We start from the raw sequence: 144,179 nt of genomic DNA on the forward strand, positions 1-144,179 counted from the left end.
GTCACTTGGAAAACAGGTTGGTAGTTCTTCAAAATGTTAAACATAAGATACCAGTGCAATCAAACAAAACTCTAACATTTCTTTATAGAACCAAGCTAATTTTAAATATCTCTTTAATTATTATAAAGGCTGAGTTGGAGAAAGTAGCTGTAAGTCTTTGATCCATTTCAAGTTAAATTTTCGTGTATATTATGAAATCAAGATCCAACTTTATTCTCTTGCATGTAGATACTCAGTTGTACCAGCACCATTTGTTGAAGAGATGGATTATTCCTTCCCCATTAAGTGGTTTTGGCACTCTTGTTGAAATCAATTGGCCATTGATGTTTCAGGTTTATTTCTAGACTCTCAATTTTATCCCATTCATTTTTATATGTATCCTTATGTTCTTGATTACTGTAGCTTTGTAGTACGTTTTGGAATTGAGAAATGGGAGTCTCAGCTTTACTATGTTTTTTAAATGTTGTTTTGTTTATTCTAGGTGCATTGCATATCCATGGGAATTTTATTTTATTTTATTTTATTTTTCCCATGGGAATTTTAATGTCCATATCAATTTCTCCAAAAAATGTTCTCTGGGATTTTATTTTTTTTAGTTTTTATTTATTTATGACAGTCACACAGAGAGAGAGAGAGGGGGGCAGAGACACAGGTGGAGGGAGAAGCAGGCTCCATGCAGGAAGCCCGACGTGGGATTCTATCCCGGGTCTCCAGGATCGCGCCCTGGGCCAAAGGCAGGCGCCAAACCGCTGCGCCACCCAGGGATCCCTTCTCTGGGATTTTAATAGTGATTGAGTTGAATTGGTAGATCAGTTTGTGGATTTTTGCCTGTAATTTCAGTTTCAATTTCTTCTTTAATCAAAATTATTTTTAAAAATGTTTGCCTGTCTTTCATATTGCTATTTTGTTTTTATTGCAACATGATTAGAAAGTGTGACTTTGTGAATTCTGTTGTTTGGATTTCATTGCAATCATCTTTGTTCTCTGATCCCAAACCCATTTATTTGATAATATCCCCTGGTCTTTTGAAAAGAACACTCACCATATAATTCATTATGTGTGTATGAGTATGTAGATGCTTTCAAATCATGTTATTTAAATCCTTGTTTACTTTTGTCTAGGGATATGTCTGTTTATAAGATGGTTTGCTAATAGCTTTCACCATGATTGTGAATTTGTATCTATTCCTAAAGTTTAAAGCCCTATACTTTGAAGTTATATTGTTAGATTATGAAGATTCAAAACTGTTATACTATCATGATTACTTGTTCTCTACATTCCATGTTTTCCTTCCAGTGACTAAAGAGCATACCATATCCATTCAAAACTTTTTTTCATATTGAAGTATAATTAACATACAGTATTATATTAATTTCAGGTGTACAAAATAATGATTCAGCAATTTTATACATTACTCAGTGCTCACCAATAAGTGTAGTCGTCATCTATCGCCAGTGTTTTTACAATCTTATTCACTATATTTCCTATCTTGTATTTTTCATTTCCATGACTTATTTATTTTGGAACTGGAAGTTTGTACCTCTTAATCCCCTTTATCAATTTCACCCATTTCCCCCACCACCTCTGTTCTGGCAACCACCTGTTTGTTCTCCATATTTAAGTCTGGTTTGTTGTTGTTGATCTTTTTTGTTGTTGTTCATTTCTTATTTTTTAAATTTCACATATGAGTGAAATCATTTGGTATTTGTTTTTCTCTGACTTAAATCACATAGCTTTATACCCTCTAGGTCCATTCTTGTTGTTGCAAATGGCAAGATTTTATTCTTTACGGCTGAGTAATATTCCATTGTGTGTGTGTGTGTGTGTGTGTATTCCTTTGAAACTTTTAAAATGCATATTAAATTTCTATTTTACTAATCAACAACTAGAATTAATCAGCATTCTCTGAAGAAGATATTGAACTTTGGTGCTCTTTTTAATCTTTTCCATGGCCCCCTTCACTACTTGACATATTGAAATTAGCTGGAATTCTATTTCTAGAAAATTAATTTTTTACATTGTGTATTAATAATTAGTCATAACTGTAACTTTCACAGATTCCTTTATTGTGATAAGTAAATGAGGTAATTCATGAAAAGCATTTGACACGAAGCTTGGCATATGTTAATCATTCAACAGTGTTTGCAATGATGAGGATTATCAAGATCATTATCATTCTGCACAGAGCACTTCTCTTTCTACCAGCTCTCTTCTGATGATCTTATCCTCAGTTTTCATTATCACTATGACCTGGATGATTTTATAACCTACCTCACCTGCTTAGACACCACTCTTGGGCTTATTTTATTTTCAATTTTTGTTACAGATCACTACCTAAATATTCCACCAAATATTCTACCTAAAGATTCTGCTCTACATGTTGCTTTTGTGAACAGAGGTAGTATCCATCTCAATACATCCAAATTAAACCATCATCTAATTTCCCAGTTTCTAAGTCACGGAACAGGCATTCTCCCTGTTTTCTATTCTGGAAATCTTGGAGACATCTTCATTGTTCCTCTTAGATTGCCCACATCCTCCAGCAGGATAGTTGAGCTAAGTGCCTGTATCATGTAGTTGCATGGACAGTGTTGGTCTTCCTCCTCCTCCTTTAACTTTAATACATTGCAAAATCCTGTAAACACTTTTAAAAATTCTATTCACCTTCCTCTCTATGACCCTCCTCCTCCCAATGTTTTACTTTCCATCCAGTGTTTAGTTAGACTCCTAGTTTTCTCCTTATTTTCTGACTTCTTCTCCCTTCTGCTATCCTTACTGTTCAATCCTCCTCAAAGATTGTGCTAATCATGCATTTATTATCTGTTACTTAACAGGTGCCTTGTTTTAAACTTTGGTCTAAAATCCTCAGTCTATAATGGAAATGGATCTGACCTACAATAGCTAGTCCCCTTAAGGACACTGTGGGTCAGTGAATCTGGTACACTGGTTCCTCCCTGAAAACCCCAAACATCCTCTGAACTTTTTGGGTTGATCTTTGATATTCTTTCTGCCTAGAAAGCTTTCTTCTGCTACCTCTGTTAAAATCCTACCTATTCAAAACCACCCGTGTCATAAAGCCTTGGTTCACGTAACTTTAATTGATAAATTTAATTGTTTGTGAAATAAATTGACCTGGACTATCTACTAACCACAAATGACCACAAAATCTCATTTCTGTCCAACTTTTTCTCCTGGGGCAGTGGAAGAACTATGTCCACTGAGACAGTTTAAAGGGCCAGTAGGAAGCAGAAATAAATAAATAAACCACCCTGAGATCACCACCTGAGCCGAAATCAAGAGCTAGCAGCTCAACCAAGTGAGCCACCCAGGTGCCCCATGGACCAAGGTTTCTTAAATGTACTAAGTCAAATAAAGGTGTACTCAAACAGAAAAAGGCTATTTTCTATATACAAATCTTTGCTTGGAGAATGAACTAGCTAAACGTGTCTCTGGATGATACAAGAAAAGGCACACAACATTGCTATGGTAGCAAACCTGAAAGAAACATGTACTTTGTCAGAAAACCAGGCCACTGAAACAGCTGTGGCTTAGGAATCGAGGTCTTTCTGAATATTTGATGAAGTACCAGAGGTTGGCCTTTGTACACAGCTTATGATTGACACAACTTTAGAAATATTCGGCTCTACATGTTGCTTTTGTGAACAGAGGTAGTAATGACAGCTTTCAACCACTACACTATATGGCCTGAGTAGATGCAGGAAAATAATGGGCTGTAAGTTTGGGAATGCAGATTGCAGTCCATTTCTGGAGGACTTTGAATGCTGGTTTTGGGGTTTTGCATTGACATTTTTTTATTGTTCTTGTTTCTTGTTGTTTGTTTTTGATCTTGTAAGCACCATCATAGAAATGTGCTTCAAAAAAAATTGGCCACACAGCAGAGAGTAGGTTGGCTTGGAAGGAGAATCCAGACCCACAGACTTAGCTGATGTACTTAGAATAGAATAGGAAGCAGTCAAATGAAGTAAAGGGGCAGAAGTAATAGAGAGGAGGGAAATGATGCTGATGTTGGAACTATTATAAAGGGATTAGCAACTGACCTGTGGATGATTATGATGGTCAGGATAAGGACAAGCCAAAAATAGCTCCTAAAGTTTTGACTCAGGGAAAGGAGAGAGACCGTCATAAAGATGGAGGATGGAGGATGGAGGGAGGGCAGGGAGGCAGAAACCCTAGAGGAGTTAGAAAGGTTACTACTCCTTTTCCTGTGAAAAGGAGTTTTTGTCTCACCTCTCCTATTTTTCCTTCTCAGTCTCTTAAAAAGCTAGTATTTCAGGCAAGTCACTAATATCAGAGCAATGCAAGTCAATTAGCTACCTCTTTCCACACAGCAAACGGAACACAAATTTTTAAAAAACATTTTATTTATTCATTCATAAGAGACCCAGAGAGAGAGAGGCAGAGACACAGGCAGAGGGAGAAGCAGGATCCCTGCAGGGAGCATGATGCGGGACTCGATCCCAGGACTCTGGGATCACATCTGAGCAAAGCCAGATGCTCAACCACTGAGCCACCCAGGCATTGCTAAATGGAACAAAATTTAATAGGATATATCATAGCCAGTGTTTTTATACATGTAGAAAAAAGAGATATGGTTGTATGCTCCTAGAGAGGAGTATAAATTGGGAATTTGTTTTATGATCAGAGGTCCATATACCATAGAGTTTGGCTTTTTACACTTTATTTTTTACGTTTATTTTTTAAAGATTTACTTATTTTATTTTAGAGAGAGAGTGAGCACGACTGGGAGGGACAGAGGGAGAGGAAGAGAGACTCTCAGGCAGACTCCCCACTGAGCATGGAGCCACCATGCTTGGCACTCCACCCCACGACCCTGAGATCATGTCCTGAGCTGAAATCAAGAGTTGGTCGCTCAGCCGATTGCGCCACCCAGGTGCCCAGGCTTTTTACACTTGAAATCAAATTTATTGACATATAATTTACATGTAATAAAATACTTCCTTTTAAGTATACTGTTCGGTGAGTTTTGACAAAAGTGTACCCATGTAACTACTACCCTAATCAAAAAGGATTTTTCATCATCTTCCCAAATTCACTCATGTCCCTTCACTGTCATTCTCTGTCCACCCACCCTCTATCAAAGATATCTATTATTCTGCTTTCTGTCACTAAGAATTAATTTTTCCCATTATAATATTTCAAATAAATGGAATCATACAGTTTGTACTTTTTTGTGTCTAAATTTTAACTAGAAGAGGCAGGGGGATCTTCTCCTACTCACTAGGTGAGATGCTGCTCCATTCATGAATTATTTAATAAAACCAATTAGATCTTCAGATTAAAAAAAAGGTTTTGAAATGTCTCCAGATTGATGTGTACTAGTAGTTCATTTCTTACTATTACTGAGTAGTAACAATATGATTCCAATTTTAGTAGTTTCACTAAAACTTTCTTATATATATATATAGTTACCAGTTGATAGATTCTGTTTCCAGTTTTTGCCTATTAGGAATAAAGTGATTAACATTCATATTCATGTAGATATATATTTAATTTCCCTTGGGCAAATACCCAGGAGTAGAATTGATAGACCATATGGTAAATGTATGCCTAACCTTATAAGAAACTGCCAAATTGTTATCCAAGGTAGGTGTACCATTCTGCATTCCCACCAGCAACATATGAACATACTGGTGCTCTACATCCATGCCAACATTTTGTAATAATCTAATTCTCTGTATTATGTCACTTTCTGCTTGAAATACTTCAGGTGGCATCTCTCTCCAGCACTGAACCCCACCTGATACACATGGTCCAGACAGACATTCAACACAGGGTTAAGCAGCTATTAATCAGAAGTGGAGGTAAGCAGGCAGTTTGGGGACAAGAAATTGAGTCCTGGGGTGCCTGGGTGGCTCAGTTGGTTAAGTGTCTGCCTTCAGGTCGGGTCATGATCCTGGGATAGAGCCCTGAATCGCATCAGGCTCCTTGCTCAGCAGGGAGCGTGCTTCTCCCTCTCCCTCTGCCTGTTGCTCCCTTTGCTTGTGCTCCCGCTCTCTCTGGCAAATAAATAATTAAAAAAAAAAAAAAGAAATTGAGTCCTTGGGGAGACAGATGTGCCAGACACATTCTCCATCCCAAGTAAATAATGTGCCAGCCTGATTGTCAGGGAACCAGGAAACCAACTTCAGGACAAGCTGTGCTCCATCCGACACGGTGTGTCTTGATGTGCCAGTCGATAAACTTTATCCTGGGGCTTTTGAGGCTCCTCTTGTTTCCTGTGTCTACAGACAAGTTTGATGCAGGGCAAGACTGTACCTTTAGCCAAGGTGAAGCTTTCTCAGCAATGACAACTAGAGAGAAGGGACAGGGCAGATGGAATGAGCAGGGCAGCTTCAAGCTCAAAAGAACAATTTCAAGGTGAATCAAAGGCAGAGCTACTTCATAAGGCATTTAGTAGATATATGGTGCTCATTGCCTTAAGACAGGAAATAGATACACAGCTTTAAATGTATTTTCTAAAAAATAAAAATAAAAATAAAAATAAATAAATGTGTTTTCTTCAGATACTATTAAGGTCTGTGAGTAATCAGGCAGGTTGTCATGTCAGCATTTGGCATCTGACTTAGGAATTCCCTCAATGTTACTAATTAATGGTTAGCCAACTCTTGCTTGGACAGTTCGAGTGGCACAGTTCATTATTTCACAAACCTGCTATTCAATTTCTCTAATCTTCAGAACATTATTTTTTTGTTGTTGAACACCCAGGCATCTCTCTGTCATTTCTTCCTGTCTGAGTGTAAACATATGGTCTCTTGCTGCTTATCTCATGTTTAAAGTCTCTCTGGTATCCATTCCTCCTCACAAAAGGCCCCAATTTTCTTTTAGGAAATGATATTTCTTCCATAATGTATGGTTTTCAGAGAATAACTGGGTGCACTACCTCCTACTCTGGAAACAAACGGTAAATCCTTCCTTTCCTTGCCCTCATAAACCCAGACATAGGTGTGTGGCCTAGGTTTGGCCAGGTGTATAATTCTCTTCAATTTTTTAATCTTGAGGGGAATGTGGCATAAGTAAAAGGAGTAGACAGAGGTCACCCGGCACAGAGGCAGGTGCCAATTGCACGATGAAATCATGAGACAGTGGCTATACTTTTGACTGGCAAATCAATTTTTTCTACCTTTGTTATTGTTCATTTCAGAATCTGGTCCTCTAATCTCAATTCTAGGTGCCCCAGTAGCCTTCTAATGGTTTAGTTATCTTAGAGTTTCTTTCTGCTGTTTGCAATTCAAATCTCTGAACAAAATCCTTTATATGAATGGGTGAGTAGCTTTTTTCCCTGAAGCGTCTAGTCTCTGCTTATCTTACTTAGGGACAATTTGGTTACAATGGACAGAACACACTTCAGTTGACTCAAAATGAGCGTCTCATTGAAAGAACATTAAAGAAGCCTCAAGGTACCTAAGGACAGCAATTAGAACTGGATCTGAGGGATATGGAGCTGGGAAATGGGAAATCAGGAACTGTGGTTGGTTATTCTTTCAATCTCTCAGCGGCCATGTGTTCTTCTTTATATTAGTGTCTCTCTTGTGGGTTCACTGCTGTTTTCTGTACATATATTCTGGTCTCTATTCTTGCTGGGTTCCTGTTTAACCATCTCATTTGACCATTCATGACCTTTTAGGTTAACCTACAATCAAGTGACTACAACTCTATGTCTCTTAGTTAAAAGCAGAAATATTTGTTCCCTGACCTGCCAGTAGTAGATTGGCTGACTTTGGGGTAGGTAGTCATCCTTAATCAAATCAGCTGGGGAGAAGGCAGGGGCAGGTTAATTGTGTATCCCTCTGAAGGCAGTGGGTGCAGCAGGTCAAGGTAGAAAGTGCAGTTGGTAGCATCTGGCAAATTGACTGATTGGTCTGGAATGCTCTTGATGGGTAAATGATTCTCACAAGGCCAGACATTTTGAAAAATTGTAACCTGGGAATTGGAAGTTATTCTCTTCTAAGAAGCACCCAAGATTTCTGGGGGACCTGGGTGGCTCAGTCAGTTAAGCAGCCAACTCTTGATTTCAGCTCAGGTCATGATCTCAGGGTCCTGGAACTGAGCCCCACATCAGGCTCCACCCTCAGTGGGGAGTCTGCTCTCCTTCTCCCTCATCTCCTCCCCCATCCCCACCGCTTGTATGCACATGCACACTCGCTCTCTCAAATAAATAAATAAATAAATAAATAAATAAATAAATAAATAAATAAATCTTTTTTTTTTTTTAAAGAGACTCTATCCAAGAGTTCTATTCACTAAGAATAATCCTTCTTACCAAAGAACACTTGCTTGCTTCTCAGTTGTCATCCTGATTGTAGTCAACAGTTGTCATCCCTGAGAGGCTGATAGAGACCCCATCACCTTTCTTCAGGGGCTTTCTGTGATATTCCAGGATTTCTCAAAGTGGTGTCCATGGACCACCTGCATTAGAATCTCCTGGAAACTGAAAAAAAAAAAAAAAAAAGAATCTTTTGGAAGCCTAAAATGGAGATAAATTCCTGGAATTCACTCTAGATCTGAGTCAGCACTTCTACAAGGGCAGGAGTGGAAGAAGCTGTTTACATTTTCAACAAATTCTCTAGGTGATTCTCAAATACATCAACATTTGAGAACCACTAAACCAGACTATCAATGACTTGAGGACAGGGAAGAGCATTGGTCTTGTTCAGGATTGTATCTCTGATACATTGCCTGGCACATAGAAGATAGTTGGTAAATAAAAAATCAATAAACTCTTACACCAACGGCATAATCCTGATTATATACAAATGTATAACAACAATGATGAGGTTTAACTTAGTTATTGATTGAATCATAAACTCATGATTATATTACAATATCAATTTATTTCTATCAATTACTAAAGAACACTAAAAAAAATCAACCTGTTATTGTGATACTTTTAATAGCTGGAGTTCTCCTTTTCTTTTATGTTAGACATGCTTTCAGCCCACACTCCAATTCTTCTTCCCTAAATGGCATAGGTATGGTATTCATGTCCTGTGAGTTCAATTTCCATTACTTTCCCATCAGACCATTGTGAGGTAGAAATATTTGCCCATATTTAGCCATGCTATTCATTTTCCTATTAGTTACTTTCTGTTTCATAGTTATAGAGTACAAAAAAGGATTGTGGATGAATCAGAATGTGGGGTGGTGCTGGTCATACAGATAATGTGCAAGTAGTATCTGAGTCCTCAAGAAAGTGATAGATCATAGTTTTTCTCTTTTCTCCTTTTATTTTTTTTAAAAAGTGTTGTTTTTACAATATTATAGAACAAATATAATAGCAGCTTCATGCTTTGCACTTTGTATTGCTGATTTCATGAACTTTTGGAAATTCTATTATATTTCTGACAGTTACAAACTTTTTCCCTCTGTGATACGGAGTCAAAATGCTACAACATTGCAGGGAGAGGCATGTTCCAGCTCTGCCTAACCCCTATCTACCTCCTCTCTTTACCAATGGCAAATTCCCTCCTCCTTCTCCTGTTCCCCTCACAATACCACCTATGGATCTTGGTGCTGACCTCCAGAGACACAGAGATTCAAGTGAGGTTGGACCAATGTTTTTTTAAAAAAAAATTCATTTATGAGAAATATCCCCCAAATTCAAAATATATCCAAAATCCAATCCCTTCTCTTTCCTTCTACTGCTCTCACCCTCGTCCAAACGGTGTCATCTCTTGCTGAATTATTGCAATAACCTGTTTTGTCTCCATACTTCCACCCTTGTCCCACATCCAATAGCCTAGTCTCAACTCGCAGAATGATGCCTTAAAAATATGTGAGATACAGTCACTCCTCGACCTTAAATCCTCCACATGGCTTCCAATTCACTCAGGCACTGGCCAAAGTCTTTGCAGTCACCTAAAAGACCCTGCCTCTTCTGACATATAATAAGCATTCAATAAATTTTCACTAAGTGAATGAATAAATTTAAAAAACTTAATTCTCCTTACTTTCAAGTTAATTTCCCAAGTTCCTCAAAAGTTCCTTTGAGGAAATGGCTTCCAGACTTCCATTCTGGTGATCATCCTCTTCCACGAACTTTAAGGTTTTAGCGTCCTTCCTAAGATGTGGTACCAAGAGATGAACATAATGATTCAACTTCGGTTAACCAGAGAAGTTTACTCCCTACATCTTTCTATCACTGTGGTTTAGAATTGCATTAACTTTTTTGGCAGCCATGTTATAACATTGGATCACATTCTGTTTGCAGTGAATGAAAATTCCCACGTCTTCACCCAGAAGCTGATGTTAATTCAAATCTACTCATCCTTGCACTTGTGCAGTTGGTATTTTGAAACTATGTAAGGACTGCCCAAAATTATCTTCTTTCATAGAATTTGATTCTTTTTGTTCAAAGAAATTTGCATCAATGCCTCTAATTGCTCAGTTTTGCTACTATGGCAACACTGTTAGTTGTTACTATTTTTTTCCAGCCATTACATTTCCCATCATCAGCTTGTCCCCCTTGTCTTCCAACTGGTGTACAACACAGAAGTGGGTTTTTTTCTTTTCTAAGATTATTTTGCTATATCATTTAAATATTTCTCCTGACATGACTAATCGTAGAAAGAAGAGCTACATAGACTTCAGAAGATCTGGGTAGTGTCCTGTCTTCTAGCTCTGTGATCTTGGAGGTGTAAATGAAACTCTGTGACTCAATTTCACCACCTATGTAAAATGAGGATAATGATAATGGCATCTGCTATTCAATAGGGTTATTTCAAAGGTCAGTGAGATCATGGGAGTATCAAAGGAGTATTGATATGAAACAAGAAAGTGGCTAGAGACCCTAAATTAAGTTAGAGTCAGACAAGCTTCTCTTATTTTGCTACTTTTTCCCTTTATAATATAGCTCTCCTTAGTGTGGAGAACTGGCCTGAAATTAGGATACCTGGATACTAACCCCAATTTCCCCCACTAACTAGTTTGGGTACCTCAAACAAAGAACATAACCTGATAGCCTTTATTTTCATAACCAAAAAAAAAAAAAAAAAGAAAGAAAAAGGAAAGGATTTGTCCATATATGTTCTAAGATCTCTCTCAACTTTTTGAATTTTTAAAAACCTGTCATGCTGGCCCATACTGAAGAATAACACAAGTCTTATCTGTACGTTTGTCTTCATCAAGGTGTATGTCTGGTGGTTTCTATGATAATTAAGATACATATGCTACATTTCAAATAGGAGCAGAGTTGTACCCCAAAGATACAGATGCAATGAAACGCAGGGACACCTGCACTCCGATGTTTATAGCAGCAATGGCCACAATAGCCAAACTGTGAAGGAGCCTCGGTGTCCATCGAAAGATGAATGGATAAAGAAGATGTGGTTTATGTATACAATGGAATATTCCTCAGCTATTAGAAATGACAAATACCCACCATTTGCTTCAACATGGATGGAACTGGAGGGTATTATGCTGAGTGAAGTAAGTCAGTCGGAGAAGGACAAACATTATATGTTCTCATTCATTTGGGGAATATAAATAATAGTGAAAGGGAACATAAGGGAAGGGAGAAGAAATGTGTGGGAAATATCAGAAAGGGAGACAGAACATGAAGACTCCTAACTCTGGGAAACGAACTAGGGGTGGTAGAAGGGGAGGAGGGCGGGGGGTGGGAGTGAATGGGTGACGGGCACTGGGGGTTATTCTCTATGTTGGTAAATTGAACACCAATTAAAAAAATAAAAAAAAAAAAGGAGCAGAGTTGTAGTGCCTGTAAGAGCTAAAGGCTTTGTAAAGGAGTCCGAAAACACCAAGCTGAAACCAACAAGGTTTTTTTCAAATAATTGAAGAACCACTTGAGCAAAACTAGAAAGAATTTCCCCCTCACTGAATGTGAGTAACTCAGACCCCACCCAAAACCCGTGGGTGCTGAGGATTTTAATAACAGTAATGCATGTTGTTTAAATAAAAACATTTAATCTTTTCACATGAAGTTTAAAAGATGCAGACATTAGCAATCAGTTGTTTAAAAAACAGGCACCCCTTCTACACAAAAATGTCAAAATGCTGAGAAGAGAACCTAAGTTAATCTGAGCACAAAAGAGAATGACAAGTTGAGACATCACTTCCATCCAATTCTTCTCGTGAAGCTCTTTTTAATTGAAAATATGATTAAACATTTAAGATAATTAAAATCAATATCATATTATTCATGATCCCATACTATAACACAACTTTAAAAATTACTATTTTAAAATTTACAGACATATATTTGAATTCCTTGACTTCTTGGAATAATCAGCCTTAGGTCTTCATGGGAAGAGTAGTTATTCACAGGGAGGATATATGAGGAGAATCTTCAGAAATTTGGCTTAGAAGCTTCCACGACACTGCTCTTTCTGTTTTCCTCTTTCTCACCACCAGCTTGTTTTTAGTCATCTTTGCAGGTTCCTTTGCATCTTTTCTTTCCCTAAATGTTTGAGTAGTTAAGGGCTCAGTTCTCTTATTTTTTCTCTTTTCTATGCTGCTAATTCCCATGGCTTTAAATTTCATCTATCTGCTGCTGACATTCACATTTATAACTTTAGCTTAGAGCTTCCCCCTTGAACTTTAGACTTGTGTATACACCTGCTTACAAGACACCTTTACTCGGAAGTCCCAAACAAAACATAACCAAATGAATCCCTTGACTGCTCCCCCAAACTAACAATATTCCCAGGCTGCTACTGCTCAGTAAATAGCAACTTCTTTCTTCTGGATACTCAACCCCCAAAACTTGGAGTCATGCTTGACTTCTTTCTCTCATATCCAATATCCCATTTGTAGGAAAATTCTGCTTGGCTCTACCTTTTAAATATTTATTTATTTATTTGGGAGAGAGAGAGAGAGAGAGAGAGAGAGAGAGAGAGAGAGAGAGAGAATCCCAAGCAGACCCCACACTCAGCATGGAACCTGACACATAGGGCTTGATCCCATGACCCTGAGATCATGACCTGAACTGAAATAAAGAGTCAGACACTCATCCAACTGAGCCTTCCAGGCGCCCCATTAGCTCTATCTTTTGAATATATTCAGAATCCAAATGGTTCTCACTTCTTCCCACTACTACTCAGTTCCAAACCATAATTTTTTTACCTGGATTTTGCAATAGCCTCCTAATTTGTCTCTTCCTTTTCCCCTTCCCCTCCTAAAGTCCATTCAGTAAACGTGGTCTTAAAAGTAAATTAGAACAGAGGGCACTTGATGTAATGAGCACTGGATATTATACACAACTGATGAATCACCAAATTCTACCCCTGAAGCTCATAATATGGTACATGTTAATTAAATTGAATTTAAATAAAGACTTTTTTTTAATTTATTTTTTATTGGTGTTCAAAGACTTTTTTTTAAAGTAGATTAGACCAAAAAATAGAAAAATTAAAAAAATAAAGTAGATTAGACCATGTTGTTCCTTTCCTCAAAACCCTATAATGGCTTCTCATCCTACTCAAAGAGATATCCAAAATCCTTGGCCTAAAAGGCCCTACAAGATTTGCACTCCTCCTCCACCACTGATCTGATTTCATGTCTCATGGCTCACATCCCTTCTGCCCTCTCTCCACCAGCTTTTCTGGCCTCCTTCCTTTTCCAAGTGTGATCCACCTTACACATTTCCACTCCCAAGTTTTTGTCCTACCCATTCCTTTCAGGTGCCTCCTTGAATGTCACTTTATCAGAAAGGTCTTCCTAACCACCCACATAAAATAGCACCACCCACCTGTCACCTTTACTCTCTATCCCATTTTACCTTGCTTCATTTTTCTTCTTAGTATTTTACTGACATATCACATGTTATTTGTTTAATGTCTATCTTCTTAAGCTGAAATGTAAGGCTTATGATGTCACTTTTGTTAATTGTAGCATCCCCATTACCTAGAGCAATGTTTGGCCCACAGTAGACACTCAAAATATTTGTTGAACAAGTGATTAAATAAGTCCTGTAGTTTTAATCAGAGACTGACAAATATACATGAGCAGGTAAAAAGTAAATGTGCCATTATTTGATACAGTGAAAATGATTGAACTAGTTAACATGTGTCTGACTCTCACAAATAAAATGTTGGGCCAAAATTTAAGTTGCCAAAGAATATATACATAGACACCACATATATATGACATCATATATAAATTGTGTGAGATATGTATATATACGTATATACATGTATATATGGGGGGAGAAAAAGAGACAGAAAGAGACAGAGAGAAAGGAAAGAGATGATGCCCGAGAATGATAAATACCAAATTTAGAGGGTAAAATGGCAGATATCCAAAGGGGTAGTATGGGCACAGATGTTCATGATATTACTCTAACTTTTTGTATGCTAAAGTAAAAGATTAGTTACACAGATTTTATTTTTAATTTATTTATGATAGGCACACAGTGAGAGAGAGAGAGGCAGAGACACAGGCAGAGGGAGAAGCAGGCTCCATGCACCGGGAGCCCGATGTGGGATTCGATCCCGGGTCTCCGGGATCGCGCCCTGGGCCAAAGGCAGGCGCCAAACCGCTGCGCCACCCAGGGATCCCGTTACACAGATTTTAGAGAAAGATTCTTAGGTTCTCAAAAGAGAGGTTCTTTACATGTTATGGACAATACAACTGAATAAAATTCCCATTACACAATATTGTTATCTTTCAAAAACCTTTTGCACTACCAAGCTTCAGGTCTTCACCTTTTTAAAAAAGAAAAAAAAACTTTTTATTTTGGAACATTTCAAACATGGAAAAAATGTAGAGAGATTAGTATGTTTTATCCCCATGTACTGGGATTTCTTCTTTTCATCAAAACAACAACAGGGAACAACAGGGATTAGATTTATCCTCTAGCATGAAACAACTGAAAATAAACAGAAACAACAAGGGTCCCAAGCCACTGGACATCAGGCAATGAAGGACAGTGATCACTAGGAAAAGGAGAACAAATGAGGTGAGCTAAGATGGCCCCAGCTTTGTCTGGAGAGAAGTTTCAGGCTTTGTAGCATGGAGGGAACCCAACAACATTGCTGCTCACTGGAGACCTAGGCCTCAGAGGCGAAAGGAACAATGAAAGAACACACACCACTCAGAAATGTTCCTCTTGTATGGCTGGACAGAAAACATTCTCACATGGAGGCAAGCAGCAGACAGAGGTCAGGAGCAAGTCTTAGCCATGAGTGTTGGAGGAGGAAGCTTTCTATCCCTTCAACAAAAACTAACAGTGGCACTCTCCCCCTGCTCTCCCCTCTGTCCATTCTTAAGCTTCTGGGAAGAACAGATAAGAAACATCAAAGGATACATGAACCAAAGTTTGAACAAACCTGATGATTCTCTATTCCTGTTTCATACAAAGTTATAACACATAAAAGATCTGTAAAAAAGAACGTTTTAGGAAAGAGTTGTTTTGAAAAGAGTTGGTAATCATAAACTGGGTGTGTTCAGATCTCTTGGTTCTCTGGGTTCAGATCCACTGCTCCTATGGTGTGGGGTAGGAGAAAAGTTCATATGAAAATTCCCTTTGCTGCTTAAGGAAACCAAATCTCTACAATAGCCTGCGCCATGAGCCTCTTTGTGGTATATTCCTTAAATTTCCTGCTGTTTGTCTCTTATTTGTATCTCTAATGTATAGGAGTCTTATCCCTAACATACTTCTTTGCATGTCATCTCGAAACCTTCCTAATGCTATCCTGTGACATGTGGCATTACTTGATTACTCATTCAACACATTTGGCAAAAAGCTAGGAGTTGGGAGGGATGTACATTTCAATCAGACACAGATCCTCATCTCAAAGAACATAGATGGGGAAATAAGGCAAGTATATAAATAACTATAATGAAAGGTATGATAATATATAATAATATATACCATAAGAAAACGCTTTTTAGAAAGTTTTGGGTTTCTAAGAGATCTTAATGATCAAGTATTCTTACTTCCTCATTTTAGAGATGAAGAAACTAGGAGAAAAAGGTTAAATGACTCTTTCTGTTGCAGTAGAATCTACTACTAAGAGGCATCATGGCAGACTGGAAAGAACAGTGAACTTAAGGCCAGACAACCCAGGAGTGATCTTGGGTTTCAGTCCTTACTTGCTCTCAAAAAGGACAAATTATCAGACTTGCCTGAGCCTTGGTTTTCTCATCCACAGAACAGAATACTAATGCTTGCCTATTAGGGTTGGTGTAAAGGTGAAGTGAGATAATGAGAAATTTTTGTGGACCATGAGGCAACATAAAAACGTACAATATTACTACAGTTGATGAATTGCAGAAGTGGGAATAAAACTCGCATCTCGGGATCCCTGGGTGGTGCAGCGGTTTAGCGCCTGCCTTTGGCCCCGGGCGCGATCCTGGAGACCCAGGATCGAATCCCACATCGGGCTCTCGGTGCATGGAGCCTGCTTCTCCCTCTGCCTATGTCTCTGCCTCTCTCTCTCTCTCTCTCTCTGTGACTATCATAAAAAAAAAAAAAAAAAACAACTCGCATCTCTTAACTGTGAGACCCTTGTCCATCATGTGTTACTGTGCAATGGCATGACTTCTAGGAGAGGACTTAGCAGTTTATCCTCTTGCAGAGGGTAGAACTTAATTATCAGTCACACATATGTTGTTCACTCAAGTCATAAGCCCATTCCTCACTTGTTTGAGTTATACACAGAAAAATAAAATAGATGCTCTTGCTACAAAGCTTTCTTGGCGAATTTTCACAGTAACGTAGTATGAGGACTTTGTCCAACATTTCTCAATACTATGTTGTATTTTCGGCCTGTTTATTCTGGCGTCTTCCTTAGAAGCAGTGTTAGTGTTGAATAAAAGTTGAGCAATTAAAAAGAAAAATAAACATCAGGAACTTTGTAGATCAAAACTTGTGAACACATCCTTGGGGCACTTTAAGAGAAGTTAAGCGATAATATCACTATAATATTGTGTTACTTCTTTGATCTGTTAAAAAGCTAAGTGATATAATCAGTTTTTTTATTTCTGAGTTTTCTTTCCAGTTGCTGCATGCGGCAACAAAGCTAAGAAATAGGTTAATTATAAAAGCTTTTGTCCTCTTCCTCACCCCATTACAGACTCCTTCCTCTTTAGAGTGGGTAAGAAAAGAGAGAAAAAAGTTTATTTTTACATATATTACTGTATAATTTCATAAAAGTCTTCAAGAGGTGGTAGGTTGTAGTGGAAAGAACATAGAATTCAGATTCTGAAGTTATGGGTTTTGAGTTTCCATGTGACCCTTTTGAGGCTAGAATCAAATAACTTTTCTAACCTTGGTTCCTTTATCTGTAAAATATAAAAACTAATAAATCCTACCCCTTGGGTTATCAGAGGAATTGTATGGTATTCCCCTGATAATGAAAAGGTAGCTAAAAATGCATATTGTAGTAGGAAGATAAAATAATTGAAATCATTAAAAAATAAGGCAAATACAAAGTTAGGAAATGTAGATGCCGCCAGGAATGGAATTAATTTATAAAATAGAGGTGCCCTTTATAAAATAGACGGAGCCCTAAATGATTGCTATGGCTGGGCGGCAGACCCGAGTCTCAACTTCCTCGCTGAGGAAGTTGGTGAGACTGACACCAAAGGAACAGTGTTTATCCACAAGGTCAAGTCATGGCTAGTCACCAAAACAGCAGTGTTTATCCACAAGGTGAAACACAAATTAGTAGTTTTGTGGCTCCTCAAAAACTTAAACATTGAATTGCCATCAGATTTGAAATTCCTAGGTATATATTTAAAATAATTGAAATATTCAAACAGATACCTGTATACCAATGTTCATAGCATTGTTCACAATAACCAAAAGGTGGAAAGAACCAAAATGTCTATCAATGGATGAACAGATAAACAAAACGTGTCATATCCATCAATGAAACATTATTTAGCCATAAAAAGAAATGAGGTGCCAATCCATGGTATAACCTGGATGAACCTCAAAAACATTACACTAAGTGTAAGAGATCTGACACCAAAGGTCACATGTTGTATGATTCTATTTGTATGAAATACCCAGAATAGTTAAATCCATAGAGACAGAAAGTAGATCAGTGGTTGCCAGGGCTGGAGAGAGGAAGAAATAGGAAATGCCTGCTTAATGGATATAAGGTTTTTTGGAAGTGATGAAAAAGTTTTAGACATTCGCACAACATTGTAAATGTACTAAGTGGCACTAATTATGTACTTTCATTTATTTATTTAAAAGGTCTTTAAATTTATTTATTTATTTATTTATTTATTTATTTATTTATTTATTTATTTGAGTGAGAGAGGGAGAGAGAGAGCATGAACAGGGAGGAGGAGCAGAGGGAGAGGGAGAAGCAGGCTCCTCACTGAGCAGAGAGCCCAATGCGGGGCTTGATCCCAGACCTGAGCTGAAGGCAGACACTTAACCAACTGAAACACCCAGGCGATCCTATTTATTTTTATTTCTTAAAAGATTTGATTTTTAAGTCATCTCTACACCCAACAAGCGGTTAGAATTTACAATCATGAGGTTAAGAGTTGTATGCTCTACAGACTGAGCCAGTCAGGTACCCCTAATTATGTACTTTTAAGTGGTTAACTTTATATGAATTTCACCTCAATAAAAATAAAGCCAAAGCAAAAATAAATGAGAAAAAAATGTAACTATTTCTAATACGAAGACCACAAAGGACATTCTTTAAGGAAACAAACCCTCAGCAATAGCTTTATTTGAATATAGTGTCAGGTTTCATATTCTTTAGAGGGTTCTTTAAGATAAGCTGGTGTCATGACTATGAAAAGCAACATGGTAAAAGGTAATTAACTGGAAGTCAGGGGGAGTGTAAGTGTTAGTAATCTAGCTCTCAATACATTGGTCTCTGATAAGCAGGCATAAGGCAGAGACAAAATTAAAAACATCTAGAAGAAATGGACCTGCCTATCCTGCGGCAATCCGTCACAAATATTTCCCTGAGTCAAATCTTTGGAAGCTATAGTGCAGGAATTAGTTTGAGTTTGCATTTCCTGTAAAGTATGTGGGTGCAGCTTGCCAATTTAGAGTTTTGTGTTTTCAAAGTTAGCCAATCTAGAAGCAGGAGTAAGATCCCCTGGTAGATGAGGAGAATGTTGGAAGTAAGTAGTGAGGGTGCTGAGGAAGCAAAGGTTGCCGTGAGAAAGTATGAAGCTGTTCAAACACTCAGAGGGTAATTGTTATCCCCAATAGTTTCATGCAAAAAATCATGTCATTGGTATTTCCAGAGAGGCAAGATTTCTTGTAGACTACATGAAACCATGTTTATGTGAAGTTGATATGAATTGCAGTTTTCATTACTATGACTATCTGGCTATAATACCTAACATGGAAACAACATAACTTCACATACAGCATTCATTCATCATTCTCAATCAATACTTGTTGAATGTTAATTGTGTGCCAAGGAGGGCAGACAATACTATCAACATTTTAGAAAAGAGTAAATTGAAGTTCTGAGAGCCCATGATTTGCCCTAAGTCACAAAACTTAGACTTGGGATGCCCGCTTCCTAATTCATTCCAAGCCTTGCTGCCTCCAGGGGCTGAAATGACCAAGGACTCTGGTTGCCAAAGCCCTTCATCTTCATCAGCTATTAAATGTGATTATTACAGGCCTTGGGCAAAGTTGCACCATTTCTGTTTGTCTGGGCAGTGGCATTTTCTTTAATTACTGTTACATGGTGTTCTCAGGAGCCATGCTACCAAACACACACAATGCTTGGCTTTATACTACTGGCTAACATTTATTGAGTGCACATTGTATGCTTAGGTGTGGTGCTAAGCATTATGCAGACATATTGTCATTGAATCCTTAAAAAGCCTTCTGAGGAATGTTTATCATGCTTTTGTTTATACAGATACTAAGGTTCAGAAAAACTAAACAATTTGCCCAAAGTCACAGGCAGAAATAGAAATATTCTCATAGCCCTTAGAGGAAAATATTTAAAGGTTCATCAAAATTAAAGGCCAGGCCAACAGTCTCCCATAATTCCTCCCTGAGGAGCCAGTAGAGTGTGGAACAAATGTTCAACTAAGAATAAAAGTAAGAGACAGGGCTGGGTCCCTATCCAGTTTTGTTTACCTTCAAAGCTCACAACTTAACTGCTCTGCTCTACTGAGACACAGGTCTAGTACGTTTGTAACCACTTGCCTTCTCACCCAGACAATTATGGTAATAAATCCTGGGTCATTATCCTCATAGTGGATAAAATTTACTGCGTCTAATGCTCTTGTAAGTGCTTAACAGTCATTTTTGTTTGTAATTTTTAAAGTCTCCTCATGAAGGACAAGGAAGTGCCCCTCTGCTTAAAAGGTTTTTTGAGATGGCAAGCTTTTGCTAAAAGAGGTAAAAAAAAAAAAAAAAAAAAAAAATCAGATTACTGAGTGTTATTCTACTGTTGGAATCGAAATGTTGAAAAGCTAATATCTATGCAGAGACTATCTTTCCATCCAGATGCGTCTAATGCCAGAGGGTAAAATAACTCATTTGATGAAAAATTACTATGGTGTGCCACATATTGTGCCCGTTGCTACCGGGTAGCTGGTAGGGTTGAAGTACTCAGGACATGTCAGCTCTGCCAAGTTTTGAGGAAAAGGGAAGTGATCATTATCAAAGTGGGCAAACTTCACCTTTCTGGGGTCCATTACCTACTGGGTAAAGGAGGTAGTGTTTCTGGCATATGATTTTGGGTTCAGGTGTCTTCTCCTCATTTGCACTATCCCCGGGGCCAAAACATCCACCTCATACGATCCTAGCTTTGTAATTCATTAATTAGGTTCGACACATGTTTATGGAACTTCCAGTCAGAAGCACCGTAGGAATGAAGTTGCGAATAATGGAAGGTTCCTCTGCCTCACGGAGCTTGCAGTTCCCAGGTCTTAGTAGACCAGAAGTAATTAAATAAATAATATAACTAAGCAACCAAATACATAAAACGAAATCATTAACAATTAGTAACTACAGGTTGCAAAGGTACTAAGAAGGAAAGAAGGGCAGCCCGGGTGGCTCAGTGGTTTAGCGCCTGCCTTCTGCCCAGGCGTGACCCCGGGGTCCCAGGATGGAGTCCTGCGTCAGGCTCCCTGCATGGAGCCTGCTTCTCCCTGTGTCTCTGCCTCTCTCTCTCTCTGTGTCTCATGAATAAATAAATAAAATCTTTAGGGAAAAAAAAAAAAGGAGATGGTGTGTTGTCTTTTTTTTCAGTCACAAAATGAAGCGAAAGGTAGGTTCCTTCCATTACAAACATGACCCTCTATCAAGGTCACCAGATTTTTAAAAGGGAGAAAAAAAAAAGATCCCTTACAACCAAGTAAAGAATGAATAGCTATTACTCTGGAAGCTATTTTCTGGAAGAAAATTGTATTGGGACTGGTTGGCTCTGCATCTTTTCTTGGTAACTGCCTTCCTTGACTTTCCCCCCCTAAGTTCCAGACCATCTTAGGCGACGCTCCTTTGGGCTTTTGTTGACCTCTTAGAAGCTCATGTTACACTATGGTGTCACGAACCACTTCCTCGGTCACCTCTAAGTTGGGATTCAGTTCCTTGAGGGAAACTGTATCTTTAGCCTGCTGTTCCATCCGGCCCCCATCTCCAGAATCTGCTTTCTTTTTAAATTTTATTTTATTGTATTTACTATTTTATTTTATTTTATTTTAAAATTCATTTTATTTTATTTTTATTAATTTATTATTAATAATTATAATTATAATTAATAATTATTAAATTTTATTATTATTTATAAATTTATTTTTAATTTATTTCATTTATTGTATTTTTATTTATTTCATTTCATTTTTTTATTTTATTTATTTTATTATTTCATTTTATTTATTTAATTTTATTTATTTTATTTTAATTTTTTATTTAATAATTAATTTTATTTCTATTTTATTTATTTCATTTTTTATTAATTTAATTTAAAATTTAACTTTTAATTTAATCTAATCTATTTTTATCTTACTTATTTTTATTTTATTTATTTTATTTATTTATTTATTTTATTTTATTTATTCATGAGAGACGCAGAGGGAGGCAGGGGCACAGGCAGAGGGAGAAGCAGGCTCCCTGCGGGGAGCCGGACGCGGGACCTTAGAGGAGACGCTTCCCCGAAGACAGCGTCCAGGGCGAGCGGCCGTCCCGGCTGCGGTGTAAGTGGAGCGGGCGGGAGCCGCGCAGGGAGATCCGGGCCGGGGCGGGGACGCGGGGACCCGGCGCGCCACCTCGGGCGGCAGGTCTCCGCGGCGGGCGCCTGGAAGCGCGGGGCTGCGGCCGGGGGGCGGGAGCGCGCGGGAGGAGGTCCCGGCGCGCCGTGGGAGGACGCAGCGCGCGGCTGGGCCCGGAGCTCTGCGGGGCGGCGGGGCCGGCGGCGGGGGCGGGGGCGGGGGGCGGGGGGCGGGGGGCGGCCGGCCTCGGGCCCGGGGCGGCGCGCCGCGCAGGTGGCCGCTTCCCGCTCAGGTGAGCTCCTCCCGCGCCTCCCATTGGCCGAGGCGGCCGCGGCGCCGCGGGGCCGACGCAGCCGGTCTAGTTCAGGGTCTAGGGCGGCGCGTCACTTCCGGTAGCGCGGAGCTCGTAAAACACCCTGGAGAGAAGATGGCGGCGGCGGCGGCGGCGGCGGCCTCGGCGCCTCAGCCCCTCTCGGACGAGGAGCTCTTCTCGCAGCTCCGCCGCTACGGCCTGTCTCCCGGGCCGGTGACGGAGAGCACGCGGCCGGTCTACCTCAAGAAGCTGAAGAAGCTTCGGGAGGAGGAGCAGCAGCAGCAGCAGCAGCACCGGTGCGGGGGCCGCGGCAGCAAGACGCGGAACAGTAATAACAATAACACGGCGGCCGCCGCGCTGTCGGCGGCGGGGCCGGGGGTCCGGCCGGGGCCGGGCGGCGAGCTGCCCTACGCGCGGACCGCCGGGGCCCTGGGCCGCCTCTCGGGCTCGGAGGGCGCCCCGGCCGCCGCCCCGGCCGGCAGCAAAGTGCTGCTGGGCTTCAGCTCGGACGAGTCGGACGCGGAGGCCAGTCCCCGGGACCAGGCCGGCGGCGGCGGCGGCGGCGGCGGCGGCGGGAGGAGAGACCGGCCCTCGCCGCAGTGCCGCGCGCTCCGAGCGCCCTCGGCGCCCCCCGCCGCCCCCGAGGCCGCCGGCGGCAGCTCGGCCGAGCGCAGGAAGCCGCACTCGTGGTGGGGGCCCCGGCGGCCGGCGGGCCCCGAGCTGCAGACCCCGGCGGCGAGGGATGGAGCCGCGCCGGGCGAGGAGGACGGCGGCGAGGAGGCGGAGGACGGGGGCCCGGAGGCCGAGGAGCCGCGCTGGGCCGGCCGGCCCGTCAACGGCAGCCGGCTCCTGTCCTACGGCTGCCGGGAGGACTACTCGGACTCGGAGGAGGACGGCGACGGCGGCGCGGCCCCCGGCAGGCCGGTGTCGAAGGACGACCCCGGGTCGCGGCACCGGCCCCGACGGAGCCACGGGAAGCCCCTCTGCGCGCCGCCCGCCAAGCCCGCGGGCCGCCCGGACACCTCCGTTCAGGGAGGGGGAGGCAGCGCGATGAATGACAGGGCGGCGGCCGCGGGGAGTCTAGACCGGAGTCGAAACGTCGGAGAGGCGGCGGAGCCGCAGCCGCAGCCGCAGCCGCCGCCGCAGCAGCCCCAGCCCCAGCCCCAGCCCCAGCCCCAGCCCCAGCCCCAGCAGCAGGGAGGAGGGGCTGATGCCCTGGACGCCAGCCCCGCTCCGAGGTACCGCGTCCACGCCAAGAGGCCGGCCCCTCTCCTGCCCCCGCCGCTCCCCGACGCGGACCCCACCTTGGACTCGTCCTCGGGCTCCCTCCTGAAGACCAACAACCACATCGGCGGCGGGGCCCTGAGTGCGGCGGACTCGGCCAGGATGTTTTGCAACAGCCTCCCCCCCGGCGCGTCGGCGGCCGCCCCCGGTGCACTCAGGATCAATCACTCCAACCATACGGGCTCCAATCACACGTACCTGAAAAACGCCTACAACAAACCGAAGCTCTCGGAGCCCGAGGAGGAACTTCTGCAGCAGTTTAAACGGGAGGAGGTGTCCCCGACAGGGGGTTTCAGTGCCCACTACTTGTCGATGTTTCTCTTAACTGCTGCCTGCTTGTTTTTCCTAATATTGGGGCTGACTTACCTGGGAATGAGAGGGACGGGAGTATCCGAGGATGGAGGACTCAGCAGTAAGTATTCGACCCTATGGGTAAGGTCACCAAGGGGGTGTCGCTAGGTAGGGGCCTGTTGGAACCCACGCTGGGCGTTCCACAGGAGGTGGCTTCTGTGTTGTGCAAGGACATGTTTTCATAGTGACACGCAGCACATCGGTGCATTTGTGTCCTCTGTCTTGAAGGAAGAATATTCTTCTCGTTATCAGAACGGTAATCCCATGCCTGGCCTTAAAATTTTTCTGTGTGATCTGTTGGGGAATTCAGAACATCTTAGAACAAAATAATGCAAAGCCTGTTAGTCAAATACACTTAAAAATTTGTGTGATGTGAATTCTCTTTTAGCCTTAAATAACTGTGTGTGTAGATGCCAGTTACTTAACAGTTTTGAAGTATTTGATTGTTTCGGGACATCGTAGATTGAGTTGTGATTCCAGGAGGCAATGCAGGATCTCGGGGAAACTCTAAATATTTTGGAGTATTAAGTTATATAGTTCTATATTTTCTTTTAAAGTGAATGGAGGGCAGCCCAGGTGGCTCAGTGGTTTAGCGCCTGCCTTCCGCCCAGGGCGTGATCCTGGAGACCTGGGATCGAGTCCCACGTCGGGCTCCCTGCATGGAGCCTGCTTCTCCCTCCTCCTGTGTCTCTGCCTGTCTCTCAATGAATAAGTAAATAAAATCTTAAAAAAAAAAAGTGAATGGATATAGAAGGTGGGAAGACAGCTCAAAACTGATTGCTCAGCCCAAAGCATTCATTCATTCATTAAGCCAGCGTCATCTATGCTGTAGGATAAAAGTAGGGCGCAGTGAGAAATCAGAGGTGTACTCTGTTCCTCAACATAAGAGGATAAGTACAGATCATTTTGTGTTCTGTGAGGGAAATAAGGATGGAATAATTGGCATATGCTACTTTAGAGATGATGAGAGTAGCTGCAATTTGAGAGGTGAGACCTGAAGGCAAAGGAAACAGCACTGTAGGGACAGCATTCTGGGCAGAGATGATTAGAAGAAAGGCCTTGAGTTGAGCAAGAGCCTTCCTGTGGGTTCGAGTGGTTAGAGCACCTTGAGCAAGGGGCACTGAGCAAGAGTTGGAGCTTCTCTTTCCTTATCGGTAAAATGATGCTTCTATCGATTAGAATGATGCCTACACAGATTAAAAGAGAGAAAGTAAATGGAGAGTGTGTTGGATTGCTGAAGATACAATTTCTCAATGTTTCCCTCTCCACTCTCCCCACCCTCCCCAAACCTCCTACCCCTTCACCCACCATGAAGTCATTTTATATGTGATTTGTGTTTATAAAATCAGCCTCACAGTTGTTTGTTTTGTTTCAAAATAGTGAACGATGCAGTTAGCAGATTTAGATAAAGGAGTCCAAATAGTGTAACCTTTGATTTGGCTATAGCCATTTCTAAGATCACCAAAAAATATTTATTACTATGTTGCTTGGTTAGAGAGTTTAGAAAAGGACTGAAACCCAGTACTCACTTTAACTGGTTCCCTGGGAGCAGGAGTGATAAAGTGTGTTCTGTCTCATATGATTTGGGAAAACAAGAAATAAGATCACACCAGAAACTAAGCTAGTAAAGTTCCCATAAATTCAATGACATTATCAGCAGTACCTGTCTGTATCTGTTTGTTTCTCTAACAGCCAACTCTATGACTTGGCCCTTTTGTGAGTGCCTTATACATATTATTGAACACATCAGAGATACAGATGGTATTATCCTCAATTTACAGATGAGGACAGTGAGACAAGGTGTTCAGAAATGTACCAATAGCTGAATAGGACTGAGATTTGGTTTCTGATTTTTTTTTTCCAACTATAAAGCCCATACTTTGGATATTGTTTGTAGAGAGCTTTCTAAATAAGAGGGTACTTTTATTAGGATTAAGAAAACAATTGAATATTTGGTAGGATTTCGTAACGAATCACTGATGAACACAATTCTCAATAAGGGTGACTGTCACACATTTCTCCTCACTGTTAAGATGAATGAGTAATGTTTTCTTAGGTGCTAAAATTTCAGATGGAATAGAAAGGGATAGGACTGCTATCCCTGAGGGTTTCAATAGCCCCCTCAACCTTTACCAACATGGCAGGAAAGAAACTGTAAAGTGTTTTTGTATTTTAAAAAATGGTAAAAGTAGTTTGGGTAGATGGAAACAACAGTGGCTAAGAGGTGGAGGATCTGGGGTACGAGGACTTGTCCAAATGACTTAAGTTGCTTAAGCTCGGAGCCCCATTTTTTCTGTCCTAAATAGGAGTAATAATTTCTGCTCTCTGGGATGTTGTAAGGGTCAAATGAGATAGTTTATTAAAAAAAAACCATAAAATGGTATTATTGAAAAGTTTAAAATTTGTTGTATTCCTGGTAAACTACGGTATGTATGTAAAGAGAAATAGTTAAGTCGTTTCTGTAAATATTTACTAAAGTATTTCTTCTTATTCGGCATTTAATTTTTATTAAATTCCATTAAAAATACACTGTAGACATTGATATAGAAATTTGAATCAAAATGCAATGAATACTTACATATTTGATTTACCGTATACCTTGGTGGAAAGAAGTGCCTCCTAATTCAGTTAGTCTGCACACTAACGGTGAATAATTTTTCACTGCCTGTATTTATGTATTCTGAATCCTTTGTCATAGCATAATGGTTAACCAGAGCTTAACCATAGGGTTCATTGGTCAAATAGTGTGCTTAAGGAAATAGTTTTACTTTGAGTAATAATTTCACCAGAAGATTGTAGGTTATATATGAGAGTAATCTTTAGTAAGCTTTTATTAGTTGTCATTTAAATTATGTATAACATATTATAGCCCTTTAAATAGTTTTTAATCATTTGGTCTTGGAAAACTTTTTATCAGTGCCCTAGTTTTTGTTAATTAGATTACTATGAGTCTCTGCTTCCTCATCTGTAACACTAGGGGGTTGAAGTAGATGATCTCTGAGTTCTCTCTAGCTCTAGGGTTTAAGATTCTAACTTTGAACTGAACTACCAAACAACTCAAGGATCAGCCTGCAGTGAGATTAGGTCATGACAACCCAACAAAAGAAAATGAGATGAAGAGTAGATTATCTTCGGTTCCTTTGGTCATTTTATAAAAATCGTTTTCCAGTTATAAAAGACATTTTTTAAAAGATTTTATTTATTTATTCATGAGAATACACAGGAGAGAGAGAAAGAGGCAGAGACACAGGCAGAGGGAGAAGCAGGCTCCATGCAGGGAGCCTGACCTGGGACTCAATCCCAGGTCTCCGGGATCACGCCCTGGACTGAAGGCGGCGCAGAATCGCTGAGCCACCCGGGCTGCTCAGAAGACATTTTTGTAGAAATTTTGAATAAAGATCTATGAAGCAAAAAATGAATAGGTACTGTATACCTCTCCTTCTAGTCTCCCACTCACCCCTGGTATAAATAAGTTCAGATAAATACCTTTCAGAACTTTCCTAATGCTTTTCATGTGAATACATACATTCATATATTTGTGTGTGTGTGTGTTTGTGTACATTTTCATTCAACAATAGAGTGCCAAGCAGTATTTTAAACATTCGGGGGTCGGGGTGGGGAAGATGGACAAGTAAATAAGAAATTGAGAGACTGGTAGTTGGCTAACACAGGTTAATGACAACAACTTTGTCTGGGGTAGAAGGATATAGAATATTACAGGTTGAGCAGGCCTCTCTAAGGAGGTGATGTTTGAATTGAAATCTGAATGTCTTGAAGGACCTGGCCATTGATAGGCAGAAAAGAATTTCAGGCAGAAATAATATCCAGTGCAAAACTCTTGGGGCAAGAACCAGCTTGGCTAGTTGAAGCATCAGAATAGAATGCTCGTTGTGGCTGGGGTATAGCAAATGAGAGAGAATGGCATATGAAGCAGTCAGAAGGGGGCAGGGGCCAAGTCTTAACGGACCTCAAGGCCCTGAAGGCCATAGAAAGGAGTTAGAATTTTATTTTAAGTGGTGTCATACTATACATATCCTACAGCCTGTTTTTTCACTTAACGTTGTATGGCGGCTAACTTTCCTTATACTAAGTTTTAAGTACAAGGCATAATTTAAAAATTTCACTCTCCGCTGGTCCCTTTCTCATCCTGTAAAAATGTTAAAATCTCTGCCACCCTGAAAATGTTCTTCAGCCCTCTGTTTTCTTCCAGCTGTTACTTTCCTCTCAGCCAAGATTGCTCTCTCTTTCAGCCTCTGCCATTCATTCACTCAACCCCTGCCTAGTTTAGCTTTCTTTACCATCTGTAATCTCTCCTTCAAGTCGAAAGTTACTCAATTACCAAATCCAGGAGAGGTATTAAAGTTCTTATCCTGGCCTCTTTGATACATTCAATACAGTGATAACTCCCATCTTTGTTTAACTCTCTCCTTCACATACTTCTTTATCACTATTCTCTCCCAGTTTTCATTTACTCCTGACTGTGTTTTAAATATTGGTGGTCTCAGGAACCTTTGTCTTTGGTTCTATCCTTTTGTACGGTTTCTGGCTAATAGCCTCCTGATTTTATATTTTTGCCTTAAATGTCCTCTCTTAAAAGTTCTAGATTTACCTACTTATTTATTGGACAGTTTCTTCAGGGTGCTCCAGGAGTACCCATTTTCTGTACTCATTGGGTTTCCTTTCAGACACCCCCTCCCTTCCCTGTTTTACTTGATGGCACTTCCATCTACCTGGAACTCATCTAGGAACTTTGAATTTAACTAGATTCCTTCGTTTCCTTCATGTGCCTGCCAAATCTCAAACCTCAATCCAATTGGTTATTAAGTACTGTAATTATACCTTGTCCATCTTCCTGTAATTCAAAAGATTCTCTTTTGAATCTTTTTCTCTCCATCACTGTTGCTCTGAGTTAGTTTTTTGCCTGATGTGCTCCAGTAGTCTTCTAACAGGTGTCCCTGCTTCTAGGCTGTAGCTCTTCCATCTGTTTTCAGTGCCAGAGCAATATTTCTAAAATACAAATGTAATAATTCACTCTCTTGCTTAAAATTAGTCAGTGGCTTTCTTTTACTCATTGGATAAGCTCTAAATTCTTTGGCTAAACTGTTCATGAACTGACTATGCCTGCTTTCTAGCTTCATTTCCTACCATTTCCTTTTACCACATTTTACTTTCTGGAAAACTGGAGTTTAAAGTATTTCGTGAGGTAGTGTATGTGAAGTTTTTAGTGTTGTTGCCTGGCATAAGGGAATTGTTTGGTAGACCCAAGTCACATTAGTATACTTGGCACAAGTTCATTCCTTAGTAAATATTTGGTGAGAATGATTACATATCAGATACTTGCTTTATATGCACTGATTAATTCATCATCAACTCAGTAATTGGTCACCTATTCAGTACCTAACTTAATACTCAGTACTAGGAAGGGTACAAAGGAAATCTCATTCTTGCAAAAGCTTCTACTCCAACTAATAGTAAGTACAGAGATGGATAAGAAGTATATCAGATATTGAGTGATAAGTGCCACCCTTTTGTTAAAGGGGAGAATTTACTGTGAGCTGTATCAACTTCAAATGATCAGAAGCCGATTCCAAATTTGGACTTGATCCTATAGGTTGAGCAGTGGGAATCCATGGAGGTTTTTAAGCAGAGCACTAGCATATCAAGTTGATCTTTAAGAAGGACAAACGGGTGGTGGTATAGGTAATTGATAGGATTTGAGAGAAGAGGGATGATAGGTACTGTAAGCCCACATGGAGTGATGAACAACTGGAGGAGGTTCATAGGAATGGAGTAGGGTCTGTTACTAAGAGAATCCATTTGAAGAAGGTTTTATAGTATTTGGTGACAATTTGGATCCAGAGAATAAAGGAGAAGAGTCAAAGATTATTCTGAGGTCATAAGCCTGGACATCAGAGACCATTGAAAGTAGAGATGTTGAAAAGGGATCTTTTTTAGGGAAAAGTAGTATAGAGAAAATAAGTTTTGGGGGAGCTTATTTTTTGAATTGTTCAAGTATTAATATCCTATAGGTTATTGTAGTTACATAATTGGATTAAAGATGAGAGATTATTCCTCTAGTAGATAGTACTAGTACACTGAGCACCAGATACCTTTTATCTTTTTTTTTTTTAACATATGTGTTTTCTTTTTAAGCCAAGACCAAGCATTACAAAAGTGTACTATAATTTTAAATGTATATTTAAATATATTTTTACCTTTCCAAGTAATTAGACTAGCCACCTGTTCCAAAACTTGGTGTATGTAATGAAATAGGCGTAAAGATTTTGAAAAATAGTTGTTTCCCCCATTCTTTAAGAATGAAGGCCGAGTGTTATGTTTCAAGTTTTTAAGATGACTATTTTGTAAGAAGAAAAAAATCCTAGGCCTCTAAGAATATTCTTGGGAATACTAGGAGTTTGTATATCCCAGTTGGATGATTTAAATAAAATATACTCATGGAAATGTCTTTCATTTGAAAGTTTTCTAGATTAATTTAAAATAAAAATTACCAGAGTGAAAACATCTGAATTTCCCATGAGTATATCCCGGGAGCCTAGTTTGAGGGAAATTGGCATAGGTATCAGGGCTTGAAATAAAGAGGCCGACCTGCGTTTGAACGTTGTTCCTTGCTTTTCTATTAAAGGCAACTTGGTAAACCACTGTGAACCTTAACATCTGCATCTGTAAAATAGAATTAAATAATAAAATGTAAAGTACTTGGCTGAGTACATGACACGTAGTAATAGTAGTAATAGCATTATGTACCAGGCACTGAGCTGAACAATTTTAATTGTTATTTAATCTTCATGAGGCAGGTATTTGTTCCATTTTGTAGATGAAGAAAATTAAACTTGCCCAGAGTCATGTGGCTAGTAAGCACAGAGGCAGTGTTTGGATTCAGATAGTGTCTCTTAAGCACTTTGCTAGATTGCCTTTTAACATGTGTAAATGCATAAGGACTGTGTATATCTTCTCTACCATTATTGTTATCCAGAAGATTGTGAAAGAAAGGGATGGGTGAAGCAGATTAACGCATGAAATCTTAGAAATGCCAGGAATAATCTGTGAAATCTAACAATTTAAGGACAAGGAAGTGCAAATTTGTACTCAGAGCAATTAGGAATTATGTGGGACTATTTATCCTTACTTGAGGGTTTAGATTAATTCATTAATTGATATGTGAGCTGGTCAGTCTGTTCTAATAAAATGCAAACTCTAATATATATAAAACTTATAAAGCATGATACTATTTCTAATTATTAAAAGATTTGCAGTCTCAAAATTGGTGCGTAAAGTAGTCCTCTGATTTTACATCACCACTTTAAAACTTACGTTTTCCATTGTTCCATTTTCAAGATGTCAAGACCTTTGTAGTATACTTGTTATCCCATTTTTTGCTCCTTTTAAGTAAACTTCATGTGTGTTTTTTCTATGCTTATATTTCTTTTAGTGGAAATAACATATTCTGTAATTTCAGGAATACTTAAAAAAGATCAGATAGTTTTATGATTCCTCAGTAGAGTTGTAAAGTTTTAGAAATACCTTCTTCTTGCTCATTAATCATTTTATATTAACTTTACCTGTCTGATAAGTATTTTATATAAATAAAAGGAACCTTACTGCAAAGAGATAACATCAGTGCAAAGGAGGATTTAATTTAGTTTACAAGTAGTTTAAAATGAAGTATACCTGAAAATACTGGATTGTAATATAAAATCCTAAATATATGGCAAAGAAGTAGTAGTAACTTCTTCATGAATATTATATTATAATGATCCGTCTTTATCTTAATCTCGTATGTATTTTAAATGTGCTAAAAATGTACCTACCATTTAATTTGGGAACGCAACCGCATACTAATTGTGGAAATTGTTAATGACAATTATTGTCTGATAACTTTAGATTTTGATTTCAATATTCAGAATTTATTTTTAAGTGCACATTTTTAAAGTGAACTAGTAGTATATTTGAGCAGTAACCTTGGCTTTGCTGATTTAATAATGTATGCTTTAACCTGAATAGTGATAGTTTTAAAAAAAAATCTTGATTTAATTAATGTTTTTTATAAACAAAATAATCTTTTTTTTTTTTTTTTCAAAATAATCTTTAAACGAGAGTTGACCAGGAAGAAAGTGTTTAGGTTTTCGTATGTGTTTGACGTTGTTAAATTTTACATGTTTGACATTGTTCCTTTGAAAATTTATTTCTAAGGAAATTAACTTTTTAAAAGGATTATGAAAGTTTATACTAACAGACATGGTGTCAGAAAATATGATAACAGATCTATCATTTGGAAGTCATAATGTATTTTAGGGTGTCTTAAGTTTTTCTTTAGTTCTAGAGCTACAGATTTAAAATTATACCACCTTTTTTGTCTGAGTAGCAGATTTATTGCTCAATGGCCACAACTTTTTGCTTAAAATGATATCAAAGGGCAAGCTAACATTTAGAAACAAGGCATGGGTGCAAAACTATGCAAGAGTTTAGTTCATCTGTCCTGAACTAATTGAGTGAGAAGTATGCACCAATAATTGCTTCCTGCCTTGAATGCAGCATTGAATTGTGGTGGCATTCTCTTCTTTCTCCTAAATATATACCCACTAGCTGTCCCCTAGAATTGAGATTTGATTACCATGTAACACTCTTTAAGATTTGTGTATTATGACTTAGGAAACATAACTTGAAAAATTAATTTCTGCAAATTTGAGTATGCCTTATGATAAAGTTTAGCACAATGTGTACTCTATACAAAAGAAATAGTTTCATTTCTTGCAGGTTTTTAGAAATACTTTAAAAAGTAAAAAAGGAGGGGCACCTGGATGGCTCAGTGGTTGAGCATCTGCCTTTGGCTCGGGTCATGGTCCCAAGGGTCCTGGGATGGAGTCTCACATCAGGCTCCCCACAGGGAGCCTGCTTCAGCCTCTGCCTATGTCTCTGCTTCTCTGTGTGTGTCTCTCATGAGTAAAAGAATCTTACCAAAAAAAAGTAAAAAAGGAGAAGACCTAAAGAATGAATTTGCCAAAAATGAAAATGTTATCAATGTAAAGTGTTTATATAGTTCAAGATGTTCTAGAAGTATTCTTATGCTTATGACAAAAGTCTTGTTTTTAAAACAGGTCATCTCCAAATGTTTCTTTCAAATTCTAAAGCCTTAAATGATAAAAGTGAGAACTTTCTATATATGGGCACTTTTTCTTAATTTTCATGAGAGTATCCAAGACAACTGAAATGTAGAGGGAATATGATTACAAGTGACTTGTTCAGGATCCCACAGTTACTAAGTTTTGGAGCCAGCCATTTGAACTCATGATCTGACTTCAGAGTCCACAGTCTTAGCTAGGCAGCAGTAGGTTTTTTTATGCATCTTTTCTCACTAACTTTATTTGAGGAGGTCATTCATAACCTCTGGGCCTTGGTTTTTGCATTTGTCAAGGTAGGGGATAGTAAAATCAACTTCTAGCCAGTGACTGTTGTAGGAAACTAAGGTGATAGTGTCTTTGGAAATGCTGTGGAGAAATTTGAAGTGATGCATAACTGTATATTTTTAATACATTAACTTATAATTTCTCAGCTGCAGTGTATTTAACAACACGTGGTCAGCGCTGTGTATGACATCTCATCAGTGATGTTAATAATAGAGGAGTCCTGTAAATTTATAATGCTCATCAGTATCTTTCAACCCTACTCTCAAGCTGTCCAAGCAGATAAAAGGAGTCATATTTTTGTATTGCCTAGTTAGTGCTTTATTTCTGGGTGCTGAAAAGGAATGTTCTTATTTTTGCAGTGATGTTAATTTAATAGGTAATTAAGCATAATTTAAAATTAGATTTTACTCTTGTTGACCACTAGAAGGTTGATTCTCTCTGATAGAAGAGTCAGAGATGGGATATGTTGCTTTAATCCAAAATATAGTAGTAAATTTGAGACAGAAAAGGATTTCTTGGGATTGTGGAAAGGTCTTAGAGTAAGTTTCTGTTAACATCTGAAGAACAGACAACACGTTCAGCTGGTAGAGAAGGATGGCCTTTTACATGTTGGTTCTTCAGCTAGTTTGTAAGATACCACAAGCACTATTATCCCAGAAGGGGGGAAGATAAGGTGGGTCCCTGTGAATAGACAGTAGCCTGAATGGGGGTAATCCAGAGATTGGGGGGTATAAAATAATAAAATAAATTTGATAAGCAAGGTATTAAAACCATGCTACTTAAATTATAAGGAATTTAAAGTGCATTAGAATCTTCAGTCTCCTAGATAATTGATTTGAAGCACATAATGAAATTTCATCCCATTTCCCATTTGAAACTGTATCGAAGATATGATTTGTTTAGACCAGAGCTAATAGAAATATAATACAAATATGGAGTAATTAAATCATAAGTCACTACAGTCAATGAGAGATAGCTGAGCAGTGGCAGAGCTAAATCTCTCACCTACCTGCCCTTAGATAAATGGCCATGCTTGATGGTATAAAGATAAAGTTGTATAAAGGACTTCTTAGCTTAAAGTAGAAGTGATATCCCCTAAATTCTCACTCATTTCTTATTTGGAATATTCCTTTATATTCTTCTCACCATTTCCTGTTGTAAACTGCTTTGTACAGCCCTTCAAAGTAGACATGTAGGAGGGACGGCTGGCCTTTTGATTCTGTCACACGACTGTCCTGGGGAATAAGGGGAGAGTTCATTCCTATTTAGAAAAATGAAAACAAAATGACTAATAAAGCTGTTGCTTGTGTGAGAAAAAATTTTAAGGGTTTCAGTATCTTGCCTTTTGAAAAAGATTTTGGGGTACTCTTACTCATCATGCTCTTTTGAATTGTAAAAATTACCTCAATTCTTTTACAAGGTGCTGTTTTATTGTAGATTTATACTTAGCAACAGTTTCTAATGAATTTGAATAAATTCTTTGAATTACAGTCAGATTACTAGAAAATGTTTGCTCACAAACTCAAGCTGTTTACTTCCAAAGGGAAAAGTGGGCAGTCCTTAATTTTTGAGTGGGTTGTCTTCCATGTCGCTGTGTGAGATAGTTGTTTGAACTTGGAAGTGTTCAACTACACTGTTTTTTAAGCTTAAGCTCCCAGGCTAGCCATAGAAGTTTACTTAAAATTGTATCCTATTTTAGCCCTGAGATAGCATTGGTTTAACTTTTGGGTCCTCAGTGCAGTGGCTCGTGTTCTGTGAGAGTTGGATGAGGAAGCCAATTTATTTTTGACCCTTTATGTTTTCTTTTCATCTTTTTTTTTAATTTAATTTTTTAACAATTTAAATTCAGTTAATTGACATATAATGTGTTATTAGTTTCAGAGGTAGAGGTCAGTGATTCATCAGTCTTTTGTAACACCCCATGCTCATTATATCACGTGCCTTCCTTAAGGTCCATCACCCAGTTACCCGTCCCCTCAACCCCCTCCCCTCCAGCAACCCTCAGTTTGTTTCCTATGATTAAGAGTCTCTTATGGTTTATCTCCCTCTGTGTTTTTGTCTTGTTTTATTTTTCCCACCCCTCCCCTATCATCCTCTGTTTTGTCTCTTAAATACCACATGAGTGAGATCATATAAATTGTCTTTCTCTGATAGACTTATTTTGCTTAGCATAATATCCTCTATCTAGTTCCATTGCAAATGGTAGGATTTCTTTTCTTTTCTTTTCTTTTCTTTTCTTTTCTTTTCTTTTCTTTTCTTTTCTTTTCTTTTCTTCTTTTTTCTTTTCTTTTCTTTTCTTTTTTTTTGATGGCTGAGTGATATTCTAGTGTGTTTGTGTTATGTGTACCACATTTTCTTTTTTCATTTATCTGTCAGTAGACATCTGGGCTCTTTTCACAGTTGGGCTATTGTGGACATTGCTGCTGTAAGTATTGGAGTGCAGGTTCCCCTTTGTATCACTACATTTGTATCTTTGGGGTGAATACCTATTAGTGCAATTGGTGGGTTGTAGGGTAGCTCTACTTTCAACTTTTTGAGAAACCTCCATTCCAGAGTGGCTGCACAAGCCTGCATTCCCACCAACACTGTAAGAGAATTCTCCTTTCTTCACATCTTTGCCAACATCTGTTGTACTTTTTCATCTTTTAGTTCCTGTTCTTATACAGGCCTAAGCTTCCTGCTGCTTTGCTATAATCTTGGCCAAACATCTAAGTGCTTAATACTTCAAATCTTTATTTTTTTAAATTGACAGATAATCGGGGATCCCTGGGTGGCTCAGCGGTTTGGCGCCTGCCTTTGGCCCAGGGCGCGATCCTGGAGTCCCGGGATCGAGTCCCGCATCAGGCTCCCGGCATGGAGCCTGCTTCTCCCTCTGCCTGTGTCTCTGCCTCTCTCTCTCTCTTTCTCTATCTATTATAAATAAATAAAATCTTTAAAAAAAAAAAGTTGACAGATAATCGTTCTATAGCATTATATATTAGTTTTAGCTGTACAGGTTAATGATTTGATGTATATATCACAAAATGATTACCACAGTAAATTTAGTTAACATCCATTGCCACACATAAAGGTTTTTTTTTCCTTATAATGAGAAGTTTTAAGATCTACTGTCTTGGCAACTTTCAAATATATACAGTACAGTGAAGTTACTATAGTCACCGTACTGTATGTTACATCCTCAGGACTTATTCTTGTAACTGGGAGTTTGTACCTTTTGACTACCTTTACCTATTTTTTTTTTTTTGGAATTGGGAAAGGGCAGAGGGAGAGGGTGAGAGAGAATCTTAAGCAGGCTCCACACCCAGCACTTGATCTCCTGATCCTGAGCTGAGTTGGACAGTTAACTGAGTCACGCAGGCACCCTTAACCTTTACCTATTTTACACCCCACCCCCACCCCATCCCTGTGTCTGACAACCACCAGTATATTGTTTATAGCTATGAGTTTGGTTTTTTTAGAGTCCACATATAAGTGAGAACATACAGTGTTTGTCTTTTTGTGACTTATTTCACTCAGCATAATGCCCTGTAATAAAAGAGTAGGCCCATTCATTGGGTGCTTGGCAAGTGTAAACATTTAGTCTTCTTAAGCATTTTTAACTTTCTGCAAGTGAGGACGCTGTGATGGAGGATTAGGGTAATTACTTTGTCCAAGGTTATAGGTAAGAGAAGGGAGTTAATTGAATTATGTTGTTGGTTGAACCCGAGCAGTATGTCTTGAAAGCTCATCCTCTTAACTATTGTACTATACTGTGTTCCTCATTTACATACCCTCTCCTTTATCAAACTTCAACTCCCTTTATTCCCTCAGTTCAGCTACTTTGAGCCAAATGTTAGGAAAAGCCATCTGATTAAATTTGCAATATTGTAGAATTGTGATAATAAAGATCATATGATTTTGTGATAAAATTTGATTGTGTGATTATCTTTAGTGAGGATTGAGCCAATATGGAATCAGCTTAGCTCTGCCTCTCTAAATCATCCTTTATCTGTGTATGTGTAGTAGTTGGGTTGCCTACAGTTCTTAATTTAGAATTTATGTCAGTACTTATAGGCTGAGAACATTTGGGAGCTATACCCATTACAAAGTGTTTGAGGACCTAACACTTGTTTTGCTCCTCTCATATTGTGTATTGTTTGCATCTGTATATCAATACAATCTGTGGTTAGAATATAAAAATTCATGGTAGCATTTTGTCATGTTTTCTTCATAGTGAATACTAAAAATACTATTGGGGGATCAGAATGTCTTGATAAAAACGAAGAGGTCTTTTTACTTAAAATGGAGAACCATTGCTTTTAAAGCATGCTGTAAGGAAAATATACTGGTTGGACTTCAGAATTTGTTTTTAAGACATTCGTGATGAATGTCAAGGGATCAGTTGTAAAGTTCAAATGACTGGCTAACTTAACAACTAGTAAAAACTCTAATCTTGAGGTGATTTTATTTTAAATACAAGATCTTTATTAATTCGGATTCTGTCTCTGGTAAATGAAAATTTTGGCAATTACTGAAAAATTCAGGCATTTAAAAAATTTTTGGCAGGGAGCTTTGCTTTGGGGTCTTCCATTTCATATCTTCCTAACTCAACAGATTTCCTAAGGACTCTGTCTTTTCTTTCCAGTAGCTCCACGGCAGAGACAAATGAGGAATGGAGTAGTGGTATACTATGATGTTTGTAAACTGAGTACCATTTGTTTTTTATTTCATGTTGGGGATGAGAAAAGAAGAAAAAGATTTATTAATCTCCTGCCCACCCCACTCAGTATCTCTGTGCATAGTCAGAAAACATCCCATTTTACATTAAGTTTCTAGAATGCCCAAGATTGCAAGTCATAAATGTTGGAGCTAGCATTCCTTGCTCCAGTGATTTTTTTTTTCCTCCCATTTTACCCCGCTGCCTTTCGGTGTGAAGAGATACTTGTTCTTCATCTAAGAACTTAGATGTTAGGTGAAAATCTGATGTGATTCCAGTGTATGTGGTATCTTCTGTCCACTGTTCATGTGGAAGCATGAGTTTTATTCTTAAAGTTCTATATATTACAACCAACAAAAAAAGTCTTTTTAGACTTTTTGTTGTAACTACTTTGAATTTTTTTATCCAGTGGTTCTGTTTTTTTTTTTTTTTCCAGTGGTTCTGTTTTTGACCTAATGATGACATACTTAAATACCTCTATGTCCCAAGTGACTTTTCATTTCTGTTTGTTTTTTTCCAGAGCTAAAAGTCAAGATGTAATTTTTAAGCACGTTGGTCGTAAAGCCAATGATGGGGATTTCCTTTTTAGCTCCAAATTCACTTTGAATTTTTGTTTTGATCATACTTCAGTCTCGTTTATACAAATATGTCATTTTCCCTTTTAACAGAGCTATACTTCTTATCCGCATTAGAAAAATGAAATGAGGGACGTCTGGGTGGTTCAGTGGTTGAGTGTCTGCCTTTGGCTCAGGTCATGATCCTGGGGTCCTGGGATCAAGTCCCACATCGGGCTCCCCATGGGGAGCCTGCTTCTCCCTCTGCCTGTGTCTCTGCCTCTCTCTGTGTGTCTCTCATGAATAAATAAATACATAAAATCTTTAAAAAAAATGGAATGTGAACTATCATTTATATATATATATCTTTTTTAGTACTATTCATCTTATCACTGCACTGTAATTTTTCTCTCCAGTTTTCTTATCTGCATATTGCCCATGTGTGACAAAAAGTTAATTATCTTTAGTCACTTACAATGTTAAACACAGTGCATTGTGATTGAGAGTGTTATTTAGTAGAAGACCTCTTATGTTTAATTGTATGGGAAATGCATGTTGCTTTATTGCATTGAACTGGAGATAGGTTGTACTGTGTATCACAGAGCTCTTTTGGATCTCCAAATTCTCACTTAGCAATATTCTTTCAGAACAGACCTTGTTATAATACAATTCCACTTGTATTCTTGGCAGTGTAAACCTTGAGGAAGTGTCATAGACAGTCTCTAGTGTGTAACAGTTAATGTTTAAAATCTCTTAATACAGTGAGCTGTCACCAAGTTTAATAAATTAGAGTATTGCATTAGCATGAATTTGTTTGGGTGCCAAGTTATCTGTTGCACAGATGCTTGGTATTATTTATAAGTTTGTATCTAACCTTTGTGGGTTGACTTGCTGTTATTTTTCTATTCACTTGTCACATGCAGTAGCATAATTCTTTAATTGGCATCTGTGCAAAAATGGTTTTTAATAAGAGATCTGTGAAAGTCCTGAAAAAGCAGATAACTCAGACTTTTGGACCTTGAACAGTGTAGTAGGATGAGGCTCCTGTAATTTAAGTAGATATACTGCTTTGTGTTTATTTGAATGTGTTATACTACCTTCCCTGTCAGCATTGGTAATCTACAGGAGTGTCTTTAGCTGACAAAATTAGATGGAAATGGCAGCCTAATTGTTTCCCTCTGAAGTTTTGAGCCACTACGACTTAGTAGGTTGCGTGTGTGTGTGGGAGTGGGTTGAGGGTGGGCAAGTTTTCATTATTAACTTTATATTTTGTCTTTGAGGTGGGCAGAGATTAGATTCATTGTTGACTTTATATTTTGTCTTAGAGTAAGTTTTGGAATTTTCTTTCTTTTTTTTTAAAGATTTTATTTATTATTCTTGAGAGAGACACAGAGAGAGGCAGAGGCCGAGCGAGAAGCAGGCTCCCTGCGATGGCGGACTCGATCCTGGAATGTCCTGGAATGTTGGGATCATGCCCCAAGCTGAAGGCAGACACTCAACCACTGAGAAACCCAGGTGTCCCTGGAATTTTCTTAAAGTATAGAAGTCTTCTCTTGGATTAAGCATTTTTTTTTTTTTTGAATGGGAACTTCAATTTTAGTTACTAGTCAGATTCAGTAATCGATAATTCTGTCAAATCTTGAGTTAGGGATGGTCTATTAAGAGAACAGTTCACTTTGGAAAGAATTAGACTAGCATTAAAGTATCTTAAACGTGTAGTATTTTGATATTTTCTTGATTCCTAGTCATTTAGCTTTCAAATTTAGTAGTAAATTTATCTTAGGTAAATCAAGTGAGTGAGTCTTATAAAATCACTAGTAGGTGAATTACCTCCCAACTCAATTGTGAATCATGTTAGAAAATAATTTTGAATATTTATGAAACATTTACTAGATACCAGCTCTATAGCTATTTTTTATATGCCAAGTTTCTGACATTATTTGAGTAAGAAAGGTAACTTAAAATTTTATTTGTAAATAAATGAAATCTTAAATAACATTTTATTTGTAAATGTAAATTATATATTAATTTTGATAAATAAGACTGTGTCAGCTAGGTCTTTCTATAATAAAGCAAAACCAAAAAAACACATTACAGTTAACTTTTTTAGTATTTTTGCAAAGGAAGAGGAAATTTTCTCTTTCAAGTTTTTGATTTGTTAAGAATTTAGACTGAATTGAAAGGAAGAAAATTTTTTTCTTGTACAATATTTAAAATTAGGGTTTTTACCCTAAGTAGTGATTTAGGTAGTGAAGAGATATATATAACCATTTCTCTGATAGGATTTTCTCATCAACAACAAATATTGTTTTAATAGTTTTTCTCTCCCAGTATTTTATAATGAAAAATTTCAAATGGAAAATTGAAAGAATTGTGCTATAAACATCCACATATCCACATCTAGACTCTACAGTTAACATTTTCTGCACTTGCTTTTTTTTTTTTTTTTAATTTTTATTTATTTATGATAGTCACAGAGAGAGAGAGAGAGGCAGAGACATAGGCAGAGGGAGAAGCAGGCTCCATGCGCCGGGAGCCCGACGTGGGATTCGATCCCGGGTCTCCAGGATCGTGCCCTGGGCCAAAGGCAGGCGCTAAACCGCTGCGCCACCCAGGGATCCCTGCACTTGCTTTATTATATATCTTATCCATCACTCTGTCCATTCATCATTCTGTCTTTTTAAAAAAATATTTCAGAATAACTTGAAGACATTAGGATACTTTACATATGTCGTACATATTATTAACTGGAGTGAGGGGTGTTTTTATTTCGGTAAAATTTACATGCAGTCAGATGTACCAATCTTTACAGTCAAATGAGTTTTGACCAACGCATCTAGCTGTGCAACCTAAATCCCTACAGATACAGACCATTGCCTTCACCTCCAAAAGTTTCCTTGTGCCACATCAGTACTCATCACTATTCTGATTTTTTTCACCATAGGTTAGTTTTGATTGTTCTAAAACTTCATATAAGTGGATTCATAGAATAGTCTTTTGTGAGGTTTTTTTACTCATCATTTTCTTCAAAGATGAAGTTCATCATTGTTGCGTTTTCCAGTAGGCCACTCCATTTTATAACTCTTGAAAGTGTTTTTAAGGCCTGAAAGTATTTTAGGCAGAAATTATTTACGCTTTCTGAAGACAGTATTGATTATATTATATATCATAACAGCTCGTTTATCTCCATTAGTCCGTAAGCACTGTGTTCTCATGACATGGTTTATAGAATATGCTCTGTAAATACTTGTTGGTTAGAAATCTTTTCTTACAGCTTTTGTTACAGAGATCCCAAACTTGGGGTGCAATTATAATGTGAAATTGGTGCTTGAATAAAGACAGAAATCTCCATTACAGTCTGTTATTTTTCCCCCATGGAATCTTCATTTTTATGGTGAGCAAATGTGAGATTTTCAAGTGATGATGAGGTTGAAAGAGACTATACTTGATCTTTTTCATACAGAGATGAAGAATAAGAACCAACCAAATAATAAGGCTATTGCCAACTTAATTAGAAGTCTTGATCTTTTATTTTCTTAGGCACATTATTTCAGATTTTATTATATTCTTAGTACTTTGATATCCACATTTAAAGTCCCTTTGATTTTATGAAATCACGGTGTATGTTCTAAATTAAGAATAGCTTTTTTGGAAGTAGCACACATTGTTGCCTTTCTTAAAACAGGACAAGTGAAAAGTTTAGAGCCCTATAGGATCTGAGAAGTGGAGAAGCTTTTGAGGTTTTGCCCTCCTTCCTTTCTTCACTTGCTATCCCCATCTAGGTCTGTACCTCTGTAAATCCAGATAGATAGGTGGGTTAAGATGGAAAGGTTATTTATGAGAGCAAAGGTAGTACAAGGGTTTACTTTAAACAAGTTTCATAGTAGCCAGTTTTTGTCAAAACTTTGATTGCTGATCAGTATTCATAGTAATTTATTAAATATATTTGATGCAAACTGTTCCTATCTTTTAGAATGACTGTATATTTAATAGAACTATGGAACAATTGGAGAACTTTCAGAGGACAAATGGGCGGTGGGCTATGTCGCAAAAGAATGTGCGCCCTTGTTCACCCTGTCCATTTTTAGATCAGTCTGGCTGGTGGTGAAATGCAGAAGTGTTTCCACACACACAGGTGCAGTGTTCTGCAGCTGTTGGAAACATTTGCCCCCTACTCCCCATTTCTTCACATATAATTATGCTCGTTTAAACCACTAAAGCTAGAAGATGGGATTTGAGAACTTGAATGTCTTGTTTACAAAAAGGTACAACTCAGAGATAATTGGTCATTTAGGTTGCTGAATTTAACTATGTTTTAGATGACTTGAAGTTTCCAAAGACTAAAACCTAGCCTTAAGGTCACAGAGTTTTAAAATTATGAGAGACTGACTTTGAAAGTGCATGTCAGCAGTTACTGCTCTGCAGACTGAACTTCTTGAGAACAGGGCTTATATATTTTTATTTTTAATCTCCTGCAACTAATCTTTATCTGGCACATAGTAGGCACTTGATAAATGTTTGTGAATATCTTTTGTTGGAAGATGAAGCCAAATTGTTGTTTAGATGTGGTATAGTACCAAATCAGAAAATTACGACTTTTTTATTAAAACCGATACCCTCTGATAAATTTTATAGTAGTCGTACGAACAAAGTGCCATGGCAGCAGAGAGAAGGGGAGTTACTAATGCTGCCCCTGCTGGTCACTTTATGTTTTGATATATCTCAGAAAATTTTTGCCTGGACTGCAATTAGAGAACTTGGTTTTGTTTTTTTGGGTTTTTTTTTTTTTTTTTTGTATATTTTTTGGAGTTCGATTTGCCAACATACAACACCCAGTAGAGTACTTGGTTTTGAAGAGTTTCCCTTATCTAGGAGATAACAGTGTATTCTCCAACAGCAGTGTCTTTTCCTCATTCCCCATTTTGGGCATTTTTCGTGCATTATGTCATAAGGATATTAAAGTTTAATAATTCTGTATCTGAAAGTTCTAGAGAAGAATGCTTTCCTTAAACTAAATAGAACAAATATTTTCTTTATTGTAGTTGTTTTTTATATAATGAAAAGAGTGTAGGCTTTGGAGTCAGCTGTAGGTTTGAATCCCAGCTTTTATTTTTTTTTTATTTTATTTTATTTTTGAATCCCAGCTTTTAAAACTGTGTTTACTGCAAGGAGGCATCTTAACCTCATCATGCCTCTGGTTTTTTTGTCTGTAAAAATGAGAGTAATCCCTGCTTTCAAATAGTGGTGAAAGTCACCTCCTGAGTATGTGGCATCAGTATTCTTGGAATCTGCCACGAGTTTAATAAATATAATTTCTTTTTTATTCAAAAGAAAAAGTTGTATTCAGGATTATGGCATTGGTAAAACTGTTATCCTAGGAGGTTGCAGTATGCTTTTAAGCTGCTATTCGTGTAGTATATATTTAGCATCAAATATCTGCAAGGCATTGAGATAGGGATTCTGCAGTCTTTGAGGGGAGGAAACAAACAGCAAATAGTTAAATTATAATGTAAGTTAGCAAAAATACTGACAAATACATAGCGTTTCTGAGAAGGGGAAGGTCACAATGAGCTGCAGTGGTTAAGCATCCTTCATGACTGTAGCCGAGCTGCATGCAGGACCTTGAAGGCAGAATGAAGGAGGAGGAGAAACTTTCAGGCTTGAAGAAGACCAGAAAGATGGAAGCCTCAGTGTCTTCCCTGGCAGACATTTTTTTTTTTTTGGCTTTATTGAAATATAATTGACATACAACAGTGTGTGAGTTTAAGGTGTACAGTGTGTTGATTTGATATATTTATGGATTGCAAAAACGATTACCACCATATAGCATTAGTTAACCGCTCCATCTTTTCACATAATTACTACCTTCTTGGTGTGTTGAGAACTTTTAAGATCTCTCTTAGCAACTTGCAGTATTATTAGCTATAATCACCATGCTATACATTAGATCCTCAGAACTTGTTAATCTTAGAACTGGAAACATATCCTTTGACTGGTGGTTCCATGTTTTTCCCACTGCCCAGGCCATGGTAACCACCACTTTATTCTTTCTGGGGCTTGGCTTTTTTAGATTCCACGTATAAGTGATATCATATAGTATTTGTCTTTCTCTGTCAGACTTTGGCTTAGCATAATGCCCTGAAGATCCAGCCATGTCACAGGTGGCATGATTTCCTTCTTTCTCGTGGCTGAATAATATTCCTGTGTGTGTGTGTGTGTGTGTGTGTGTGTGTGTATCTTCTTTATACATCAATTGTTGATGGACAGTTAGGTTGTTTCCATGTTTTGGCTGTTGTGAAGAGTGCTGTAGTGAACACGGGGGTGCAGATATCTCTTCAAGATTTCATTTCCTTTGGTTATATATACCCAGAAGTGAGATTAGCTGGATCATATGATAGTTCTTTTTTTAATTTTTGGGGGGAACCTGCATACTGTTTTCCTAAGTGGCTGCATCAGTTTACGACCCACCAGCAGTGCACAAAAATTCCCTTTTCTCCATACCTTCACCAATACTTGTTACCTCATCTTTTTGAAGGTAGCCATTCTAACAGGTGTGAAGTGATATCTCACTGTGACTTAATTTGCATATGCCTGATGATTAGTGATGTTGAGCACCTTTTCATGTTCCTCTTGGTTATTTGTGTGTGTTTAGAAAAATGTCTATTCGGTTCTTCCTGGCAGAATGTTTTTGTATAGTGCTTGATAACTGATGATAGTTTCAAGTATCCAGAACGTGAAAATGTCAAGGCTGACTGAAGCTGACTCTGTGGGTCAGGAGAAAGCTGGAGGAAAGCACCCTGAATGTGCTGTTTCCTCAGTTTTCCCGAGTCGTGAAGATCATTTATTTTCTAAATGCTTAGGATTCTTAAACTTAATTGAGAGGGTGGCTCCGACCCTTATTATATGTGCTTTTCTTTGTAAAGCATAAGCTGAATAAAATGAATCTGTGAGATTTCTTTCTTGCTCAGAGTGATACGTGAGAATTTCCAAGGTCCTTCGTTATCTGTACTTAACGGACTCCCTTAAGTAATCTCACCGGTTTGACTTCATTTCTTGCTGTCTGGCCCCTAGTGTGTTACCTTTCCAGGAATACTATGGCAAGCATGCTGCCCCTTCAAAGCCTGTACACTTCGTGTTCTTCCTGTCTGTAAACCTCTTGCTTCAGGTACCCGCATGGCTTGTTTCCTGTCTGTGCTCCTCCAGGTTTCCTTTTTTTTTTTTTTTTTTTAATTTTTTAAAATTTTTATTTATTTATGATAGAGAGAGAGAGAGAGAGGCAGAGACATAGGCAGAGGGAGAAGCAGGCTCCATGCAGGGAGCCTGATGTGGGACTTGATCCTGGGTCTCCAGGATCACGCCCCGGGCCAAAGGCAGGCGCCAAACCGCTGCGCCACCCAGGGATCCCTCCTCCAGGTTTCTATTCAAACGCAGAGAGGTATGGCCTTCTCCGACCATCTTAATACAACTTTCCTCCCTCACTGTCAATCAAGTCAAGCACCTTCCCTGCTGTTTTACCTCGAAAGCACTTAGAACCATTTGCCATACTATATATTTTTAAAATGTATTTGTACATTGTCTACTCTAACATAAGTGCTTTGAGGGCAAGGGTTTGTAAAATTTTATTTAAGTCACATTTCCAGTGCCTCACACAAAGTAGTCAATAAATAATTATTAAATAAAAAAACCTGTTTCTTTTTGAGTTGTGAAAGAACTTTGGGCATCACAGACTTTTCTGCCTTTTTTTTCTTTTTTTTAAAGATTTTATTCACTTATTCATGAGAGACACAGAAAGAGGCAGAGACACAGGCAGAGGGAGAAGCAGGCTCCCTGCGGGGAGCCCGATGTGGGACTCGATCCCTGGATCACCATCTGAGCTGAAGACACGCTCAACTGCTGAGCCACCCAGGTGTCCCCAGGCTTTTCTTTTTACTGCCACCTTGAGTGACCAAAATGGACCCTTTCTGAGGAAAATACCAATTTATTTGACCAAAATTAAACATATATTTGTGAATACATTTATAGATTGATACACTTCAGGTTTTCCTTTTTATCTGGGCATTCGTAATGGTTAATGAATTTGATCTCAGTGTAAGAGAATGAAAAAAGTTAACTGGATTGGTAAAACTATTAACGTTTTTCAAATTGATGTGAAAGAGAAGTTTGGAGAATGAGAGTCAACAATGTGTCTATGTATATAGGAGAATATCACAAGGTTAGAATTACTTCCTTGAAGCAAAATTTGTTGGGAAATCATTGGAAGATTTTGAGGGATCTAGTAGTATAATTAAAGAAATGTAATTAGGAATTTGATTTTTACAGTCATTAGGGTAGTTTAGAGAAGTCAAAATTTTAAGGACATTTACAAAGGAAAGTTTGGTATATTTGAGGTTTGAAATAATCTGAACAAGAAAATTGAAGGAGAAATGGTGACACCAGGAGAATTTGAGGAAAAAACAGCTGAGAGAAGCTATTGGGGATGTAGGATATAAAGGAGGACGGTACTTGGTCTCAAATGGCTTCAAGGTTGTGCTGATTAAGGGATGGAAGAGGAAAGTTTGAAATATCCATGTGGCATTATCATTGCTTTAGGATAAGGGATAAGAACATAATTTACATGCCTAGAAAAGAGGCTTGTAAATGAGGTGGCACTTGTTTGCTGTGCGATGCTTTTGGAATATGGTTTCTTTTCTGTAAATGCCGAATTGGTGGCTGCCGGGGGTGGGGGTGGGGAGGAGTAATATTTTCACTAGGGGTGGCAATATGTGTTGTTTCCATTATATATTGTTGGTAGAGGCACCTGGGTGCCTATCAACGCTCTGTGGTTGAGTGTCTACATTTGGCTCAGGTCATGATCCCAGGGTCCTGGGATTGAATCCTGCATCATGCTCACTGTAGGGAGCCTGCTTCTCCCTCTACCTATGTCTCTCCCTCTCTCTGTGTGTCCCTCATGAATAAGTAAATAACATCTTAAAAAAGTAAATATTGTAGATAATTTGGATGAATAAAAGATACTGACCTGTAGTTGTAGTGTTAGAAATACTGAGGTGATTTGGGGGAAGAAAAGTTAGATGTATAAAGATGCTTTTTTTTAGGGGTACATGGCTGGCTTAGTCGGTACAGCGTAAGACTCTTGAACTCAGGGTCGTGAGTTTAAGCCCTATTTTGGGTGTAGAGATTACTTAAAAATTTAAAAAAGTCTTTTAAAAAAAGCTGCTTTTAGAATTGGGGGCTTTTGTTTTTTAATAATTACTGTTTTGGGTTGAGTTTCCTTTGTAAAACTTAATTTCAACACTACCTTTTACTTCTTGTTAACTTAATAGGTCTGTTAATTTAATAGGTGACACTTGTGGTTCTAGGTAGTTTTGCTACAAGCATCTTTGCTGCAAGCATTTTGATGATGTAATTTTGCCATAAAAGATAAATAATTGGCTGACGATTTGGTTTCATCAAACTGAGAGTTTAGTTTCATTTCTCCATTGACCCAGTAGTCCCATTTTTCTATTATCTAAATCTTAACCAGCCCTCATCATGATCTATACAGTGGTGCAGAGATTTGAACCCATTTTCCCATAAACTTTGGAATGTCTATCAGTATATATGTGACAATATGCCAAACAAACAACAGCTAGAAGGCTTTCACAACACAATATGAAGCTAATTTATAAATATGAATCGTAGTATTTATGAACTGATACTGCTCTTAATGAAGGAAGATATTTTACCCTAAAAAGAAAAAGTGCAATGCTGAATGAGGAAACAAATCAACAAGCAAAAAACTTTATAATACTACGAACAAAAGACTTTGAAGACAAGTGCTTAGGTATAGTCCACAGAATGAAATCAATTATTTGCATAGTATTGCCATGAAAATCTACATTATACATTTGATGTATTCAAATATTTTGAAACTCACAAGTCTTTCAACTTTGTTATGTCCTTTTTAATGAGTGTCCTCTTTTTTGTGATTTTTTTTTTTAATAGCCAGTTAGTTATGCTGTGAAAATGGTGGTTGTCATAGGAGATTGGGGAGAAATTTTTTAAGCATAAGGTATGTAGGATGGAAAGTATATTGTTGGCTTTTAAGATACACTATCAGGTATCTCAGCCCATTTAGACAAGAGGCAGGAATCTAGAAGGATACAAAGGGCAGAGAGCAGTTCTTTCAACAGAATTATCGTTCTGCTCTATAGCTTTGTTATCCGCTCCTCTTCCCAGTTGCTTCAGAATTACCCTTCTCAGCCTTCTGCAGTGTTAACAGGGTAGAAAAAAGAAGGGTGAGTCTAACCTAGATAGCACAACCAGAACTTCTGAGCACTAACTGTATGCACAGTACTATGCCTGGCTCTTATCACACAAACATGAGTGACACGTGGTCCCTGTCATGAGAAATTCACAGTAGGACGGTCTAGTGGGAGAACACCCACAGTCTTAGGTAATACTTCTACAGAGATACTTGAAGAATTAGCTTTCCATTTTAATAATCTTGACAAAAAATGATTTTGTATATGGTCAAAAAAGTAAGGCTACCATGGCTTTTCTTAAGTCGATTGACAAGACTTTTTTTGGCAATACAGCTATACAGCTTTACTTTAAATTCTTCAAATTTACATTAATAAAAATCAGTGTTATTTAAAAGTATCTTTTTGGTACAAGCATGTTGTGATTCATAACATTTTATTTAATCTTTAAGCTGTGTTTTCTTTTTCCTAGTCCCCTAATGAGTACTTTTGATCTGTCATTCAAACATTTTTCTTTTCCAGATTAAAACACTGTTACTCTAGAAAACTGTCTAAAAACCCATTAGCAAAATCCCTTTAGATAATCACAGGATACATTTTTCTTTGCTTTTTTTTTGTACCTTGTTAAACTGATCTCACACATGAACTTTCTTAGAATCAGGCAGTTCCTAGTTCCTATGGGACTTCCTGTTTTCTTAAATAAAAATAGAAAAGCACCTCAGAAAGGAAACCTGGTCAGTGTGAACTACTTTGTAGGCTCAGTTAGTCTTAGTTGGGAACTGGATTATAGAGATCCAGGTATCTGAAAGCTCTGAATGTTTTGCATGTAATTTTCAAATAGATGATAAAGAGAAGATTCTAAATAGTAACCATTAGAGATACTACATATTTACTGTAAACTTGTTTGCATTTTTTTTAGGGGAGATGTATGAGGGGAGGTTGGATGAAAAGTGCTAAATCCTTTTTATAATAGATATTGGCAATACGAAATTATTTAATATTGAGACAGTTCTTAGCTACTTTATCTGTATATTTGTTTCTTGCCACTTTTCCAGATGTTAGCAAGCAGTAGGAAGTTTTTTGTTTTTTTTTTGTTTTGTTTTGTTTTTTAATCATTAGAAGTCAGAATTTTGAAAGAATTGTTTAGTTTTAAAAAGCATCTGGTAAATTTCCTTAAGTAGTAACTGCTGTTGATCTATATTTTGAGTAGAAACCAAGTTTGGTGGAAGCAATATAGTTAGTAACAGTAATAGGTAACATGTATTAAGTGCTTGACATTAAGCGGAGCATTGTATATAATTAATCTCATTTAATCTTCTCAACAACTATATAAATTAGGTATCATTGTTACAGCCTTTCTTTATAGGAAAGTAAACTACCACTTAGAGTAGCTAAGCAGTTCATGGTCATGTTAACTAGTAAGTGATGGAACTGGGACTTGAACTCACTGCTCTCATTTATTACAGAGAAAACCACAGATTCAAGGTAAGAATGGTAAATATAGTGAGTCACAAAAATTACTACCCTTACCTTTATTATCATCAGTTTGTTTACATTTTGTTTGCTTGTTTACATTCAGTTATGGCAGAGTACATGCTGGCATTTCAGGGGGCTTGTTTAGGGGATTCTAATTCTCATTCTCAAATGATGCTAATAGTTGTCTTTTTTTCTTTCTTGATAGTAAAAAAACCCTTTGATGAAACATTTGGAAAAATACAAGTAAGTAGAAGATCATAATACTGATATTTTGTCTCCTGTTTTATATGCTAAAAGTATTAGGAAGACTGTCGACTAAAAAAATGCTCATTTTAAAAGTTCTCTTAAATTGAAACAGTACATTTTCTTACTTTGAATATTCTTTAACGATAATATGATTAAATCTGAAACAGATTTTCTCCTAAGAGCTGAGTTGTTTATCACTTTAGGGTAAAAGCCAACTGCCAAGTGAAATGGTATTGGCATGTTAGCTGGAGATCAAGTCTTAACCCTTAGAGGTATGCCTGTTTAATAAGTTGCTGGATATTCTGACAATTTTTGTCCTCTTTGCCATCATCTTGTCTCTCTGGATCTTTTGTTCATAAGCATGCCTATTTAATCATCAGGAAGGCAAAGGATTTAGAAAGAAACATGATTGTTAGGCTACCTATTTATGATTCCTTTTCTTTTCAAGGATCTGTAATACTAATTTCAACCTAAATCTTACATGAAAATATTTTTCACTTACCTTCATTATAGGGACTTCAAAGATTAAGGTATTTGAGCTCATATTATAATGCACAATTAGTTATTAATTTACTATAGGAATTGACAGTAATATAGACCTATATATAAAAATTGGTTGTGCTTAAAGGATATGTAATAATATGTAATCAAATCTATAGAATATTACTTAAGATTGTTAGAGAGGGACTTTGTAATGACCATTTTTAGTAATATTGTGATATTTGTTTTTAAAAAGGTTTATTTTGTCAGTTATGATATTAAGTATAATGCTGCTATTGGCATTATCATTTAAATCCGTACCATATACTCACTGCACATTTAATGAGAGACTTGATACAAACAACTGAAAATTGTCTTGAGAAAATTGGCTGAGAATAGAAGGGGGAACTATTTAAAGGTGACAACATATGAGAGAATTTGGGAGAGTTTCCCTAAAGTCTGATTTTTACCCACCCAAGAACCCAAGAACTCTCTTTGCTTCAGAGAATGATATGGGTTACTAAAAGAAAAGTTGGACCTTACCAAAAGAGACAGTTGGAGGATAGCTATTTCAAATTACAGTATAAAAGCATTTCTGTTTAATGAAAGATTACTTGAAAGCTTAGTTTAAGTATGGTTTATTTGTAGATCTTTAAATTTGTTTTCAGGGTGATTAGGAAAGCCAGCATGAGACACCTTTCAAGCTGAATGTTAGGAGACAATTGGAAAAGCAGTCAGAATGGAAAAAGACTGTAATGAAGCTATAAATCAGTATAAGTTTCTATAAGAATAGAACTTTAAAATTTGATTTATATGTTTTTCAGATTGATTTCTAGTTTAGCATATTGGTGCTAAAGATAGTTGAACCAAAGCCTTTCTTTTTCTTCTTCAAGATTGATTTGTTCATATTAATAACATATTACATAAAAACTAGTTAGATCGTAATTTAGTTGATCATGCACTTGAGATCATTGTAATATATATCATTTTGAATAAATTGCCATTGGAAAAATAATTTTTGAAAAAGTTATAGTTTAGCTTTTTGGGTGCTTAAATTCTCTATATAATGTACTGGTATGTATGTATGTTGTCTTATGGATTCAGTTGCATCTGATAAGATTTTGTTATTTCTTCTACTTATCTGTTCCAGTGTTAATATCTATGAATCAAAAGATGAAGTTTATTCTCAGGCCTCTGGTGTTCATTAGAGATGTAATCACAGAGCACAGGTGTCCAATTTTTGGATTTTTTTCTTAATAAAAAATTTTTTTTTATTTTTTTAAAGATTTATTTATTTATTTATTTATTTATTATTCATTCATTCATTCATTCATTCATTCATTCATTCATGAGAGACAGAGAGAAACACAGAGACACAGGCAGGAGGAGAAGCAGGCTCCATGCAGGGAGCCCAACGTGGCTCAATCCCGGTCTCCAGGATCAGGCCCTGGGCAGAAGGCTGCGCTAAACCACTTAGCCATCCAGGCTGCCCCTAGTTTTGTTTTTAAAAGGGGAATGGGATTGGGCGTGATCAGGACATATGAAAGAAAAGGAAATCGGTCTCTTTTCCAGATAAGGGAGGAGACAAACTTCAAAACTATTAGGTACTTTAATCCCAAAGCTTAATCAGATTTGCCTGTATGTATCAAGTCCACAAGTATGAAGTATCAAGTCCACAAGTTATGCATATCATTAGAACTCTTTCTCATTCTATTATATTGAATGTATTTATTAAAAATAGTTTTGTGGTTTAACATATCACAAATGCATAGGTTTCACAATCCTGGCTTTCAGCCCCAGCAGTTATTTTTTGATGTCTGATTCTTGAAGTTTGGAGTTTTAAGCATATACAGAGATAAGGTCTAGCTTGACTCAGAATCTGCTTGAGATAGAGTTGAGCCAAAGCTAAGGGCTGGAAGGCAAGGGGGAATGTCACTTGATCTCTATCAACCATCTTCCATAAAACCAGGGACTCTCGTGGTAGGGTAGAAACTTTAATGAGTTTCCTTCTTCCTAGCATAAGCAGTTAATTGCTGCATTGACAAACACGTGCCACTCATAGCATGTACACTTGTCTCTGTCCCTGAAAATACAGCATGAAAATAATTGTATGAGGTTGCATGTCATTAGACATATAAATGTTACTTTCCTAGCTTTTTATATCCTGGTCCTATTTTTCCAGTATTACTGTTTTCTTTGACACATCAGGAAGAAAGGAAATAAAGATACAGCCCCCTCTTGAATCATGAACTTATTCCAAACAGCGTGATAAGCTTACCCCTTTTCCTGACTTACATTCTCCCATTGCTGTGTGGGTCCTTCTTCATTGTGATTGCTCTGAAATTGTGGGTCTCGTTGCCTTCATTTACTTGGCAAGGTCCTTAGACATTGAAATGATCTTCTCTCTGGTTTTCTTTCATATATTCAGAGTACTATTCCTGGCGCACAAGTCTGTTTTATTTTTCTCCTCCTAAATTTTTAGAATGAAGTCAAACTCTTTGTCTTGGTCCCTAGCAGTTGATTCCAAACTATTTTATCAGTGTTGTACTAAATCAAAGCAGGCTGTTGGTTATGTAAGAAACATATAACCAGTGCCTTTATGCCTTTGCTCATGCTTTTTCTTCTGACTAGAATTCTAGTCAATTCTGTTCTTCCTGGGAAGCCCAACTTAAATATTCTTTCTTCTATAAATGGATCTTCCCTTCCCTCTTTCTTCTGTATTTCCGTTATACTTTGTTTGCAGCTTTAGCACTTAAGTATGTTTTTTACCCTTGAGAATAGGAACCACCTTGTTTACTAGGCCTCTTGCTTTGCTGAGAATAGTTCTTAACTTCTATTACTAAATACTTATAAAGTGTTTGTTTTGCTTTAATGGTTCATAAATTTATACAGGACCGCTTTGGGGGTCAAGGAGAGGTTGATTATCAAAGTGTCAGTATTCATTTCCTTATTGTGTGGTTGAATCAGATTAAGACAAAACATGAAGGGCAGCCTTGAAGTCTCATAAGAACAATATATATAAGTGTGCATTGTGTAAAGGAGGATTGGGAGCATTGCTTTGGTGGTTGGGGGAGTTTGTTGTACAGGAGACTTTTTTTCTTCTTCTTTTTTTTTTTTTTAAGCACTAACCTGAGTGCCAATTTCCCAATCAGTCCTCAAGAAAGTAAAATGTTTAGAGTGATGATTTAGATTTTTAGATTAAGGCTTTTTAAAAAAAATTAAGGTAGCCATTGTTTAAATGTGAATTTGTCTTTTGGATTATGTAGCTTCCATGATTTTAAGTTATTTACTGTTTTTTGAAAGATTATTATTTGGTATATGTTTTTGAATTGGATATTTTATCATTTCTTTTAATTTTAGGAAAGTAAGAAAAATCTTATGATGAACACTTTATACAAGCTTCATGATCGATTGGCACAGCTTGCAGGTAATTGTTTTAACATTCATAGTGTCTAAAAATGTTTTGAAAATTAATTTGTATATGTAGCATTCTATATCAGCAGAAATAGTTTTTCCCAAGACTAGTGTTATGTTTGTGAATTTTCTCTCTGGAAATTTTTGTTACCTGTACAGAGTAGTTTTTATTTTTATAGATATATTTAATCAAGGCCTTTTTCCTGCCTGTCCATATGTATTAGATGAAATCTATATTATATAATTCTAAAGTCAATCCAATTTGTTTATTGTATTAATAGTAAAAAATTTTGAAAGCTAGATATCAATTGAATTGGGTAAGCAATGAATTAAAACTCTAGATTAAATATAAAAGTATAGATTTTCCATTGATTAGGTATCATTTCCTAGGATAAAGGTAATATATTTTAGAATTTTTTCCTTATATTCTGCTCTTACTAAAGTCTTTTAGCATCTGTAAGCTGTAGTAGCAGCTTATCTGCTTATTACCTTAGCTTTTTTTTAGTTATTCTTATTTCACATATAATCTAAAAGAAGAGACTTTGGATTTGCTTCTTGTTAAAGAAGTTACAGAAAAGAAAAAGTGTAGTTTTCTAAACTTTTTTATGTAGCAGATCTTTTTGTAGACATAAGATTCTGGTACAAGGTAAATATGAAAGTTCTTTGGTTGATTGGAGACATTTAGGATCCTTATAGTTTCCCATCCTCATATCAGTCTTTTTTTTTTTTTTTTTTTTTTTTTTGCAGGGCGATGCCCTTAACTCTAACTCTGGCCTTTTTTTTTTTTTTTTTTTAATGCTCATAATTTTGTGTATATCACTAAAAGCCTTCTTTGCATTAACTAACTGGCTGTCATATTCATATACGGCAAGCTAATGACATTTATTTGGTATGCTGTATGTAGTACCCAGAAATAGGTTAAGTATATACTCTTTGGCTACCACAGGCTTCTACAGCTGTCTCTACAGCCTTGTTTTATGCAGTGTGCTAGATCAGCATAATTGGGGTGCTTTTAAAGATAAAGATTCCTTCTAGAGCAGGGGTCAGCAAACTTTTTCGTGTGAAGGGGCCAGATAGTAAGTTTTTGGGGCTTTGTTTGCTGGACTTTGTCAGAGGTACTAAATTCTGCCATTATAGCATGACAGCAGCCACAGATAATACATAAATGAATGAGTATGGCTGTGTTCCAGTAAAACTTCATGTATAAGAATCAGTGGCAGGGCAGATTTGGCTATGGGCCGAGGTTTGCTGACCTCTGCTGTAGATCTGTGGAAACTGAATCTTGGAGGATGCATCATAAAATTTGAAGACTTAGTTGTTTAATAGATATTTCTTCCTTTTTTATGACTGTGACCATTAAAATCTGACTACTTGCACAAGTCTCATAAATAGGAATATGGCTACTTTTTTATAATAGAAAGGTTTGCCAAGGAGTTACTTTATTATACTTTCATGTTAAAAAAAATGGTTTTTAAAAAAATCATGAAGAGAAATAGAGCAGGAAGAACTTGCAATTCAAGTTCAATATGAGGAAATTGATCTTTAATAACCACAGATAGCCTGAAAGATAAGGCTTTGGATTCTCTTATAAATTGTTATAAGGGAAAAGAAAGGTGTTATAAGAAAGGTAGTTTTGTATGTACTGTGTTCTTTGCAGAAATCAGGTCATAACTAAAAGTTTCTAATTTCCCTGTTGATCTGTGTTATGATAATTTTTAAAGCAGGCAAATACCTTGCTAAAGATAGGCTTAACACTGTCTTTATATTCAGAATGTACATTTTAATTTGAACCTTTTTGAATTATTAGCTTTAGTAATAGATGTGTAAGTTACCACAATGAATTTCCCCCCTTGAAAAACAGTAAATCTGTGGAGGGCCTTCTTTGTCCCAAGATCTGTGGATAGGCATCAGTGTGACATTGTTCCTACCCTGGCCAATGATTTAGTTGGAAATAGAAGACATGTTCCTATCTGGACTATTTAGAAATGCATTTAAAGATTGTGGTTTATGTAAAGATAATTGTTTATATTACCTACTGGATTTTTATAGGAAATTTAATAGTGTTTATCTTCTTTATTGATTATAATATGACCTATAATTGTGTAATTTGAATATATTTTGATTAATCATGTTTGTTTTCTTCTCTTTAACATAGTACTGATTCAAAATTAATAATATGCTAATCTTTCCAGGAGATCATGAATGTGGCAGTTCTAGTCAGAGAACACTTTCTGTCCAAGAGGCAGCTGCATATTTAAAAGTAAGCAGTACAATTAGAATTTTGGTAGCTATATTCTTAAAGTTTATATAAATTATTACAACTTGTACAAAAGTACCACGCATTTGATTTCTTTAATTGTACTGTTAGAAGCTTGGGCCTGTTGTTTGGTGTAATGTGAGCATGCGTGAGCAGTGGGGAGAGGGAGAGGGAGAAGGAGGAGAAACAGAAACAGATTCCCCACTTACCCACTCAGCAGGCAGTCCGATGCAGGGCTCAATCCCAGGACCCTGGGATCATGACCTGAGCAGAAGGCAGATGCTTAACCGACTGAGCCACTCAGGTGCCACACGCCCCGCCGCCCCCCCGCCCCCCCACCCCCATGTGACCTTTATTATATTGAGGTGATTTGCTTCTATTCTTACTTTGTTGAGTGTTTTTAATCATGAAGAGGTATTGATTTTGTCAAATGCTTTTTTTGCATCTGAGATGAGCATGTGATTTTTATCCTTCATGTGTATCCCACTGACTTTTTTTTTTTTTTTTGTATATTGGACCATCCTTGAATTCCAGGAGTAAATCCTACTTGGTCATGGTGTATGATCCTCTTAGTATGCTGTCAGATTCATTTGCTAGCATTTTGTTGAGGATTTTTAGCATCTGTATTCATCAAGGACATTGATTTGTATTTCTTATAGCGTTTCTGTTTGGCTTGGCATCAGAATAATGTTGCTCTCATAAAATAAGTGCGAAAAAGTGTTCTCTTCAGTTTTTTGGCAGAAGTTGAGAAGGATTGGTAATGTTTGGTAGAATTCCCCAGTGAAGCCATCAAGTCCTGGGCTCTTCTTGTTTGAGAAGTTTTTGATTACTGATTCAGGCTCCTAACCAGTTACAGGTCTGTTCAGAGTTTCTATTTCTTTGTGATTCAGTCTTGGTAGGTTATATGTTTCTAGGAATTTATCTGTTTTTTTCTCTAGGTTATCCCAATTTGTTGGCAACTAATTGTTCATAATAATCTCTTATGATCCTTTGTATTTCTGTGACATCTGACTTGATATCTTTTCTTTCTGATTTTGAGTTTTCTTTTTCTTTTGAGGCTTTGTCAGTTTTGCTTATCTTTTAAAAAAAACAAACCAGCTGTTTTTTTTTCCTATTCTCTGTTTTATTTATTTTTACTCTAATCTTTAATATTTCCTCCTAATTGGGCATAGTTCTTTCTCTAGTTCCTTAAGGTGGTTTATTTGAGAGCTTTTTTAATGTAGCTGTTTGTCACTATAAACTTCCCTCGTAGTACTGCTTTTGCTGTATCCCATTAAAAGCTTTTGGGCTTCTGGAATCTGAATGTCCATTTCTTTCCCTGGATTTGGGAAATTTTCTGCCCATCTAGTGAATTTTTTAATTCAGTTATTCTTCAGCTCCAAAATTTATTCTTTTTAATTTTTTCTCACTTTATTGATATTCTAATTTAATTTGTGTGTTGTTTTCTTGGGCTGACACTTATTTTGAAATTTTTGTCAGGTAACTCCTATACCTTTGTTCCTTTAGGGTCAGTTTTTGGAGATTAATTTGTTCCTTTAGTTGGGCCTAGTGTTACTGTTTCCATCATGTACCTTAGTACTTTGTCGGGATCTGTGCATTTGAAGACACAGCCATATTTCCCAGCCTTTAGAGATTGCCTTTGTGCAGAGGAAGACCTTTACCCATGAGCTCAAATAGAGATTCTGGGGTGCTCTCAAACCTTTTCTGTGGATGCATCTTCTCTGGATTTGTGGGTGCAAATTATCAACTAAAAAGGTTTTCCAGGTTTCTTTTGTCAAGATATTGTAATCTCTTGCTCCCTCTGGTGTCTGTTTGCTGTACTGTGGGTCCCCCTGGAGCAGCTGCAAGCTGTCCTGCTCTTTTTTTGTTCTCAGCAACTCCCAGGTGTTTAGACTGAGTCAGGTCTCCTCAGTGCTCTGAGACATGATACAGAAGCCAGCCCCTTTGGCAGCTCCCTGAGAACTTGGGATATTGGACACATGTTCCAACTCTTTCTTTCCTCAGGGAGAAGCCAGGAGTTTGGGGTTTTTCTCCTGCTCGTTCTTCATCAAGCTGTGGAGAAGGGCAGTGGCGAGTTCAGATCATCTTTGTTCTCCGTTGTCTCCAAGCTATCAGTGCTTAGATTCAGGCAAGACAGAAACCAGACCTCTGGTAGCCCTCAGAAATTCTGAACATTAGAATTAGGTTTCAGTCTTTTCTTTGCCTCTTGAAGGAGAAGCCAGGAGTTGGGAATTTTCTTCTGGTTGCGCATGTTGTGCCATAGGGTGAGGCTCTGGTGAGCGAGTGCGACTAATTTTCCTACTGGCTGCCATGCTGCTTGTTTCACACTTGCTTGGGTTATAGGAGCCCTTTTTAACTAGTTTCTGGATTTCTTACAAAGGGAATTGGTCTGTGTATTGTTGAATTTGTGTCTGTATAGGGAAAGGATGGTCTAGGGCTTCCTATTCTGTCATCTTGTTGATGTCACCGCCTCACTTTTTTTTTTATTTAGAATATAGTATAATTCTAAGGGTTTCAGCAAAGTTGTGAATAGTTTCCCATGACATGCTTGTTAAAAAAGAGAAATATGGACTGTTTTTAACGTAATTTAGATTAACTTAATCTACTTAATATAGATATCCAGAAGATGTTAAGACAATATAATAATATCTTGGAGATTTAGATGTGGATTCACATTCTGGCTATATAGAAGCTGTGTGTCTTGGTAAAGTTCTTTCACTTTTCTGTACCTGTTTCTTAGTATGAAAGTGGACTTAATTCTTGTCAGAGTGATTGGGAGACTTAAGTGCTCAGTGCCTGATGGTTAGGGTAGTTTCCTAGTAAATTTTGCTTTTTTTCTGTGTTTCTTAGTTAATTAAATCCGAGTCACTCTGGAGAGAGTTTCTAATACCATGCTACAGGATTTGTCTTCTCACCCTTCCTGGTTCTCATCTTCAGTTTCAGTTTTGACCTAGATAAGAACAGTGATGACAGACAAATTGTACAGAGTATAATAGCTAAAAGATTGGATAGGTAAAGAATCGGGATCCAAAAAGATCTTAAATTAGGAGGAGTTTTGATTATGGGGATGGAAGAATTGCTAAATGGATTGTGGGGGTGGGAGCAAAGAAGGAATTGGATTGAGTAGGCTACAGAGATCATAGAATAAAGTATTCCTGAAAGAGGGCATAGCATGTGGGAATTCAAAGCAATAGTTCTTTATGAGATAGTTACACATGTCTTTATTTCTAGCAGTAGGAAAAACTGATCCCAACCAGTGCTTCCTTCCTGCTTTCTCTTCTCTCCTCTTCCTCTTCCTCTTCCTCTCTCTTTCAGTTAAATATCTTAGGTAATGGCACAGATATGTGTTATGGTTGGTCATAAATTCCTGAAACAGGATTAATTTACACTTCAGAAGAACCTCGAGACTCTTAAAAGCTCCTGAGTACTCTATTTAAAGGACTAAAGGGAAGGGATAAGGTTTGATTAGTAGTTATACTGGAGCTGAGGAAGAGGCAGGGGTTCCTATGGAAGGATGATACACCACCACCCCCATTTGATTGCCCCTATGGGTCATCAATAAGATAAAGTAAAAAGAAGGGACACAGAGCCAGGGTTGGGACAAGTCAGAATCTAAGCCAGGCAGCAGTAAGAGATGAGAGATTATTTCTACTAAAGATTGGCAATAGAGTAGTTATTGGACATATCCTTGCAGGAGTTGAATTGGAAACTGCCTGTAATTGGGTTTAAAAAAATTGAGATTAATGTCCCTGGAATTATTTTATGTTTTAGATTAGGTTTTACTTTTAGATTGGGTTTTACTTTTTTTTTTTAATTCAATATAATTTCTAAGCCAAGTTTTTACAAAAGATTTCTGATAGGTCCAGTTTTAATTAGTTAAGTGAAGTTATTTTGTTTTTTGGTTTTAAAGATTTTATTTGTTCATGAGAGACAGAGAGAGAGAGGCGGGGGCAGAGACATAGGCAGAGGGAGAAGTGGGCTCCCTGTGGGGAGCCCGATGCAGGACTCAATCCCAGGACCCCAGGATCATGACCTGAGCCAAAGGCAAACGCTCAACCGCTGAGCTACCACTCAGGCGTCCCTTAAGTACTACTTTTAATAATGTTTATTTTTTCAATATATATAACATTAACTTACGCTCATGATTTAACTAATGGAAAAGAAAAGAGAAAAACATTTCAGATTCACCGCCTGAAGGTAACCACTCATTTTTGATTAATTTTTCTGTAGTCTTTTCTTAACATTTTCATTCCTACAATTAGTATCACTATACATCATAAATTAGAAATATTTCATATTACAAGTATTTATATATGTTTTTTCCTTAAAATTATGAGAATTTTCTGATGTCATTGTTCAGGTTTTTGAAAACTGCTCTTTTTAGCACTGGATAATATTCCTTTGTATGATTGTATTGTGTCGTATTGGTTTGTGGTTTGTCAGTACTATGAAAGCACTCTAATCTTTGCATATATAGTATATGACTTTCTGATTGTTTCCTTAGGAAATAGTTCTAGAAACTACTTGTTAAGGAGCATGAGCTTTTGTTAATGCTTTTGATATATATATTGCCAGATTACTTTCTAATTTGGAATGGCCATTTAGCACAGTCTAGTCAAAATTGCTTATTTTATTTTACCCAAGTTCTAGTGTAAATATGGAAGAACCTCACTACAAAGCTGGTGTCAAAAACCCATGATAATACATATATTGTAGGCTCTCTGCTTCTGGAGAGAGGTCTGTCATACATTTCATGTATTTGTACTATGGTTTCACCAGCAGCACAATTAAGTTTTTGGATTCAGCAGTAGATGGGCCAAAGGATGCACAGAACTCCTATGAGTGTAAGCTGATTTTCCCCCAATTTCCATTGCATTTTAAGCACAATATAAGTAAATGCTTGGTGGAGTAAAATGAGTGAATAAGTAAGCCCCAGCAAAATTTTTTTGAATTCTTGAATTTGATGCTTCACATTCCATTCTTATTTCTTCTACTTTCTCTTTCAAAGGAAATTTAAATAAGCATGATGATTAACTTAAGTGATTTAAACACCCTTTTTCTAACTCTGCCAATGTTTTCTTGAAATTTTCATTTTTTTTTTTCCACATTGATCATTTTTGAGAATGCAAGCTTGTTTTGATTTGTGAAAAGTTAAGAGGTCCCTCTGGTGGAACATTTAGGAAACACATAGCATTAAATTTTCATGAAGAGACCGAAACTTTTTATGTTAAACGGTAGAAGCTTTGTATGATAACTTTCCAACTAAACAGTGTAATTAATGGTGGTTCATTTTCTAGTTCATTTTCAAAACCTTTTGAAACTTCAACACAATACGCTTATGATTTGTGAAGAAAATGCTAGGAAAGAAAATAGCTGCAAGGTGCCAAATTATGAGGTTGGATAGGCTTTTATGGCCTAGCTTGGATTGCTAATCACTGCTAATAAAATTTTGTCTTTGTGGAAAAAATAAATGTTCTGAGAAATGGAATGATGGATACATTTTTTAAGAATTATAATCTATCAGGACACCTGGGTGGCTCAGCTGGTTGAGCAGCCGAGTCTTGCTTTTAGCTCAAGTCATGATCTCAGGGTTGTGGGGAAAAGCCCCACATTCACCTCTGCGCTCAGCATAGAATCTGCTTGTCCCTCTCCCTCCCCCTGTGCTCCTCTCCCCATGCTCTGTGTCAAAGAAATAAATCTTTAAAAAGACTATTATAATTGGGGATCCCTGGGTGGCTCAGTGGTTAAGTGCCTGCCTTTGGCCCAGGGCGTGATCCTGGAGTCCCAGGATCGAGTCCCACATCAGGCTCCCTGCATGGAGCCTGCTTCTCCCTCTGCCTGTGTCTCTGCCTCTGTCTCTCTCTCTGTGTCTCTCATGAATAAATAAAATCTTAAAAAAAATTATTATAATTTATCAAGTACAATTTATCTTAGGATTCACTTAATACCTCTGACCTCACAATGACCTAGCAAGGTGGGTGGTATCAAACCTACTTTATAAAGAAACTAAAGCTCAGAGAGATTTAATGATAACATCATTCAGCTAGTAAGTGGTAGACCTGGGAATAGAATTAAAATGCTTGCTTTTCTCACTATACTGTTCTGCCTCTTAGATGGAAGGACTGGGTTCATAACTACTAGTTTCATCTTTTGAGTGAGCAAGAGACTAACTCTGAATAAGGTTTAGGATTTGATCAAAGTAGATATATCTGCATAGATAGTGTACTTTTTTGTCTCCACTTGAGCCTATACATACAGCTACTCAGTAGTGGAGTTGTGATCTCATCCCAGGCCTGCTTGATTTTAAGGCCATGTTCTTTCCGATATTCCAGATCTGAAAGATGAAGTGCCCATTGACTCATCAAGAGTTAAATCATAATTACTATTGATTTCTATGTCTCCTATTTTAATTAATTTCAAAGATAACATATATAGCATATATCATGTCACAATTAAACAGAATACTCCCTAACTGGAAAGCCACATAGTTAGTTATTACTATGTATGTTACCATGTTGTGAGCTATTCAATAGGTTTTTAATCCTTACTCCTCCCTTTATCGGCATTTCTTTTCCTCCTTTCTAATGCTTTGTAGCTTTACTTAATGAGCTTTTCTTTTTTTACATGAAATAGTATTATTTTTATACTGTGAAATTCTAAGTTCAAAGCACCTGATGTGAATTTTAATAAAAATACATGTTTTTGCCAATGTTTTTGCAAATAAGGCAAATTTGGAGTTGGGAATCATGAGTGTGTGTATGTTCACATATAATATGTTAATAGGTTTGGTAAAGATTTAGGAAAATGTGCTTTGAATTTAGAAAGTTTTAAATGAAGTGGTCAGCCGTACATTGAGCTATTGCCTATAAGTAAATAGTAATAATAGTAATAGACTTGCTTTAAAAATTTGTGTCATCAGTGATTAGGAAATGGGCATTTTATGATGCAAGAATGCTTTACCTAAGAAGTTGGCAAACTACAGCCCATAGACCTGTTTTTGTATGGCCTTCTAGCTGTGGTTTTACAACATTTTTAAAGGTTGCTTAGAATATATGTGGCAGAGACCAGAAATTTATATGGCTACAAAGCCTGAAATAAACTTACTCTTTGATTCTTTAGGTGGCTACAAAAAAATGAATACCAAAATACTTTTCCACTCTAAAAATCAGGAAGATGCTATGCATGCTAAGTGCCGAATTATGAGGTTGGATAGGCTTTTATGGCCTAGCTTGGATTGCTAATCACTGCTAAAAAATTATAAAATATGTATATAAATTGCATTCCCTTGAAATGGTTTCATAAGTAAACCATTTGTCACTTATTAAATATATTGGCTACACATTTTTTTGATATTTATAAATAATGATGAAAAATCACACTTTTTTTTTTTTTTTAAGATAACAAGTAGCTTGTAGTTCTCTTTACCATCTAAAACCATTCTGGTAGTAGTTACACATAAGTAATGATACATAGCAAGATTAGTTTTGCTTCATAAAACTTTTTACATTTTCAATTTGATATATTAAAAAAAAAAACTAAATGTTAGCATGAGCTGTTTAATTAACATAAGCCAGGAAAAAGATTCACTCTTACTTCTTCACAAAAATTCAATTTATAATACTATAGAACTCTGAACATTTGTGGAAGTAACAGCCTGTTTCAGACCTTAATGCAGGAAAAAGATTCAACTCTTACTTCTTCACAAAAATTCAATTTATAATACTATAGAACCCTGAACATTTGTGGAAGTAACAGCCTGTTTCAGACCTTAATGTTCTCTTTAAATTCCTTAATGAAGTTTTAAATTAATTATCAATTGTTTTTTGTATTTCGTGTATTCACAAAGGGACATTCCATGGTGGGGCACCTGGGTGGCTCAGTCAGTTAAGCATCTGCCTTCAACTCAGGTCATGATCCCACCACGGTCCTGGGATCAAGCCCCATGTCAGACTCCCTGCTCAGTGAGGAGCGTGCTTTTCCCTCTCTCTCTCTCTCTCTTCAGCTCCCCCTGCTTATATGTGCACACACCCTCTTTCTCACTCTCAAATAAATAAAATCTCTTTTTTTTTAAAAGGACATTCCATGGTTCTGTTGTATTCCAGATAGTAAGTGGATATTAGGTAGTATTAACATGGGGAAGGAAAACAAAATGGGAAAATAACAACAGATACCCTTTTCTTACCCTTATTGTCTTATAACTAAAGGTTTTAAACTCATTATTCCTCCACATACTTAGCTTATTAGAGTATGTGTCCTTGTTAGTATGAGTCATTATGTACATTTTAAAGGATAATTAATGAAGGCAGTAGTGCTATTTATAATATCTTCAGCCTCCTAAAATTTTTATAAAATTTAAATATATATAAAATATATAACTAATAAATTAAGAAATTTATGTGTCTTTACATTATTTGAAGCTGACATATATAGTTTAGCTTTCAGAGTTCTGTGTAATACAAAAATGTCATTATATCTTGCATATTGTTTTAATGAAGAACATATAAATAAATACAGGTAAATACAGCATTTATGTTTCATTGATTTTTAAAAAAATATCCATGGTTTATGATTTCACTTATACATGAGATCTAAAAAAAACAAATGAACAAACATGCAGAAACAGACCCATAGAGAACAAACTGGTAGTTGCCAGATGGGAGGGGTTAGGGGATGAGCAGGACTAGTGAAGGAGAGTGGGAAGTTCAGGCTTCCCATTATGAAATGAGTAAGTCATAGGGATGAGAGGTACAGCCTAGGGAATAAGGTCAGTGGTATTATATGGTGACAGATAGTAGCTGCACTTGCAGGGAGCATTGCATAAACTGTTGGGACTACATCAAAATAAAAAGCTTATGCCCAGTGAGGGAAACAGCCAATAAAACTAAAAGGCAACCTACAGAATGGGAGAAGATACTTGCAAGTGATATATGCAACACAGGGTTAGTATCCAAAATATATAAACAATTTATAAGACTCAATACCCAAAAACCAAATAATCCAATTAAAAAATGGGCAGAAGACATGAACAGACATTTCTCCAAAGAAGACATCTAATTAGCCAACAGACACTTGAAGAGATGTTCAGCATCACTCATAATCAGGGAAATACAGATTAAAACTACAATGAGATGTCACCTCACGTCTGTCAGAATGGCTTAAATAAAGAATGTAAGAAAACAACAAGTGTTGGCGAGGATGTGGGGAAAAAGGAACCCTCATGCACTATAGGTGGAATGCAAACTGCTGCAGCCACTGTGGAAAATAGTGTGGAGTTTCCTCAGAAAGTTAAAAAATAGAACTACCCTATAATCCAGCAATCTCACCACTGAGTATTTACCCAAAGAATGTGGACACACTAATCCAAAGCGGTACATGCACCCCTGTGTTTATAGTGTTTACAGCAGCATTATTTACAATAGCCCATATATGGAAGAAGCCCAAGTGTCCATTGGTTGATAAATGGATAAAGACAATGTGGTCTATATAGCTATATATATAGATATATAATGGGATATTACTCAGCCATAAAAAGAAATGAAATCTTGCCGTTTACAACATGATGGATCTGTAGAGTATAATGCTAAACGAGGTAAGTCAAAGACAAATATCATACCAAATCACTTAAAATTTTTATAGTCCTTATTCATAAGTACACATTTTTATAGTTAAAAAAATATATAAATTGCATATTGTTTTACTTTTCTAAGCATACAGCTATTTAGCTGTCATCATGATTGTTTCTAAATGCATTCCCTTGAAATGGTTTCATAAGTAAACCATTTGTCACTTATTAAATATATTGGCTACATATTTTTTGATATTTATAAATAATGATGAAAGATCACACTTATTTTTTTTAAAGATAACAAGTAGCTTGTAGTTCTCTTTACCATCTAAAACCATCCTGGTAGTAGTTACGCATAAGTAATGATACATAGCAAGATTAGTTTTGCTTCATAAAACTTTTTACATTTTCAATTTGATATATTAAAAACTTGCTAGTTCCATAATAGGAAGTAAATTGCACTAATCAAATGATAAACCTTAACTTCCAGTGCTTTTGAAGAATCTGTTGATAAAATGCAATAGCTATTACTTATAAAAATTATTTTTTTTTAAAGGAGCAGTTTTTTTTTTTTTTTTTTTTTTAAGAGAGAGAGAATCTTAAGCAGGCTCCACTCTCCGTGCAGAACCCAACATCTGGCTTGGTCTTACAACCCTGAGCTGAAATCAAGATTCAGATGTTCAACTGACTGAGCCACCCAGGCACCCCTTAGAGGAGTTTTTAAAAATGACTTCTTACTGCTACTTTTAGAAGTTCATTCTTTGTACTTAAAAAAGTACATAAAGATATAAAATTGAATAGAACATTAAGCTCCGTGAACCCAGGCAATTTTGACAGTTTTGCTTAGTGCTACATCTATCTCTAGGTCCTAGAACAGTACCTGGCACATAGTGAGAAATGGCATTGTTTTACATTTGTGCAAATCTTTTTAATCTACTATGTAGGCTAATAAAAAAAACAACTGGATTTTCATATCTGCTTCTGTTTTGGGTCTGTTTCAATGTTTTGGCTGAAGTACATCAAGAAAATCTAGTCTCATACAGATACATAGTCAAAACGGGAACATTTTAATACTCTTTTCAGATAATTGTAGATATTCTTTGTTGATACTGCATCAAAACTCTTTAAGAGGTAGTTTCTTCAAGATTAGTTGCAATGTGCAGTTTGAAGCCATATCAGTGATTTTTGTAAAGTCTGTCTCTAAAGTCCTTTGTTTTGCATGTAAAATAGATCTTTTACCTATGCAAGATTTAATAACTCCTGCATGGTTCATTTGGAAAATACTAGTTTGCTGTTTATGCAGATCTTCCCAATGTTGACATATTTCATTATGCCATACCACAAAGTCACATTCTTTAATATTACCCAGTTTCATTGCAAAAATTTTTAAGTATTGTGAAGTCATTAAACTCCTAGTAATGGATGCAACTTTTTCTAAATTTTACTTTTCACTTGAAAGCTTGAATGTTATCATTGGTAACAAAGTCAGCTGTTTTTCTTAAGTTGACATGCTTGCTTCATTCACTTACTGAGAAAATGTCAGTGAAACAGGCAAGTCTGTATAGTTTGCCATTTGTTCATCTAAAAATATAGGGTTCTATAAAAAAAATAAGTAGCTAATTCACTTTTATCACAGTGATACTTAAAAGACAAATTATATTTCAGAAAACCCCCAAATCTGTAAATGTAAAAGAACCAAAAAGAAAATATAACAAAATATTAAGTGTACTTATCTTAGGAAGATGGGGAAATTGTGACTTTTTTCCCCTTTCATTTTTCTGTAATACAGTTTTGTTGTGTAATACAGTTTCAAGTGTTATATAAAGATAAAAGTATGGTATTTATAGTATAGCTTATAGAGTCAAATGAATATGAATTATTAGGAATAGTTATGTTCTCTATTTTCCTTATTAGGATTTAGGCCCTGAATATGAAGATATATTTAATATTTCTTTGAAGTGGATTTTAGAAAATGGAAAAGATGTTGGAATAAGGTAAAGGCTTTAATTTCCACTTTGACCACTTTGTAGTATAAGAAATAATTTTGACTCTAAAGTCTCCTTAATTATTTTTAACTAGGTGTGTTGGTTATGGCCCTGAGGAGCAATTGACAAACATAACCGATGTCCAGTTCTTACAGTCCACAAGACCACAGATGTCTTTCTGGTGTCGCTTTCGACGTGCTTTTATTACTGTCACCCACAGGTTATTGTTGTTATGCTTAGGTAAGTTATTGGGATGAGAAAGAAGATACATGGCAGTCTAGAATTTTTATAGCTGTGTTTCACCAAATGGCAGGGTTGAGAATTTACTTCTGTGATAGTTGCCATTATAAATCACATACAGAAGCCTTCACTAGGGTAGAGTAATATTGAAGCTGTTTTTCTTTTTTAAATAATGTCAGTATTTATCTAAGGGCTTAGAAAACAGTGCTATAAGTGGAGGTGGAATAAAACTTTATTATAAGAATGTCATAAAAAAGACATAGATTATCTTTAGAAAATAGAACGGGAAATATGAAAATTAAGCTGATTTTTAAAATGATAAAGTATAAATTAAGTTCATTAAAATTATTATTAATTTAAAAAATATAATTTACCTGCATTAAAATTTTTACTTGGGTTCCTGGATTTTATGTGACTTTTGATTGATTATAGAAATTTAGAAGATAACGCATTTCTTTCTTTTCTCTGTTTAAGTCCTTTAAAAATAATTTTCCTAAGATGTAGTATGTTTATGGTCTTTGGAAACCCACTTTTCTAATAGTTTAATGTGGCAAAGGAAAAAGCTTGTGAAACATAGTTATGCTGTTTTCTTTTTTTTTTTTTTAATTTTTTTTTTAATTTTTTTTTTTTTGGTTATGCTGTTTTCAAAAAAATAATAGAATTTAAAATGTTCAGCTGTCAGCATCATGGAAGAAATGGTTTTAGAGAGATTAAGTGAAGTTCTGGAAAATGCTCAATACTAAATTGTTCTATGTGGTTGTAATTTATGTAGGTAATTCAGCCTACTGTTATGAAGGCTCATTCCATTATCCTATTATGGCAGTTAAAATAATCACTGTGGAAACTGTCATAAGATTTCTCTTTTTTTGCTTTGTTTTGTTAACATCAGATTTAACGACTAGACCAATAACTTCAGGTGGCAGTGAATATTATTGAATGTCACTGAGCACAATTTTTCAAACACAAAACTTATAAATATTGCAGGTGTTGTGATGGTTTGTGTCGTTCTGCGTTACATGAAATATCGCTGGACAAAAGAAGAGGAGGAAACAAGGCAGATGTATGATATGGTGATAAAGATTATAGGTATAAATATTTGTAAAAATCTAAACTATTTCTATAATAGTAATTATGTGATAAATTATAACATGATCAATGATTGATTCATTTGTAAATTTATCTTTTCAGATGTTTTACGAAGTCATAATGAAGCTTGCCAGGAAAATAAAGACTTACAACCTTACATGCCTATTCCACATGTGCAAGATTCCTTAATACAACCTCATGACAAGTATGTTCAAAGTATTACGAGTTGAACTAGATCAGAATGTTGGTAGTATTTCTGAAGTTGTGAAGATTATATCGGGAATTGAAGCCTTTCTCAAGTAGAGCTGTTCTGTACAGGCTTTATTTTTTGTACTTAAACTCTCCTTCCTTTTTAAATTCCCTTCTGTTCTGATTTTGAGCAGTGTAAAGACAACTGGATTTCTAAATCATGATCACTTTTATACATTTTTTATTTTTATCTTCACCTTATTTCCTTTAATTTCATCTTCATAAAGAAACAGATAATAGTGATGTTTTGTTAATAACGCCTTAAATATTTTGTTAATGAAACTTTTTCAGTAAAAGTACTAAATAATGACTTCTTGAAAATAAATGATTCTATATCCTACTGTAGCATTCTTCACCATAGCAACACCTCAGAATCATTAGTGGAGTTGGGGAGGGGGCGGATTACTGATGCTTCACCTCTGAGGAATGAAATTCAGTAAATTTGAGGTGAGCTTTAGGCATCTAAGTCTTTTTTGAAAAAATTTTGTAGGCAATGATAAGGAAAATCAGAAATAATAATAACCATTGCCTTCAATTAGTAATACATGAAAAAGATTCCAAGCCAAGATGCCAGTAAATTTGTCATTTTGTTCACATGATAGAAAAAAAATGAAGAAAGTCTGGGATAGAGCTGTTGACTTCCTTGCTGCTAATGAGTCAAGAGTTCGCACAGAGACACGAAGAATAGGTGGTGCAGATTTTCTAGTTTGGCGATGGATCCAACCTTCTGCCTCCTGTGACAAAATATTAGTAATACCTTCTAAAGTATGGCAAGGTCAAGGTATGTATTTTTAAACAACAAAAATAAACATAGTGTTTTTCCAATTTTTTTCAACTACGAAAGTCTTAATATGTTTAAAGTAAAATACTACTGTTGAAAAATACAAGGGCAAACTTCCTTTGCAGTTCTATTCCATAGAAGGAATTACTGTTAGCTTTCTTATATATCCTTTCTTCTTTCAAATATAAACATGATGGTTTGTCTTTACCATAAGAGAACACTACATACATTATTGTGATTTTTTTCCCTTTTTTACTTAAAACAACTTAGTATTATAGATCTAACTGCATTCTTTTTCCTTAATTTTTATGCAAATATGGCAATTTATGTTTTACATTACATAAAACATATAAAAGTGGAACATAACTTTTTAATTGCTCTTTTTTCCAAGTTTTGTTTGCCTGTCTCTTTTTCTTTTTTTTTTTTTTTTTTTTTTTAATTTTTATTTATTTATGATAGTCACAGAGAGAGAGAGAGAGGCGCAGAGACACAGGCAGAGGGAGAAGCAGGCTCCATGCACCGGGAGCCCGATGTGGGATTCGATCCCGGGTCTCCAGGATCGCGCCCTGGGCCAAAGGCAGGCGCCAAACCGCTGCGCCACCCAGGGATCCCTGCCTGTCTCTTTTTCATTGAGACCCATCCACCTGCATATCCCCTGTGCCACATAGCTCTTATGGCTTTCTTTCCATATTTTTCTCTATGTTTTCATGGTTTCAAAAACAGGTGTATATAAGTATATAGGAGGGCTTGGTGATTGATTGCCTTAGGTTCCCAAATCTCTACTAGTGATAACTGTTACCTCACTTGAATTTCTTGTATGGTTAGTTGCAAATGAAAATTGTGCAGTTTAATGTGCATTTCAGAACTAGTAGTGAGTTGAGTTTCTTTAAATCTTTTTGGGTAAAAGCATATTTATTCAATGTTTGCTAAACATAGTATTTATGAGAAAGTTAATCATTTTGAAAAAAATTGCGAGAAAGTATAATCCAGACACTTCCTTTCTTCTCTAATTTTCACTTTCAAAGAGCTTAAATGATCATAGTGTTCAGTAATCATGGCATAAAAATGATGCTTTGATGATATCAAAGATGGCACTAAACATTAAACTTTTTGTTTTAAAAGGTGTCTACAGAAGGGTCCTATAAAATGAAAACAGAGTGCAAAGCCAGTCAGATCTGATTACTGTAGTGTCTGATTGTAAATGGTTGTGGATTCTCAACCTGATTTTTTCATACAGCTGGCAATTGGTGCTTATGTATGCATAAGAAGTTCTAGAAATGGCCATTATTTTGTTCATATGGATTTATTTTTATCATTGTAGTTGTCTTATTTTTAAAATATGAGATTTTCAAGATCAATCTAGAGAAAATTTCTTGACATAAGTAATTCAGATTGTTCTAAATTAGTGGGAGGGATGACAGACTCTAAGTGTGTGAAATTGGATGCTCCATATCTAGAATTTAAAACCTCAAGACTATTATTTTCATTTTACCATTTTCTTTAGATAGGAGAAGACTGTGTAAGTATGATGTAAGACAACTTTGGGTCAGTTCTAAGTTGTAAAACTCAATATGAATCAATAGAGTAGTTCTAAAATGTTTTGCTATTTTGTTTCATCAAAGTTTATATAGTAAATGTTTACAAACTATATGCCAAGTACTGAGCTATCTTAATTTGAATACTTCTAAATGTACACTGTGAAGAATTATAAAATCAGTCTCCCTTTACTTGAGCGTCTTTGATTAAAAAAACATAAGTTACAGTGAATGAATTACTGAACCTAGAAAGAAATTGAGACTAAAATAAGACACCTGTTGTTTAGTAAATTGAAAAAAAAATGGCTGAGATTATGTTATCCTGAAGTCAGAAAATCCTGAGGTAGAACCTAGTAGCCATTAGCTTGAAATACCAATTCAAATTTTTAGAGTTATAATGATAAAAGGCTATAGACTCCTATCAAGAGATTTGAATTCTTTTAAGAATTTGATCATAAAAGAATTTGTTATAGGAGCAGAATAATGAGAAGTTGGTGGGACATTTCTTAATGATAATTATCTATATTGCCTTATTTAAGAACATATGGCCCTGATAAAAAGAATTTATTTTAAATATTAATTACATTTTATGCCATCGAATGTATAGTCTATCTAAATATAAGTGATTGACTTTGCTTGTTAAAAATATTAATACATAAACTAAGTTTTGCTTTCATTTAAATGTATCTGAACACATGTGCTATAAATATGGTTATATAGTGAGGGTTTGGGTTGTTTAAAAAGATGGTTTAATTTATTAACAGGCTTGATGTTTATCCTCTTATAAATAACAGTGGTTTAATTAAAAGGTACATTGCTGGAGGGTTGGTAATTATAGTATCTTTTGAATTCACTCCCACTACAAGCTGTTTTCATTTAATTGTATTTTTTCCAAGTAATTGTTAAATAATCAACCTTATTGAATTTTTAGTTCATTTTCTAAAGGATAGTTAAGTATAAATTGCATTCTTATGCAGCGTTATTATCTCCAATGGTATTTTAAAGTGCCAGTTAAACATCAAATTTTACCTGCTGGGGAGAATTATTTATGTTTCTGATGAATATAGTCTTCAGAATAAACAACATTCAGTTGAAGCATCCAAACATAGTTCTTGAGGTATTTGAAATCTATCATTATTTAGTAACCACTGTCTCTGCTTATACCAGGAGATGATTACAATTTAGTTAGGGAGACAAAGTATATGTCTTAAAAATCAGTTTGATCTTCACAACTACTTTTTGACTAGAGTTGGCCAGGAATAACTTCTCCTAGATCCATTATTTATGGAAACTTGGGTCTAGGCTAGGATAAGATGATATTAATGCTTCTGTTTTCTCTGGTTCATTCCCTGCTTGCCCAGGCCAATATTGGAATTTCAAGGAACTCAGATTGCCTGCAACTAAAAGGTCATTTAAGAACACAATCTATATACTGCCAGAGAAGTCTGTCTGGGTGGTACTAGAGTTCACAGACTTTCTTAATCTGGGATTTTGCAAAAACTTTTCATGTGTAGTGGCCATTTCCTCATACCATATCAGGCACTGTTAGGACATTCACACCCTAGACATTTCTTTTCACTAGGTACTTCTGAAATCTTTCATTAATATACTCGTGTCTTTATTTTTTTTCCAAGTTTTTATTTAAATTACAGTTAGTTAATGTACAATGTAATAATAGTTTTAGATGTAGGATTTGGTGATCATCACTTACATATAACACCTAGTCCTCATCACAGGTGCCCCCTTTAATCCCTGTCACCTATTTAACACATCAGTATACTCTTTAGCCATTAACTTATCCTTTAAACTTTCCTGATATATATATATATATATATTAAATCCCCAGACTCTCCAGTTTTTCCATGTACCTACTTTTTTCAGTTTTTCAGTCTTCCTCCTATCTTTCTTTTCCTGTCCATCTTAGTTTCCATAACCCATTCCTCCAACCCTTTTCTTGCTAGTACCCTTAAGTCATTACCTATATCCTTCATCTTAGCCTAGTAAATTCCAACCAAGGATGAAACTATTTTGTCGATGCCTTGCTATGGATAGGGAGCTGAGCATAGCAGCAGAAAGTCATACAGTTCTACAGACAGGTACATCATAAATAATTAATCTCAATTAGGCCCTCAGCACTGCCTGACTTTCATGTTCTCTTTTAAAAAAAAAAATATTTAAATGCAATTTGCCAACACATAGTATGATACCCAGTGCTTATCCCATCAAGTGCCCTCCCTGACTTTCATGTTATCATATTTTACTGGCCACTTAACTTACTGAGTTAACTACTCAGTAACAATTTTAGATCTCTCCGTCTTTTCAAACCTTTGCCTGTCTCCTGATTCTCAGTCGTTGACTTGAATAGAAGCAATCAGATTGTACCTTCTACAGATTTCCACAACCAAATCTATAAAATTGCCAGAATCTACACTCACCCTCACCTCCTGTTGAAATTGCGGAGTTTTCTCACTTAACAAAGACCTGAGCCCTTCCCTCCATAGAGAGTGGGATCTAAGTCCTCTGGCTCCCATTCCCTCCAGTCTTCTCAAGTATCTTCGCTTACTGTGTTCTAAATCCCTGCCTCTATGGGTTCTTTTCATCAGTACTTAAACATGCTGTATAGTCTTTCTCATCTTTTAAGACATGTTGGAGACTACATTGTTCTTTAGCTATCACTCTGTCTCTCCCTCCCTCTCTCTACCTATTTATAGCCAAATAGCATTAAATAGTTTATTATACTCATTATTTTTACTTTTTCACTTGTTTTATTCTTCAGCTGACTCCGATCTATTTCCCATCCCCATCATTCCAAGGAAACAGTTCTTAGACATTCCTATTGCTATACCAAGTGAACATTTTTCTCTTCTTATTTTACTTGACAATGTTAACAGTTGAGCCTGCTTTAAAACTTTCTTCTTTTGGCTTTGGGCTACTTTTTTAGCTTTCCTGCTACCTTGACCATTTTTTCGATCTTCTAAGTTTTCTTCTTTTCCCAGATCTCTAAGTGTTGGGAGTTTCCCAAGGCCATCTTTTTTTCTCATTCTACCTGTCTTCCTTCCACCTACAGATGATGTCAAGCTGCGACTTGATTTATCATTGATATGTTGATAACTCTCATATTTGTATCTTGAATTAAATCCTCTGGTTTTCAGATTTTTATTCCCATCTGTATACTTGTCTACCAGGATATAAACACTACAAATTCAGCATGTGCATGAATTCAGTATCTTCTCTTGCTAAACGGACCTCTTCCCCTAGTATTCTTGTCTAATTAATGATGATAACTCTTCTCAGTTGGTTCCACCATAAACTTGGGAGTAATCTTTAATCTCTTCCTTACCTCCCATGTATAATCTTTAAATAAGTCATGTCAAATCTATTCCATATGTCTTGGATTCTTTCCGCATACTTCCATCAGCATTGCTGGTCTATGTTATCCACATTAGTATCATCTCTCACACGACTATAGTAACCTTCTAACTGGTCTACTTGCATTCAATTTTATTTCTACTTAGTTGATTCTTTATGAGTCTGTATTTAAAAGTTATAATTTTAAAAGATCTCATCAAATTATTACTCCTTACAAAACTTGGAATGGTTTTCTATTTCTTTTATGGCAATGTCTAAACTCTTCAGTGTGATCTACATGGTCCTTAATAATCTGACCTTTCTCTCGTAAGGCTCCAATGTTCCCTCTCTAGCCACAGTGGCTATCTTTTAGTTACTTGACTACACTGAACTCCTTTTTGCCTCAGGGGCTATATGTAAGCTAACACATTTGCTTGAAATGTCCTTTATACCTCTCTTTACTCTGCCTACTTTTAATTTTTTTTTAAGATTTTATTTATTTATTTATTCATGAGATACAGAAAGAGAGAGAGAGGCAGAGACATAGAGGGAGAAGCAGGCTTCCTGTGGCGAGCCTGATGTAGGACTCAATCCCAGGACCTCAGGATCATGACCTGAGTCAAAGGCAGATGCTGAACCACTGAGCCTCCCAGGTGCCCCTACTCTGCCTACTTTGGTTTATTCTTTAAGTCCTAGAATAAATTTTACTTCCTCAATGAAGTGTTATCTGATACTTCCAGACCACCTTAAGTTACTTTCATACTTCCGGTATTCTTCCTTCTTAAGATTTACCATAATTACAGTTTGTTTGTTTTTTGACACTCTTTCTCAATTCTCAAGTCTCTCAGCCCCTTGGTAAACTGCAAGACTCTGTGAGAATAATGATTGTACTCTCTGATGTACTTTAACTTCCAGGGGTCTGGCTCCCAGTAAAAGCATGCAATGAATATTTTTGAAAAAACTGAATAACTGAATACCTTTCAACAAAGTGGAACAGTGACAAATAGTAAAACTAATTTTTTTTTGTAGCATTTCATTTAGATAGAAGAAATTCACCGCCAAATAGCTTGACGCCATGTCTAAAGATTCGAAATATGTTTGACCCAGTTATGTAAGTATCACAATCAGAGGTACATGTAATTTTTATTTGGAATATTTGGAATATTCTTATAATGCTATGTCTGTAATTGAATAGTCTCTTTTACCTTGAAATCTGTGCAAAAATGTTAAGCTTTGCTTTTCTTCCTCTTTTGTTAAATTTTAGGCAAAGATTTGACCAAAAGACTTAGATGTATAGTAATTTGCTAAACTTCTACAAATCTTTGTATGTATTGTGAATCCCATAACAGATAAATGCTGAGTCAAATTGATGATACACAGTGATAAACAGTACCCTTTATTAAATGTTTAAGTCTCTTCTGCCAACATTCTTTGCCTCAGTCGGCAATTTAGATAAAAATAACCTGCTATTTTTGAACTTCCAATCTCTAATTGTAAAAATATTTTCTGCAAAGATGTACACGCTTTCTTTCTGTAAGTCGTTTACTTGTTCATGCAATATTTGAGAAACTTTTCTTTCCATGTAATTATAGCAGCACATGCATCTGGAGATTAGCACAGGCAAAAGTTACTGCCTTAGAAGCTGTAATATTTCATATATAATCATAATAATTTTTAGAATTTGCTTCCTAGAGGTGATTGCTTATTTGTCCAGTGATATGATAGGTCAGATTCTGTTTTGTAAAAAGAGTCCAGATAGTGGAAACTGTATTATATATTACATATATAAAATACCCATAAGTCTCCTTTAATAACTCATTTATTTCTTTTTTTTTCTTTTTTTTTAAATAACTCATTTATTTCAAGAAATAGTTGCTATGAGATTCCAAATAAGTGACAACAAAATTGGAAATGTGGAGAAGCACTCTTATATATGTACATAGCCCTCTCCGTTTTGTATAGGTAGACAAAAGCACTTAGCAGTGTGATGATCCCTCTACTGGGAAGTTTACCTCATACCTTAGGGATTAGGAAATCACTGACAGTCCAATATTTTGTTACCTAAGGTGAAGATTTATGATTTAAAGTGTAGCTGCCTTCCTTTTGGCCCATCATCTATATCTCACAAGTGAGACAAATATGCATTGGTGCAGCAGGAAATCTTAAAGCTCTTAACACTTGCTAGGAGGAGAAAAAAAGAAATGACAATAGGCACATAAAATTTCAGACCTAAAAATGACCCCACATTTGTTCTGCTCTGGTAGGCTAATCATTCACTGCCTCAGCTCTGTACATTCTTATGCTAGGAAGTGAGAGAAGGTCTGGGAATGTGAATGCTAATATTTTAAAAAATCTATCTACTGCTAGTAACAAACATTTACTTAACTACTAATTTTAACAATATGTGGTTTTGAAACTACCCACATTCTGGTAGGATAGATATGTTCTAAGAGACAATGGCTTTTTACTGAGTAGGAGTATGGTTGTTGATTTTTGTTTTCATTTTTAGGGAAATAGGGGATCAGTGGCATTTGGCAATTCAAGAAGCAATTTTAGAAAAATGCAGTGATAATGATGGCATTGTTCACATTGCAGTAGACAAAAATTCACGTGAGGTAAACTGACTTTTACTATTGAATTCTACATTTTGGATTTGTTGCTACTAAACTAAGACTGTTTCTTTTTTTCTTTCTTTCTTTCTTTCTTTCTTCTTTTTTTTTTTTTTAATATCACAGGGTTGTGTATATGTTAAATGTCTGTCTCCAGAATATGCTGGAAAAGCTTTTAAGGCATTACATGGCTCTTGGTTTGATGGTAAGAAGTTTGAGTATTACAAACATTTAAAAAAGACTAATTATGGCATACTGTTAAAGTATACCAGATTTTAAATGAAAGAATTTTAGGTCAGCATTTTTAGAGTAATTATTTAAGATTACTTTATTTGCATATTGTGTTCATATGTCTTTTGCCACAGTTTGTTTTCTATAAATATTAATAAGCACATTTTTACAGATCTAAAATATTATTTTTATCTTACAACAGGGAAATTGGTTACAGTAAAATATTTACGACTAGATAGATATCACCATCGCTTTCCCCAAGCTCTTACTTGCAATACTCCCTTGAAGCCATCAAATAAACATATGAACTCTATGTCTCATCTTCGTCTTCGGACTGGCCTAGCCAATTCTCAAGGAGGTTCCTGAAAAGACTTTCTTCCACTCCTAGGACTGGTATTTACAATAGGAAAATTCTTGTTTGGCTTCCTGTCTTCCTTTTAAATGCTTCTCGTATGTAATATTTTTATTGAATACAGCTCTGTTTGAATGTTCCAGAGATCTTAAGGTTCCAGAGGGACTTAGCAGTGAGGCAGCGATGCTGAGCAAGCAGAACAATTGTTTCGTTCAGTTTTTGGAGCTCAGTTAAGCCAGTGCATTTAAGTTGTGCATGAGGAACATTGACTTTATGAAGCGTTTTCAGATGTGGTGATTGTGTTTTTGCACCACAAGTGTTTGGATAACCACCCAAAAGCATGGTGAAGAGGCTTCTTGTATTTCCATAATTTCATGTGAACTAATGTTGTGAATTTTTGTATACAGTCACCTGCATAGTTCCTTACCAGGCTAATGTGGTAAAACTGTTCATTTCCCAGTTTAACCCTAGGTTTCTATTGCTTGTAAGAGATTCATTTGTTACAGCTGGAATACAGGAAAACTAATTTGGGTTTAGTGGTTCCATTTAAGTGTAGGCGGATGTACATGTACTTCAACTGGCTTTTGTATATATGTATAAATGCTGGTGGTGGCGAAAGTAGTCTTGTTTTGTGAGGATGTCTGCATTAAAGCAGTAAAATAAGCTTCATATTTTATTCATAATCTAATGTGTATATATGTATGTGTATATACGTGTGTATGTGTATATATATGTATGTGTATATGTGTATATATACACACACATATATACATGTGGCTGTACTATCACTAGATCAAACAGCCAGACACCTGCAAGTATTAGATACAAGTTTAAAATATCTTTTATAAGTTTTATATAAAAATGTCTGAGTATGATTTTGTGTGGAAGTTCCGATATCAGTTGTAATGGATTCAAATTTATGTGAGCAATAAAGATGCAATTGGCAGATATTGGAAAAGTATTTTGTGAAAAGCTGTATTTATTATAAATACTAGGACTATGACATAGTACTATTGGGATTAAGTCATTTTCCCAATCTATTTATAATTTAATGAAATGTCAGCTCCCCTGTTGTATGTCAAGTTTAAAGCAGGGCATATTGTTGCAGCAAAATGTGTATTTGAAAAATTATATTTGAAATTTTGGGTCATGAAAGCTTGCAATATAGTGAATGCACGAGTGACCGTTGCTTTGTGCCTCGGTATTTACTTTGTTTCAGTAAACTTGCTTTATTACTGTTTATGATTTCAGATTAAAATAGTTGCTGAGCAGAGTTTACTTGTAATGTAACAATTGGCTTTTTTTTTTTTTAATAACCTGTTGATATATTGATGTCAGTCCAAATGAATATGTGAAACAGCTGGAATTGTATCAATTTCGATTTTGTTTAAAGCTCAGTTTCCTTTTTGTTTTTTTTTTATTGTATATGTGTTGGGTTTGCAGCATGAACTTGCACAGATAATGCACGTTTTCTGGTTAAGTAAACATGATGCACACTGTTCTGTAACAGAAAACCCTATTGTGCCTTACCTATGTGCTTTTGTGGGCACCATGTTTATGAAGAATAAAAAATGATTTGTTATCTGAAGAGAATAAATTTTAGATTCTCAGTTTATGTCTCAGATGCTAAAGTGTGAAAATATAAATATATATAATATATAAAATAACCAATCTTTCTGTATTTTATGTGCATCATAGTGATTTATCTGAGCTTAGTGACCCCCATCTTGTGACCTGTTGCAAGAGTGAATGTAAAATAGTTGTGGCATTTTAAAAGGTCGCCTTTTGATGCAGATGCATCATGTTTTTTTTTTTGCTTCTAAAACATATTTCATGTAAACATTGTACATTTATTATTGTAATATATACTATTATGCAGCTTATTTTACCTGAAACTGTTAAGCCGACCAAGATCCCTCCCTGCAAGACAGATGGGAATGTGTATAATAACTAGATATTTGAGAAGTTCTGAAGTTTGATGTAATCTGTTACTTGTCCTGTTAAAAAAAAAAAAAAGGAAAAATTCTAATTAAAAATTTATTAGGTTTTTTTAAATGCGTCTTGGCTTTTAAAAAACTTTTAAAGTGCCCTGTGTCTTTATTTTTTTTAACATGAAAGTAAGTGCCTTTATTTTAAATCTTGGGGATTTGTAAGTACATATATGCTCATAAAGATGGGTGAAGACACTAAAGTTAATTTTAACCATCCATTCCTCAGCATCTTACTTTTCTTTATGAAAATGCCTTTTTCTAACTCTCAAATGTTTGTATCAAAGTGGGGCAAGACTATCATCTGTGTCACTAAAGCAGCACTGTACATTTTATCATAGCAAGACTTTCTCAAAAAAAAGGAAGCCATTCTTTGACACATTCTGCTTAAAACTCCTTATCTCATTATAAACCAACAGTTTATGGGCTAGCTACTTTGAATAGCATTGCAATGTGTAGAATTTTTGATAATCAGGTAAAAAGAAGACTTGATTACAATTGCTAGACTCTTATTGACTGCTAACAAAGATTAGGCATTGTTATGTGTTGGGGATGCAAAGATGAAAAAGGCATGGCCCAAACCTCACTATGGTCACAGTCTAGAGGAAGAACACGGAACAGATAATTAGTGTGGAAAATATAGTGAGAGAAAAAAGCAGAAGAAATTGTACGAGTACAGAGAGGCACTTTATGCATCTTAATAGATGGAGAAGACAGAAGGCAGATGAAATGACAGCGGAGCCATATTTTAATTCAGTTTAACATTTATTAAACACTTCTTAATGAGTATAGATGCAATGATAAGTCTTCTCTCCCTTTAGCCCTTAGGGGAGCTTTTATTCTTATGATGAGCTCATAAAAATTGATTTGTGAAACCTGAGTTTTTATTCGTTGGTCTGTAGATTACTGAATACCCTATGAACACTGAAGCCTGATACTTCATTACATTTTCCATGTATATATTCACTGTTTAGATGACAAGCTGTGAATTCCGAGTGAACAGTGATTTGCTGTATCATATACCCACAATATTTCCTTTAGCAAGATTGACCTTACTGTTCTCAGTCCTCCTAGTAATGTCATGTTACTATAGGTCATCTACATGGCTTCTTCGCCCTTTTTTCCTAGACTTATCTCGGCAAGTCACTTCTTCCAGATGACTCAACAGAGGATGCTAAATCAAGCAGAATTTGGGCAGCCACTCTTTTGGAAAGGATGCTGAGGAACAGGTACTTAAAAACTGAAAATAATTAGAAACCAAAAGTTGTGGTTTTGAAGAAACTGAATGTCCAGATGCTCATTATCTTGGTCCAGTAAGCATGATGAGTACCTACTGCCTCTAAGCTTCATTGGAGAAACTTTATGACCAGAAGTATATCCTGATGGTAGATTTTTATACTGCAGAATCTGCTAGGGGTAGCCGGTTAGAGTCATTTTGTTGATTCTTAGATTTTAAAACCAATAGAACCTGTGTACTTAGGTTTACTTTTTCTTCCATGGGTGGATATTGAAGGCTGGCACATGCTCCTGAAATTGAAAAGAAGGTTATTTATGCATAGAGAGCACATGAAAAAAGATCAGTGAGATACATACAACCTACTGGCAGTGTCTCGTGGTTGGATTACTGAATATAAAAGTGGGCAGTGATCAGATCATGGGTGGCTTTGTGGATCACATTGTGAAGTTGGGATGTTGATAAAGGCAGTTCAGGTGAGAATTTGTTGTGATAAAAAATGGAGAAAGGATTTGACAAGATAAAATGGGAAGGACTTAATTGGATATTGAGAGATGAATTGATGTCCAGTTTTCTAGTGTGAGAATTCTAATAATTGCAGCATTTAAATGGAAAAGATGTTAATTGAAATTTTGGGCGTTTTAAAGTTGAGATGCTTATGGAATATTCAGGTGGATGTTTCCAGCAGGTGATTAGATTTCTAATTCTATGGTATTTTGAGAAAAAGATCTGAGCTAGGGATACAATTTGGGTGTTAAAACCATGAAAGTAAATTAAATAACCCAGAAAACGAGAAAATCCATATAGAGACAGAAATTTAGTTCATTGCCAATTCTTCCATACTTAATTGTATGGTTGGGGATAGTGGAAGGTATTAAGGAAATCTTGAAACAAATTAAGAAGGTGGAATTTGAAAAGGTCTTTGGGGTCAGGTTAAAGTGGAAATTTAGTATGACTATCACATTCCTGATTTGGGCAACTGGTTAGATGGTGATGACTTTCCCTAAATTATGGGTTACTGGAGAGGGGAGCAAGAGGCCAATCAGGGTGCTAGATAAGATTTCTCAGAATTATAGCAGTTAAAACAATCCTCTGACTTATCTAGGACTTTGTTGGAGGAAGGGCAAGAGGGGGTTGTTTGAGACCCTCTCCTTGTCAAAAAACAGAATTGTTAACTTAATGTTCTGGCATTATCTGTGGTTCTCAGATATTGATTAGAAATTGTCCTGAATTGTAGAAAAATGAGATGTTGAGTAGATCTGGAAACCTATGATTGCCAAAAGAACAAATACAAAAATTGGCTTTTAATAGAACCGTTCACAAGTGGTTTGCCATATATCCAAGAGTAAAAACTTACTTGAAGCTATATATTATACAGCCTTTGTAAACTAGTCAGGTTTTCCAGGCCTGGAATCATTTCTTGGTGACTTCATTTCTGCTTTGATCTGTTGAATTAATTTAAAATTTTAACTTTTAAGGGGCAGTGTTATTTTTGTATTTCCACATGGTCCAGTACTTCTTTTACCAAACAACAACAACAAAAAAAACCCTACTAATGTGGAGATTTTAGTGGCTTTTTATTTCTTACTGAATAATAGTCAATTTTAAGTTGGTATTCAAGGCCTGCTTTTATTGAGACCAGTGCTTGTCCAATAGAAGTATGTCATGAATAGTTTAAAATGTTATGATGGCCACATTAAAAAAAGTTAAAAAAAAAAAGGTCAAGTTAACTTTAGTACATTTTATTTGATCTTATATATTCAGGATATTATATCAGCATGTAATAAAAAATTTTATTAATGGGTTATTTTATATTAAGCTTTAAAATCTGGAATATATATTACACTTACCACTAGGGTGACCCTGTGTTGTAGGACTTAAAGTGCTAAACTTTCACAGTTGGTCACCTTACTTAACAGCCCATCTCCATTCAGATGCTACATTTTCACCGAAAATACTTGATATATATATTTAGATTTCATAACCTCTACGGTTGGAAAAATTAGATTCACATACCCGAGTTCTTCCTCACATACGTAAAAGTTTTCCTATAACTGAATCAAGGTGTCAGTTCTTACGTTTACATTAATTCACATTAAAACTTCAGTTCTTCAGTCATAGTAGCCATACTTAACATGCTTGGCATTCATGTGTAGCCAGTATCAACCATGGTGACAGTGCAGATCTAGACCAACCTGTACCTGTCTTGGTGAATCCTACTTATCCTGCCATTGTGCTCCAGCTAAACTGCACTGGTTGGCTTTTGGAGACATAACCTATCCTTTGCTTGGTTCTACCTGTACTGGCACTGTTCTTACTGTTCTTTTTGCTTGAAACAATATTTCCTGTTTCTGTATACCCACATCTTGCCCATCCTCAAAAATGTTACACACATGTCTCCTCCAGAAAGTGTTGTTGATTATTTCTGGCTCTAAGTAATTTCTTCCACATGCATTTCTGAAGTACTTGATTTGCACTTCTTTTACTGTTATAGAGCTTTCTGCCTTGTATTACAGTGTTTTCAGTCTGCTCCAGTTTGTCTTCTGTACTCATCATTCCTCTGAAATTGCTCCTCTGGAGCACCAAAAAACTTCCTTTTGTCAAATTCAAGAGTCATTTCTATACCTTCCATCTTTCTTGAACCCTTATCACCATCGTCATTTATGATCATTGCTTCTTTTTTTACTTAAACATTTTTTTGTTCTGAAATAACTCACACATATAAGAATATAATGAAAGTGTATATTTTACTTACATTTTGAAGCACCTCTTTGCCTTTGTCTCATGCTTCTCTCCCCTTCCCAACTCCCAGACAACCATTATTCTGAATTGTGTGTTAATAGTTATTTTTCAATACAGTTTTACCACATTAGTATGTGTGTGTAAATACTGTATTATTTCTTGCTGCTTTTGACCTCTCTGTGAATAGAATCATATGTATACTTCAGTGACTTTTTTTGTTCAACATTGTTTTAGCTCTCATTCATTGTCATGGCTGTATAGTATTCTTTGTAAAATACACCACAGTTTATTCAAGTACCAATGGACATTGAGATTGTTCTCAGTTTTTTCCTATTATAAATAAGGTTGCTATGAATATTCACTCTTGAACATGTCTTTTACTATACTCAGAACATGTCGTTCTCAAGTCAACAGCATCAATATCAAATGGTAATTTGTTATTCCAAGCAAATTACTGGGCCCCACCTAGACTTAACTGAATCAGAAACTTTGGAGTTGGGTGCCTTGTAATCTCTGTTTTCACAAATCCTCCAGTTGATCCTGATACACATTCATGTTTAGAGAACCATTGGTGTAAAAGTACCCTTTGTAAGATTAATTTGTGTCTCCTGATTATGATTTTTTGCTTCCATATACTTGAAATAGTTTTTTCTTCTTATTTTCTGTGACATTTGAGAAAATCTGGTGAGCAAATGGTTTACACCTGACCTAAGGTGAGTAGGCTCTGAAAAATACACAGAGAAAGCCTGTCACATATACTCCATGGCTAAACTCTCTCAAGGCTTTGACAGATTCATAACCTGGTACTATTTCCTTTCACGATCATTGACCTGCTTTAGGACATTCTGCTCAGTCTAACCTTTTGCTAGCTGCCATCTAATCAGTTTACCAAAAAACGACATAAACAACACATAACTGTTGCTAGACTGTACTTTGTTTCCTTTGTCTTCTCACCTCTTTCCTATGGTGGTGGGGGTTTTTGTTTGTTTTTGTCTTTGGTAAGTTTTTCACTGTCTACCTCATATGATTAGATTTCCATGCAAATAACTAAATATCTGTGAGTTATTCTTTTACACCCCACAATTCTGTTTTTCTTTTACTAGACTTGTTACCCCTTTTCATTTTCATCTACCAGGTCTTCCTCCTTTGCTTACTCTTAATATTGAAGTGCCCTGGGCCTTTGTCTGAACTCCTCTGCTGTCCTCTGTCTAGATGTTTTCTCTGGGTGATCTTACCCAGGCTTAATGAATGACCCCCAAATTATTGTCCTCCAGCTTGGCTCCTCCCTTAGGTTCAGAGTATACTCCGCTCACTACTTGATACATCCATTTGGATGACTAAAGGTTTTTCAAATTTTATATACCAAAAACAAAACAAAACAAAACAAAAAAAACCCCTCTGATTTCCATGCTTCTTTGCCTCCAAGCCCATTCTTCCTCTACTCTTACTTTCTCAGTATATGATACCACATTATGTTAGTTGCTGAAGCCAAATTTCTAGAAGTTCTCTCTTTTCAATTCCTATATTCAGTTAGTAAGTCCTTTCAGCTCTACTATCTATCTATCTATCTATCTATCTATCTATCTATCTATCTATCTATCATCTATCTATCTATCTATCATCTATCTATCATCTATCTATCTATCTCTGATCTATCCATTCTCTTGACACCATCATTATGTCTTGTCTGGACTGCTGCAAAAGCCTAAGTGGGTCGCCTTGTTCCCTGCCCAGCTGTAATTCATATTCCATGCGGGATCAGAACATGTCCCTCCTTAAAATACAATCCTCCAATGGTTCCCACTGCATTTAGAGTGAAGTCCAAATTTTTTGCTAGGGCCTTCAAGGCCCTAAGTGAACTGGCCTATGCCCATTTCTTCAAATATTTCTTCTATCAGGCCTCTTCCACTCTGCTTTACTTTCTGTTCCCTAATCTACTTTCCACCCTAGGGCCTTCATACTGTTCTTACTTTCTGGAATGCTGTTGCCCTGGGCCTAGGTCTTCACATGTGATAATATCCAACTTACGTATTTTTTCTTTTGTTCATGTTTTTGGTGCCTAAGAAAGGGTTGGCTAATCCAAGCCTGATGCGGGACTTGATCCCCAGACCTAGGGATCACACCCTGAATCAAAGGCAGATGCTCAACCTCTGAGCCACCCAGTGTCCCATGTATATATAGAACTTTTAGATTGTTCATTGCCAGTGCATAGAATACACTTGATTTTTGTATATTGATCTTGGGTCCTGCTACCTTGTTGAATTTGTTCTAACAGGCTTTAAGTGAATTCTCTACATAAATTTCCTATTTATAAGATCATGTTATCAGCATGTATAGTTTTATTTATTCTTAGTGCTCCCTCTTTTTATTAGATGCCCCCCTCTTTTCCTCTAGTTGCCCTGATGAGAACCTCTAATACAATGTTGAATAGAAGTGGCAAGAGCACATATCCTTGTCTTGTTCCTGATCTGAGGGGAAGAACATTTAGTCTTTCACCATTAAGTATAATGTTAGCTGGGGTATGTTGTGTTTTCATTTACATTGATCTCAAAATATATTCTTACTTCTCTATCATATTGGGGAAGTTTCCTTCTATATCTTGGTGGTTGTTTGTTTTTATCATGAAGGGCTGTTGGATTTTGTCCAATGCCTTTTCTGTGTCTATTGAGATGATCATGTGATTTTGGTCCTTTATTCTGTTGATAATGAGGATTGATTTTCAAATGCTAAACCGACCTTTCACTCAAGTCATAGGTCATGATCATGTATAATCCTTTTTATATGTTGCTGGATTTGGTTTGCTAGTACTTGGTTGAGAATTTTTGTGTCTGTATTCATAAGAGATATTTTGTCTCCAGTTTTCTTCTTTTGTGAAATCTTTGTCTGATTTTGGTTCACAGTTTACTGATTTCAAAATGAATTGGGAAGTAGTTTCTCCTATTTTTTGGAACCATAGTGAAAAGCCGGCATTACTTTTATTTTTATTTATTTATTTTTAAAACTTTTAACCTAAATTCCAGTTAGTTAACATAGTGTAATATTAGTTTTATGTGTACAATATAGTGATTCAACAATTCATGCATCACCCAGTACTCAATCCAAGTCACTCCCCTCATCAAATATTTAACCCATACCCTCACCGACCTCCCCTCTGGTAACTGTTCTCTATTAAGAGTCTGTTTCTTGGTCCACCCCTTTTTTCCCCTTTATTTTGTTTCTTAATTCCACAATGAAATTGAATCATATAGTATTTTCCTTTCTCGGACTTATTTCACTTAGCATTATACTCTAGCTCCATCCATGTCATTGCAAATGGAAAGATTTCATTATATTTGTTCGGTAGAATTCACCATTGATGTCATCAGGCCTGGGCCTCGGGTAGGTTTTTTTTTTTAATATTTATTTATTTATTCATGAAGGACACACAGAGGTGCAGAGACACAGGCAGAGGGAGAAGCAGGCTCCATGCAGGGAGCCTGATGTGGGACTTGATCCCAGGTCTCCAGGATCACGCCCTGGGCCAAAGGTGGTGCTAAACCTCCGAGCCACCTGGGCTGCCCCACTCGGGTAGGTTTTTGATTACTAAATCAGTGTTTTCACTTGTTAAAGGTCTCTTCAAATTTTCTCTTTCTTAGGAGGTCAGTTTTAGTAGTTTTTGTCCTAGGAATTTTTACACTTCATCTATTAATTTCTTGGCATATATAGAGTTGTTCATAGCATTCTCTTATAATCATCTTTATTTCTGTAATGTTAGTAGTAATGCCTGTTCTTTACTGATGTTAATCATTTGAGTCTTCTCTCCTTTTTTCTTGGTCTAACTACAAGTTTGTCAATTTTGTTGATAGTTTCAAAGAATTTTTGGTTTTGTTGATGTCTGTTATCGTTCTATTCCCCATGTCATTAATTTCTACTCTAGTCTATTATTTCCTTCCTTCTACTTGTTTTATTTTGCTCTTCTTTTTCCAGTGTAGTTTTAGGTGAAAGTTTATTGATTTGAGATTTTTTTTTTTTTTTTTTTTTTTTTAGTATGGGAATGTACAGCTAAATGTTTTCTCCTAAGCACTGCTTTAGCTGCATCCCTTAAGTTTTGGTGTATGGGTCTTCATTTTCATTCACCTCAAAGTATTCTAATTTCCTTTTGGTTTCTTTTCTGACCCATTGGTTATTTAGAAGTTTGTTGTTTGGCTTCCATGTATTTGTGAATTTCCCATATTTCTTTTGGTTACTGATTTCTAATTTCACTCCATGTGATTAGAAAACATATTTCATTTGATTTCAGTCCTCACAAACTTATTTTTTTAAAGATTTATTTATTTGAGAGAGAGAGTACGAGTCTGAGCAGGGGGAGAGCCGGGGTGGCGGTGGAATCCTCAAACCAGTTCCCCACTGGGTGCAGAGCCCAATGTGGGGCTCAATCCCAGGACCATGAGATCATGACCTGACCCAAAACCAAGAGTTGGATGCTTAACCAACTGAGCCACCCAAGCACCCCCCTCCTTAAACTTTTTGAGGTTTATTTTATGGCCTAGTATTTGGTCTGTCCTGAAGAATGTTACATGTAAACTTAAGAATATATATTCTGCTGTTAAAAACTAGGTCACCAGGCATCAACAGATATTCTTTGGGCCATAACTGCCTCCCATACTTGATCACATCCTTGATTTTCTGCTTTTATTTTTGACCTCTAAGGATTTTCCTTGCATTAATTTACTTAAAAAGATGTTTTTCATGTTTATTACCAATACAAAAGATGTTTTATAATGGGAGGCTTATTTAGGATATCTTGTTCCATTCTGTTGCTAGAAATAAGTTCTTACCTTATTCCTTCCTTATTGCCCCTGTCTTTGAAAAATCACTTGTGTTCTTTAAGGAAAAGTAATCTGGCTCTAGAGATACACTTTTTTAGATGGTAATTTGATAGATAGGTACACTGATACCACCTATGAATAAATTCAGCAAGAAATACGTAAGACCTATGTGAGGAAACTTTGCTAAAAGAGATCAAGAAAAACAAAGAAATGGAGGTTTACAGCATTTTTCTTGATAGACTGAATATAGCAAAATTCTTCCTAAATTAGTAAAGAGATTTAGTGAATTCCAATAAAATTTCAATAGTTTAAATTCATGTCCAGGGATTTTAAAGGAATTTCTAGGATATCAGCTGGATGGATGAATAAGAAAGAGTAAGTTTTTAAAATTAAAATATTGAAAAGGAGAGACTGGCCCTATCAGATATTAAAGCAAATTAAATCTATGCTAATACGGTTATACAGATATATAACCAGACAATATATCTTGAAACAGATAATTACTGAGGATAACGAATACCAGAAGGTCACTTAAAATCAGGGAACAAATTTTCTTTTTTTTTTTTTTTTAAAAGATTTTATTTATTTATTCATGGGAGACACACACTGAAAGGCAGAGACACAGGCTGATAGAGAAGCAGGCTCTATGCAGGGAGTCCGATGTGGGACTTGATCCTGGGACTCCAGGATCACGCCCTGGGCCGAAGGGGAGCACCCAACCACCATCCAGGCGTCCCAGGGACCAAATTTTCATAATAAATAGTTTTACTAAAACTTTAACTTGAAGTTTTTTTAAATTATAAAAACTTATTTTCTATTTGACAAAGTTAACATAAATATTTGACTCTTAAGTAATTTTTTGGCATTTTTTTCTTAACAAAATTACTTGAAACATGAAATAATTTTCACTTCATGTTTGATTTCTACTCTTTAATTGAATGATTTTACAAAAATATCCTAGACTTCATTTTTGCAAGGGTTTCTCTGTAATCACATCATTCTTTTATACACTTCTTGTGCCATTGCCCTTTTGGCCTTGGCTTCTGCCCTTTGACTGCTAACTAGACTAACACATTCTGTAGCTATGTTCATGATTTGAATAGTTCTCCATCATGTTTATCAACATCATGAAATCCTACATATTTTGTGAGATTTGCTAGTTCACTTTGTAATGGGTGTTCATTGCACTTGTGTTGCATTTTAGAATGACAGTCTGCAGGACACTGGCAAATAACAGGCATGAACACAGATGATAACTGTGAAGCAGAAAAGGATACTAGAGGAAGCGTAGACTTCTTGTGAGAGTATTTTATGTTATTATTCAACACCAGTAACAGATTACATGGTCAATAAATACTTGAATTATGAGGACACTTTGGTATATAGGGATTCAGTGTATGATAAAGGTGACTATTTTTTTAAAAAATGTTTAAGGTGACTTTTAAAAATTAGCAGGGAAAGTGTCATTTTCTAAAAGAAAAAAGAGAAAAAAGCCATAATGTAACTAATGCCAGGGCCTTTGGCTCCTGCAACTGTGTCTCCTTTGAAGAGGCATAGACCCTTGGCTTATAGCAATTTAGAAGACTATAGTGACCAGATACTTCCACATTGTGGGAGTCACTCAGTTTCCTTAGATTAACTTGACTGAGAGAGGATATCTTTTGCAAAGGTTTCTTTCATAAGTCCCAATAACACAAGTGTTGAGTTCAGTATCTCCTCCTTATTTCAGCAAGGTCCAGAACAAAAGGGCAGGGGGATGGTTTCCTGATGCTTATTTTGTTCAATCATAGTTGGGTTTCTCTACATCATTCCTGGGCATCTGTTTTCTAGAACCCTCGCAACATATCAGTGGAGTAGGGAATTTTATCAGAACACGATAAGTAGGCAGCCCCGGTGGTGCAGCGGTTTAGCGCCGCCTGCAGCCCGGGATGTGATCCTGGAAACTCGGGATCGAGTCCCACATCGGGCTTCCTGCGGGGAGCCTGCTTCTCCCTCTGCCTGTGTCTCTGCCTCTCTCTTTACTCTCTCTGAATGAATGAATAAATAAATCTTAAAAAAAAAAAAAAACGATAAGTAGCAGAGCTGTTCTGAAAAAGACCTTCTCAAGTGGTATGCCACAAATGGGTTACAGATGTGCTAATATGCCCTGTGTGGTGGAGCTCAAGGCCTCCTTAACTCTGGCAGTTATTATGTAGCCTCTTCTGTTTAACTGTGCACAGTACAATGATTTTCTTTTCTTTCTGTGCCATGAATCAAAAAAAGTTTGGGGAGCACTGTTCTAAGCAATTAGCTGCAAACAATGGGAACATGAATAATATCATTATACAAACAGAGTCATTTGGTTTAGGGAAGAAAATAGCAGATTGTAGCAAAAAATGGATGAGGGGGCAGATTAGACTTTTTTCCTGAATCTTTGAATTCACTCCAGTTTTATTTTCACTTCAGACTGTAACCTCAGTTTACATTAGTATCAGCCTTGTATAGTTTTCACCTGTTCCTAGTCCTTTACACATACCCAGATAAATTCCAGGAGGAATAAAGAGTTGAGAAATAGTCATAAAATAGCTAAAAAATCAGAGGAAAACATTTGATACAGGGTTTAGCACAGAAACAAAAATCAGAAAAAAAAAATGCTGCCTGTGGTTATATTAAAACAAAAACAACCAACCAGTATATCTACAAAGTCTAAGAACAAATTAAAAAACAAGCAAATGGAAAATGGAAAGATACTAGCAGTAGCAGCATGTATGATTTGCAATACTTTTCTACAAATAAAAATTATTTTAACATAAAAAAGACTAACATCGCAATAGAAAATAGCCAAATGACATCAGGGGATGATCCACAAATGAAGAGCTGCAAACGATCAATAAATACATGAAACATTCAGCCACAGACATAAATGCAAATTAATTAACAATTGAGGAAGTTACATAAGAAATTTGACAGATTTAATTTTAGTTTAGAGGAAATAGGCCTCTTACATAAATGCTGGTAGTTGTATTAAGTGATGAGTTTTTTAATAGATCAATTTGGCAATACATTTAAAAAATGTTTTAATCTCTATACCCTTTGATCTTGTTTTAATTTAGGAGTTTATTCTGAAGAAATGATCAGAAATGACATGAAGATATGTGAAAATCATATTACAGCCTTATACTGTGATAAAAATGAGATGCAATTGAAATCTACAAAAATGAAAATGGATTATGAATTATGATGGAATCCTGGGCAATCATTAAAATATCTTTGAAAATAAGGTATGGAAAATATTGTCCATGTGCTGCTTAAATTGCATGTTTATTATTTCAAATATACTGTATTTCATATAAGATAGTTGGAAGAGGCATCATTTTCTCTGGCACTAAGAAAGAAAACCACAACAAAAATAACACCCAAGATAGGAATTCTGATGGAAGACCCTGGCATAAAGCTAGGCAGAGTCAGGATAAATGAAAACCGGACTTGTCTCTGGAAAGGGATAGCAAAGAAACAGCTGGTCCTCATTCAGGGTGTGGTTCCAATTCCTACCACCAACCACCATGACCCAGAAAACTTCAAGCAAAGAGAAAATGTGTTCACAGTTGCTAGTTCCCCCAGGTAGAAGCAAACATCAGTCCCCGGGCAGAGGTTGGACTTCATGCAGATAGACAGCATTTTTTTTTATCTTTTGTAACTTTGTCAGTAATTTTTGTCTGATTTTTTTAAAGGCACCATTGATTGTAAAGTGAATTTCTATATTAGAATTGTTAGAAATGAAAAATTGTGTCTAGAGTGAAAGGAGTATGCTATATACATGCAACTGGAGAGAAATACTCGGAATTTAGTAGTGAAGTCCAATCTGTTGGATTACATATGTATTTTACAAAACTTCTCCATGAGCATTTATTACATATATATATATGTATATATATATACATATATATATGTATATACATATATATGTATAAATGTTTACCTTAATTAGGATTCCCATATTATTTTTAGTCCATTTTCTTAATTTGATCTCCTCTGTTAGTATATTTTGAATCATTACCAACCTTTGGCAGTGAAGCTGAGGCATTTTAGACTTTTTATAATTTCAGCACTTTGGAAAAGAGCTATGTTTATTTTGGCTGAAGACCTGTGGGTTGTTACTATTAGCAGGTGTATGAAAATTGTTCCAAAACACTGGATCCCTGCATTGAGAGAGAAAAAAAGGAAAAAGAAGGAGTGTTTAAGAGCACTCTGGAGTGAAGCCCATCCTTAAACTTCAGCTTTGACACATAGTAGTTGTATGATTCTAGGCAAGTTATTGAAGTAGTCTAAGACTCAGTTTCCTCATTTTTAAAATGATAATGATTGTATAGTCGAGAGAATGAAATAAAATAATGTAAAATGTCCATAATATAACATCCCGGTTACCATTTCCAAATCAAGGTCTGTGAGACCCAATTGCTTGAAAATATGCTTTATTTTTAACATCTCTTTGCTCTTCTTCATTGTAGTAACTCAACTAATGAGACCTTTGAAAATTGATAAGCTCTTCAGTGCTTCCCTTTTTAAAAATGACATATTCCCTATCCCAGCAAATAGAAAAGGAGGATGCATTCCTGAATAGCATAACCTTGATGCAGAAAACAGAAAAGGAAAAATCATAGTCCAGTCTCATTGAACAAAAGATGCAAAAATCCCCAAACAAACCAAAATGGCCAGCAAACCAAACCCTGCAACACATAAGTAAGAATTATACATCATGGCCAAGTCGGATTTACTCCAGGAATGCAGGACTGGTTTGACATTAGAAAATCCATAATTTGTCATATTAACAGAATAAATGAAATATGATCATCTCATTTAGGTGCAGTTAACCATCTAATAAAATTCAACATACATATACCTTTTTTTGTAAAAAAGTAAATCTTAGCAAACTAGAAGGGAACTTCTTAAATCTCATAAAAAAATATTGACCAAAACCCTAAAATAAACATATTATTAATGGTAAATTATCTGTTATGTCCCTATTGGTTGCCTAAGTTTGACTTCTTCCTGTATTTCTAAAATAGGTGATTGTTGTTCTTCACTATTAACTATTTTTGTTCTTTTGAAACTAATGTATTCTCCCATTTTATCTTACTTTGAAATGATATACCTTGTTAGTCTTTCATCTCTCCTAAATTATGCATTTTATTGTTAGTTTTTCCCCACTGTTGTGCCCCCAAATTCTTCCTTTTTGTGCTCAATGCCTCTGCTTTAAAAAGGCAGAAAATCTAAATGTCAATTTATTTTTTCTCAATAGCATTAAGATTCAGATCTCAGCTATGACAGTGACAGTGTTTTAGAATCATCATCATTAGAACCACGGTAGTGTTGGTCACTAGAGTGGTGTCAGCACCTGACGGGAATGGACCCGTTGTATTTCTCTAATGATTGTTTACAGTTAGTCCTGTGTTATTAAAATTTTCCTGACTGTGACACTAAACATAAAGGCTGGTATAATCTTTTAACTATAGGAGTCTTAGAAATCTGGTAACGATGAGGCTGTCTGGTACGGTGTACATCACATCCCTGGAAGATCCCAGGAGCAACAGAGACGAGTGAAGAGCAAGACAGTGAATGAGCAAGAGAGACTTTCTGTGAGCAGTCTGTAGTCTGCAGTCTTGTGGTTTGAATCTTCTCCTCACATTTGAAGAACTAGCCATGAGCCTTCTATGTACACTCATTCTGTCATTCATCATCGTAAATTATACACAGTTTCACATTTAAATAAAGCCACATTTTCAAAAATTACAATGTGTCATATCTCAATAATAGTCTGATCATATACAAAATTACCATTTTCATTTTCCATTATGCTTTAATTACATGGAAAAGTCAAGGCCGCTTTTCTTGGTTTTCCTCAAGGGCAGCTAAATATACTTAAAATACTATTTAGTTGTGACAAAGTGTTATCATATTTGGAAATTGGTGGAATGAATGTTGCCCCATGGAATTAAAATGTTTAGAGAAGAATGCTGTTTTCATTATGTTCAGAAAACATATAATACAGTATATTATATTCTAGTATTAGATTGGTACAGAAAATTCCTGTTAACCTGGAGTAATTTTTAAAGATATATCTTAATAAATTTAGTTATTTCAGTTACCTAAGAGTTATAACCTGATTCTAAAATAACCAATTTTCAAAGAATACAATAAAATATTCACAGTGCTAAAACTCTAGGGAGCTTCATTTAATCATTGATGACTCAGGAAGCAAGTCAGAATCTTGCAGTGCCTCATTTTATAATTAACCTCACTTATTATAGGGTAAAGTGAAAATTCTAGTTTCTTTGAATTTCCTGATTATTTGGATTATGAGTAAACATATATTTTGTAAAGGTCATGAAAGCTCTGTTATGTACGCCCTCATATATCTTCCTGTAATCCTGTCTATCCCTGTTATGGACATTATAGAAAAGAGAGGTTGAAACTTACCCTCTTCGATTGCAAAGTAGCCATGAAAAATACTCAGTACTGAATTTCTTGAAGGAAGGATATGTGGACCACCCCTCTTAGCACCATCTGGGGTATTTGTTAGAAATGCAGATTCCTGAGTCATTCACCAAACCTGCTGAATCACTGTATCTGGAAAAGATCCCAGCATAGTAACAGGCTCTCCAGGTAATTCTGACAAAAGTTTGGGACTCCTTGCCAGATGGCTTCTGGATCTGAGATAGCAACCTAGGGTGGGCAGTGCCAAAATAATTCCTCCCGTGGATGTTGATACAGGAAAAAAGTGACGAAGATTGAAATGGGTGTGCTACTTCCCACGGAGTATGAGAACAGGAAATAATACGTTCTACCGTCAGACCAAAGGAATTTCAGAAGCAAAGTTGGAAATAGTTCAGAGCTCTTTCATTCATATTTATAACATCATTGCTTACTTAAGGTACAGATTTCTTGATGTGTTTTTTTATTTATTGATGTGAAGTAACATGAAATTAGCTGAGTGTCACTGGATTCATTTGGAAAATATTTTTTATTGTTTTAATGCTTTTCTTTTACTTCGATCATGATAGTAAATGTCTCTGAGAGTTCTTTCCACTGAATATCTTGAGTTTTCAGAGCTTTGGTTGTGATATAATTACATGTTTTCACTAAATGCAAGCCAATTTTACTTGTAGTTCTAGCTCTGTCTATTACTACTGGGAGCAGAATATGGTCTTTATTTTTTATTTTATTTTACTTATTTATTTTTAAGATTTTATTTATTTATTCATGAGAGGCACACAGAGAGACACAGAGAGGCAGAGACACAGGCAGAGGGAGAAGCAGGCTCCATGCAGGGAGCCTGATGTGGGATTTGATCCCAGGACTCCGGGATCATGCCCTGGGCCAAATGGTTTTTAGAAAGAACTCTTTTTTTTTTCTTTCTTTCTTTTTTTCCTTTCTTCCCACTGTGGAAAGATAAGCAGATGATAGTTTTATTTGGTCCATTAGTTGTTTCCTCTGAGGAAAAAAATGTATAAATTAACCTGTATAAATTAACCACTTACCTCCTTCCCCCTTCAACAATAATACCCTTTCCATCTTCCCACCCCCATTTGAAGGGTCAGTCAACAGCATTTATTTATGAAGCACTCATTACACTCTGGGAAGTCACAACAGAAGACTCTCCTCTCCTTTTCTATATTCTATTACTGTTGAGAATCCAGTCAGTATCCAAGTCTTGCTCCATAGCTCAACTACCCCAAAGTTTACAATACTCACTTTTGCTCAAGGGCAGCTTTCACTAAGTCACAGGTCGATCATGAAGGTAAGCCTTATTTTTTCCTCCACCTGGTGTCTTCTCCAAAATGTTCCCCAACTGTGTGCGCTGTGGGCCTCCTGATTTTACTGTGGGCTGTTCTTGGAAACACTGTTGATCATCAGTTCTGAATCCTAGTCTGTCCCTATGTTTACAAGAGGAATGTGTTGAAACCAGACTGCTTTCTCCTTGCTATCTTGACCTTTTAGCCTCCATAAATGAGACACCAGCACCTGGGGAAGGTAATTTCTATTTTTTTATTTTTAATATATTATTATTATTTATTATTATTTTTATTGGAGTTCAATTTGCCAACATATAGCTTAACACCCAGTGCTCATCCCATCAAGTGCCCCCCTCAGTGCCCTCCACCCTACTGCCCACCTCCCTTTCCACCACCTCTCTTTCGTTTCCCAGAGTTAGGAGTCTCTCATGTTCTGTCTCCCTTTCTGATACTTCCCACTCATTTTTTCTCCTTTCCCCTTTATTCCCTTTCACTATTTTTGATATTCCCCAAATGAATGAGACCATATAATGTTTGTCCTTCTCCGATTGACTTATTTCACTCAGTGGGGAAGGTAATTTCAAGCAGAATCACAAAGTAGGAAAGATACAGATTAAAGCTCTGCAGCCCTATTTTGGGTTTTCACTTGCATCACCCAGGGGATGATAAGGCCTTAAGGGTTGGAAGCTTTGAGAAAGTCCTCCTCCCTGTTTTCAGGTTTGTATTACCACCTCATAAAGCTATCCTTTGAATCTTTGAACTGCCCCTCTTCTTCCACTGAAAGGGACATCCTTGTCTGAGCCCTTTCTTCTTTCCCACCAATACCATACACTGCAGTCGAGGAAGGCCACAGATGTGGGCTGTGTAGAGAAAACCTACCTGCCTAGTCTCATGCATGTCTGTGCATGTGTATGCATGTATGTGGGTGGGGGGTGATAGACTGTATCTTCCAACCCATGTTTCTTAATCAGTATTCTCTCCAAGGCATCTGTGAGTTGGTGGTTTCTTTGCTAATTAACCCGTATGTTAAGCAGGCACGTGACAAACACATTCATGCAGATTTGTCCTGGATAGTAAAAAATGCATATATTTGAGAATAGAATATAGCCACAAATTAGTAAGGCTCATGCCCTGGCTGGAAAATAAACAGGTCTGTAAAGAACTATTTGACATCTTTTTGGATCTCTTCAAGAGCCACCAAAGAACCAAACTAGATCTTAATGACTTTATTTTTCCACAGTGGTCACATTGCATACATTTTGTTTCAGAATCTGCCTCAGAGAAGTAAGAGGTAGGCATAAGTTCAGTTTCCCTCTAGGGTTGCCAGATTTAGCAAATAAAAATGTAGAATGTCCAGTTACAGTGAGTTTCAGATAAACTATGAATGATGCTCCGTGAAATGCTTAGGATATACTAAAAATTATTTGGTGTTTGTCTAGAATTCACATTTATCTGGGTATCTCGTGTTTTATCTGGCAACTCCTGTCACAACATCTTGTTCATCTCTAGTCTTACTACTACTATCTTAGACTAGGGACTCTACTTTGAGTCTGGGTATCTGCACCTGCCTGAGTGGCCTTCCCAACGATGCTCTTCTGATTACCCCCCATTGCCTGCTACATACTAAATTTGTTTTAATAGATTTTATTTATTTGCTCACGAGAGGTGGAGGCAGAGACACAGGCAGAGGGAGAAGCAGGCTCCATGCAGGGAGCCCGATGTGGGACTCGATCAGGGGACCCCAGGATCATGCCACCACTGAGCCACCCAAGTGCCCCCACACAAGTTTTTAAAACTATTTTTCATTACGTTTCTCTTCCACACAAGAATTTATGCTCCTGTTGCTTTCCAAAGTGATTTCAGTGTGCAATTGTATACCAAATTCTGTGTGTGTATCTGTTATGTGTTTTCCTTGGGGGACCATTTCCTTTTATAAGATCCCAAACAGGCATCTTCAAGCTATGGCCTGTGGTCATATACAAAGAGACAAAAGTGGGTGAATTCGGAAAATGCACCTCGCCTCAGTCATGACTTTTCCTTTAGGCATCAGTAGTTTGAAAGCCCCCTCATATCATTCGACTCCCACCAACATCTATGCAGAACAGGCGGGGCGGGCATTGTTACTTTCATTTCAAAGATAAGGTCACTGAATCCCAGAGATGGGAGTTATAAAGTCACACACAACTACCACATGGCGTAAGCCAGAGTTTGAATAGAAGTCTGCCACCTGCAAATTTATTTTTCTCTACTTTAATGCACCACCAGCTTTAAAAAATATAAAATAAACTTTGGTACAATAAACAATTTAAAGCTGTTTTGTATATTTTTGAACCTCAAAAAAATTCCTTTCCATCTCTGAAGAGATGTTCTTACTCTCTTCTCTCTAGTGGACCTTGTCACTTAGCTGTGAGTTACACACCACAACTACGGGATGTTTGGCCATTTGACCTAATGGGATGGCTTTTCAATGTGGTCACGTGGTGAAATATACCAGTATTCCACTGCTGCTGTTCCTCAAATATTTGGGGACTATTAGGGTATTTCAGAGTCCGTTTATAAGTGCTTATAATAAAAATTAATTTTTTATGCTTACTCATTTGAAAGCATAAAAGGAATAACATAGCTATTCATGTTTTGTTCTAATTTTTGTCTTTTTCCACAAATCAAGTGTGTTCTAAAAAAAAAAAAAATAGAAGAGCTTCATTTGCCTCTCAGGCCTCCATACTTTTCCTCCTACCTCTTTAGCCTCACCACCTTATTTTTTTTCCTTTAAAAAAAATCATTAATTTTTCATCAAGATAAGTGCACTCTTTAATCTCTATCCCCTATTTCCCCCATCATACCCTCCCTCTTGTTAACCATCAGTTTGTTCTCTGTAGTTAAGTCTGTTTCTTAGTTTATCTTCTTTTTTTCCCTTTGCTCATTTGTTTCTTAAATTCCACATGAGTGAAATCATATCATATTTGTCTTTCTCTGACATATTTCACTTAGCATAGTACTCTAGCTCCATCCTTGTCATTGCAAATGGCAAGATATTCTTTTTATGGCTGAATAATATTCTGTTCTATACATGCACACATGCACACACACACACTATCCGACATCATCTTCATGCATTGATGGACACGTGGGCTACTTCTATAGTTTGGCTATTTTAAATGCTGCAATAAACAGGAGTGCATGTATCTCTTCAGATTAATGTTTTTACGTTTGGGGGGTAAGTACCCAGTAGTACAATTCTCGGATTGTAGGATAGTTCTATTTTTAATTTTTTGAGGACCCACCATACTGTTTTATGTGGTGGCGGCACCGGTTTGCATACTCACCAACACTGCCCTTGCTAGCTTTTTTTTTTTTTTTTAAACAACCTTGGACTTCTCATGATTTAAGTATCATTTCTATGCTATCTGCATCCCAGCCATCCCTCCATACATGCAACTTTCATATTTAATGGTATAAATGAACAGTATGTTATGTGTCTAAGAGCCACATCAAACTTAACGTGGAAAACTGAGCTGCAAATATATTACCCCAACCATCTACTTCCACTATCTCACTATGGCAATTCTGTAATGCCCGGGGGGGGCGGGGGAGGAAGGAAGAGAAAAAAAAGTATAGAGACTTTTTTTCTTTCTTTCAACCCCAACATTTGGTATGTCAGCAAATCTGGTGGGCCCTTCCTTCCAAATATATCTGCAGTTTGATAACTTTTTGTTATGCCCACTGCTTCCCTACTCCAAATCATTATCTCTCACCTGGATGGCTTCAAGAGCCTCCCAACTGGTCTCCCTTTCTTTTTCTGCACTCCTTAACAGAACAGCCAAAGAAAGTTCTCTATGAAAATGGAAATCAGATAGTGTAGCTCTTCTGTGTAAAGCCTATCATAGTTTCCCATCTCACTACTACAAAAGAAGCCAATGTTCTTATTAATGACCCATAAGACCCTACATGATTGCCTCTGGGGCCACAACCTTTGATGCTCCCTCCACAGCCCCTTTTTACCCTCTTCTCCCCATGCCAGTCTCCTGGATGGTCCTCCTACAGGGCAGGTCTGCTTCTGCTTTGGGGCATTTCCTCTTTGCCTGCTGTTCCTCTTCTCTCAGACGACAGCTTGGCTTCCTTCTTTCTTGTGTGTCTTTAATATTACGTTCCCAACACTTTTGGCAACCTTCCCTGCCTTATTTCTCTTGATAACAGTTACCACTTTAACATACTAGATCCCATACCAGTTTACCTTATTGTCTATCCAGCTCATAGTAAGCATTAAGTAAATATTTGTAGAATGAATGAATGCAAGCATGATTTTCCCTGTGTTGAAGATGTTTTAAAAATCTCATATTTTGATAGCAAATCTAAAAGTGGTTTTCACAAAGTAGTTTGAATAATGATTCATAAGTGTGTTGTAGCCTTCTAATATGATTACTTTGAGGAAGTAAAGACTTAAAACCATAGTTGAAGACACTTACTATTAGTAAACCTGGGTATAAATATAAAAAGTATTCGAAGAAAACATACATTGAAAGAATCACTAACTCGGGGATCCCTGGGTGGCTCAGCGGTTTGGTGCCTGTCTTTTGCCCAGGGCGTGATCCTAGAGTCCCGGGATCGAGTCCCACGTCGGACTCCCTGCAAGGAGCCTGCTTCTCCCTCTGCCTGTGTCTCTGCCTCTGTGTGTGTGTGTGTGTGTGTGTGTGTGTGTGTGTGTGTGTGTGTCTCACGAATGAATAAAAATATTTTTAAAAAAATTACTCTAAACAGACTTCCTTAAGGGGTGATTACAAATACAAATGTAGGACTCTGAGCTGTGAAGAGAAACAATGAGTCATTTCAGACAGGAAACCATATCAGATAAAGCTTAAAGGCAAAGAGTGACTCTGGTGATTGAAAGTTGGTCAGTGATGATAAAACTTAGTATTAATATTAAATTGATATTTATTAAGGATTTACCATTAGCATGGGACTAAGCGCTAAGCATCATGAGTAGCATCTTTATTTTTTTCATTCTACAAAGAATAATAACAAAGCTTAAAGTAGTTGAGTAACTTGCCTGTTGTCCCATGAGCTTTAATGGTGGAGGCCATGCTTGAATTGAGGTCTGTCTGATGCCAAAGCCCAGGTCCTTGACCACTGAGTGGAACTATATCTGATTTAAATGGCTTGATCTCATGACCCATGAGGTCATGACCTGAGTCAAAACCAAAATCTGACACTCAGCTGACTGAGCACCCAGGCACTCTTAAAACGTTCATTTTTGCTCCTCCCCATCCTCTTTCATTCTGTATGTCTGTGTGGCTGATGTTGCACGTATTGCTTTATGTGACACGATCTTGCCAAGCAGCTTTGCTGGCCTAGAGAGGATTATTTAATTCTCTACAACACTGAAAATCTGTTGTTACTTACTTATTGCTGTTGTAGCATATCCACATAGCCAAAGCTGGTAGAGTCAGGCAGTTCATCAATGATGGCAATACATCAAATCTCTCCAGAATCATCAATAAAAGGGATGGTTTCAACTGTGAGATAAAGGAATGCCATTTGAGAGGTAGCAACATTATTTTACCATGGAAAGATGAAAAATGTTCATTTTAGCAACACTATTTTACCATGGAAAGATGGAAAATGCTCATTTTAATTTGTTTAGAAGTCCCACTTCCTGGCCTGGTTATAGAGTCCTTGTCTTTTTAGTACGTCTGGTGACTGGGGGTTGGAAGGGTTGTCATGGAAGTGGAAATCCTTTTTCAGAATCTGAGAGAAAATTTCAGGTGTCTCCCTTAGTCAGCACTGACTCTGTGTCCCTCATTTTGTTGAGAATAGTTCTCCTCAACCCTGTTTCCAGTCTAGCACACTGAGGCGAGGGGCATGCTTCCACTAGTATAAAGGTGTTCTCAGCAGGGGTGAGTGACACCATTCTATTTCACAGGGGAGCAGAATCTGGGGAGTTTGGATTGGGTGTAGGTTGAAAACCTTTCTCCCAGAGAGTCTGTTACATCCTCCTTCGAGATAATTCCCTTACTCTTCAAACCAATCATAATTGGTTTAAAACGATGACGCTTGATAAATGTTCAATGAATCTAAGTACTAACTTAGGGTTTCTCACCCTGACTGGGGGCGTTTGAATACTGTCTAGTCCTAATCTGTCCATTCTCCAGTGTGGAGTTGTTGGCATCCGCCCAATGTGTTCCTTGGAGTAGAGGCTGCCCCAAAGCTTTATGTAGTGGCTGAGAGGATCTTCTTGAAGAGCTGAGCACAGCACGTTGGGGATTACATCTCAAAGCCTGTCCTGCTTACAGACTCATTTTAAAAGAGGCTGCCCCAACCACAACCCCTTAAGAAGGGAGCAACACAGCCTGTTTCCTCAGCATCGGTGCTATGTCGTGTCCTTCCATCCTAGTCACAGTTGGAGTAGGAGAAGACACCTGGCTCAGAGGTGGCCAATTGGTGGGCCACCCAGTGGCTTCTGAGATCAGCCTCAAGTAAGAACTCTCCCCAAAAAGGACAGTGGTGATAGAATCAGATTCTCTCCTCCAGGGCACTTGATTATGAACTGTAGATAGAGAGCTGGCAGCAAGTGGAAAGAGCTATGGTTGTGCAACTTAAATTATGGCTGTGCTCTGAAGACATTTTATGAGGACTGGGGCAGTGGTGTCCTGGTGCTGGCTCTCACAAGCCCGAGGGCTGGTTGTGTGCATCTCTTCCCACGTGCACATCAGGTTGGTGGGAGTATTGACACTGCATCAATTGGTTTTTGTTACAATTGAGGTCTCCCTCCTCCAGATCTGGTTGTTAAAAATGTACTAGCACACCACAGGGTAGGGGAAGGGATGGTATATGGGGAGCAAGGGAAGCAGTTACCTCTTCTGGGTCCTTTGTCTTAAAAACAAACAATATTTAAGGTAATATGTTAACGTGATTGGTATTAAGATTATAATAAAAGAAGACGTTAGAGAAAACATTGTGAAATATATGATTTAAATATCAGTGGTTAAATTACAAAGCTCATAGGAATGTGGTCAGAGGGTAGTACTTTCCTGTTCCTGGTACCTATCAAAGGTACAAGCCCCCACCTCCCAGGCCCACAAAGGATGACCTGACAAGCCGGTTAAGTCTCTGGTCTTATTTTCACATGTATTCGTTACCCCTATTACTTGAGGTAACTTGAGTGCACACCGGTTACTTAAAACCACAAGAGCCCAGTGAATACGGTTTTTGAATTCCTTTTTTTTTTTTTAAATGTAGGGAAATGGGACAGATTAGTACAGTAAAAAGAGTACGTATGATTTTGGAATGAGGTTTGAATTCCAATACTCCTTCACCCCTTCCTGGTAGCATAATTTATTGTGCCTCAGTCTCCTTAGCTGTAAAATAAGGATAAAGGAAAATAAGCTCAGAGATATTTGTAGCGATTAAATGAAGTACCATGTGTCGAACATCTAGCACAGTGTCTAGCACTTGTTATGCACTCAAGTAATGTTAGCTCTTTTCTCCCCCCCCCTTTTTTTTTTAAAGATTCTAATTATTTATTCATGAGAGATAAGAGAGAGAAAGAAAGAGAGGGAGAGAGAGAGGCAGAGACACAGGCAGAGGGAGAAACAGGCTCCATGCATCTCCTTTCTTTAACATACTTATCGAAGCCTTTAAAACAGCTGGTGGATGGGGTGCCTGGGCAGCTGGTGAGTTGAGGGGCCCACTCTTGGTTTCGGGAGTGGTCGTGACCTTGGGATCATGGGATGGGGGATACCCTCAGGCTCTGCACTCAGTGTGGAGTCTGCTTGTCCCTCCTCTTCTCTCCCCCCATCCCAATAAATAGATAGAATCTTAAAAAAAAAAAAAAAAACAACACAGCTGCTACTTTTGCTCTCAAGTCAGCAGAATCGATACAAGTACTTAACTCTCCACTTGTTTTAATATGAATTCGGTTGTATGATAATGCATTATTTATAATTTTATGTTTTTGTATATAAGATCAACTAGACTATTTTGAATATAATTACAGTCCTTTGAAACAAGCTCTTCTCTACACTTAGCTCAGAGCTCCTATATGTCAGTCCACAAATTACTGTGCTCGTATCCTTTTGTTTTTAAACAACTAATTAGAATATGGGCAAAGAACTATGTTAGATATTGTAAGGGAATTAAAAAAACATGCTGGGGTAACCTGGGTGGCTCAGTCAGCTGAATATCCAACTCTTGGTTTGGGCTTAGGTCATGATCTCAGGGTTGTGGGATAGAACCCTGTGTTGGGCTCCAGGCTCAGGAGAGAGTCAGCTTGAGATTCTCTCTCTCCCTCTGCCCCTCCCCCTGGCTCGTGTGCTCTGTCAAATAAAAATGAATATTAAAAAAAAGAAAAACAGATGCTTACATAATATATAGTTAAATATACACAAAGGAGGAAAGGGAGGGAATATTCAGTTTTTTTCCTGAGTATCTTCCCACTGCCCAACTTCTAGATACCTATATGGAATAATATAAGGTTCAATAGTAATGTGTCTTTTGAATCCCTTATTTATTGTTTTACAGTTTATTTGCCCTTAGTTTACTTAGGTCATCTGCCCTTGGCCCCATTATCAACTGCTAGTATATTAAGGGTGAAATCTGCCCATTTGCCAGGAGTAATTTATGGGATGTGGTATTTCTCAGTACCAGATGATTTAAGGGGAGCCACTTGCAAATGGACTGTTTTTTTGTTTTTTTGGCATATACACCTTAATAACTGGCTAGAGTTAAACTTGTCTTAAAGTTTCTGATTTGTAAATACAGCATTTTCAAACAAATAGTGTGATGTACACATTACCATACTTTAGTTCATATTAGAATAATCCATCCACACTCTCAATCTGTTTGGCATTTACCCCTTAAGAATCTTGCATCCATAAATCATTTCTGTAGCATCTTAAAACGTTCCTAAGTAATTATATAACTAACATCTTGCATCTCCAGGGCCTTGTCCCGTTAGTGTGAATTAAAAAAATAAGAATAATAAATTATAGTAATTAGGGCAAAACTACGTTGTCTTGGAAAGCGAAGGTTTCATTGGGGACTAGCGGCTTGGGTCTGTCATCGAACCTCTGGGCCTGACATCTTGGCCATCCCAAGTAGCACCTTTTGAATACGTTTCAACACGGCCTTTTAGACAAGCTACAGCAAACGCAAACCTGAAGGGGATGAAAGGAGGTCGGTGGTGGGAAGGACCACGGGTCTCAACAGCAGCATTTAAGTGTCCCGAAAAGTTGGGCGGCCTCCGCCCCAACCAGACGCGGCGCGCCCGGGACGCAGGGGGCGGTTCTGTGTGGGACGGCGGCGGGCGGGCTGCTCACGGCTCACCGTGGCTCGTGGTGCAGACCCGGCGGGCCCGCCGCAGCCCCCCTGCACCCTGCACCCCCCGCGCAAGCATCTTGTGTCTGACGGCGCTGGGCGGCAGGTGGGGTGCTGATGGCCCACCCGAGGGTGCAGACCCGGCGGGCCCGCCGCAGCCCCCCTGCACCCTGCACCCCCCGCGCAAGCATTTGCCGGGTCTCTTCATCCTGTCCGTACCCAAGCCCCCGGGCGTGGGGTCCCCGCCCGCTGTCTGTCCGACCCCTGCGCGGTCCCGCGCCGGCGGTGCAGGGGGGCGGCGGGCGCTCGGCGGGCTCCCTCGCGGGCTCCCAGGCTCTTGCTCATATTTGGACGCGGCCGCCCGTGCCCAGGAATTTCCCGTCATGCCTCCCGCCGCCCCGTCCGTCGCCCCGAGCCGCGGAGGGAGGGAGGGAGGGAGGGAGGCGGCGGCGGACGGCGGGTCGCTGCCCTCCCATGAGCGCGCGGCGCAGCCCCCGGCGCCCCCTCTCGCCGCTCCTCTGCCTCTGGCTGCTCGCGGCCGCGGCGCGGGGAGGCGCGCAGGCAGGTAAGTCCCGGCGACGTGCGACCGCGACCCGGGCCCCGGCCTCCTGCGGGCCGGGCAGGGGCGCGGCGGGGAGCGCCGGGGGGGGGGGGGGGTCAGGCCGGCTCCGTCCCCGTCCCCCGAGGCGGGGGCGCCCGCTGACACCTTATCCCGTCCCCGGAGCGAACCTGAGCCCGCGGGACGCCCCGGGCGGCGAGCAGCGCGGGGGGGGGGGGGGGGGCAGCGGCCTGGGGGGGAGCAGCGCCGGGAGGGGGAGCAGCGCCGGGAGGGGGAGCAGCGCCGGGGCCCCGCCGAAGTGCCCGATCCGGGAACGGGCCGCTCCGCGTGGGAAAGCGCCCGCCAGGCCCGCGCGTCCCGCAGGGTGGGGGTCTCCGGGGCGCGGGGGGCGAGAGCGGGGGCGGCGGGGGCAGAGGCGGGGTCTCCGGGGCGCAGGGGGCAGGGGCGGGGACTTGGGGGGGCAAGAGCCGGGTCTCCGGGGCGCAGGGGAACAGGGGCAGGGGCGCGGGGGGCAGAGGCGGGGTCTCCGGGGCGCAGGGGAGCAGGGGCAGGGGCGCAGGGGGCAGGGGCGGGGACTTGGGGGGGCAAGAGCCGGGTCTCCGGGGCGCAGGGGAGCAGGGGCAGGGGCGCGGGGGGCAGAGGCGGGGTCTCCGGGGCGCAGGGGAGCAGGGGCAGGGGCGCGGGGGGCAGAGGCGGGGTCTCCGGGGCGCAGGGGAGCAGGGGCAGGGGCGCGGGGGGCAGAGGCGGGGTCTCCGGGGCGCAGGGGAGCAGGGGCAGGGGCGCGGGGGGCAGAGGCGGGGTCTCCGGGGCGCAGGGGAGCAGGGGCAGGGGCGCGGGGGGCAGAGGCGGGGTCTCCGGGGCGCAGGGGAGCAGGGGCAGGGGCGCGGGGGGCAGAGGCGGGGTCTCCGGGGCGCAGGGGAGCAGGGGCAGGGGCGCGGGGGGCAGAGGCGGGGTCTCCGGGGCGCAGGGGAGCAGGGGCAGGGGCGCGGGGGGCAGAGGCGGGGTCTCCGGGGCGCAGGGGAGCAGGGGCAGGGGCGCGGGGGGCAGAGGCGGGGTCTCCGGGGCGCAGGGGAGCAGGGGCAGGGGCGCAGGGGGCAGAGGCGGGGTCTCCGGGGCGCAGGGGAGCAGGGGCAGGGGCGCAGGGGGCAGGGGCGGGGACTTGGGGGGGCAAGAGCCGGGTCTCCGGGGCGCAGGGGAGCAGGGGCAGGGGCGCGGGGTCAGAGGCGGGGTCTCCGGGGCGCAGGGGAGCAAGTGCAGGGGCGCGGGGGGCAGAGGCGGGGTCTCCGGGGCGCAGGGGAGCAGGGGCAGGGACGCGGGGGGCAAGGGCGGGGTCTCCGGAGCGCAGGGGCGCGGGGACGCGGGTCTCCGGCGAGTGGCCCGCGTGGTGGGGGCCCGGCTGCCGCCCTCGCGGGCCCCGCTGGTATTTAATAGGCCAAACCCGAGCAGGACCCCGAGTTCGTCAGGTACCAGTTTTGTTTTGCTTTGAAGCGGAAAAAAAGCATCTGAGTCTGTTTTTTTTTTTTTTTTAAGTTTCACACTGGACCATTTAAAGTCAAAACTATGTGAAGGAAAGGTGCCATCGCTGCCTGCCCTGGCTTAGGACTGGTAATTCGGAAGTCTTCACAGGATGATTTTTAAGGATCCTTTTCTTGAGATCATGTGGAAAATATCAGGGAAAAGTTTTTTTTATCCCCCCCCATCAGGCAATTACAAAAAGCAATGATTTGAAATGAAGGAGGTAGAGTTTAAGGCCGATGTGAAATTGCACGGACTTTGATATTCGTGATGAGGCTCTAACTTACCATCAGAGCTTCTCGGTGCTTAATGTTTTCAGGAATGGAAGGTCAAAAATGATCATTCCTCAGTTGAGATAAGGAAACTTCAGTTCGCTTTTGTTTTTGCCCCTAGTAGGCTGAACTGTCAACACGGATATGGCTAGCAATTAGGACTGAGAAATTAGCCGCAAACTGACTCTATTAAGCATGGATTATATTCAGAACTCTCTTCTCTTTCTCTTATTTCCATTTGCAGCCTTGCTGGCAAAATAGACTTTTTTGTTTTCTTTCAAAACAGACTTTAAAATATAGTTTGTCTGTAAAAATGTCTTTAGGATTCGTGTAACTTCTAACATTGCCAATTTAGATTAATGGGAAATTTAAAAAATGTTTAGCCTTTTTAAATGTGCAGTTTATAAATATTAAGTAATGATATCCATTTCATGTTTGCTTCTGACTGGGACTGTTTTTCAGAAAGACCTTTTTATGGATTCATGTTTTAGGAGTATCTTTAATAGTACTTCTTGGGAAATACAACAGGTTCTAACTGCACATTTTATTAGTAGTCTTCTAGAAAATACTGTGCTGCACGATAAAGAGTGGATTGTACTGCCGGGGAATATATGTTTCTTTCTTTCTTTTTTTAATTTCTTCAGTGATGTGTTGACTTACCTAATTCTTGTGGTAAAGCAGCCCTTGAAGACCAAAATCCACTGTGCTGTGGCCCCTTGCCAGCAATTTTGAACACCAAGTGTATATTTGGATCATTTAAACATTCACTTTTTTAATTTTGGTCCCAGCTGACCTATAAGTCTAATTTCTGATGACTTTTATTAGGGCCCTATGTGAACGTCTGGAATTTTTTTATATTAAAGTCAGTAGCTCTCTGCCGTATAGAATTTTGTCAGAGTGCCTAACCGCCTGTCTGCCAAAGTTGCAAACATACAGCATCATTTAGGTTTTGAATCAAACTTAGGTTTTAAAGGTGCTTGTTCTAAAATTTTAACTAAAATGTTAACCCATTAGGTCAGAAATCTTAACTATTTTGCTAAACTCAAGTAACAAGAATATCCAAAAAAGATCCCAGCAGTAGCTTCATAGATTTTTTTCCCCTACATTTTCTAATACATTTATCCTTTTAAAATTTCAGCCATTAAAGAGGAACTTCAGGCAATAATACATTTTGGCTCTATTATCTGGTCACAGTTTTTTGATTTTTATCTCACCTGTGTTCCTTACCATAGTTGGGGATTGGTTGATGAATTTGGCTCAGATGTTTAACTTCCTTTTCTGTAAACTGATGAAGTTGAACATAATCTCCATGTCCCTTCTAACTCCAGATACTGTAATATTGTTTTTGTTTATATGATCCTGCAGAGCTACCCACACTACATTGATTCAAACTTCAGATTGTCAGCTCTGACTTGCTATACGTGTTCAACTGGTCTTCTTGTGGTCAGATCTGATTGGTGTGGATCCAGCTTGTGGAACATCTTGATACTTGGCACATGCGCACAGATGCACACACGTTGACAGAGTTCTGTGATACTAAGCTTCTGCTACTTTCTCTTACCCTGATCTAACAGCAGAAAGTGCTGGTTATGTCATAGGGTAAATGTCCAACTGTTGTTTGGGGACAGTTAAGCCCAGGCCCTAAAATGGTTTGGTATTCAGTTCTGGAATTTGTGTCTTGGTTAGGGATACCACAGTAGAGCACCCAAACCTTTCTGTGGTTGGGAGGCTGTGGCTAGTTATTTGGGGGCATTCCAGATGAAACGCCCTACATTCCTACAAAATGCCCTATTGATCATACTTGGACCTACCCATCTGGTCTATTCAGAATTAAATTGAGTTTGAATAGGAGGGTAATCGGATCTCTGTTTAATTTGCCAGTTGTTAGCATCTGTGATTGCTATACAGATAGATATTTCAAGACTTTACTTTGAAAATTCCGATATTTTCTCCTTTGTGGGCACAGTTGTTTTTTCTGTTAAAATTCTCAGCATGATCCTGGATCCTTGTTTACATGTTTTCTCCATAGCAGACCAAAGTTGTCTTTATGGCTTTTAAAGAAAAGCAAGGAAAGAATAAAATTGTAGGAAAGGTAGGCCAGCAATAAATCAACCAATTGACTTTATGGAGGATTTGGTTATTGCCTCTTTTAAGCTTCTGTTGTAAGTAACAGAAATGAACTTGAACTAGTTTTAGGAAAACGAAAGAGAGGTATTCGATGGAAGCTAAGTGCAGACAGACCTTATTAGGGACTAGGGACTGGAAAACCTGGAACTTTCCCTCTCTCCTCTTGGCCTTTCTTTGCTTCATTGTCCATTCTTTGCTGACCATTTTTTTCCTGCTTTCCTGTGTTCCTGGTTGAATTTGACTGCTCAGCAGCTCTTGAATATTTATGTGTCCCTCGGTTCACAGGGAAAGACTAAATCATCGAGGCTGGAATCTAAATTCCTGAGAGATAGAACCTGTTAGACATAGGTTGGGTCACATTGTTGATATAGATTTTCCCTAAGATTTCTTCTAATTCTGGAGTTCTTTGTAGTACGTGTTGCAGACATTTGTGTGGTTTGATTTTGCATTTTTACATTTTGTACTATGGGGTTATTAGTTCTTAAAAGGTATAATTTTCTTTTGATTGCAGTATGTGTAGAAACGAGTATGCCACCTTCAGTGGGATCCTGGGATGTTAGAGCAGTTCATTCAGACAGAGGCAGGAATGCTGAAGAGGAGGAGCCTTGGGGGAGTGAACGGAGGGTAGCACCACATTTAGGAATTACGGCACAGCTTGGCATCCACCTGACTTGTGAAAGATCCTGTTTAATAACAGTTGATCCATCCTGTAGATAATTGTCTGCATATTTTCAGGAATTCACTGAATTAAAATGCTGGGCTCAAATAGCTTAAGGGTGAATTCATTACAACTATTTAAGTGATAACTGCAGACATTCAAAATAGTAGTAGTTGAGGGAGTTCCTTAGTTATTTTCCTGTTTCTCACCCAGGTTTAGTATTTCCCATCTCTCCCTTTCCCTTAGACCACTTCGGCCGCCTGGATTGTTTTTCTCTCCTAACTTGGCCTTCGGGTCTCCACCTCATGGTCGTTTGCGAAGCTTTCTCCACCTCTTAGAATTTGTCATTTCTTTTGTTTCCAAGACATTCTGTACCGTGATTGGAGCATGATTTTACCATCTTGCATGTATTCATCCTCACTGGACTATAGGTTCTATTAGACCAGTGAATCATCTAGAAGAATTCACATAAGCTGTTAGCATCCATCATCCCAGGCATGATGATTCCAGCTTTTTCAGATGTTCTGAAGCTTGTATGGTATCCTGCTTGTCACTGCCTTCTCCTTCAGACATTGAAGCTCAGTCATATTGCTCTTCTTTCTTAGTCCTTGTCTGTTTTCTAGATATTACAGGCTTTACCATGAAAATTCTAGTTCTATTGTGATGATCAAATATGTAGATGATGGGATCTTTTCCTACCAACTGAGATGGATAGGGAAGGAAAGTATAGCAAACTGATATGGAAGGAAATCGACTTGTGTTGAGCCTCCAATATTTACCAGATCAGATAGAGGGGGCAGGTATAGGAAAACATTGGCGCATATATGAAGGGGAATCGTGGGAAGGTAAAGTATAAAGATGGAAAATTAAGTTTGGCTTAGAACATGGAGGGCTTTCAGTACCAGGCTAGGAAATTTGGACTGGGTTAGTAAATTATGAGATTGAATTTTTTTTGAGTCCTCAAAATCAGGATTGGATTATAAGATATATTATCTAATAATTCAGAGGATGAGTCAAATTGGGAAAGAAACCATTGGATTAATAAAGAAAGGTTAAAAGAGATTTCTTAGAGAATGAGGACCTGAACGAGGGTGGTGGCACTGGGATTGGAGGAGTGTTGCTGAGGAAGACAGCATAGAAACAAACAAGTAATTGAAGATAGAGAAAGAGAGGGATGACTAAAAGATGATGGGAAGATGTTAAGCCTGGGCGTTTGCGAGAATGTGAACTCAGCAGGTTTGTGGGTGGAGGTAAAAAAAATGAGTTTTGTTTTAGAGATCTCTTGCATTTGAGGTGCTGGTCGAACCTTCATGTGGAGATGTGTAGCCAGAAATGTGAGGCTGTGACTTGGAGGGATGGGGGGCTGGAGTAAAACGCGGATGAGTAAGGAAGCCTAAAACTAAAGGGGAGAAGAAAACAAAACACTTGTTGACTGGAGGAAGAGGAAGGACACAGGAAAAGTGTGATCATCCAGAAGATGCAGCTCCATGTGGCTTTGAACGATGGCCAGTCAGTGTATGGCTTTCTGTCCCCGAGCTTTCCTTGTTTAGGGGACACCGCATGTACTCACTCCGCAAATAGCACGTAGGAAGCCTTGAGCAAAGGATCCTTTGGAAAGACCTTCCCAAACTGCAAAATTGTTGCTGGTACTTCCTGTCTTAACCTCTTCGGTGGCGAATATCTCTTAAGATAAAGGACTAGCGCCTTCATTGTCTTCGTCATCACCAGGCCTTGCTTTTCTCTGTACCCTGAGCTTCCTACAAGGGGTTCATTTAGCTTTGAACACACATTTTACTCTGTTTTGTCCTCACTCCTCCCTTCATCTTCTCCAAGAACATGAAGCCATTCCCACCAGATGGCTTTTTTTTTTTTTTTTTTGGTCCTCTGTGTGTACTTTTTTATTGCCATGGTCAAGTTTGTTCTTTTTCTTTCTTTCTTTTTTAAAGTATTTTATTTATTTATTTGAGAGGGGGGTGAGGCAGAGGGAGAAGCAGACCCCCTGCTGAGTCGGGAACCAGGTGTGGGGCTTGATCCCAGGACCTCGGGATCATGACCTGAGCCGGAAGCGGACGCTTAACCCACTGAGCCACCCAGGCGCCCCTGCCATGGTCAAGTTCTTATCCCTAAAATAATTATTGACAATTTCCTAATCTATGATTTAAAAAATTTATAATAAATCTCATCACTACCTCTTCCTTACAGAATGCCTTGTTTTTCTTATCTCTTCAAGCATTGCCTGCAAGTTTCTTGAACACTTGAGTTGGCCACCTGGCATACCCTGATCTGTGACTCTGGGCCATGGTAGCCTGGAGCAGCATTGTTACCTGGCATCTGTATGACTGGGTTACCCAGCAGAGTGCTGGTTACAGGAAACTGCCAATTTCCTGGTACCTGTCTTTTCTGAAGGAAAGCAGAGGGAATTTACTTCATTGAGAAGGCTTTATTTGCATAAACTGCAGAGGTTGGTAAAATATGGAGATGAATGCAGGTGAAATAGAGAAATAGTGCTGGTGTAAGAAATGTGCTCTCAGGGCCTGCTTCCTGGCCAACAGGATATCCTGATTCTGTTTCTAAGAATAGTATACTCTTCATAACATGTGTCTGAAATGGCATGTTTATGTTTAGTATGGAGTATTAAGAATAATTTCTACCTTGATTAAAAAAAAAAGAACCCTCCCAGATGCTAGTAGTTGTGCTTTTAGTAGCTGTTGGCTGAGAAAATACATAATAGCAAAAAGCCATTATAAAAATCTTTTTTAAAAATTTTTATTTATCTATGATAGTCACACAGAGAGAGAGAGAGAGAGAGAGAGAGAGGCAGAGACATAAGCAGAGGGAGAAGCAGGCTCCATGCACCGGGAGCCCGACGTGGGATTCGATCCCGGGTCTCCAGGATCGCGCCCTGGGCCGAAGGCAGGCGCTAAACTGCTGCGCCACCCAGGGATCCCGCCATTATAAAAATCTTAAATGAGTTTTTTTTTTAATATAAAAGCATTCTGACGTTCAGAAAGTACGTATATGTGGAAATTATGGCTTATGGAGCCTATAGATAGCTTGATTTCTTGCTTTGTGGATACTCTCAGGGAGGTTCTGGTGTCAGTTTTCAGTGGCTCGTTGTCATCTCACTTTAGAATGTGGAGGAGAGTTTTGTTTGAAAATCTGAGCTATGGTTGAAATTTTAGAATGACAAGAAAGTTCCTTCTCAATATCCTCTTGGAAGAGCAGTTGCCTGTTTCATGCCAGGCAATGTACTTTATGCTAAGACTGGGCTGTTAAGCAGTCTCAGGGACTAGTATATGAATGCTTTTTTAAAATTATATTTTCAGGTATATAAGCATCATTCTTAGGGCCATTCTCCTGTTTTTTAGGATGAAACGTAGTAGGTAATTTGTATATAAGTACATACCTATGGCGGTCTCTGTCATGGCATAACCATCTTCTATTACAGTAAATTACACAGTGAATCTTTGTGGTTTCTTGGGTCAGTTTATTTTATTTAAAGGAAAAAAAAAAGAAAAAAGAAAAGCCCAACCCTGCAAACCAAACCAAACCAACCAATCCCTCAGTACATATGTGAAATTTAAGACAGCACCAAAAATAAGCCTGTACTACATGTTAAAGAGTCTTTAAAAGATATCAGGACAACTTTGGTATAAATCAGAGTCCTGAATTTTATGTTTGTGCTTTCATTTCTCTTATTTATGTTTGGTTGAATCTGGGCATGGTTGGGGTTAGGAGAAATCTAAGGTGACCATTACTGGTGGATATTTATCTTACAGTAGTGGTGTCTAAGGAAAAAAAGGTAGGGTCATACCTCCCTGTACACAGTCCATTAGGTAGGACAGCAGTTGAGGGACCGCAGGTAGTCTGGGAGCCCTTGTCTCACTGTAACTGAGAATGAAAAGGTGCTTATACTGAAGTCCTTCCCGATATCTTGGTGTGTGAATATTCCATCTAGTGAGGTCACTGTAGGGAGCCAGGAAGAGCCTGGTCCAAGGCAGGGGATGTGTACCAGTTTGCAGAGCCAGTGGGAGAATTGCAGGCTCATGAGTACATTTGCATCCTTTCATGATGCAAAGGATGGAGTGCGATGAAAAGAACATTGGAGAGCAAATTCGAGGACTGGGTTTTCCTGGTCCTGTTCTTGCCCGAAGCATTTACACTCTCTGTGCCTCAGTTTTCGCATCAGCAAACTGAACCAATTGGACTGAGTAATACCTGATGTTTTTGCTTGCAGATTCTATGGTCTGTGGGCTGTCTAAAAGTCTCCAAGTAGCTTTCACAGTTTTTAATGGAAATGATATGATTAATAAATTATACAAAGTTGTCTTCTCTTGTTATATTTGGTTCAAGTTGTTTCTTTGGGAAACTACGTATAAATGTTATTCTGTGACTAAGATCTTATGTTTGAGCTTTGTAGCTTAATGTGCTCAGTAATTTGATCCATAAGCCAAGTTATATAACCCTTTTAAAGATTCAGTACTTATTTAGAGGATAGATTACAGTGTATTAGAAGCATCGTATTAACTATCCCATTTGAAGTGATGGCATTAAGCAGGAGAAACAATGTTGGTTGACCTAAATAAACAGCTAAGAATTGCATATTTAGGCTTGATGATGTATCTCAGATGGGAATAGTCCTCTTTTTTTTTTTTATAAAGGATTTTATTTATTTATTCATGAGAGACACACAGACTGAGAGAGAGGCAGAAGGAGAAGCAGGCCCCATGCAGGGAGCCTGACATGGGACTCGATCCCAGGTCTCCAGGGTCACGCTCTGGACTGAAGGTGGTGCTAAGCTGCTGAGCCACTGGGGCTGCCCAGGGAATAGTCCTCTTTTAATCCGGGTACACTGCTAGTAGAATTTACTTTTGACCATCCTAGAAATATATTTAATTCTTAAAACTAGTTAATTTGCTCTTACCGTTAAAGAAGAAAATCTTCTCCATTGAGCTTTAAAGAAAAATAAACTTTACTGATTAGACAGGTAGAAGAAAAATCTCTTGCCTTTAAAATGCATTGTTAAAAAAAAATAAATAAATAAAATGCATTGTTAAGTTTTTGTCCTTTTTTATTATAAATATTTCACAATGCCCAAAAAAGAATATATAACATCTATACATAGGATATAAAGAATGATTTAAAAAAATCTAGATACCCCTACCCAGCTTCAGAAGTAGTGTTAACGTTGCCTGCATGACCTCCATTCATACCTTCTCCCTCCTCAGAGTATCTCCGGTCATGGTGACAATCACTTAACACAAATGATAACTAATATACATTCTTGCTTTTTCTTTCCACTCTATCTTTTCTTTTTTATAGTTTTACCGTAGATGTATCTATCTCTACATATTTTATTATTTACTTTTGCATGTTTTGGAACCCTCTACTAATATTGTCATCTGCTCTTCAACTCCTAGGACTTGTTCCCCCCCATTACATTATATCTGTGTTACCCATGTTGGTGTATGCAACTCATTTTTAAAAGATTAACATTTGTTTTATTGTCTGTGTTTTTCTACATTTTATTTATTTCTGCTTCTTTTTTTAAAAAATTTCTGCTTCTTTCACATTTATATGTTAGAGTTCTTATGTTTTTCTGTGGAGTCGAATCTATTTTTTCCCATTGCTTCTAAGCTTCACCACCAATACAGTGAGTAATAATAGTAATGGTGATGATGATAATAATAATAATAATAGCAAATACAACAGATGTTACTAGTCTATTTACCATTTGTGCCACCCGCTAGTCTAAGTATTTACTCTTTACCTATATTAACTTATTTAATGCTCATGACAACTTTTTTTTTTTTTTTTTTTGCTCATGACAACTTAATCAAGGAGGTAGCATATTATTGGGAGAACTCATACATTGAGATTAGGGCCCGAGGTGCAAGACATTCAGTAATTTCTATGGCTATGATTTAAATCTTGGCAGTCTGGCCGCAGAGTTTATGCTCCTAATCATAACAGTATTATGACTCTTATGTAGCCTTTTCTTTTAATTCTGTGTTTTTCCCATTTAACTTTTTAAGGTATTAAAGTGTTTTTGTGACTTTCAAAAAAGAATGAGCCTAGGGTGATCATCAAGTTGGTTCTCCTGCACAACACCAATTATTTAAAGTCATGCTACAGTTTAATTTGCTTCATGGTTAGACCCTGACTTTTTTCATGCAGGTTTTTAAAAATTCTCTGGGATTTATTATTGCTTCCCCCCCCCCCAAATTAAAAGGAAAAAGTATATCTTCTGTATTATTCTTATAAAATATTTTTGTTTTTTTACTTTGGTATATGGTTTGGAATTGATTTCATTGATTTCCTGTGCTAATTTGGATCAGTTTCTTCATTTTTAGACAATGGCGTCCTATTAAAAAAAAGTGTTTCTGTGATCTTAAATGGATCACTTAATCTGCCTGATAAGCCTTGGTTTTCCCAACTAAGTTGCATTTGTTAGGTGTAATTATTTCACTAATCAGACATATGTAATTGCTAATCAGAGCCTCCTTTCGGTGTAAAGTAACCAAGGATGATCATGAAGGAAAAGAATCAAACAAAGGGAAGTTCCTGATAGTGATTGGAAACTACTGATTTTCCCCAACCCCTCAAATTGCGGAACAAAAAACTTCAGTATAGAGAGTAAAATCCCTTTACTGTAACTTTCTTGTATAACTTTAATTTTTTCCTAAAATCAATTAATTTCCTAATTATTTTTTCCCTTACATTGTGAGTTCATGATGTCTTCAAGTCTTTCCAAGGTCTTGGATAATCTCCTAATATCCTTTATTTAAACATGCTCAAATTTCTCTTATCTTTAAAAATAAACAGAAAGCCTACTCCACTTGCCATCATCCTCTGTGACCAAGTTGTTTTACAAGTTGTTTATGTCCTTGCTGTCTCTATCTGCTCTCCAACCAAAAATAGGTGCTAAGCCCATGTTACATGTCAGGCACTAACTCATCTAATCTCTGGGGACGCAGTATGAGCTAGAGAGACTAGGGACTTTCATTCCCACTTTGGAACTAGCATGGCCTGTCATAGAAGGAGTGAGAAGACCATGAGTGAGAAGACCATTTGTGGTAGGAGAAGGAGGGAGGATGGTTAGAGTTGAGAGTAAAGAGAGTGATGAGATCAGATGGGGCTTTTAGACCATAATGAGGAACTTCGATAGTATTTGTGTGATGGAAGCCATTAGGGGGTTTTAAGGAAGCAGTGATAAGATCTGATTTGCATTTTAAAATTGTCAGTCTGGCTGCCATGTGGTGAATGGATTGTAGGGACCAAATGGAAGCAGGTAAAACCATTCCAAGGTAGTTCAGTTGGTAACGGTTAGGACCCGAGTGCTGATGGCAAAACTGATGGATTGCTGATGGAGTGGATATAGGGTCTAAGAAAATGGGAAGAACCATCCGTGCTATTCCACTGAAACTGCTTTGATCGGAGCCATTAATGGTGTCCGTATCATTCAGCTGAACGGACACAATTTGGTTCCTATCTTCAGGACATTTGATACATTGACAATTCAGTCCTAGAAATACTCTTTTGGTTTGTAACACTGGTATTGTTACATATGTGATTGTAGGCAAATTCATTAAATTATCTGTGCCTCAGTTTCCTCACTTGTAGGATGGCATTACTATTATACCTACCACATACATTGTTGTAATCATTAAATGAGATGATATAGGTAGTTTCCTTAGCACAGTGTCTTCCCCAGAGTTCATTCACAGTAAATGTTTGCTAGCAACATCCTTATCATTGTCCCAATCATCATCCTCATTGTTATTCTGGAACAACACTTTCCTTGACCTCTCTCTTCTTTGGCGGGTGGTCCTTCTTGGTCTTCTTTGCTAATTCTTTCTCCTCCAGCTCACTCATAAATGTTGAAGACTCCTAACTCTGGGAAATGAACTAGGGGTGGTGGAAGGGGAGGAGGACGGGGAGTGGGGGTGAATGGGTGACGGGCACTGAGGGGGGCACTTGACGGGATGAGCACTGGGTGTTATTCTGTATGTTGGCAAATTGAACACCAATAAAAAAAATAAATTTATTATTTAAAAAAAAAGAAAAAAATGTTGAAGTTCCTCAGGGCTCTGACATTTTCTTTTCTCATTGTATGTATTTTCCAAGGCAATCCAGTTTACTCCACAGCTTCAGTTCCATTTGTATAAAATTAACTCCCCCTAAATCTACCCATAGACCAGATCTGTTTCCTAAGCCCCAGTCCTGTATATCACTTGCCTCTACATTATCTCCACTTGGATGGTAGTGTCTTAGGCAACCTTCAACATATCAAAAACTGAAGGGTTTTTTTTTTCGTTGTTGTTGTTATTTTTGTTATTTTTTGCCCAAACTTAAGCCTCCCCTCTTGTTCCCTAACTTACGTAAATGATACTACCATTTGCACAGTTGCTTGAGCCAGAACTGTGAAGTTCTCGTAATTTTTTTTTTCTAGTCTCATGTGCTGTATCGAACTTTTCCCTACAATTTTGCGATGGCTTCCTCATTAGTCTTATCTCACCTCCATCCACTTTCCACCTTCCAGTTGGATCTGATCTTGCTACTCTCCTTCAGTTACTCCCCTTTCTTTATAGGTTGAAGTTCCATATTCTTATAATGGCTTCCTTCCCAGATTTGCTCTGCCTGGCTGCCTTGTCAGCCTCCTCATCTCTCCTCCTTTCCTCCTCACCTCTACCCCTCCAGCCATGCTCCTCTTTCATCACCACCAGCAGGCTGCATTCATTCTTATCTTAGGGCCACTGCTTTTCACTTTCCTTGTTGGGAATACTTGTTTCTTCATCCTTTTTTTATTTGTTTGTTTTTTTATTTCTTCATTCTTGATGTGGGCAACATAGTCTGATCTTTTATGCTTAGTTTAAACGTTACTGCCTCCAGGAAGGCTTTCTTATGCCCCCCACCGCCCAAACTAGACTACTTGCTTCTGTTATATAGGATCTTTATTCCCCTTTGTTTCTCTGTGGTCCTTATTGCACTTCCCAATAGTATCTTTCTCACCAACATCTAAGCTTCACAGAGGCAAGGACCATGGCGCATTGTTTCTCACATTGTCCCCAGCGTCTGTTAGATAAAGGATGAATGCATCGTGGGCTCGCCCAGTTTGGGAAGTGAGAGGCCTTGTGGCTGACTTTGATGTGTGTTTTTCTTAATCTTGCAGGGTGCTCAAAGGGAAAAAGAGAAAAGTTTAGGTTTACTAGAGTTTACTTTTCTGACTCCAGTGGCCACAGTGAAGAGAGGGGGAAGGAACATCAGAACTGGAGATGGTTGGAGCAAGACGTGGTGCCCTAGAGTTGAATTTCTTTGCTCTGATTGAAGTAGCATCCAGACTTTCCAGGGCAGTTTCCCTAGTTTTCCACATTTGCTTTGTTTTTTTCAAAAGTCAGGCATGGCAGTGCTTCTCAGATCCTTGGTATGCTAGGCATGAGCATTGCCTCAGAACCCCTGCTTCGTGTGGCTTCCAGTGCCGGAAGGGCTTGCCAGAGTTAACTGTTGGCTCGAGATACTATGCCAGTTATTAAGCTCCTTAGACCCGTGACCTACCTGCGTTCTGGCCTTGGTGCCTATTTAGAAACTGGCCGGATCTGCTGGATTCGCTTTCACTAACTTGCAGGAACAGTGTTTGCACATGAGATGAGTTGGGATTGGCCTTTTCCTCAACACATTTTCTCTGCACTTGGTCTAGCAGAAGTATTTCAGAGTGGGTTTATCCTATTTCAGTTCCCAGTGTGGATGCGCAGTTTCCTTTATATTCTCTTTTAAAGGGTATTTATTTGTATTGCCACCTTTGTGTGTTTGTGTGGTGTGTACGTGTATGCATGTGTACAGTCTCTCTTTATCTCTGCTTTTTAGAGGTTCCCTCTATGCCATTTCTTTGTTTTGTAACTCTCTCTACAGGAGAGTCCTTTTTTTAGTAGGTCCATTTAAATCACTTATATTTTGTGTTATCATGGACGAACTTGATGACATTCCTTGTCCTGTTTTATCCTCTCTTTGTGATCTTTCCCCCTTAGTTATCAATCGTTTGCCGTATCATTTCTTTGTTTTATTTACTTTTATAGTTCATAGGGATTTGAAAGGTTAACATTTTAGGTTCTGTGACCTTGAAAAAGTGTTTAAAAACATCATTGAACCTAAACTAATGATTAAATTTGGAAAAAAAAAAAGATACAATAGCATTTGATGCTTCTCTGCAGGAGGAGTTTGGATTCTTTTATTTTTTTCTGCTGTGCCTTTGTTACCTAAGATCCACATGGGGCTGTAGATGCACATGGTTATTGTGGAATTGTTATTTTTATATGTTCTCCCTTTCCAGGATTATTTTTATCTTTTTCATTTAATTATATAACATCTACTGCATTTAGTGATTACCACCATACCTTTTATACCTCAACTTTACCATTCTTAAGGATATTTTGATTCATATATCATTTGGCTAGAGTCCATCCTTGAGGTCTTTTTTCCCCTACATGCAGAATATATGCATGCATGTTTCCTGAGCTCTCCTGTTATCTGAAGGAATTATAGAGTGTTATATAACATGTTAGCCCTTTTTTTTTTTTGCAAAACAACATTTAATAAGAATTCAATAAAGTGTAATTAGGAGGCTTCAGAATGCTTGTAGAATAATCTAAATTCAAATAATAGTGTAATTATGAAATATAAAAAGTTTCTAGCATTCTGTTTGGAAGAAAAACCTGGAAACAATAGAATTTATTGGCATTCAAATGGCAAATTAATTACTAAACAAGATTAGTACTGGGAATTCAATACCTCTAATGTGGTAGATAATTATCAGAGTTGTGATGCAAAATTAGTCATAAATCTGAGAACAGTTTTATCTTTGAATGTGAGTACTATTGGTAGTTTTAGTTGAGTTGCAACAGTATTTTCTAACTTTTATTGAGATGTTCAAATTAGAACTAATCAAAAGTTTACCTTGTCAGATTCTTGTTTTATTAATATGTTTGCTTCATGCATGCATAAAGTTAGATCACTCTATATGATTGAAACAGTTGATTACAAAACCTGAATTTTTTTGTCAAAGATAATTTTTTTGGGGATCCCTGTGTGGCGCAGCGGTATGGCGCCTGCCTTTGGCCCAGGGCGCGATCCTGGAGACCCGGGATCGAATCCCACGTCGGGCTCCCGGTGCATGGAGCCTGCTTCTCCCTCTGCCTGTGTCTCTGCCTCTCTCTCTCTCTCTCTCTGTGTGTGTGTGTGACTATCATAAATAAATAAAAATTTAAAAAAAGATAATTTTTTTTGGCAGTCACTGAAACATAATTGCTGTAATAGAAACATTAATCTCAAATTAATCTTAGCTGAATTGTCTGTTAGACAATTGCCTCATTCTTACCCTGTCCAAAACTAAGCTAATTAAACCCTGCCACATATGCACATGCATGCACACATGCACACACGCACATATACATACACACGCTGTCTTTCACTTTCTAACTCTATCTCTACACGATATTTCTTGCTTTTCCCCCTCAGTAAGAGGAGTAGAATTCACTGAGCAATCTTCTAATTACTTTCAAAAACATTATCTCATTTAATCCTTCCAAAACTTAATGAAATTAGTGTTATGATACATTATGTAGGTAAGGAAACTTAGGATCAGAAAGAGTAACTAATTTGCTCGAGATTTATGAGTTGAGCTAAGTGATGGAGTCAGAATTTGAACCCAGTTTGGACTCTTTCCTGTTTACCACATTGCCTAGATACAGCATAAGACCCTAGTGGAGGAAAACAGAGAAACAGAGGGAGTGACGTTTGAGCTCAGTTCAATGAAAATATTTATTTATTTATGGATCTTGGCCTAATATCTTCATTTAACATCTGATAATGTGTTTTTTAATTTAAATTCAACGAATACATATAGTGTATTATAGTTTCAGAGATAGAGTTCAGTGATAATGAAAACATTTCTTGAGCCTTTATTTTACAGGGGTGTATACCACAGACTACTCTCAAGGAGTCTGGGGGAGAGGCATACATAAAAACCTGAAATCCTAAAATGCAGTAGTAGATATAGTAATAGAGGCATTGAAGTAAGAAGTAGTATAGAGAAGAATTGGTTCATTTTCTGATGGAAGAGATGAGGAGAGGGCTGAGGTGGGGGGAACAGCCATAAGGGAAAGTTTCCAAGAGGAAATGATATCTAAACTGGGTCTTGGAGGTTAAAAATGAAGAGTTCATTCCATATGTGAGTATATGGGTGGTATGGTGAGTGTGGAAAAGATGTGTGGGAAATGATAAAGAGCTGGCTATCATCAGAACATTTATTTATTTATTCAAAATGTACTTATGGAATGCCTACCAGGAGTTAGTCAATGTGTGAGGTACTAGAGACAAGGTAAAGAATGAGAGAGTTCGTGTGGCATATAGTGTACCAGGGAGTGTTGATGGCTGAAGTTATACAAGTAGGAGGAGAAGCGAACCTGATAGGTCTCGAATGCCACGGTAGATTGGTTGAATTTTCCCCTGTAGGTGCCAATGAGTATGGAAGACATGAAGCCAGGGGTATTGACATGGGCAGAACTAGTACAGAGCACTTTTGCAGCTGTAGGGAGGGTGGGTGTGAGGGGAGTCAGATTGAGGCAGGAAGACCAGTAAGAGGCCATTACTGTATTTTAGATGAAAGGTAAAAAGAAAAGGGTGTATTTGAGCAAAATCTTGGAAATAAATTGGCACTAACGGCTTAGTGTCAATTGGGGATATGAATGGTCAAAATAGACAATGATTGAGGATGACTCCCAGATTTGAAGTTTACTGGCTGGGTGCATGGGAGTAGTTTTTAACAGGCTCAGGAATACAGAAAGAACAATAAATTAGTAAAGAAAGAAACAAATTGAGTTTACCAAAAATAAATTGGTAAAGAGGCAAACAAATGAATAGTTTGAGATGCATGTGGAATACCCACATTTTTCTTCTTCCTTTTTTTTAAAGTGGTCTCCACACTGAGCATGGAGCCCAAAGTGGGGCTTGAACTCACCGCTGTGAGATCGACTTTGAGATCTAGACCTGAGCTGAGATCAAGAGTCCGACACTTAACTGACTGAGCCAGCTAGGCGCTCCCCTGCCCAAATTCTTTTAAAACATAATTTAGTCACCTAAAATTAATTTTTAAAAACCCGCTGTAGAACATTTTGCAAAAATATTTCATTTCTTTCACTCTATGATCTCATTCATGACTTCTCTCCCGAGGTCAACATGGTATCAAAGGATAGCTGATGGAGGTCATTAAGATTTATCTTTCAGTGTAATAGCAGTCCATTTTCATAAAATTTCTCCTTTATCTGCCCTATCAGATTCAAGCCACAACACATACTATCATGAGAGTTTTATTTCATAATTTTCTTACTTTCTACAATAGAAAGTACACTTGGAGGGGAGGAATGCTAAAATTTCTGGTACAAGAGCAAATATTTATTTGAAGTTTCCAGTGCTAACACTTTTCTTTTCCTGGAATGGTGGCAAAGTTCTAACTTAAAATATTTGAAACATGATTTAGGGACACATATTTTTAGGGCTTGTATTCAACTCATTAAAAATAGTCTGGTAGTGATAGATATAGATGCTGTAGTTTATAGTTCCAGGCGTAGGATTTAGTCAGCCTACATTAGCAAGTTTTTCTTTAGGTGAAATGGTCTGTTCCATCTTTTTTGCACGTACAAGCTTTATTTTTATGAAAAACCTGTACATGCATCTTGGTACATGGGAACTTAAGATGAAAAGCAACTGCCTCCAACTCCACCCCTCCCCATCGCGGTCTCACTCTTGTGGAGTAATGTTTTTAAATCATTCTGGTAGTTCCCTAATTTTAGTCAATATAGTTCTAGTCCTGCTTCTTGATTCATCTATTTTATATGATATCCAGTCATGAGAAGTAAGGATCTATCTCTGTTCTTTCTTCTCTAGTTTGTCCACCACTGTTTACTGTTGTTTTGACTTTTACATTTTCCTTATTGTTCACTTTTATAACAATAACAATAAATAATATATTTGCTCCTCAGCTTTGGATAGGCTACCTGCCAAGCAGTTGTGACAGATTCCAGGGAGAGTGACTTAGATAAATCAGCAGTTTATTTTTCTCCTGCAAGAGCCCAGGGCAAGTAATCGCCCACTGGTGGATAGACTGGTGAAGAGCTTTGCTTCATGACCTGCTAAGTCTGTCTTTCCCCTCAAGGAGCTTCCATCTCAGGGTCCAGGCAGGCTGCTACAGTCGTTGCCATTTCCGAGAGGAAGAGGATGGCTGAGGTAAGGGGCTTTGTCTGTAAAGGAGGTGCCTCGATCTTTCGGCTTATATTCCATTGGCCAAAAGTGAGTATCATGATCTCAGCAAGGGAGGCTGAGAGATGTATATTCAGCTAAAATTTCAGAGGGTTCTATTACTTCTATTACACAAAGAAGGAAGAATGGATTCCGAGGGTCAATTAGCATTTTCTTGTCTAGTTAGTATCTCCTAACAATACCTTATCAGATGAGGGTCCTGATACTCTTACCCCCTTCCTCTACCTCTCCTCCTGGCCTTCTGTACATTAAAAAAAAAATTTTTTTTTGCCTTCTGTACATTTTGTTAGCTACATAAATTTTCTTTGTGTTTCAAAATGAGATGTTACTACTGTTTATCTTCTCTTCTGAAACCACAGCCACATCTCTGTATATAGGTGGTCTCTAAAAGCTCATATTGTTAATTCCGTACGTATTGTTTACTTATTATTTACTTTCAGGTCAAAAAAGTGAGCTATTGCTATAGTTCCTTCTCCTTGGGTCCAGTGATCTCTGTTCCACTGGAAAGCATATACATTTTTCTAGCATCATGGCAAATGGATTGTTTTTTTCTTCCTCTTCTTCTTTTATGGATTGAAATCAGGGCACTGTATTTCTGAGGTCTGCATCTGGGCACTGACTTGTTTGGTCGGTAAGAGAAGCGGCACTGAATGTGGTGAGTGCTCAGGGAGCTCAGGGAGGGCCTCAGGGAGCTCAGTCACTTCAGGAAATGAGATCTTTCTATTCCGTCATTTTATTGTGACCAGAAACTACACGGTCAGTTTTGCAGCTGAGTGAAGACTTCAATCTTGAAGGGTTGGGACTGGTTTGTCATCCAAGATGCTATGGGTCTCTCTTAGCCTTTAATATCTTAATGTGAGAGGAGAGCCTTGTTTTCTGACCAATGTAAGAATCTCCGTGGGGTATTTAGGAATAGAAGGGAAGATTAAGAGAGATTCAGGGCTTTTCAAGGTGGTCTCATTGTCTTTGGCACTGGACTTCTCATCCTTCCAGATCCTGTTATTTTCCCAAACAAGGACAGCAATCTGAAGCACAAAAGTCCCTGCCCTTGAGGAATTTTTCATGTGGTACCAGAGATTAACAGAGATTTCATTTCAAATTTTGGCTCCCATCATTTACTGGCCTTATGACCTCAAGCACATTGTTCTCTGGATCCAAGATTCTGCTGGAACACATAATCTGCAAATCCCAATGGGTTAAAACACTGAAGGTTTATTTCTTGCTTGTATTGCACGTTCACTATCAGATGAGGGACACTGCCCTAAGTCTTCTTGCTTCAGGATCATGGCTAATACAGCGGCCACCATCTAATTATAGAACATTGCTGGTCACTGTTGAGAGGGCAAGTTCTGGACAGTCTCACAGCAACAATTAAGTGCTGTGGCTTCAAAGTGACACACATTATCATTTATGTTCACAACTAATGACATGGTCTCACTCAATCACAGGGGGGCCAGGAAGTGCACTCCTAACTTGCCTGAAAAACAGAGAGCCAGAAATACTGGACAAATAGCACTAATCTACACCATATAGGAAAGCCCACCTCAGGGTCGATAGGATTAAATGATATATACCCACATACAAAATCATCTGGTGCAGGTGCTCAAAAATGTTTCTCATTAGTAGTAATATCAAATAAGATATATGCGTGCACAGTATTTGAATAATATGTTAAAGTGCGGCTAAAGATTCTTTCTTGCAAGCTATCTAAGGCTGTATCATGATGTATGTGAAAGGGCCTGTAAATTAGAACAGTGTGCAAATGCAAGTTGATGTTATGCAATAGGTGTAGAAGATGCAGCATTAGAGCGGGATTCGGTGTTAGAGCTAGATCTTGACGTGGTTGAGGTTGTAAGAGTAGGTAAGATCAACAAGAAAGAGATTAAATCATGAGAAATACAGAGGGCACTGAAGGGGTAGCTCTGGCGCATTATCCGTTTGAAAATCAGAAGCAAATACAATGCAAGATAGAGAATTCAGGGATCCCTGGGTGTCTCAGCAGTTTAGTGCCTGCCTTCAGCTCAGGGCGCGATCCTGGTGTCCTGGGATCAGGTCCCACATCAGGCTTCTGCATGGAGCCTGCTTCTCCCTCTGCCTGTCTCTGCCTTTCTCTCTCTCTCTCTCTCTCTGTGTGTGTCTCTCATGAATAAATAAATAAATAAAGTCTTAAAAAAAAAAGATAGAGAAGTAATTTCCAGAAAAGGAGGAAGAAAACGATACCGTATAGTGTCATAGAAAAATCGAATGAATGTTTTCAATAAGGAAAGTCAACTATGTAAAATGTCATGAGGAAACATTGACATTCACATTCTATAAATTCCATGGGGGGGTATTAATAAATAATCAAGAATATTACTTAAGGAAGGAAGTTGTGATAAACTCCATGTTTACATCTGAGGTTTTCAAAGCTCAGAGCAAAACTTGCCAAATGAAACCTAACTACTCAGTGAGAAAGTTTGAATTTGAACTCAAGTACTAGAAAAGCAAAACAAAACAGTACTGTGTAAACACAGCAAAATGAAACAGTCATACTGAAAAATTCTGAAGGCATTTTTTTTTAGTAATCAAAAATGATTTATGTGGGTTTTGCTTGCTTCTTGTCAGCACTTTTTAAATATTAAGAAAGACTTATTAGATGAAACACATATATAATATAGAAGCTATGAGCTGTGAAATCAATGTACATTTTAGAAGAAAAAGATTTGTGTTTTATATTGGAGATAGAAGTCATAAAATATTACTGTGAGATTGAATAAATCCTTGTATTTGACTAGATGCTTTTCAAAACAGGAGTCCCTGCAAAAAAAAAGCATTTAGTAAAGTTACAGTTAATAGCAGAAGAAGATGTCCATAATTCTATTTTAATTATACCATTGGTATACCCTAACGGACACAGTGTAACCTTTGCATTGTCAATATTAGGTACAATTCTTTATGTCCTTTTCTTACTTTTTATGTGAACTGAATAATAAGGAAAATGCAGATGCCACAGTATGAAGACGAGGGATTTTAGCCTAATATTTTCTCCAACTAGCTGTCTGACCTTTGACAAATCTCTTTATCTCTGTTTTGCTGTTTATAAAATAAGAGGTTTAGATCAGTTCATTTTTTTCGCCCACTTTTTTTTCCCACCGGGATACACACGATGGGTGATATTTCATGAGCAACATACTCAGAGTCATACGGCAGATTGTGATTATAGACTTGAGGAACAGATGGTCTAGGCTGCACATTCCTGGTGCGAGTTCTGACTCCACTCTTCTCTCTCCCACTGAAGAATTTATGTCAGAAAACAAAATGAGGGTGACATTGTTAAAGAGATAACTCTAAATACATCCTAGTTGTTTTCTTTAAAACCTTATTCTCAAGATTTGGCATCTGAAGTTAATTTTTAACAAATTACTTGTGAAACACCTCATAACTAATATTTTACCTGTGGTGGGTGGTGACTTCATGTTCAAAAATTGATGTATTAGGTGTTCTCCAGGTTTTTTCTTTTCTAGTTCTGAATCTATTTAATGTCACAATTCTGTTATTCTCAGGCATTTCCAAAAGGTCTAATTCTTTGGTTACTCTACTTGCAGGCTTTTATTGGTAGAAACTACATGAATTAATGGTACCATGTACGTGATGTGGGTTCAATAAATGTTGAGTGAATTTATCAACAAGTTAATTCTCCTTTTATAGATATGACACTAATTCAGAATTTGTTTTCTTGTCCCTTAGCAGGGCATATAATTTTGTGAATTTTAAATATTGATGCTGAGAAAATTGGGTTGTAGTGCTCTGATTGTTACTTTCAGAAATCTGTCTTGAATATCCTCTTCACTGTGATAAAATAGTTTAAAAGTTTGCCTTTGTCCGCAGACTAAATGAAATAGGAGATGTATTAATTACTTCGAGAAGTAGCAAGAAGCCTAAAGAGACAACTGATACTGTTTTCTAACCATTTGTTGTTTCTTAAACATTATGGGATAAATTATACATGTATTTCTCTGTTCATTGTTCATTTGTTCCACAAATATTTATTGAATATTTACTGTGCTGGCTATGTGCCAAGCAATGTGCCAGAGTAGCAGTTTTTAAAGTGTGGGCTGAAGACCATTAGAGTCTCTGAGACCCTTTCAAGGGAATCACAATGTAAAAACTATTTTTATACTAAGACATTATTTTCTTTTTTCATTGTGTTGATATTTGCACTGATGTTGGAAATGCAAAAGTGGGTAACACTACTGGTATCTTAGCATGAATCAAGGTGGTGGCAACAAACTTTACTCATAGTCATTCTATTTTTTTTTTTTAACATACACATGGTGGGGGAGCCATTTTCACATAAGAATGGCCTTGATGAAGTAAGTAATAGCATTTATATTAATTTTATTAAATCTTGACCTTGAGTACCTATCTTTGTAACATTCTGTGTGAAGTAATGGGAAATACACTTTTATAAAGGGCTTTTATATACCAAAGAACAGTGGTTGTCTCTAGGCAAAGCACTTATGCAATTATTTGAAACACCAGTTTACTTGACAGATTGACTAAGAGACAAACTTGTGGCTATTGAGACTTGGATATTTTTGGCATGCATTTTCTTAATGAATGAAGTGATCCTGTCACTTTAAGGAAAACAACTGTCAGTATTTGTTGGCAATGGTAAATTCAAGCTTTTAGGTAAAAAATAAAATGGAAAACTTGTGTCTACCTCTTTCAGCTTGCTTGACAGCTTCTCAGCATTTAAAGACTTTTCTGATGAAATCAGTGGCGATATTAATGAATTTTGATAATGAAATATTGATAATGAAATATGTCAACTTATAAAAGATCTACATATAATCCAATGAACCAATGTTTTTTAAATAAACATTGTGTGATGTTACAAAATTATGCAAAGTTAGAAGACCCATTCAAAATGCAAGACCATTGAGTTTTAATGTAATTGTATGAAATTACATTTGTTTATTGGTAAAAGTTTCAGACTATCATTTGTTGAACTTTAGTGTAATATTAAAGAAGAATATCTAAAATTTTCTGGAAAAGTTATTAAAATATTCCTCCCTTTTCTAAGAACTTAACGAGTGAGGCAAGATTTTATTTGTATATATAGTACAACCAAAACAACATAGCACAACAGATTGAATGCAGAAGTAGACATGAGAATCCAGTTGTTTTTTTTGTTAAGCCAGATATAAAAGAGATTTGCAAACAATAAAAACTCATGTTTTGGATAATACAATTAAGTTTTCACTAAAGATATCATTTAAAATGTGTATCTTTTACTGTTGTTATTTTTAATGGAATAAGCAAAATTTTTAAATTACTGTTTTATTTTTTAATATAGTAAATATTGATAGGTATAACCATATAAACAAAAGGCATCTTGAGTCCTTGATAGTTTTTAGGAGTGTAAAGAGATCCTGAGATCAAAAGTTAAAAAATGAAAAAAAAAAAAAAAAAAAGTTAAAAAATGGCTAACCCCAGAGATATTTTTTTAAAAAGTTCTTTATGCAGCTCTTCTTTGGTTCCCAACACCCTCATATCCCTGCCAATTCCTCCCCCAAAGTTGGAAGCAATATTTCTTTCCCTGTAACTCCATGTATTTTATTTCTACCTCTATTAAGGCATATTTCTAGCATATGTGTTATTTCCATCTAGGCTAGTATATTTTTTGATAGCCCAGATTATATCTTACATCTTTGCATATTCATCAGCTCTTAATACATTGTTTTCCATAGGAACTGACATAGATGAACTGAGTAACTTTTATAAATTCCTTATCTTGAAAGTGTTATCTCTAAGTGGTTTGGAAGACCGATTTAGAAATCTGAATAACCAGAGTCCTGGCTGTTTTTTATAACTAATATAAACAGATCTTTGCTTAACAAAAGGGATGCCCAATTCTAGCTAATGCCCTGTTGGTTGCAAGAAGTAAAAGACCAATTGAACAATTTATTCAACAAACATTAGTTGAACATAAACTGTACTAGGCACTGTGCTGGTAAGAACAATATTTTTATAGAACTTTATAGTGGACGTTTAGATTAGCAGTTCCCAAATGCTGGCCCATGATGAAGCTTCTTTTCATAATGACATGAAAAAGGCAACAATAATGAAAAAATTTCCCCACAAAACTAAACATATTCTATTCAGAAGATTGTTTTCCTCATTCTTGGTGTTAACAGGCTTTGTTTTCTGATACTATGGTGAGATTAGGGTTTGGGGCTTTTTGTTTTTATTTTATCCTTATTCGACAAAATTCAAATTTGTCAGTTTTCTGTTGACCCCAGCGGTTTTGGGGGAATATTTTACTCGCCTGTGGAAAACCACTGATGTAGGCATTCCTTTGGCATTTATTGGAAAGAGATTTGACCTTTAGGTTTGACACTTTAAATCCACTAGGACAATCAGCTCATTTATTCTGGAGCTAATTACCAATTTTGTGAGTTCTCTGGATTCCCTGTTTATATCATCTCTCTTTGGCAGTTTATTGTTCAACTGCAAGGAAAAAAAATAAAAGGAAATAAAAATAAACTCAAGCCAAAAAACCAACAAACTAATTTTAGTCACATTTTTGGATGACAGACTTCTGGGGGAAAAAAAGATGGAGAAGAAGTAAACATTTTTGACCAAATAGGACATTTGAATTATCTTTGGATCTCAAGTCAGATTGCATTTTCAACTTCCCACCTTCTTATAGGAACTGCTAACTCCTGTGAAAGAACCAACTGGTTTTAATTCCAATTATCACCTTTAAGCACCACCATTAGCCGTTGAGATGGCAGAGATGGCAAGGTGGGAAATGATGATCCATGGGATCGTTGTCATTCCTCCATTCAGCACATCAGTGGTTGTTGGGTGCCAGGTACTGGGATACAAAGATGAGAAAGATACTGTCCCTGTGCTTAGGAATTTTATGCTCTAGAAGAGGGAGACAGAGACGTAAGCCATCAGTGCCCTGGAGATTGTTGGGAATGTGATCGCATGCGTGGTCCCTCAGTGGGGAGCGGAATGGGAGAGGTTGGGAGTGGTGACAGGAGGAGTAAGGATATGGACTGAAGAAAGACGTGGAGGTTTTTCTGTGGTCACAACCATTTGAGAGGCACCCAATGAGACAAGCAGATATTTATTACAAAGCCTCTTGGATTTTTTATATGGGATAGCTCTTGAATAGCATGTCTATAGTATTTGACTACAGACTTGTTTGAGAAGGTATCTCCTGTTTCACAGGACATGGTTTGGGAAACCCTGAAATATGCACTGGGGAATCATCAAGAAGTTTTTTTTTTTTAAGGATTTTATTTATTCATGAGAGACACAGAAAGAGAGGCAGAGACACAGGCAGAGGGAGAAGCAGGCTCCCTGTAGGGAGCCCGATGTGGGACTCGATCCCGGGACTCCAGGATCATGCCCTGAGCTGAAGGCAACGCTTCAGCTCAAGCTGAAGGCAGACGCTGAAGGCAGGTGCTCAGGCACCACCCAGGTGCCCCTCATCAAGAAGTTTTAATCAGGAAATTATAGACAATTATGTAATCTAATTATATTCTTAATATATAGTGTGTACTGCTCATTAGCTGTTGGTCAGTCATTGTTTTTAAACCACCAGATTATTTTCAAAATGATGTGCTGCATACCCTGGGAAACTAGAGAGATGCATCGGATGTGTGTCTGGCATTAAAACATAACAATGTTGATTATTTATAAATGTTATTCCCCTAGGCAATTATTTGGGTGAAAGGCAAAACAAAAGTGAGGAAGTTGAGGATAAACATGGGGAATTAGAGATTTTCTGAGTGGTCCTCACTCAGTGCTAATTTCTACAGAGTGTTTAATGCTAATTCTTTCCTCATAGATTATCACCCCTCAGATGCATGTGCTTCCTTTGCCTCTTTTTGGGCTAGGATTGTTTCTGGCTAGGGTCCTCACCCAGGCGGCTCAGGGAGTGTAAAAGGAAGAAAGCTGCCAAATTGAAACTTGAGGTTTTTTTTTTTTCTTTTTTTTTTTCCAGGCCATAGTGGGGGTGTATAGCTGTTGGGTTTTTTGTCCTCAAAAGTACTACATTAGCAACATATTGAAGCTTTGGTATATTCAAGTGGTGTCAATTCCAGGCATCTTTAAGGAGATATCCTAAAGTGTATCCAAGGAGTTTAGAGGAAATTTTTGAAAGTGAAAGAGAAAAGGAAGTTGCATCTGGTGGAACAGAAAGAGCAAATCTAGAAATCTGGGAATGTTCTTCCTTAACTCCTTACTTGTTTCACTCAGTGTCAAGGAAGAGAATCTTCAAATAATCTTCTTGAATCAATTGAATCCTTATTAAATGTTTATTATCAGTCACATTCTCTAGTAGAGAAACATAGAGCCAGTATTTTGAGTGGACAGCTTCCGACTCCTCATTGCCATTGTGTCGTGGTCAAGAGCACTGGGTCCTGGAACTAGATGGCCTGTGTCAATATCTGTTAAATCCTTCAGTCCAGTTACTTAAGGGCCCTGGTCTTCAGTGGCTGTAGGATTTTAGTCAAATTACATAACCTCCCTATGCTTCAGTGTCTACGTCTAAAAATGGAAAGTAATAGTATGTACCTCATAAGGCCGTGAGGATTAAAGGAGCTAATAAATTGAAGTGCTTAGAATAGTGCCTGGCACACGCCAAAAGTTTCATCAACGGTTATCCGTAGGATATCTTTATCCTACCATTTTCACTAGGGTAATATTTACTGTGGAAATACATCAAAGAGTAGTAAGTTTTGTGGCCTAAAATAGAGTCTGTCTTCAGAGACTGGCCTGCTACCTCTAACTAGGATTGGGTGTAAATGGATGGTTAGAAATCTCTAATTCATATAATCCAAAAATATAGCAAATGTTTGTACATGTAAATAATAATAATAGCTAACATTTGCCGAGCATATAGCGTGTGCCAGGAGTTGTTCCAAGGGCTTTTTTTACCAAGTCACTTACTGTAGAGTTAAGGGAACTGAGGCCCTGAGGGCGTCAGCCGGTCCCCCAAGGTAACACAGCTGCTAGGGCAGGGCCAGGGTCCCACCCAGGCCATCCGACCCCCGACTCACACACATCCACTGTGAAGCCCACCTTCTCGTGCAAATGTGTTCTGTATTTTAGATCTCTTTGTCAAATGCTTCGTTTCATTTGTTGCAAACGTAAGTGGAAAAACATTAAAAATTGATTTCGTTAAACCATTGCAGCATAAAGACGTTTCTTTCTCTGTTCTAGAGAAGGGTTGCTCGCACCTCCCATATGAGAGCCATATCAATAACTACGATTGTCTTGTTCCACTGACGTGTATGAGGTTTTGAGTCGGATTTCACTGAGGCATCCAGACGCATGCGTGCATCTCTTAGAACTGCTTCTCACTTCACATTTTAGCGACGTATCTCTAGAGGGGTGTGTGAGTGAGGTCACCTTACATGCATTTTGCAAAATTAGCTTCTTTTTTTGCTATCATTAGGGTTAAAGCATCAAAAAAAAAATTAGGGTAATAGCAAAGCTTAGCTTATGAACCGTGTGCCTTGTAGGATTTTGACACGGACAGTGTTGGGATGAATCCTGCTTTTTGCGGCCTTGAGTGCAAAGGGCGAGCTGCCCTGCCAGCTCGCCATCCTTTGGGCGGCCATGCATCCTTGGTGCCCACTGCCAGCTCCGTCTGGGTTCGCTTTGAAAGGAGACCGGGCAAAAGTAAGGTGCCACTAGATGGAGCCCTGGCCATTTGGGTAGGAATCGGTGCAGGCGCCTGGATGCTAAATCACGCAGGCATATCACGCTGGCGGGGCCCCTGGTATTTGAGGCTCTCGGCTTTTAATTGTAGAATGCATCTTTGTTCTTTGCCTGACCTGTGGAGTGACATCACTCCCTTTCTTCCTGTGCGCCGGCTTTGACACAAGCCAGATGGCCCAGGCCATCGGGAGGCGCGCAGGCCGCCTGGTACAGCCGCTGATGAAACAGGACAGGAGGACGTTTTATGGTCAGCCGGGGGAGCACGAGGAGGCTGCAGCTTGGCTAAGTGATTGCATTTATCGTGCGCACTCCATTCCTCTCGGAGAAGGTCACAAGGAAAAGAAAATACATTTTTATTTATAGCGTTGTGAGGTATAGACCTTTGATCTTTTATTAGCCAGTAGTCTGCTCCAAAGGAATGCTCTTTCCCCGGCTCTGCAGTCACTCGTGAAAATGACATGTTTATTTATGTTGAGTGGTTCTCGGGGGCTGTGCACCGTGACACTCACCTTCCCTCTTCCTCCCTTTTGTCTCCAGTCGGTAACACAAAAATGTTTTAGTTTCGTCGTGAGTTTAGTTTGGAGAAGTCAGAGTTCAGGTATGTTAATACAAGCAGCTCTCCGTCAGATACACTCCAGAGTGATTTGGGAAAATCTATTCCTGTTTATTATGTGTTTGTTCTTCAAAGATGTCAGAAGAGACCAGGAACAGACTTTTATTCCAGGGGTGGGGGGGGGGAGGAGGGCCAGGAAATGAATAAGGCATTCCTTCTACATCCATTTTTGGACATTTAGTGGTTAAGGTCACTTATAATGCCAATTTAAAATAGATTATTACAAGTCAGCATGAGTATTTTCCATCATCATTCAAAGTTAAGCTTTAGCGATTTAAAGATTGTACAGAACTTTAAGAAAATCCTAACAGCTCTTCTCCAAGGTATTTTATTTTATTTTATTTTATTTTATTTTATTTTATTTTATTTTATTTATTTAATTTTATTTTATTTATTATTATTTATTTTATTTTATTTTATTTTATTTATTTTATTATTTTATTTTATTTTATTTTAGTTTAGTTTAGTTTAGTTTTATTTTTTCCCCAAGGTTTAACACTTAACACAATTTTGAGATTCTAACACATAGTCTCATTTCCCAAACCTTCCAAAACATTTTTACTCTTCTTAAGGCGAGGCTGTAAGTATTATTCGCACAGTTGACCTTGGAATTATAAATGGTAAAATGGAACGAAAGTTCCCATTTGCTGTGCTTTGCTCACGCTTTGCACTTTCTAAAGTGAAGTCTCCTAGTTGTTTGTAGATTATTTGGTTCCCCAGGAAAAAAAGAAAAAAAAAGGACCAGAAAAAAGAAACTCTAACAAAAGGAATCTCTTAATCTTACAATATTTTACAGTCTTCTACAGGGAGAGAGATTTACAAATAATTGCTGGAAGGAGGCAGCAGGGTGTAAGGAAAGGACGTGGCTTTGCAGGGAGATACAGCAGAGGTTTCTAATCCTTTTTTTCCACTGGTTATTTGCTTTTGTGCCCTTGGGCCTTTGAGCCTCGATTTCCTCACATATTATTGGGGGATAAAAACCTACCCCCTAGGTTTATTGTAAGAATTAAATGATACAATGTGTATATTGGGCCCCAGACAGTTCCTGTCACGTGGTACGAGCTCCCTCCATAAATGCTAATTCTTTTCAAATGTTTTAAACTTGGTCTCTTTTCTGACCTCTTGCAAAATGTGTTCACAGATTACACATTTCTATCGTGTGTATTTTATTCATGAGACATAAATAAGTCTAGGTTGAAAGGAAGCTCACCACCTGGAGAATAGGCATTTGAACTTGCTCACCATTGTGTGTATGTGTTCAGTTCCTGAGAAAACCGTAACCATCAATTGTGCGATGAATGTGTTTAACATTTGTGATGTTTTAATTTGTTTTTGTTTTCTTTTTTCTCCTACTCAGCTCTTGCGCCTGTTCATTGCCTTTCGTTCTGTTGGTGAAGATATCACAGTGATGTCTGCATTCAACCTGCTGCATTTGGTGACAAAGAGCCAGCCAGTAGCCCTGCGAGCCTGTGGGCTTCCCTCAGGTTGCTGCTTCTTGTCCTGTACCTAGTGAGGGCACTGGTCTGGGTGGGTGTTTCTGCTGCAGGAAATGATACACCAGAATGCTGTGCTAAATTCCGTATTCTTTCACTTGGGCCCTAATTTGAAGACGGAAATTGGTTATAAATCACCACTCTACTTTGACTAACATTCACTTCCACAAGCCTTACAACCCTTGGAAACATTGTCCAGTTTCCTTGTTTGGCCTGTAATTGTCACTAATATTTCATGATATCTTCTTGTTCTTTAATGCACACTACACATCTGAAAATCATAATGTTCACAAGAGGCTGGCAGTCTTCATAAGAAACTGCCCCAAATCACACAAATAGGATATTCCATCTTGTTCAAGGATAATGAAAATGCCTTTCATTCCACATGTGGCAATGACTTTGGGAAAGGAAAAATGAAAACGAACAACTTTAGTTACTTATTTATTATAGTTAAGAGGAAATGATGTTCTACTTAACGATGAAATAAACAGAACAAATATAGCATGCATCAGCTGGTTCTTGATTTAGAACCACTACACTTTCTAAAAATGTGATTTTAAGCATGTACTCAAGTGAGGGAGGAGAGTCCAAATTTCATTATGTGCCTAGGGTGTAAATTTAATATTTTAGATTTTATTATGAAAATCACAATGGTCAGATATTTTCTGTGAACATTATTTTCAGTATCATTTATATTTTCTATTTATAGAAATAGAAATTATAAATATAGAAAATTATAAAATAGAAAATTATGAAATAGAAAATTATATTTCTATTTTCTACATATCTCTATTACTATATTGTATAGAGAATTGAATTCTATCTTGTTAAACATTCGTTGAATATTAACTGTGTGTGCCAGGCATTGTGTGAAGCAGTGAGGAGGATGCAATGATAAACCAGATCAAGGCGATTTCTTCACTAGCACAAGGTGGAAATGGCACTGTGTGAAGACCATTGAAGTGTATGGTGATAGAACTAAATAAAGAAAAGGTATTTATACCTAGGATGTTAGGGGGATTCAGAGAAGAGGATGGTCCTAGCTCTTTGGTTAGGGGAAAATTTTCTTTTTTTTTTTTTTTTAAATAGAAGGGCCATTGGAGAGGACAACCTTTTTTTTTTTTTAAAGATTTTATTTATTTATTCATGAGAGACACAGAGAGAGGCAGAGACATAGGCAGAGGGAAAAGCAGGCTCCATGCAGGGAGCTAGATGTGGGACTTGATCCTGGGACTCCAGGATCATGCTCTGGGCCAAAGTCAGGCACCAAACTGCTGAGCCACCTAGGAGCCCCAGGGGGAAAATTTTTGTAAAGGAGGGGAGGTCTCTGAAGTTTAAAGGAGGGCTTCATAAGGAGGATTTAGTTTTTAAGCCAAATTTCAATCAGTTATCCAAAGAGTGGGAAGGACAACTCTAGGATATGGAGTAGCATGGGCAAAGCACGAAGGCCTGCAAGAGCAAGGTATGTTCAGTGAGATGCAGGTTATTTAATCTGGCTAGATCGGGTGGGTAAGGGCAAGTGCTAGAGGGAAGGAGGGAAGGTAGCCAAATCACGAAATGCCTTCTATGACGTTTTAAGGAATTTAAGACTCAGGGAAGGGAGGAAAGGGAGATAACATGACTTGATTTGCATTTTATAAGGAATATTAATTAAGTATAGTGGAGGAAGGTCAGTGCTGGTTCCAGAAGGCTGGGATGGCAACTTGATTTGAAGGGTGGCTAAAGCCTTTGTCTTGAAGCTGTATTTAAATAGTAAACACATGTTGTTGTTGTTTTATAACATGGATTTTATGTTTATTCGTGATAACTTGAGAGGCTAATGAAGCTCGATGCATGAGGGCCCCAATGATTCTCAATTGTTTTGCCTCTCTGAGCCACCCATGCCCTTGCAGTGACCCCACAGACAACACTGGAGGAGTTTGAGGCTGGAGGGACTCTTGAGATGCTGAGAACCTTAGCAGTGGTCACTACAGGAGGTTTGGAAAGAAGGGGGATGGGGGCTCCTGTGTGGCTCAGTCGGTTAAGCACCTACCTCTTGATTTCGGATCAGGTCACGAACTCAGGGTCTTGAGATGGAGCCCTGTGTTGGGCTCTGTGCTGGATGTGGAGATTGTTTGGGATTCTTTCTTCCTCTCTGCCTGTGCCCCTCCCTTGCTTGCCCTCTCTCTCAAAACAAAACAAAACAAAACAAAACAAAACAAAACAAAACCACAGAAAAAAACAAAAGAACCCCCCAAGCCCCAAAAAACCAGACCAAAAAACAAAGAAGGGAGACGGACTTGAGAGATTATCAGTTTGTGGAACTGACAAGGTTTACCTGCTGAATTGTGCATGAGCTTGAGGGAGAGCATCCATCAATGTAGGCCCTGTGCCATGCGGAGCCTCTTCCCAACTATATATCATCTACGACAGTGGGAGTATGAAAGTTATTTAGTTTATACATAGCCATGTTTTCCACTGACAAAAACCCCAAAGTGCGAGAGCACCAGTAGTGTTCTGTAACATGAGTTTTCTATACGCAGAGGAGGCTAAGTATTTATGGAATCACCTTATTAATAAATAAATTAATTAATGGTGTATTCCTCAAGATATTAGAATCACGGAATTGACGGATTTCATAATGAAATTGTTTAATTGAGGTATAAGTGTCTTTAAACTTTGGTATCAAAATGGCTCAAAGATAAATTCAAGGAAGCTGGCGATGCCCAAGCCATTGCCGTGCCGTGCTTAAACACACAGGTTCTGGAGGCTGACTGAATTTGAAGTCTGGCTTTGTTCCTTACCTAGCTGTGTACCTTGGCGTCCTTGTTTGTAAGATGGGAGTAATAATAGTATTCATCCGAAAAGTGGCTGTGGGGATGAGATAGATTAGGATGTGAAAAGTGCACAGAACAATGGCTGGGATTTAGTAACCACCATATAGAATTGTTCACTGAGTTCACTATAGATACCTGTAGCTCTCTGTCATCTATCTATCTTTGTATTTTCCTAGTATAATAGACTTTTAAGAACATTTAGATATGTCCCATCCTTCATTTAACTATTTTCCCTTTAATAGAAACTACAAATGCACTTTCTGTTTGAGAAGTAACCATCTCGATCTGTTGTTTTTAGCTCTTTTACTTAAACATCCTGCTGAACCAGAACGCAAGGCCTATAAATATACAGCACGTTTCTTTTATTCTTACTGTCCAGTACTGATGGAAGCCCAAAGTGTCTGTCTTTCTGGCTTGCAAATCCATTTTAATTTCATAGAGGAATTGGCTAGAAATAGCACTCCATAATGCCTTAGTCTTCAAGCACCACTTACTTTTCAAAGTTCTGTGAAAGTCAGTCTTCCAACATTTACATATTTTATGAGTTGGATATTAGTAAAATTGTTACCATCCAATTCTCTAATAGAATTTTATACAGGAATGTTGAAGAATTAGTAATGAGACAAACTATATTTTGAAAAATAAAAGTGAAGTTGAAATGGGAATGCTAGTCTCTATTACTTCGTATAAGTAGGAAGGGAAGAGGTCAAAATTGGAGATATAGGAAATTAAGGTAAAAGTCTGGAGTCTTGCTTTAATTTACTGTTCCCTGGTCAAAACCCATTACAACAAAAATCTCTGTAAATCAAAAAGATTTCTGCTCCCTTGGCCAGGACTCTACTAATTTCAGGTATTATTCAATACAAAATAATTCCAGAACTAAAAAGTAATTGGAACAGGCTCTTAAAATTGATTATAACTGGATTGACCTGTATGAAGGCCATATCCCAAAAGAGTGACCTATCATTTTTCAGCCTTGACTTCCTTTACTTCTTATTTTTTTAATAAAGCATAATTTTAATTTAGAGCTTATTAAGTGCATCTGAGTTATGGTTCACTCATGTTTGTAATTAAAGGTAATTTCTTTCTGTCTCAGAATTTTTTCTTAATTTCCTATAACAGTTTCATTTTGTATTAAAAGAGCACTGGGAGAGGAGTCAGAAAACCCTAACCACAGCCCTGTCGTTAACTTGTGTGACCGTGAACATGACCATAAACCTCTTTGGATCTCAGTCTCTTTATCTTTAAAGCAAAGAATTCAAATTAGATCATATATTCAGTTCTGGGATCCTGTGATTTTATTAACTGTTATTTGTTTTTTACTTTTGGCTTTGGCTTAATCAAATCTGGAAACTCAGTACTTAATTAATGGCTGGGAATTTATAGAAAAATCTGCTAGGTTGTGGTGGGAGGACAGAAATCTTTTCCACATTTGAACATTAGAATTCCTTACCACTAAATCAAGACGGAAGCATTATCTGAGGAGGGATTAGGAAGCACAATTTTATACATAGTCTCAGTGCTTGATAAAAATTAAGTCTAATTGTAGCTTAGGGTAGATAGCATGGTAGCTTTCAGCCAAGTGAGAGAGTATTTGTCTAAATAGTACTAATTACAGTGATAAATTATACTTTTCTCTAACATCACACACATACCATGCGGTTGTTACTTGACTTCATTGGTGGATTTAACAGTCATCCTGAATTGAAGAGCCACATGGCTGTTATGTAGTTTGTAAAGATATCATAATATCCTAACATAGAAAATAGAAGTCTTAAAGAGAGATATTTTTCAAGTGGTGTTTGCGAGTCATTGGCTATCATCTATATTACTAGAACTCTCTAGAGCTTAGCACAATGCCTGGCACTTAATAAACATTTGTTAAACGAATGAATAAACATTTGGAAAGTTTACATGTAGGTGAAGTGGTAGCTATGACAGAAAGTACAAATTTATTTGAGAGTCTTTTGCATGGGAAGATGAAAAGTAAAGTTCATCGTTTGGTTGCCTTTTGAATACATTATGAAAAAAACAATTTCTCATCTCTTTTCTCGCTTTGTTGCATTTAATACAATACAGTTGATATCATCAGTATAAAACACATTGTGGCCCAACCAAAAGCAAAAAAGTAGTAACATGGATTCATTGTAGAATACCCAGACTTGCTTTTACTTTTTCTCTCAAACCGTTTGAGTTTTGGTGGTAGATAAACTATTTGAGGAAGGGAATAAGTACACATTATGCTTATTATGAGAATTAAGAATTCCGGATCTCTTGATCACTTTTCTCTGGAGCAAATTAATGTTGTTTGTTATGCTTTAAATTTTCCATTTGTAAAGAGTAACTACAACAGACATGCACCAAAGCAACATCCATAAGTAAGAATAACTGCTATCCAAGTTTGAACTGGCAGTAGTTCATTAATGGCATCTGATGTTATATTTATGTACCTTTTTTAAAGAAAGAAAAAGAATTGAATTCTTTTCAATTGAAAGGATGAACCATCTCCATGATTCTTTGATTAAAGTTATGCCTCTCCTCCCCCAGAAAGTACATCTGGGCACCTACACACAATTTTTCACATAATTTCCTTTTGGGGGTTAGATGTTCTGAGAAACCCTTAAGGGAGGGCTCTTTGACCACAGGTTCAGAACCTGTGTTCTAAACGATACACATGAAGCCAACATAAAAACTGATTAGAACATAGCATATCTGATTTCTTTATTGATACCACCAATGGAATTCTCTCCCACCTGTTTAGATTAATGCCCACCATTGTTCTGTTTCACCATTGTCTTACATGTTCATCTTACCCAACTTCTTTGATCATATTAAAAGGCTTTGGGGGAGATTTTTTTGAAAAGAAAAAATAGTATTTAAAAATGGACATACAAATTTCAACTCACGTAATTCACAGAATAATTTGCAATTAATTGATTGAATTGTACCCACTTTTTCCGGTAGATGGCACTAGATTTACATTCTTTCACAGCATGCACGTAAACTGATTAGCACATAGGTGCATTGTGAAAACTTCAACAAAAGTATGTAAAGAATATCCAGTTAAGAACATATGGATTTACAAACCACAAATTTTTCTGCTTATATTATGTTCAAACAATATTTGTAGAGTGCAAAACCTTTTTCCATTTTCAATAGGACTCCAAGTCTCTTATGCTTGGACATCTCATCGAAATTGTCTTTCATGTAGACTTTCTATAAACTAAAACAAGTTTTCATAAATTAACTTATCTTAAAACCAAATAGCTGATTTAACAGTAATTTATAGTGTTATATGCAACTAAGTTTTCTTCAGCAGACCACCCAAGAATGAAAGAAAATTTCACATTTTGTTTTGCTATGCTTT

At 37.7% G+C, this 144,179-nt stretch overlaps 2 protein-coding genes and 3 long non-coding RNA genes across 14 annotated transcripts in view; 2 read left to right on the forward strand and 3 right to left on the reverse strand.

The window, feature by feature from the left end:
* Positions 1-4,408: 4,408 nt before the first annotated feature.
* On the reverse strand, positions 4,409-10,205 carry LOC140642134 (uncharacterized). Its single transcript, XR_012038683.1, has 3 exons — positions 9,990-10,205; positions 8,303-8,470; positions 4,409-6,332 (listed from the first exon to the last, which is right to left on the reverse strand). It is a non-coding gene; the product is annotated as an uncharacterized lncRNA (long non-coding RNA).
* A 12,340-nt stretch (positions 10,206-22,545) lies between these two features.
* LEMD3 (LEM domain containing 3) lies at positions 22,546-95,414 on the forward strand. Of its 4 annotated transcripts, XR_012038903.1 has the most exons (15): positions 22,547-24,164; positions 50,698-50,735; positions 54,579-54,645; positions 56,825-56,892; positions 68,369-68,448; positions 68,534-68,679; positions 69,664-69,765; positions 69,868-69,970; positions 70,617-70,795; positions 76,708-76,789; positions 78,188-78,293; positions 78,414-78,492; positions 81,987-82,087; positions 92,735-92,902; positions 95,135-95,414. XR_012038903.1 is itself a non-coding variant. In XM_072843135.1 (13 exons), the coding sequence occupies exons 1-13, from the start codon at positions 22,583-22,585 to the stop codon at positions 78,882-78,884; spliced, it is 2,796 nt and encodes a 931-aa protein (XP_072699236.1). In that variant the 5' UTR covers positions 22,548-22,582; the 3' UTR covers positions 78,885-79,026. The 4 variants fall into 4 exon arrangements, 2 of the variants coding, with proteins under 2 accessions (XP_072699237.1, XP_072699236.1); XR_012038902.1 differs by lacking the exon at positions 78,414-78,492 and having other exon boundaries at positions 22,546-24,164; XM_072843135.1 differs by lacking the exons at positions 81,987-82,087; positions 92,735-92,902; positions 95,135-95,414 and adding an exon at positions 78,721-79,026 and having other exon boundaries at positions 22,548-24,164.
* On the reverse strand, positions 81,605-96,459 carry LOC140642483 (uncharacterized). Its single transcript, XR_012038904.1, has 4 exons — positions 96,099-96,459; positions 93,683-93,820; positions 83,450-83,537; positions 81,605-82,385 (listed from the first exon to the last, which is right to left on the reverse strand). It is a non-coding gene; the product is annotated as an uncharacterized lncRNA (long non-coding RNA).
* A 374-nt stretch (positions 96,460-96,833) lies between these two features.
* On the reverse strand, positions 96,834-102,928 carry LOC140642484 (uncharacterized). Its single transcript, XR_012038905.1, has 3 exons — positions 102,815-102,928; positions 97,374-97,555; positions 96,834-97,060 (listed from the first exon to the last, which is right to left on the reverse strand). It is a non-coding gene; the product is annotated as an uncharacterized lncRNA (long non-coding RNA).
* A 3,900-nt stretch (positions 102,929-106,828) lies between these two features.
* The window catches only part of MSRB3 (methionine sulfoxide reductase B3), a 178,419-nt gene continuing 141,068 nt past the window's right edge, over positions 106,829-144,179 (forward strand). The window contains exons 1-3 of one of the 7 annotated variants that reach the window (XM_072843140.1): positions 107,157-107,291; positions 108,816-108,890; positions 137,861-137,987. In XM_072843140.1, coding sequence (XP_072699241.1) covers positions 137,912-137,987 — 76 coding nt within the window. In that variant the 5' untranslated portion in view covers positions 107,157-107,291; positions 108,816-108,890; positions 137,861-137,911. Of the gene's footprint in view, positions 107,292-107,598; positions 107,650-108,573; positions 108,749-108,815; positions 108,891-118,861; positions 118,934-126,065; positions 126,135-137,860; positions 137,988-144,179 lie in introns of those variants that run through there. The other 6 variants (XM_072843139.1, XM_072843142.1, XM_072843141.1 and 3 more) reach the window with 6 other exon arrangements.

Source organism: Canis lupus, chromosome 11, assembly GCF_048164855.1.
Source record: "Canis lupus baileyi chromosome 11, mCanLup2.hap1, whole genome shotgun sequence".
NCBI lineage: Eukaryota > Metazoa > Chordata > Mammalia > Carnivora > Canidae > Canis > Canis lupus.

Coding starts and splice junctions, on each gene's coding strand:
- LEMD3 (XM_072843135.1), top strand. CDS start 22,583: ATGGCGGCGGCGGCGGCGGCGGCGGCCTCGGCGCCTCAGCCCCTCTCG. Junction 50,736..54,578: donor AAACATTTGGAAAAATACAA/GTAAGTAGAAGA, acceptor TTTTAATTTTAG/GAAAGTAAGAAAAATCTTAT. Junction 54,646..56,824: donor TCGATTGGCACAGCTTGCAG/GTAATTGTTTTA, acceptor TAATCTTTCCAG/GAGATCATGAATGTGGCAGT.